Source organism: Leguminivora glycinivorella, chromosome 7 (genome assembly GCF_023078275.1).
Source record: "Leguminivora glycinivorella isolate SPB_JAAS2020 chromosome 7, LegGlyc_1.1, whole genome shotgun sequence".
Taxonomy (NCBI): domain Eukaryota; kingdom Metazoa; phylum Arthropoda; class Insecta; order Lepidoptera; family Tortricidae; genus Leguminivora; species Leguminivora glycinivorella.
This window is the reverse complement of record NC_062977.1, coordinates 13,404,482-13,548,660: the sequence shown is the minus strand read 5'-3', so window position 1 is coordinate 13,548,660 and position 144,179 is coordinate 13,404,482. Positions and strand designations below refer to the sequence as shown.

The window sequence follows — 144,179 nt, the reverse complement described above, 5'->3', positions numbered from 1 at the left end:
ACTTCGTTAATACATAGCGTTCGACGACATGTTTCGAATCATATGGAGACCCGTCATCATCAGGCACGAGTGACGAGTACACGCGGCGGTTAGACTCCGTGTCTCACGACGGGACCGGGCAATATAGTGTCGAATGTCAACGTCTCTGTGGTGAAACATGCCACAGGAAGCCAAGATAAGAATAGATGTCAGTCATATTTTATAAATATGTAGTATCGAGTTGTTTAACTTTATGGTCTAATGTATAAGCAAGACGCTTTGCAAAGCGCAATTGTTGTAAAGTTTTTAAAATAACACCTCGTCGAAATTACTCAGTAGAAGGGCTGAATTAGACGGCATGCGAACTCACGTGCGATTTTATATACAATACGATCCGTTCTGGGTACAAACAACTCAGCGTACCAATCAAATACGCAATGTAATGAAACTCGTATACGATTTCTCGTACCGTCTAAATGGGCCCTTTCAGCCGACCGCAATATAGACTGCCCGCCTCGTAACAAATTAAAATAAGAGGGGTAGTCTATAGTATTGCCAGCAAGATACTGTCACAACTATCATATCCCATACAACCATTTCAGTCGCAAAATCTTCAAATCAGTAACTAACTGTCAAATGTGACATAACGCGTGGTAACGTCGTGCAAACAATGCGACCGTATTGTTACAATAACAAAGTGTAGTCGTCGTGTGCACTCGTTACGGTAACAAAATGTGTACGAATTTGTGGCTGTCAATGTCACTGTCAGAATGACTTTTAACGACACTTTATTAGTCGACGTTTGCACACATAACGGTAACAACATGTGGACGAATTTGTGGCTGTCATTGTCACTGTCAGAACGGTTTCTGACAGTGACATTGACAGAATTTGTACACACATGTGTAGGTCTGATTACCGAACTGCTCCTAAACCACTGTAACCGCAAATGACAATCTGAAATACGAAGGTTTCTCAAACTTTCTTGTGAAGTTGTGGACTGGTTGCTTTGAATCATTTAAATATGAGCGAATTAAATAATAATAAACGACGACGACCATTTAAGCACTCTTCGACATTTTATAGAAATGTGGGAAAGTTAAGAAAAGTGCAGAATGATAATACAAATAGATAAGCACTTTATAGTTACTTAATGTATTAAATATATAATTTTTAATTCTTATTGATAAAAATGAAGTGCAGTGTTGCTTTACACAATAAAAGTAGGAATCAAATGAAATAGAGTATTTACTGTGATATTAATAGAATTTCTGTTGCGCAATGATAGTTTTTTCAGTACAGATGCTGCTTTTTACACGCAGTAGTGCGAGCAAATCAAGCAATGATTCATTTCTTGTCTGGTCGAAACTCTTAGCTTGGATTTAGGTACTGAAAATCGTCATACGATACACGTGCGAAAAGGACATTCACAACTCGTGTCGATTTAAAACACTCCCTTCGTTCGTGTATTAATATATCGCTACTCGTATCGATTTTCCTCTTTTCCGCACTCGTATCTACAAGTATTTTGTTTGGGTTACAAAAAAAAACATTTTATTTACTCTACTACGTTTTATTTATGTCTCTTTAACATTACAAATTTGTAGACACTTATCTATACAAAAATCTTGACAAAAGAAGTACAGATCGCTGAAATTAATGTTGATAGTAATATTATTGACGACTACTTCAACAAGTGTCAATTGTGAAATGCCGCAAAATACTAGTTGCTCTATAGAAGACCATAATAATATGATCCCCGATCCTTTACAACCCAGCAGCTCGGTACGCACGTTACATTTTTTTTTAAATCTTCTTTAGTGAGGGCAACTGAGTACGACGGCATATTTAATTCTTTATAAAGTTTGAGGATACCTGGAAAAAATTAATACAAGAATTAAGCCATTTTGAAAACAGCTTTCGGTCACGCGTGTACGCTGCGACCATTTTGCGACCGTTTGTCGACCGTTTGGTGACCGTTTGGCGACTGTTTTTTACATGGAATATTACCGTCTTAATCCATATTTTAACAACTTTATTGGTTTTCTAGGCATTATTTTTAATATTTCAGTATAGTGTATGCACCGGAGCACTAAAACTTCACCAATCAATATACATAACACGCAAACACCGAGTAGTCAATAATATTATTACTGGTTAAACTGAGGTAAATTGATGGCGCGTTGATAAATTTAGACTTATTTTATGAAATCACTCGAGCAATTTAATTGGCCATGGTAATTAGCCCACATTATATTACAAATGCAAACAATATTTATCTTTAACAAATTCTTACGCCATTACATTTTAATGTCAAATGGTTTTATTTCTTTTTACTTTGACGTCTCTGACAGTCGCCATTTGAAAAGAATGAAATGAACGAATGATTTTCGGAAAGTAGTCGCCAAACGGTAACAATGTGTGCACGCGTAGTGCACACTTCTGTCACTTCTGTGACCATTTGTGCCTGTTACCAATCGTCCCCATTTGGGTCGCCGCGACTAAACGTCGACCGTACTGCGACTAAACATTGAGACCCGAAGACCTGTGTGTACACAAAATAGGAGGATTTGCGTAGGAACGGCGACCGATTATGGTTATATGGGATTGCTCTACCAATTCACGATGCGTAAGAAGTTATAAATGTCAAAGCTAATATCACAGCTGAGCGAAGACGCAGCAATTGTAAGCAGTCGCTCAACTTTTCCATTAGCACGATTCTTGTACATTTTCTTGGAGAATTGTTGCTCAGTGCAAGTATCGACGGTAGTTCGTTATCTTGTTCTGCGAAAGTTTTTCAAAGTACCTGAACTAACTACTTGCGGAACTAATTTCCGGTAGGTAATTAGGTTTTCGAGTTTCCAACATCTACACAAGCAATATTATTTATTGGTTTGGATTTTATCCATCTGTTAGCGTATACGTAGATACGAGTAGATACAGATCCTAGCAAGCATAAATAATTTACACCTACTCTTTCTAGCTTAGCCCTCTATCTCCCTCTCTATAGTTCGTAAAGAATACTTATGTAATAATGACAATGGCCGCAAGCGTGCTCGGCGCAGACGGGTTGCATACGACCGCCGCCTGCTTCCGGAGGTTGATCACAGGATGACAGGCACGGGCGCGCCTGACAATTCCTTTGCACACGCGGTCCCTGAGAGGTCGACCGTACTGGATACGGTACACTAGTACATGCGGCTATCAGGTCCACTAATACGTACGGGTCTCCGGAGGTAGTGCTCTGCAAAACTTTGCACTGGTGCTGGCGGTGCTGTCGATGTAAAGCGCCTGTACCTGCAGCCCACTATTACAGCACAATGGCGGCAGATGTGGGGGTTGTTTAGTGGGTAGACTTGGGGGTCTCATTAGCCCTTAACAAGGAGTCGCACATAACCACTCGGGTCCTTCCCCGCACCCGAGTGGTATGCGTAATGCATTTTTCCTCTCCTAATAAAAAAATACTCGGTGAAGAATACTGTTCTTCATAGAGCTGCTCAATTACGACACAACAATCTTGTTACAGGTAGGTACGCTATTTTCCCGTAACGTTGGATATACTACAAACGTCAACAAGATTCGACATTTAGGAAATAGAGCAGTTTTGGCAGGTTACACGACATGTCGCTACAGACTCTGAGCCTCGGTGCAATAATTCTGCATTTTCATGTCAAATTCAGACTCATATTTTGGTTTTGTTACAACAACAACGCAATTTGTTTTGTATTTTGCTAAATAACAAAAGTCACTTCCAACTCGTCTAATTAAGTTTTCTTGAAATAAAAAATAATGTGAAATATATTTAAAGTAACGTTGGACACAAGCTTCTTAGTTGTATTAAACAAAAAAATAAAATTTCAGTAGGTATCAGAAATACCTACTAGCCTAAATAAAATGTACGAACACGAGGTGCACGAGCAAGCCATAAATTCGTGTGGGAATAGGAAACATGCATTTCATGCAAAGCAAAGGAACACTAGTTACGTGAAAAACGGAAATTCTAGCTTTTTGCTCCCGAGGGCTGCTGTACCAATCTGAAGTGGTTTAATTGGAAACGGTTCGATATTTTTAGGATTCCGTATCTCAAGGAAAAACCAGGACCGTTATAGGTCCACTGAGTTGTCCGTCCGTCCGTCCGTCTGTCTGCTAATAAAATGGCAGCCGTCTGTCTGCCATTTTATTAGCAAACGGACAGACAACTGTGTCGTTTCATTAATTCCATAAAAATAGGATAAATCTCCGATGTTTCTCATCAAGTTCTGACAATATACAATTAAGTACTGATATATCATGAGCACATAATATAATGTGTAACCGTATCATCCAATTTGCAATTCATAAAAACAGCCCTTAATAAAAAATGTCATAAACGGTTTCGTTTTATTGTTCTGATTATTGTGACTCCAATAAAACGGAAGTTTTACTGCTCCCTTTTCTTTTTACAGCATCCTTCGGTAAAATTGACAGCGAAGATTTGGGTATTTGATCTTATTTGACATAGTTTTGTTCTGTTCATCTATGTTATAGATTAGAAGAATATCTGTTGCTTATATCTGTTTGATGTAGGTATAACACAATGTTTAGACATTAAACTTTCGTGAGACATATTCAAATATTTTAATATATGGATGTATTCACGTTAATATATTGCGATCGGCGACATATTTCAACTCAATATGCACACACACAATACATGAGTGGCACGTGCACGGAGTCCAGTCGCCGCGAGCAATCATGACTGATGATGGGTCTCCATATGAGTTGGAACATGTCGCCCATCGATCAATCGATTAATCAGATATATATATTTTAATGTATGAACGTTTGTATATTTAAATAGGTAACACAATGTTACGGCTATCTTTAAAGTCAGTTTGAAGCTGATATTGTGTGGGCCCCTTCAGTAACAGCCCAGGGCCAGTAGCCGAATGGCATTTCTGCGACGCGAAACGCCACCGAATCGTCGCAGAAATGTAGGCTGGCCCTGTCGCGCCAATATGCAGAAGCGATAGAGACAGATAGCTACGAAAGAGATATTATCGTGAGCGTTTGTGCATTCCATTCGGCTACGCACACTGGGCTGTAGGTAATAAGTACAATATCATGACAATTTGTTTAACAAGTAGGTACTACAATATTCATTGAATTTTCTTGCTTTAATATGCTCAAATCAGCTGTCAAAGGTTCGATTTATAGATTTATTTGCACATTTGTTATGCTTGATATCGTAAAACTTAATAAAATAAATCGACACTTGATAGAAAGTAATTTTGAAATAAATGTATGTTAGATGTCTGTCTCCAGTTAGTATTAATGGATGCTTCAATTGATGAAAAATTTATGTTGCCTACTAAATATTTTAGAAATGATTTATAATTCCACTAAAATATATCTAATAAGAGAGCCAGATTTTGGATAAATCCCATTTATACGTACATAATTCGATCAGGAACAATCAAATTCAAAATGCTAACGGCGGAATTTCATCTCATGCTTTCTTTATTATTATTGTATATAAAATATTACGTAAATGTTATTTGTATGTATAATATTTTTTCATTTCATTTTCGTAATCATATTTATATATACATATGTATATGACAAAATTTTATTAAATAGTCAGAATCAAAAGCCGTTCGTACGTTTTTCTTATTACAGCAATTTTGACCTTCCATAAAATTTGATTTTCACGCTGTTTTCTACGAACTTAGAGTTAAGGCTGTACTGAGCATACATTTTGTATCGAAGAAACCTGTTCAAATTCTTGTAAGCTTTTAAACATATATCTGTGTCAATTTTATTGTATAACTAGCTTTTACCCGCGGCTTCGCCCGCGTAATAAAAGTATTCATTAAGATTTTCATTTGGATCCGTAGGTTTCTCTGTAGGTATATTTATCTGCGATTATTTCGATTGCACATAATACTTTTGCTTGCAATGATTGTAGAAATATTACACATCGACCATAGCGTAGGTAATTCTATATACGCTGGGGAAACCTTTATAAACATCCCACATAGCCCGTATTTCGACACTATGATCGGTGGGTAAAAAGTACTTTTTTCTATTATCCCTTAAAAAATTTTACATTTTGCTTATACTTATCGCAAACGTTATCTTCAAGCAAGCAAACAACGATCGTCTTAGAGCACATTGATTGTAAGAGACCGCCGACCGATTATCCGTATCCCTCTAACGATACCCATATTATCCGTATCCGTATCCATATCCGAATACGTATCGCTATCGCTATCGCTATCGCTACCGCTATCGCTATCGTTATCACTATCGCTATCGCTATCGCTATCCCTATCCCTATCCCTATCCCTATCCCTATCCCTATCCCTATCCCTATCCCTATCCCTATCCCTATCCCTATCCCTATCCCTATCCCTATCCCTATCCCTATCCCTATCCCTATCCCTATCCCTATCCCTATCCCTATCCCTATCCCTATCCCTATCCCTATCCCTATCCCTATCCCTATCCCTATCCCTATCCCTATCCCTATCCCTATCCCTATCCCTATCCCTATCCCTATCCCTATCCCTATCCCTATCCCTATCCCTATCCCTATCCCTATCCCTATCCCTATCCCTATCCCTATCCCTATCCCTATCCTATCCCTATCCCTATCCCTATCCCTATCCCTATCCCTATCCCTATCCCTATCCCTATCCCTATCCCTATCCCTATCCCTATCCCTATCCCTATCCCTATCCCTATCCCTATCCCTATCCCTATCCCTATCCCTATCCCTATCCCTATCCCTATCCCTATCCCTATCCCTATCCCTATCCCTATCCCTATCCCTATCCCTATCCCTATCCCTATCCCTATCCCTATCCCTATCCCTATCCCTATCCCTATCCCTATCCCTATCCCTATCCCTATCCCTATCCCTATCCCTATCCCTATCCCTATCCCTATCCCTATCCCTATCCCTATCCCTATCCCTATCCCTATCTTTCCCTATCCCTATCCCTATCCCTATCCTATCCCTATCCCTATCCCTATCCCTATCCCTATCCCTATCCCTATCCCTATCCCTATCCCTATCCCTATCCCTATCCCTATCCCTATCCCTATCCCTATCCCTATCCCTATCCCTATCCCTATCCCTATCCCTATCCCTATCCCTATCCCTATCCCTATCCCTATCCCTATCCCTATCCCAATCCCTATCCCTATCCCTATCCCTAAATATCCCTATCACTATCCGTTATCAAGATGTTCAATGATTTCTTATCACGTGCTAAAATATAAAGTTTCATGGTTTTATCTTTTAAAATTAAGAAATCCCATACTAACTTTCAACCTCTTTTTCAACCCCTTCATCCCTTTTTTTTCGAAATAAAAAGTAGCCTATGTTCTGTCTCAGGGTCTAAGGATTGTCTGTTCCAAATTTCATCAAAATCGGTTGCGTGGTTTAAGCGGGAAAGCGTAACAGACAGACAGAGTTACTTTCGCATTTATAATATTAGTATGGATTATTCTAAATACAAAAATTCCTATATACAATATAATACAAACCTATATAATAATGATTGTTTATTGGTAGTATAGGGCTAGGGCGGGGAAAATTTAGACCCACCCCAACATTATTATTAAGTTATCTCAGATTACGATGGCAAAATGATAAAGTAAGAACAAGAACATTCCAAATTAAATTTCATTTAATATTGTGTTAAATTGTTAACGATTTTCGCCATATCGTATTTGGTCTAATTCTAAGTTGGTACAGGACTGTGACGAAGATGAACATATAAATACGTGACAAATGAGCTGTAATAGGAAAAAGACAAATCGTATCATCAAAGATAACAAACACACTGACAAAACTGACGAATGAAGATAGGTTGATGAAATCAGATAGGAACAAATTTAAAAACTTGGCAAAAACGAATGAGATAAACCGAGACAATACCGTATTTAAGACAATCTGTACCACTCAGATTGTAATACGACTACTTGCAATTTAGAAAACACTATAGGTATTTTATTTACAATTGAACTAAGTATTACTATTATATTCCGTTTTCAAATTTAGTCTTCGAATTTCGAGAACAGCTCACGCCCGCAACAATTGCAAACGCAAATTCCTCGAATGGACCGCGAAAAGTTAGTTTTACGTAAACATACAACTCAGAGCTTTGCACGGATTGCAAAAAGTATGCGGGTTCAAGTCCCGCCGGAAGCGTAAATTGTTCCATTTTTTTCCTTTAATATAAAAATGCATAAGTACAAGTCGTGTTTGCTTTTACACATTTTCTTCCATTGTTTAGATAAAAACAAACTTTGAATAAATTATAAATCATAACATATCAACATTATAAATAAGGTTGATGAAAGTCTGGAAACAATGTTTATGTAAGTGTTTTAAAGTTTGCTAAGACAATACTGGAATCCATCTAACTTTGTTATTATGCCAATGTCTGTGTATTTTTGCGTTTAAAAGTTCGATGTTAATTTCTAAATAAATTCGAATGTATTGGTGTGTTGTTTATTTTATTATTTTCTTCTGTTATTGAGGTATGCAAAAAAATTATTTGTATTGTATTTGCCTCCTACTGTGTCAAAATTACTGTCATTTGCGCTACGACAACGAAACGCTATTTCTCTATATCGCACTAAATAATAATTATGATTTCTATAGATTTCATTTTGAATGAAACAGTTAGAAATATTTAGAGGTAATAGCAAAAACATTCTGAATCTGTAGATACTGTTCCTATTTACGTACAATCAACTTATGTATCTTTTAGGTTCCATTAGTGTAGGTACAAACTTTGCGATTTGTTTTCTCTAGTTATATATTCCGCAGCGAATACATAATTACATGCCATAACGCATATCTTTGATAATAATTACTACAGTTCTAAATAACTAGAAAGGAATGTCAAATGATTCAAGGGATCCTACATTAAATGGTGTGTGTGTGGATTGAGTGAGCACCTTCCGAAAATAAAAAAAAATATGCTGATCATTTAGTAAAAGTTCTAAAACAATTGTAAAACGAATCTCTGAATTTGTAAAAAGATAAATCAAAAGATACAGCCATTAACATGTGCTCACTCAGTTCTCACAAACTACCATCGAAAACAGTGAATATATTCATTTAACATATAATATTTAAATACTAACATTTAGTAAAAAATAGGCCAACCTACCTCTATAAATATTAGATCACCTAGTGACGTATTTAATTTTTTACAAATAGTTTCTTATGCTCACTCAATCCTCACACTTTTGAAAAGCCGAATTTTGATGAAAAACATAAGATTTAGACCGCTATTATATGTGTATAGTTTAGTAAAAGTGAAATGGGAATTTGTAAAATACAAAACGAACCACTAACGTGTCAGGTTTTTTTATAATAAATTTTTGTAAGTGCTCACTCAGTCCACACGTTTTGAGAAAGTTAAAAATGTAAATATCTTACGATTTGTAGCACCTAAGACACTCGAAAGTACTTCAACATTTAGTAAAAATTTTTACTAAATATCCACCATCTAATATTTTATATTCGTTGTCTGGTTTTAAAGATATTCAGACATAACTTTTCTCATACAAATGTATCAAGTAGGGTGACCACACTATGTCGGCTCCTGATTTTCCCCACCTTCCCATTGCAAGAAATAAGAGTATAACAGAACAAACATACATACATACAATCACGCCTGTGTCCCATGAAGGGGTAGGCAGAGCACATCAAACTACTCAGGTTTCAGTGCCACTCTTGGCAAATAAGGGGTTGAAAGAAAACGAAACTGTGACATTGCAGTGACAGGTTGCCAGCCTGTCGCCTACGCCACAATTTAACCCATATCCCACAGTCACCTTCTACGACACCCACGGGAAGAAAGGGGGTGGTGAAGTTCTTAACCCGTCACCACACGGGCACAGACAGAAATCAATAGATTATCTTCTTCTCCTTTCGCAAAGACCTAAGTAATGATGAAGTCTACTTACCTCAATAATATCTTCTCTGCCAAATGGAAAAAAAACAAGAGGATGTTATCAATTTACTATTTCAATAGTTTCTTTTCAATCATTTTTGAGAATTTCTAGAAAACTAAAAACTATAAAAAAAGTTGAGTTTGACCCGACAGATCAGGGTGCGTAGCCGAATGGCACTAATTACGAAACGCTCACGAAACGAAACGCTAGTAGATATCTATCTATATCGCTCGTGCGTATTGGCGCGACAGAGCCAGACTAACTGGCACGGCGTTTCGTTTCCGTTTGGCGTCGGAGTAATGCCATTCGGCTACGCACGCTGTAAAGCTGCTAACACATGACCATACGAGCACCGTACCGCACCAAGGTCATCCATATGGATGCTTGCTAGCTTGTAAATGGGAGCGAGAAATAGTTATTATTTTCTCGCTGCCACTTACAAATCCGGTACGCTCATCTGTTAGCACGATTAGATTACCAGGTTCTGGTTTCTTACTAGTGAAGTATTATATTCTTTGTTTCTTACCAATTTTCATTCATGTCCTTTTTAATGCATGAATGTCGATATGGTTATTATCCTGACGTCGATAAAAATTACACAATACACATCATCACTAGGCCAAGAACATAACCTAAAAACAGTTTGCAGATGGAGAATTAATATGGTATTAGTTTAATATTATCAAAATTGAACGAAACTTCCCAATCTCAATATGACAATGGGAAGGTGGGGAAAATCAGGAGCCGACATAGTGTGGTCACCCTACTTGATACATTTGTATGAAAAAAGTTATGTCTGAATATCTTTAAAACCAGACAACGAATATAAAATATTAGATGGTGGATATTTAGTAAAAATTTTTACTAAATGTTGAAGTACTTTCGAGTGTCTTAGGTGCTACAAATCGTAAGATATTTACATTTTTAACTTTCTCAAAACGTGTGGACTGAGTGAGCACTTACAAAAATTTATTATAAAAAAACCTGACACGTTAGTGGTTCGTTTTGTATTTTACAAATTCCCATTTCACTTTTACTAAACTATACATATATAATAGCGGTCTAAATCTTATGTTTTTCATCAAAATTCGGCTTTTCAAAAGTGTGAGGATTGAGTGAGCATAAGAAACTATTTGTAAAAAATTAAATACGTCACTAGGTGATCTAATATTTATAGAGGTAGGTTGGCCTATTTTTTACTAAATGTTAGTATATAAATATTATATGTTAAATTAATATATTCACTGTTTTCGATGGTAGTTTGTGAGAACTGAGTGAGCACATGTTAATGGCTGTATCTTTTGATTTATCTTTTTACAAATTCAGAGATTCGTTTTACAATTGTTTTAGAACTTTTACTAAATGATCAGCATATTTTTTTTTATTTTCGGAAGGTGCTCACTCAATCCACACACACACCATCAAATGTATATCCTCTAGTAGGCATACACGATGTAACCTATTACCTACCCACGGTCTGGTGAATTTTGGATCTGAAGGTCAACCTTAGGTAGTTAATGATGGACTTGAATAGCGATCGCAGTTCAAGTCTCAGATGAGATGTGTGCAACATTGCACTAAATAATTGAAATCGCGTAAGGGTCGAATTGGATTAGGTAACATTATGTATTCCCGCAGCCGTGAGGGAGTAAATGATACTATAAACTGAAATAAAGCCCTTAAGCCTTCGGTAATTGTGTCATATACTTGAAAATTTCGACCCTTGCCGCCGTGACCGGTTGGCCGAGTGGTTTGAGGCATCCGTGGCTATAACGGAGTACGCTGGTTCCAATCCATATGACATTTATTTCAGTTTATAGTTAAATAATAGTAGTGTGTCTACTAAAAAAACACAAATTAAAATATTTCCTATGAAATAATTTAATTTGGTCTTAGAGTAAATGATACTATACTATAACCTCGAGATATGCCTGATGTATTTAAGGCCACACATTGTCTACCTATAGACTTTATTAGCTTTTAGCGTACAATACTCTTCTTCTTCTTCTTCTCGTGTCGATGGTCTCAAACTGTGCGTACTCTTGAAATCACATGACTAAATAGTATTATTTTTAGTACATATTTAGTATACTTTTCAGACTATAAAAATTGTTGGTTATTGGTGGTTTCGAGACAGATAAAGTTTGTTAGACTTGTAACTATTGACCTGGATATAGACCGTGATTATTTTTTTGAGCTCCCGATATTTCGACGCAGCATTATGCATCATGAATCATGATGTTTCCGTGATTACGGAAAATCATAGATAGATTATAGTGTTCGACTAAAATTTTAATTATTCAACCCGCTGCCCATATTTATGACACTGAAAAGTAGTATCATATCGTTTTGAAATCTTGCATAAAACATAATAGAATTTCTGGCAAACTGTAGGTACTAGCATGGTTTAATTTGTCATGACCTTACGACTAGCTCTTAAGGGGTTAAGAACTTGTTATTAAATTGTATAATCGCCTCGCGTACATAGCTAGAGGAATAACACCTCAACCAGGTACTATCAGCCGCAAAAGTGGATGGCAAACTCTAAACAAAATTGGCGTGCACGTTAAACGAACGCAACGTAGCTTCCAAGAAACCTTGTTGGTTTTTTTCCAGCTCACTAGATGGCGTTGAAAGCGAAATTGACGCAAAAAGTAATTTATCTTAATTTTAGAGCCCACTACCTACTACCTACCTACCCCATTCGAACTGTTCGTTCAATTTTATATTTATTTTTACTTTTTGTAGTTTTTGGTATTTTTTCGTTGGAAAGTAATTACCTAATTACTAATTATTCTTAACATCTGCCATCATTTTACATCACCAACCATTCAGAATTTAAAATAATTCCAAAACACAAATTTCCATAGTCGCCGGCTAGGATTCGAACTGGGAACCTCCTGCATAGCTATCCATGCATCGAACCTCCACACCAAATGACCAATTGAAAAAGCCTACGAAATTAGTCCCTGGTTGTGTCAACATCAACAAATACGAACTTTGTCCGCAACAGCACGATGCTCGACTTGCTATGAGTGGAAGAGAGAGGGCAAATAAGAACAATTCTATGCAATGAAGTAAAACTTAAGTTACAGCATGATGATAATTTAATTTTATTATAATTCAAATTAATTCAAATAATATTTTTTATAACTATAAGTTTTTCGATACATTTCATTACTTTTTGTATTAAGAAAAAAAACTTGTAAGGGTACTGAGGGTAGATAGACATTTCCGTCTTATTCGAGTCTTTACTAATTACCTACCTTACAATTCACGTATAACTCATTCAGTTCATTTCTGTGTCTGGGTATCCTGTTCTTTGCTTTCTTTGTGCCTTTTTTAATTTAACTATGAGTATGAGTTCGCATAATAATATTGACGTAGTCAAAAAAAAGATCGCAAATAATTGCGTTGCACGAAGAAGGGAGAAACATTTCAGAGATAGCTAGAGAAACCGGTGTGAATGTAAGTAGTTTTATTATTTCCTTACCAATTGGTTTTAGACAATAAATAAGTTGGAATGCTATACAAAATATGGTTATAATTTATGTTTAATTACGTGTTTATAAATTGTTACAGTGGAAAACTGCTAGTTTGTGGATACAACGTTTCCAAATGGAAGGGTCGCTGTCACACCGCCAGAGGTCTGGCAGACCGAGCCTTATAGACCCCTCACAACGTCAGCTTATGGTGAGGGAATATGAGGAAAATGGTTTCAAACCGACAAGCCACTATGCCCGTTTATTTGGCACTTGTGCGGACACGGTTCGTCGAGTTCTTCACAGTGAAGGCTTGCACAATCGCAGGCCTGCTGTTAAGCCTCTTCTCACAGACAGACACAAAACGGCAAGATTACAATTTGCGAAGGATCACTTAGACTACGACTGGAGTAATGTTATCTTCACTGACGAAAAGTCTTTCAGATCAAGTCAACATGGCCGTCTTCATTTATGGCGCAGAAATAATACTCGGTACGATACCAACAATGTCGTGCCTAACATGGAGTCGGGCCGTATTTCGGTGAACATGTGGGGCTGGATGAGTGCAGCAGGGCCGGGGAGCTCGTCAGGATTCCCAATCGAGCGAATAGCGAAACATATGTGGAAGTGCTAGAGGAAACGTTATTACCTACTGTTCGAAACGTATATCCTGAAGACGAAATGACACAGATAACGTTAGTGCAGGACAATTGCCCTATTCATAATTCGCATACTGTGAAGAGGTGGTTGGAGCAAAATAAAAATGAAGTAAAAGTTATTCCGTGGCCTGCTAGGTCGCCCGATTTAAATCCAATTGAGAATGTCTGGGGTGTTATGGTCCAGCGCTGGGATAACGTCAATGAGCGAACCCCAAAGCATTAGAAAGCTCATTGTTTGCAAATATGGGAAAACATTCGCGGGTCAGATTTTTGTCAAAATCTTGTCGCATCTATGCGTTCCCGTTTGCAAGATGTAATTGACAAGGAAGGGGGTTATACCAAATATTAGTGACATAATCATTTGGCCAGGTCAAGCCTGTAGGTATAACAAAGACTGTTAATCGATGCAACAGCGTGTGTCAAATAAGTGTATAAATAACATTATAATATAAGCCCTCACTTTATATGCCTATACTTAATATGTTAAAATTACATTATTTTTCTATTGAACACGTAAGTAAAAAATATTACCTTTGATTATTTGATAACAAGACTATATATTGGAATTAGTGATAATAATTTCAAACTTGACACAATTTATTAATTAGTGGTAATTAAGTAGGTAATTGCCTACCAGTCCTGTAATCCACTCTCGTTTTACCGTACAGGTGAAAGGATTTATAAAGGTGCTTTTTTAAATTTATGTTTAATGTGATTCATTCACTAAAATTTATTTATGCTGGAAATAATGAAAAATTAACAATCTTAGTTCTCCTTTATTTCACATATTACCTACAATACCTACATTTTTAATTGGGGTGAGGCTTCAATCCTTTTCCGATCGGAAATGCAACTTAAGCCTAAACCTTAATAAAATGTTGGGTAATTTGCCATCCGGCTGTAAATTAGACCATTTAATATGTTATAAAAATAGCGGTTAATAATATAGTTAACACCCAAAATAAAGTTTTAAACCACTGCTCAAACAGTAAGGTTAAATGGTGAAAATTTTATACATATTAGAAAGATATTTGTAATTTATTTACACATGTCAACACCCGAGGTATTAGATTATTAATCTAGGCTGTTATTTAGAAGTAAATAAATAACTTAATATATATATCTTGTTTTTAAGATAAGAACCTTTAGGGTAAAATAAAATGTGTAATTGCAGTTATTCTCTGAAGATAATGCTGTATACCTTATTTTGCCGTTGTCGTCTTTTTTAATACTTTGTATAAGGTTTTAGGCAATTATAAAAGTGAACATTATCGTGACCAGCAGGCCGATTTTTGAGTCTCACGCGTTCGAATTCAGAAAATTGTCACTGAAAATAATAAACAAGTCACCGTTTTCAACCGGTATTTTAGTGACAAAATCCCGTATGCGAGATTCAAAAATCGACCTCCAGGTATTAGTAAAAAATAAATGAAAATAAATACAATAATGAAAACAACAGCGTTTAGTTATTTCTGGTTGTTTATATATATATATATGTGTAATAGTTATTTGTTTTTTGTTTTAATATTGGAATCCAACTTTGCCAAGGGGGCAAAGTTCTGTTGTTGTTTAACCGCACGTGCCAATATTGATACCCGAGCAAGCGAAAGATTCCAATATTGAACCGCGAGCGTAGCGAGAGGTTCAAAAAGTGGAATCTTGAGCGTTGCGAGGGTTTCAAGGCACGAAGGTTAAACAAACTTTGCCACCGAGTGAAACACAAAATTTTTCACCACACCACCACGAACAAAATACAGACTATAAAACATCAAACTAAATCAAATCCATCAATTTATTCAATATTTAGGATTCAAAATCATCATTTTTAGGTAAATTCTAAGGCAAGACATCAAGTTAAAATTTGTATGAAATTACTTTGCACTCTTGGATAACGGATAGCAAATTTCATTTTATCCACAAGAGTGCAAAGTAATTTCATACAAATTTTAACTTGATGCCTTGAGCTGGCTGGTAGAATTTACCTACAAATAATGATTTTTAAATCATAAATATTGAATAGATTGCTGGATTTGATTTAAATTGATGTTTTATAGTCAGTATTTTGTTCGTGTTGGTGTGGTGAAAAATTTTATGATTTTTATGAAGTAAATTAAATGATCGTATTAACGATATACCATCCATACTACCTAATATTATAAATGGGAAAGTGTGTTTGTTTCTGTTTGTTTTTCCGCCTTTCACGGTAAAATGGAACGGATAGTTGAAGGGTTGCAGAGTGACATAGGCTACTTTTCGTGTATTTCCAACCCCGGTCTCTTCCCTAAAATGGATTGAGTATGGAGCATTCCGCAATTTTCAAATTTAACTCGAGCGAAGCCGCGGGCAAAAGCTAGTATTGTATAATGCTCATATTACCTATATAAGTTAATAACTTTAATCATAGACATAAAAAATAATAAAAAATACCTGAAGTATCATGCAATAATTGGTAACTTAAATTTTCCCGTTACATGGAACTACCCGAGGTTTGAAACGAACTATAGTTAATTTACTAACAAACTAAAATAGAAAACCTTGTTTATATAAACGTATAATATAAACATTATTATATACTTTTTAAAACATTATTATTTTACAGCTATTTAAACTGGGATGTCTCAGTAACTCACTGAGAAAGAACCAACATATACTATAACTATTCTACAAAAAAAATATAGAAATCTTTCCCTGATAGGTATCACAATGTCTGATAACTTTGTTTACACACATTAGAATTAATACCTATGTGAGATCAGACCCTTTAGCACAACTTGCCTTGTCGCGCGCGAGTCCATACATAAAGCGCGACTTCAAGTATGGACTCGCGCGCGACAAGGCAAGTTGTGCTAGAGGGGCAGGTGGAGCATTAAGACAGGGATACTCGTTAATAAAGGAAACTTGATTTTTTTTTTAATGTCCGTTCCATACTTCCAATAGTTAGTAATGTAATGACTTGAAAAGTAATAATAATATTACCCTCAACTAGAGTGTAGTAAATAAGACAATAAATAAGTAAATTATTTTAATCTCAACCTTAACCAGCAAGTAATAAAAACACGAAAAATCAAGAGATACTTTTCTGAAGTAAAATCGCGGTAGTATAAAAAATTTCGGAAGAATAACATTAACATTATTATTATGCCAATTTCAACCTTATCCTGTAGTCATTAGAAGAGTTTGAGAACAGACCACTGAGACGACATAGATTACGGATTGCATTGAAGTAATGCAAGGCAAATTTTCGACAAGGTTGTCAACTCAACTGGTAGCCTAGGGGAACAGAGCACTGGTTATACGAAGGGTCGGGCGCTTGGTGTTCCGAGTTCAAATCCTGGCAGTGGCGCTAAGTGTGATGTCTTTTTGTATGATGTTTGGCTGGAAGCCGACAAAATATTATAAAATTAAAAACGAGCAAATATGTATCCAGAAACGACGGTTGCTAGAAAAGTAATTGGTTGGTGCGGGCGGTGGGGGAGGCACGGTGAGGGAGAACCGGCTCGGGCGAGCACACATCACGTGACGCGCTCGCCGTTGACCGATGGTCTTTAGGGTTTAATTTCTCTGCAGTTTACATTATCCGATCCGATATCGGACGTCGGAAGGTATGGAATATCGGTCCTACATCCGATATCGGATTGGACAATGTGAAAACGCACTAATGAGGGTGCCACCGCCACTGGACGATTAACTTAGTAGTATTTAAAGACAAAGGCATATTTAGAAAAACTCATAACAAAAATTTATAAACGATTTCTACCTCTCCCTAATGTGGTTTTACCCACGGTGACTAAGTGACATTCGTTTGAAATTAAAATATAAAAAAATGTATTTTAAACGACAATGAACATAAAAACTCGTAATAATTTAATGAATTTCTTTATTTATTAGCAAATTCACCTACATTAACCTTTTTTGGTCAACAACGCCATCTAATTTTCTATCTATACACTACTCCATTCTTGCTTTCAACGCCATCTAGTTTTCTATCTATACACTACTCCATTCTTGCTACAGACGTTGATATGCAAAATTGACCCTTAGGCTTTCCATGCACTTTTTCGGCTGATAGTACAAGCCCCAATGTTGATGTTTGCATTCACCATCAACTATGCTCTGTGTTTTGGCTGTAAATAATACTGTAAATAAGCAGAATTTACAACGATAGCAACGAAAATACAAATTGGGCAGCATTGTTCCAATAATATTGGGTTGGTAAGAAAGTAATGAGCGAATCATAACCAATATTGTAATTTTTATTTAATTTATTATTTTAATCATTTATCAAAAATATAACGGCCTTCGTTATCTACTACTTGTCTCCATCGTTCTGGTAAAGAATGAATAGCATCGGCGAAGAAGTTCTTAGGTTTAGATTCAAAAAACTCAGCTATGTACTGTCGTAGATGGGCTTGATCATCGAACTTTTTTTCATTCAAGGCATTGCTTAGCGATCTGAACAATGCGTAATCCGTAGGTGCCAAGTCTGGAGAGTACGGTGGATGAGGTATCACTTTCCAACCTAGCTCCAATAGCTTTAGCCGAGTCACTTTTGCAATGTGTGGGCGAGCATTGTCGTGTAAGAAAAAAACTTTAGCATGCTGTGGACGATTCTGACAGATTTTTTGGTTTCAATTTTCAAGCTGATTACAGTATACTGATGCGGTAACAGTCATTCCACTTGGTAGGAGTTCCCAGTGAATAATACCATGAATATCCCACCAAACGGACAGCATAACTTTTTTCGGGTGAGGCTCTGTTTTTGGTGCCTCTATTCCTTTTTCGTTTGGAGCTAGCCACTGACGTTTGCGTGTGTGATTTATATATAAGACCCATTTTTCATCTCCAGTGATAAGATGGTCCAACCAGTTGAATGTGCGGCGAAAAGACAGAAGTTGTATGCAGATATCGGCACGGCGGTTTAATTGATCTCTATCAAGTTCGTGCGGTATCCAAACACTGTATTTGTAGTTTTTTCTCAACTCGTGTAAATGTGTTTCTATGGTGACATGAGAGCAGCCTAACTCGGTAGCAAGAGTACGACTCGTTAGCCTCGGATCTCCTTCAATGAAGGTTTTTAATTTGGCTACATCAATCTTCACCGGTCGACCAGACATAGGTTGATCTGATAATGAAAAGTCGCCTCTACGAAACCGCTGGAACCATCGTTTCGCCGTGGCCTCAGACACAACTTCAGGAGCAGCACGCTGACATATATTACGCACTGTTTCGGCGGCTGAATGGCCAGACTGAAATTCATATAGTAAGCAATGCCTTACATGCACTTTTAATTCGTCCATTTTCTTCCTTATATTAGCTCGGCGACAGCTACTGAATGACTGACGAGAAACTGTGCGACTCGCCCTTTATATACTTTCGACCATAGAAGATTCTAGAACTCTCTCAAAAATTTTATGTGAAATTCAATCGATCGCTCATTACTTTCTTACCAACCCAATAATATTGATAACTTGAAACGCCTTTTTAGGGTTCCGTAGTCAACTAGGAACCCTTATAGTTTCGCCATGTCTGTCTGTCCGTCCGTCCGTCCGTCCGTCCGTCCGTCCGTCCGTCCGTCCGTCCGTCCGTCCGTCCGTCCGCGGATAATCTCAGTAACCGTAAGCACTAGAAAGCTGAAATTTGGTACCAATATGTATATCAATCACGCCAACAAAGTGCAAAAATAAAAAATGGGAAAAAATGTTTTATTAGGGTACCCCCCCTACATGCAAAGTGGGGGCTGATATTTTTTTTCATTCCAACTCCAACGAATGATATATTGTTGGATAGGTATTTAAAAATGAATAAGGGTTTACTAAGATAATTTTTTGATAATATTAATAGTTTTGGAAATAATCGCTCTTAAAGGAAAAAAAAGTGCGTCCCCCCCCCTCTAACTTTTGAACCATATGTTTAAAAAATATGAAAAAAATCACCAAAGTAGAACTTTGTAAAGACTTTCTAGGAAAATTATTTTGAACTTGATAGGTTCAGTAGTTTTTGAGAAAAATACGAAAAACTACGGAACCCTACACTGAGCGTGGCCCGACACGCTCTTGGCCGGTTTTTTAAATGAAGTTTTATATTTCAGAAACGAATTTGATTTTGTTATTAAATATTTTTCTGTAAAAGAAAGCAAAGTTGCGTGGACAAAGTTTTGTTGATTTGGTTGTATGTAACTGTTATGTGCTATGAGGTGAAAGTCGTCTAATTACGAAAGTCGCATACAAATCACCATTATTTCCATCATATCAAGATTCCTCTTTCGGAATTACCAGAGCATTTCAGTCATTCGGAATTACCCTAATGCACCTTATAGATAGATAGATAGATAGAATACTCTTTATTGGCACACCTCAGCAAGAGATACAGAAAAAAGATACAGCGGAGACAAAACAAATGATTATATATAGAGGCAGACAACAGGCGGTCTTATCGCTAAAGAGCGATCTCTACCAGACAACCTTTGGGTAGCGGAAATAAAAAACATAATCAGAAAGAGTACTACTACTATATACTTATTAAAGATAATTTCTATTTTTAACACGATTTCATGAAGTAGGTACGTACTATAATATAAATAGCTACTAAGATATGCAGATTAACCATATAGGTTAACTTTAAGTTAACGGACATTATGTTTAAAGCATACGTATATGAGATAAGATTGTTTGCTTGCACTTCGCACTACATAAATATAGATAAAAAAATATACATATTTTAATATTTGATTTGTCTTATTGTTCTTTCTTATAACTTTGCACGTCTTTGGTTTAGTCTTAATTCATATAAATCAACATATATATACCTACCTGGTAAATATTCTTCTGACGTGCGGGATACTTATGCGACTTAGGTAAATATATGTATTTCTTACCTTTGCTACAGTATCTACAAGAGAATTTATGAATATACTAACATAATTATATCACCAATAATATAAAATTGTTGCCAATTATATGTACAATTCCAGCTAAATTGTAGGTATCACTCCAACGACACACATGTCTTTCAATTATAACTAATAAAGTTTCTCAATAAACAAAACATTTATTTTCGTGTACTTATATGTAATAGTACATTACATCAGAGGCCGGGAAAATGAGGATTTCCGGCCAAGTGGGTATATACGGCCGAGTGAGCGTGCGAGCGAGGCCGGATTCTATAGTTGATACGAGGCCGGGAATCCGTTTTCACGCCGAGGCATGTATAGTGCTTTTTCAAACATACAATGAAATAAAAAAATGCTCTAAAGGACAATATTTTATAAAAAAAACTTACTTTGCAGGCCTAGGCCTAAAAAACTACATGAAAAAATCCGTTTATCAGTCCTCTCGAGTTGTTGCCCCAAAATCATCGATACTTTCAGCCCATTTATAAGGAACGTAAAGACAATATTTCATTGCATGTTTGATAAAATAGTTTTTACACATTGTATTTTTTCATGCGATATAATCCTTTTCCGTAGTTTTATTTCAGGGGTAACTATCGTTCTAACCGAAGACAATATTTTACTCTGTAAAGTAAACGATATCATAACAAAGCAAAATCGTAAAAATAGTCTGTCGCGTTTAATATAATTCCTAGAAGTTTTCCTTGCTGTTTACTGTTGCTCACATCCTCTGATGTTATGAAATATTATATTACACGATTTATATTACATTATTAATATCATAGTGTAACATTATGCTCCTCTTAACATGAAGTTATATTACGGTGTAAGGGAGGAAAACATATTTTGCGTCGTCAATCATTTTTACTGTGTTACATCTCACTATGTGTATGTACAAGATGTATGTACCTACGTATAAACTATTGAGTATTATCTTCATTCATTTTCGAAGCTTTTAATGAAAGTGGAGATGAACTCATCACTGTAAAATAAATAAAATGAAGTGCAAGAACAACTCTTCGATTTTCTAAAAGTATGGGTAGGTATTTATTTATTTATTTAATCTTTTTTCTGCTCCCGAACTGTTATTCGTCATTTACAGGGTCGTGCATAGATCGTTAAAACCCTACATAAAAGATGCCCGCCCCCGCCCGCCGCCCCGCGCACCCACGCATACGATATAGCTCTTAAAGTATTGTTAGGTAGCCTTTAAGGGATATAGCGTGGGTGCGCGGGGCGCCGGGGGTTGCGGCGGCGCGGGGGAGTGCGAGCGACAGGGTGAGTGCAGGATCATTACAGAGGACAAGTCAAAATACAGGGAACAGTGCGAATTTCACGAAAATTATTCTAGAAAACTATTAAAAAGTAAGTGCATGGTCGTAGAAAAAGTATTGTATGCAACGGTGTTTAACTGAGTCAAAAAAGACGAGTGGCGTCTAATAACAATTTGAGCTTCGCCTCAAATTGAACCCACGCCTCCTTTAAACCCTGTTGCACGCCTGTTGCATAAAATACTATATTGCACGTAAGAAAAATCTTGCAGTACAAAAAGGCGGACTTAATGCTTTAAATTCTTTAAAGCATTCTCTACCAGTCAACCTCTAGGCTAAGCAGAGAGACTGTGAGCGGTGCTACAATTACAACAGTAAAATCAAAACAAAGGAAATAAAAGAAAGAATACTTACTAAATAAACTAAACATAAGTACACATATTATAATTTACAAATACATATTTAAACATACATATATTATATATATATAACATGTGAAACTAAGAGTTTTTCATTCTGCTAGCAAAGAGAGCTCGTACGGATTTTTTGAAAGCGAACTTAGTTGGGTCACTTTTAATTTTATAAGGAAGTACATTACAGAGACGAGCCACTTGCACGGTGAACGAATATGACATGAACCCAGTACGGTGAGAAGGGATGGACAGAGACAGTCATGTTGCCAGTAGAGCGAAGTTGACGGTTGCGAGAAACTCCATAATACTTATTGAAAAAAGGATTTGAGGTAGACCGGAGAATGTGAGTATTACGAGTATGTGACTTTAGAGTCCTTAAGTTTCGAATGCGATGAGTTTAATTTCTTTTTGAGAGTCTAACAATTCTGATAAAATGCTATTTTTTGCACTGGAAGCATAAGTGCGTTCCGATCCGATATCGCATGTGGGAAGTATAATAGTCAGATGTCAAAGGTGTAGGTAGGTACGATATTCTGATCGGATAATGTGACAACGCTCTAAAGATCCTTCTGTAATGGTAAGCCACATAATTATCATGTACTTAAACAAACATTTGATAAAATAAATGCATTTTACAAGTAAAGCTAATTTAATAACGATACGATACTTTTATTTATTTTGCGTATTCATAGAAATTCTAGTGCTAACGCTAACATTTAATGTATGTTCAACTTCAAAGAGGAGTAGTCATTAATTTTTCGCAACCAATTTATTTCTAATCGACGATGTTATGAAGCAACGTTATTATTTTGAGTCAATAATTTCAGTAATAATATTATCACCTATACTTACTTATTTTATGCGAGTATAAGTACAATCCACACTGCTCACTCCCGGCGAACTCGCTACGCGTTCGTTTCGCTTTCATCTCTTATTCTCTTATTATTTTCCGCAAATCGCAATTGTGTTATAAGGCCCTATATGTATGTGACCAGTGGACACAAATGGCACTCGGTTTATTAGTGTGCATAAAACATAGAAAATATTTCGATAAGTTAAAATCTAGCCCCAGTCGAGATTGCCCCGGTGCACCCTATATAATAATTAATAGTATTTTTTTATCATTTTTAAATATACCAACTTTGTAAGATAATATCGTCACTACTTTTAAAAAATCTCGTATCTCACGCTGTTCCTCAAAGTTAAAACGCAGTAAGTCTATATGCATTCCATACATACTTACTACAATTTTATTTTCATTGACGGACGAAGATACAAGTTTTTTTTAAAGTAGTGACGATATACAATAGGTACATTTCGTCAAAAGAGTAAATATTTGCCGTTATACAAAATCAAATAACATACAATGTTCAATTTTGCTTACGGTAAATATAGCAAAAGAGTGAAGCATGTAGCGACACAATGATGTCGTCAGCAATGTTCAACCGACGACATGTCACATCACATCATATTCCTGTTGATAAAAGAGCAAGTGTGAATTTTTGAATCATTTCCACTATAACTGTAGACCTTGAGGTATTTTTTAACACTAGTACAAGTGGCGGCACATAATTTTAGCGCTGACAATTATTGCGCAGAAGCCAAAAACAGGTCTCTCAGGGGATTACAGGGGGTGAAGGGTGTGCGTCCCCATGTGCAACTATCTCCTCCACATTTCACTCATCGCTAAAGTATAACTGTAGACCTTGAGGCATTTGTTAACACTAGTACAAGTGGCGGCACATAATTTTAGCCCTGACAATTATTGCGCAGAAGCCAAAAACAGGTCTCTCAGGGGATTACAGGGGGTGAAGGGTATCTCCTCCACATTTCACTCTGCGCTAAACTGATATGCTGCCTGTACTAGTACCTACCACGTTGGCAGCAATAGACAGGGTGGACATTTCTGGGGTTCTCAAATCTCAACTCAGCTGTCTGTCACTTGTTTCTGCACTTTGGTAACCACTCTAATAGCTTTAGTCATCTTATCTTACGACTCGCCACTGTTGTATTTCATTATCAAATCGTTAAATGTATAATACTGGTTTCTTCTTCTTATATTGCTATATCCTATCGGATGTCGGCGATAATCATGCGACAGTTTTACTCTACTTTTGGCCGTTCCAGACGAGGGGCGGTGTCTTTAATGCCGGTCCAATCCCTAATATTTGGACTCCATGCTGTCCTAGGTCTTCCTCTCCCTCTTCTTCCTTCTATTTTCCATTCTAATGTGTTATATTTGTTATTTCTGTGTATGTGGCCGAAGTAAGCAGTTTTTCTTCTTTTTAATATTGAGTACTACTTCCAATACTGGGTGGCTAGCCGAATGGCACAATCGCTCACGAAACGCTCACGAAACGAAGCGCTAGTAGATATCTATCTCTATCGCGCTTGCGTATTGGCGCGATAGAGCCAGCGGCGTATCGCTTTCGTTTGGCGTCGGAGAAATGCCATTCGGCTACGGGGCCTGGTATGCTAGACGAAATCTCGTCCGAGCTTAGCAATCTACAAGAATTTCAACAAAACGCCGCTTTCACATAATAATAGCCTTTTTTTCGTATCAATATTCCAGGGTGCGTAGCCGAATGGCACTAACGCTCACGAAACGCTCACGAAACGAAACGCTAGTAGATATCTATCTCTATCGCTCGTGCATATTGGCGCGACAGAGCCGGACAAACTGGCGCGGCGTTTCGTTTTCGTTTGGCGTCGGAGAAATGCCATTCGGCTACGCACGCAGTTCGGAAAAAATCCAAAGGCAAGACTGGCAAGAGTATGTTAAAATGTTATCACAGTTCGAGTTCACGCCGCAGACGGCAGCAGCGTGACGTGCTCTGGGCGATATTAGATATTGAAGTGGAAATTTCTGAAGTAGGTTGAACAGATAACGTTTACATACTGTATGGTTTCATTGGCATTTAGGGGATATGCTGTAATATTGTTACCTACTGACACCTACAAATATTAAATATTACTATAATACCTAGATATTTTTCTAGCACGAACGTCAAGTTGTTAGTGCTTGACAAAATAAAAAAATCGATAATTTTTTATCATTAAATAGCCTTACATAAGGTTATTAATTACCCCCAATAATAATCTCCAAAATCTTGAATAATCATGTAAGAAATTATGTAAACTATTAAAATATGGTTCGTTTTGTTATTATTGTCCATACATTTTCAAACATGTGACATTTGTATAAAACACAATAAATGAAAGCCTATATTCCCTAAACAAGGTAGGCAGAGCACATGAAACTACTTTAAGATTCAGTGATATTTATAATAACTAATGACATAAATTATAATGTAAGTTATCGATGAACTAAATATCGTAAGAAAGTCACTAGTGTCACTTCGTTCGTGCCAGAAAAATATCTAGGTATAACTATTACAATAAAAAGTGGCTTACAGATTACCAACCAGTTCGCCAAATGCTATCAACCAGCAGCCTGTCAGTTATTTGGCACTGCAAAAGTGCGCACTGTATTCGACGCTGTCACCTTTTACTGACATGTCGTTACCGACTTATACTGACCGGGATATTACCTTTTTGATTTTTGTCGAGCTCCCGGTATTTCGACGCAGTTGCATACATCATGATCACGGAAAACTGACGAAGGCGGGTGGATGTCAAAGTCGCTGTCTACGCACAGCGCGCGATCTACCCTCCTTCGTGTTCACTTTCAGCGTTACCACTAGTCGCATTCACACTCGACCCGCCGTTCGTCAGTTTTCCATGGTCATGATGCATGCAACTGCATCGAAATATCGGGACCTAGACAAAAACCAAAAAGGTAATCACGGTCTATATCCCGGTCATTATAAGTATAATGAAAATAACCGTGAATCATTCAAAACTCTTATGTCGTTACCGTCCTTTAAACTGATATTTATTGGGCTCCTTTACTTTTTACGATTAACTGACAGGCCGATATCGATCGAAATATGACCGAGTTTATAAAATACGAGTATACTTATTACACAGGTACCTGGGCTATGTGCGAAATTACAACTGAATAGACAACTGAAGTGTCCGTATATAAGGACTATTAGATATTTTTCGCTATCGGGATAAATTATCGTCGTTAAATTCCGATATAGAAACGCCCACAGTAGTTAATCTTATATTTTATGAGTGGGCGTGTTGTAAGCCTAATATATTATTAGTATTATTACAACTAAAAGTCATTTTATTACCGAACTATTTTCAACGAAATTGTTATGCTACAATTTCGCCTACCTATAACTTGTATAGAGAGACACTCACAATTGAATTGTATCAACTCCTACACTTACCTACTGAAATAGAAAAAGTATTTTGGCTCATGCGCAAAGAGTAATGGCATGGAATGGAATCCAGCATTTTCTCAATACTTTTATCATGTGATTTTAGAATAATCGACTTTGCTAAGATATTTCCATCAGATATACGCACATTACGAACACCCAATGTTTTTTTATTTGCACATAGTAATATATACTTACCGACGGTGTAGAAAACTTCACTACCGAAAGATAGACTCGTTTGAAGTGTTAAGTTTTACAGTAAAAAGTCAATGACGCGAACAAAGTAGTTTGTGGAAACTAGACTAGACAAAGTAGTTTAAGACAATTTATATGCGGCTGTATCATGAAACTTCCGGGTCTTCTACTATTTCGAGGCTACTGAAGTTTAGAACTAAAATTTGAAGGCGAAAGTTTATGTTGAAACGAGAACCAAAAGCTTTACTAAAGAGAGATCGGGTGCACAAGAAGTTTTAGTACTTAATGCATGACGAAAGTAGAATTTACTCGTTTCTTCAATGTAGTTGGAATTTATTTTCAAGCCAGCGCTATTAACTGAGAGCGAGGCAATTAGTTTTAAAAGTAATGGCGGTCTGTAAAATAGTAGGTCGTGAAGACATTACTTTTAATTTATTTAACGGTCATAATTAATGCTCAGTAATTATCGTAATTGATAATTATAATTAACACATCTATGTCAAATAATTTTCTTTATTTTAATCAGTTGCACCTTACATAATCTCGTCGTACTTTGTACTTATGTTATGAATATTACGTAAGCTTGCAAATGTTGTAGACGGATAGGATAGGTCATATAATCCGCCAAGTTACATTACGTTTATAACCTAACCTAACCACAAAATTAAAATTTTGAAAAAAACCCCCGACTGCGACATAGTAGACCGATTTTCATGAAACATGGCCAAGAACACTCCCGACTCAGCTTTCAGACAAAAAAAAACTAAATCTAAATCGGTTCATCCGTTCGAGAGCTGCCACGATGCCACAGACAGACACACACACAGACAGACAACAAACAGACAAACAGACAGACAGACGGAAGGACAGACAGACAGACAGACACGTCAAACTTATAACACCCCGTCGTTTTTGCGTCGGGGGTTAATAAAATGTGGACCCGATCAACAATAGAGCTTAATCAATTAGATGTGCCATTTATTTCGATACCACAAAACTTTTGAAAGCCCGCTCCATTCATCGAAACCAATAGTGAACTTCATTTAACTTTTCACAAAATGAAGGATATAAATAGTCATTGGGGTAATTTCGAAGCACAGAAATGCTCGGGTAATTTCGAAAGGGGAATCTTGATATGATGAAAATAATAGTGATTTTTATGTGAATTTCGAAATTAAGTAGGTAGACTATTTTCGAAATTACCCCAATGCACTAGAATATTTTTCCTTTAAATTTGTGCAGGTAGTTATTCAGGTTAAGTAATAAGGTCACAGGGGGTAAAATGGTACTTACTCGTAACTGCACGATGTCTCGGCTTCTTTACGTTAAATCCCACGGGATGAAATAAATATTTTACATTCCATAAGATTACATGTTTTATGACAATCAGCGCCACTCTTCCATACACCTTACCTATGAGATGAATTCCATGAATCAGAAAGTACATACTTTAATATAAACCCACTTACAAATAGTGCGAAAAGGATGACCTGACTTTATATCATTTATCACGCGACCATGCTGGCCTGCCAAAACAATGCGTGGTTGTAGATACGTTCAATGAAGGCCTCCAAGTATAGGTATTTATATCGAAATTCTTACAAGGAAAAATCTTACATGGCCTGATAGTGTCCAGTGTCGGGTGTTATATCATTAATTACAATACGTTGCGGTTTTTATTGGCATACTGAATTCAATGTATGTACAGTCAACCAATTGGAACTCTAGGCCACTCTACAACCATGTCGAAATGACAAGCAGTAAGAAATTTCTTAGGTAGGTACAATCTGATTTATAACGTCACTATGACATAGTTCTACAGTGGCCTAAGGTTCCAATTGGTTGACTGTAACTATATCACTTTCGGTTTCGCGCGTCGTCTAAATGAGCCCTTAGGATCTCGTCTCGTAAATTGTAAACTACATTTACTTACGTGCGGGAGCTACGATGCCACAGACAAACACACGTCAAACTTATAACACCCCGGTTTTTGCGTCGGGGGTTAAAATGATCTGACATCCTGAATAAAACTTTCCTAAATATTGATTAATCCGTACAGTTGGTCAGAAATGTCAAACATTTTGTTATTCCGCTATCTCACTAGCTCGGAAACACGTGTTTTGTCCTTTAATACCAGCGGGTAAAAACGCATTTTATCCTCTAGTGGGTAAAGTAATTTGACCTTGAATAAAGTCAAATTAACTGCTTTAAAATTGATAAAAGTAGGTGAATCTAGTAATAAAGATGATTTACCACCTGTGGAACTACTGGAAGTTGTGATAAATGATGTTTTTTGCGTTGTAGTTTCCTCGCCATAGTGAGGGGAAAAGTTTTGTGTTACACTCGGGTGCAAATGTATTTTACTTCTCGTGTGTTAAAAAACTCGCAAGTTCAGGATTCTATTCTCAAACCACTCGCTTCGCTCGTGGTTCAACTATAGAATTCTTCCACTTGCTCGTTTTTCAATACCACACTCGGCGTTAAAATACAACTTTGCCCCCTTGTATAACAAATAACTATTAGCGGTTACGGAATGTTATTTGATGAAACGTTATTTGATCCGCTATTTTTTATGTGGACCGTACATATATGTTTGTTTGTTTACTTATGTAAGTACTTACATTGCAGGTTAAATCTTTTAGACGTGTACTTAAACTATTCACTTCAAAGAGCTTCAACAGGCTTTATGTACCTAGACAGATTTCAAAGTATTGAATATATTATACATAGGGATTCACAATTAACCAGCAGACTGATAGAATTCACGCTGAAACTATCGAATGAACTCCACATGACCTTTTATTTTTGAAGATTCCCTAATTTATCATGACGTTACAAATATAAGGTGTTAAAAATTAGTCACGGATATTTTAAGGGACGTTAATTAACATTGATACAAGTAACTTCCACTAGAAACTAAAAAACTTTTCATATGATTTTTTTGTTTTCATTTACCGAACAAAAACAATATTGTAATTTTCATATAAAAATAATTACCATGTATATTTAACCTGACAAGACGTTTATCACTAGTTGTCATGTCAATATGGTTCAGTTAAGAGATACTAAAACCTGTTCAATGAGTTTTCATTAAGTGTTTTAACGTGGCAAATTTGTTTCCTAGTTTTCTCCAAAAAATATAACATAACCCATGATGTTTCATACATAAATATACTCCAGGAACGGAGTACTATCAGCCGTAAAAACATCCGTGACTAATTTGTTAACACCTTATATATAAAATCATTGATGATAAGAAAGTGGATGTACACGCGCATGTGACACCCCTTGAGTTGCAGGCGTCCATAGGTTACAGTAACCGCTTTCCATCAAGCGGACCGTATACCTGTTTGCCACCGACGTGGTATAAAAAAATGTAGGGTAAACTCGCCTCATTCGGTGACACGCCTAATTCGGTGATACAAGCTTTGAAGCACTATTCCTAAAGACGATTTTTGGTTGTTTCACCGAATTAGGCGTGTCACCAAATGAGGCGAGTTTACCCTACATATGCAGACTTAAAAGTCATCAATATCTCTGAACATACTGAATTTGCATGTGTATGACAAGGTAGGTATACATACAAGCAGTATTTACAACACATAGATTTATTTTATGTTTAAATACTAGTTGGCTCATGAGCTGTATAGACCTTCAAAAACGCTACGCACGCATTATGAATTGCGATCAATAAAAAGACATCCGGACATACAAAATGCAAATCGAGTAACCGTAGACTAAGTAAATGATTGCACCAGTCAATTAAATATTACTTACATCAAAGAAGCAATTTTAAATTTTCAAGTTATTTCATATCACACTCTGTACTGTATGTAGGTACCAGACCAGAAGTCACTACGGACAGGAAAAGGCGAGGAAGCATTTAAATAAATGACGAGAGACACATAAGGGCTCCGATGACGGGGAACAAACCGGGGAATAATAGCCGTAATAAATTGTAAGGAAACACAGGAACCTCGGCATAGCGTATGGCAGGGAACCGTAAAGCCCGCACCACATTCTTGACAAAACTACCTACACGAGACCATAGATTTATATATTATTATGCTAGATTGAGTTGTTAAAGTGTGTCGACATGAGAGGGTAAAGTTGGGGCTTGTGTCCCTCTCGCACTTATTGCCACTGTCAAAATCATTTGAATGACGTCATCACTGTCATTATTTGGGGATACCAGTCAATATTCAAAGTTACTACCAAATCTACTAATACCGAATTTTTTTTAATTGCGCAAATCTTTGGTTTTATGGCTTCATAATAATGACTTACCAATTCGTTACAAGGTATTAATATCCTTGCCTCGATATAATACAAAAGTAATTTAAGAAGTTTATAAACTTAGTTATCATACAGGTAAAAATACTACTACTATAGTAATCTCTTTAACACTGGTCACTGGTGGTGCGAGAGGGACACCAGCCCCAACTTTGACCCTCTCATGTGGACACACTTTTACTAGTCTAATAAGAACGTCTTTCTGCGCTGGTGATAAAGTTCAATTTAGTATGGCAAAAAAAGTGTGAGCTCAGTCCCTATTGAAAGTCCATGCACGAGGCCGATTTTGTCGGAACATTTGCCGACCGTGCCGAGAGCGTCCCTCGGCATTCCCACCTTGTGCAGTTGTTAGCCTGTTTTTCTGCACAGGGTACGTAGCCGAATGGCACAAACGCTCACAAAACGAAACGCTCGTAGATATCTGTTTCTGTCGCTCTTGCATATTGGCGCGACAGAGCTAGACTACCTTTCGCGGCGTCTCGCGTCGCATTCGGCTACGGCACCAGGCCGCGCATATGGCCGACTGACAAGAGCGCTCGGAAAGTATAAAGAAATAGTTTCGCGCAAACACCAAACTGGACGAGATCTCTTTGATATTTGACAATTTTACCGGCCCGAACGGGAGATAACACGAATATACGCGTTACAATGCGATCATAGACGCATACACACATACATATTCAGCAAGTATCATATGATTTTATCGAGAATGTGGAGCCCGCTTCAAAAAGTCATCCATGCGTTCATTATTTTTGCTGATGTGTATTGTCCATGAAACTTCCATAATATTCATTATTTTCTTACAGTGGTTCCATGGCCACAAATTACATTTTAATTACTAAGGTAATTACATTTTCACGGTTGTCTATTGTTTGCCCGACAGTCATTTAACATAATATTCATTTGCCCGAATCTAACTTGCCTGAATTTCATTTGCCCGAATGATTTGTTTACCATAAAAATCATATGACATGCTCGTTGTTTATCCGAATATTACCTTCCATAATCATACAATGCCATACTATTTGTTAGCCATATTATTAAGTGCAATAATATGGTTTCATAGAATATTCAAACGCCATAAGCAATTATTGCCATATTAATTGTTGCCCATATTATTACCTAACCTAACCTACTTTCTGATAGCAGTTTCATTTTCCAGGGGTCATAGTTCTAACCTAACCTAACCTACTTTTCCAGCAGTTTCATTCTCCAGGGGTCACAGTTCTAACCTAACCTAACCTACTTTCTGATAGCAGTTTCATTTTCCAGGGGTCGCAGTTCTAACCTAACCTAACCTACTTTTCAAGCAGTTTCCTTTTCCAGAGGTTCACAGTTCTAACCTAACCTAATCTACTTTCTGATAGCAGTTTCATTTTCCAGGGGTCACAGTTCTAACCTAACCTAACCTACTTTCTGATAGCAGTTTCATTCTCTAGTCCTTCTAGTACCTATTATAGTAGTTTTCGATTCTGCCAAAGCACATTATGGAAATTGACTTTTCTGGACGCTAATTTGTATGACAAATGATGGTATGGAATGTGGTAATTACGGATTTCGATGATTCTGACAAATGAAATTATGGAAACTGACTTTATGGGAAACAAAGTTTCTGGCACTAGATTAATATAGTAAACAATGATTATGGCATAAGTTGTTATGAGAAACAATATTATGATTGTTGAATAGGGTGGCAAATAAAATTATGGCAAATGAAATTCTGGCAAATGGGGGTATCCCCATTTTCACAACGATAACGCGTAGAAAATAATCCGTATTAACATGTCAATTCGAAATTAAATTGATATCAGAATAATTTTTGATCCATATATAAAATTATCATCGCTCACCCGCGCTAATTTCAAAATCATAATATATGCCATCAAAAATCATTCATATGCCTATATGGTCAGTGTGAGTAAAATCCACAATATCTAAATAGCAATACCGATATATGATTCAAATAATAATGTTGATACAGTTACCTACCTACATTCGAATAGCTCTGCAAGTAAGTCGCTCTACACTTTGCAGATAAGCTTTGTAATTTCATCAGCTTATCTTATTTAAGTTAAAGCAGATTTACCAAATAACGTTTACGCAAATGCCACACGTTCTTGCTATTCTAAAGGGCATGTTTTATTCAATTGGCAGCATTTCTAGGTACTTATTTAAATATTTGAATGTAATTTAAAGTTATTTCGACTCGACCTGGCGTCGGTACGTCTAAAGTGTCGACATTTCATGAATACTTGAGAATACGTGCCGGTGGTTACATTGCCATAGGTAATTAAACACAAAACTTTTCCTCTCACTGTTATGTAGGGAGGAAACTACTACGCAAAAAATGCGTTTATCACTGCTTCCAGTAGTTCCACAGGTGGTAAATCATCTTTATTACTAGATTCACCTACTTTTATCAACTTTAAAGCAGTTAATTTGACTTTATTCAAGGTCAAATTACTTTACCCACTAGTCGATAAAATGCGTTTTTACCCGCTGGTATTGAAGGACAAAACACGTGTTTCCTGAGGGGAAAATTATATTTATTAACATACTTTACACTACGAGCAGCAGCACTTCCGCGCAGAATTGCTCTGACGACGTGGCACAGGTGGATCTTCATAAATATTATGTGAATCAGGCCCCGTAGCCGAATGGCATTTCTCCGACGCCAAACGAAAGCGATACGCCGCTGGCTCTGTCGCGCCAATACGCAAGCGCGATAGAGATAGATATCTACTAGCGCTTCGTTTCGTGAGCGATTGTGCCATTCGGCTACCCACCCTGAAATTTTATAGGTACCAATATCCTTTGAAAGCGTTAACTCGTAAGGAAGACATATGGCCACCAAAAATGGTGAGACACAACGGTGTGCAGTTTATGTGATCAGGCAGGCAAATGTGGTCGCGCGACAAAACATCAGGCCGTCCCGATCGCACTATTTGTAAGTGCGATAGGGATGGTCCGATGTTTTATTGTTTATCGCGCAACCATGATTGCCTGCCAGATCAATAACACGCGTGATAAAAACTCATCAATCAAATGTTATCTTCTTTTCGCAGTAAATATTTTTGGCCGAATTTCATTTGCCAACCAACGTTTTGCAACGAAACATTAGGCGAGTTACAAATAAATATTAACATCATCCATTTGGAAAGGGTACTTTTCTTCCCTGTTAGGAGGGAGCAAGAACTATGTTGCTAGCATAATCATATATGACAGAGTCCAGTTAGCTGCGACGACGAGCGAAGCGAGGAGAAGCGTGTTAGGTTGACCGTGAGCAAACCGGAAAAAACTTTTCAATATAATAAAAACAAAATTTAAAAATATTCTTGTAAAAAAAGTGAGTAGGTAACTATTTAAAAAAAATATTTATACGTAAGTAAAAATTTCATCCCTGTCAATAAATTAAGAACTTCATAGAAGACTCAGTATTGCATATTTTTCGAAATAGGTACGCCATACAGATCGTTGGTGTTCAATAAAACATTTGGTACCTAATTACATATACAATAAACAACTAGTTGTATATTACGGCACACGGCAAGCAAAACATTCGACAACATGAAAGTTTGGTTTTTAAAAATTTAGGCCTTTTAAAGAAAAGGCCAAACATTAAGTTGGCAAATAAAAAAAAAACAATATGATAATTTGGGAAATGAACATTCGGTGGAATAAAATTCGGCGAAACGTGAGTTGGGAAGTGATATTCGGCCATACAATTTTCGGCGATAAATAAGAGAACCGCTTCAAATTATACGAATGGTCTAATTCTTTCTTTTGAATTATTTTCATGTAACTTAACTTTTTTTTAGTGAAGATTTAGGTACCTAACAAACTTATTTATATGCTGGACTTATTTATAGGGTTATTTATATTAACAAACTTGTTTATAGGGTGTTACCAAATTAGTCACGGGACGTCAATTAACATCAAAGAAAAGAGGCCTAATGATGATGATGATGACTACCAAATTAAACTAAATTAACATCAAATTTCCATATGCAAATTTCCATATGCTTTTTTATTTTTATTTCCTTAGCAAAAAAATATTTTAATTTATTTTCTAAATAACCATACCCTATAACGTAATTGCCGATAGCAAAATTGCATTTTATCCACAAGAAATCAAAGTAATTTGATAGAATTTTACCCATAAATGATGATTTTGAATCATAAATATTGAAGAAATCGATGGATTTGATTTAGTTTGATGTTTTATAGTCAGTATTTTGTTCGTGTTGGGGTGGTGAAAAATTTGGTTTTCAAACTCGGTGGCAATGTTTAACGTGCCGTACGAAGGTTAATGTGCCTTGAAACCCTCGCAAGGCTCGAGATTCCACTTTTTGAACCACTCGCTACGCTTGCGGTTCAATATTGGAATCTTCCGCTTATCAGTATCGGCACGTGCGATCAGCGAAAATCTGAACGATGAAATAATATTATTTAAATACTATCCATTTTCAATTTATTTAGTAAGGTACAGCGGGGCAAATCTAGACTAAAAGGCAATTGTAACTAATCCATTTTTAGGGTTCCGTAGTTAACTAGGAACCCTTATAGTTTCGCCATGTCTGTCTGTCCGTCCGTCCGTCCGTCCATCCGTCCGTCCGTCCGTCCGCGGATAATCTCAGTAACCGTTAGCACTAGAAAGCTGAAATTTGGTACCAATATGTACACCGTGTTTCACTTAACACTAAAAACCTGAAAACACTTTGTTCAGAATCGAGAGTAGAATCGATTGAGCTATATCTTGATGGGGGTAATATTTTTATTTAAATTAGTATTATTAGTTATTTTTTACGTGCCCATTCTATTGTACTCATAATACAACATTGTGTATATCGCATTGCTAGAGGTTGTTTACCTTTTTTCAGTATTTAGGGGTATTAATACTGGCCGGTTACTTGGGCGATTATTTTTTCCGCTACTAGTTTGACGTTGTTTGTCAGTTTAATCTTAATGTTTATCATAAGTCATAACAAATTGAACTCGTACCTAATTACAACCTTGTCATTTTGAATATTGAGTTTATTTGCTTACTGCGATTACCTGTCCAATTTGAAGTTTACTGTGACAAAGCTTTAAAGTGTTTTACAGTGACATCTTAGCTGTCTATTGGTAAACCTTATGTCGTTGCAGTAACGTACACAAATAAATGGTCTTATGGTTTATGATGGTAGTTAGCAATTATTTTATTGAGTGTAGAGCTAAAAGTCAAGTAGAGCTGTACAGAAAATTAAAAATTTAATTTAAAAAAAAGTAACGATCAGATTAAAAGATGAATACTCTAGATGAGTTTAAAAAAATAAAAATCAGTTGGGGTGTCTGAGGTTTTGAGTGATACCGGAAACACCGTGTATATCAATCACGCCAACAAAGTGCAAAAATAAAAAAATGGAAAAAAATGTTTTATTAGGGTACCCCCCCTACATGTAAAGTGGGAGCTGATTTTTTTTTTCATTGCAACCCCAACATGTGATATATTGTTAGATAGGTATTTAAAAATGAATAAGGGTTTACTAAGATCGTTTTTTGATAATATTACTATTTTCGGAAATAATCACTCCTAAAGGAAAAAAAAGTGCGGGGAGACGCACTTTTTTTTCCTCTAGGAGTGATTATCCCCTCTAACTTTTGAAACATATGTTTAAAAAATATGAAAAAAATCACAAAAGTAGAACTTTATAAAGACTTTCTAGGAAAATTGTTTTGAACTTGATAGGTTCAGTAGTTTTTGAGAAAAATACGGAAAACTACGGAACCCTACACTGAGCGTGGCCCGACACGCTCTTGGCCGGTTTTTTTTCCCACTGAACACGCTTACTATATAACTGGTAGACACTCTATTTTCTGAAAAACGAAAAAACTGAATAAGTAATGTATAAATAAAATAAAGACTCCTTAACTCAAATAATCCTTTTAATTTAAGATTAGCAGATAAGTTCATAAATGCATGTATGTTTCTTAAAAATAAACAGTTTTTTTTAATAATGCAAACATTGTAAAACATGGAAGAAATTGCCCCGCTGTACCTTACTTACCCCTATGTTTTTCATGCTTAATAAGTGAGACAGTATAAAATTAAACACTCAAAATCGTAATTGCCACGTCACGTTAACAGTGTCTAGAGAAAACTCATTTAATTATTTTATTAACAAGGTGTTTTAACATAACACATTTGTTTCCTAGTTTTCTCCAAAAAAGCATAACAAAGCCTATGTTGCATACATAAATATACTTCAGGAGCGGAGTACTATCAGCCGTTAAAATATCCATGACTTATTTGATAACACCTTACATACATTGCAAGCAAATTGAAAACAGTTTTTAATACTACTTAGGTATAATTAAGGTCCAAGTGTATCTAAATAAACAAAGCACTTGCAAATTTGACTCTTCGCATAATCCCCAAAACCTAATTCCTCGTATTTGATAATTTCTATAATCTTCATTATGGGTTGTTCGGGAAACTGGTAACATACCTACTGCTGCCTGACTGAAAGGTAATAGCTGTTAAAACACTTTGTTTGAACTCTAATCTATCCCTTCTCATCTTGGCCTACGGAGCTACAATAATTAAGTATTATAATGAGAGATCACACTTATATTGGTTCACGTGGGATAATTTCGTTGGGTAAGAGTTGTGAATTAAGGAAACTGGGCAGGGCGCAATTAACAAAACTGCTGGCAATCAGGGCAAAACTCTGGCCTCAGATTACGAATAGTTGTTGAATTGTGATGACAGGTGAATGTCGCACGTTATTTACTAGCTAATTAAGGCGCCAAACGGGTTGTGGCAGCAAGGCTACATCACCATCATCATCATCCTCCTTGCGTTATCCCAGTATTCGCCGCGGCTCATGGGAGCCTGGGGTCCGCTTTTGGCAACTAATCCCATGATTTGGCGTAGGCACTAGTTTTACGAAAGCGACTGCCATCTGACTCTGACCTTTCAACCCGATGGGTGGGTGTGGTGAAACTAGGTTTTTTTTTAATTAGTCCAATTTCCTCATGATGTTTTTGTTCACCGAAAAGCGACTGGCAATTATCAAATGACATTTCGCAGATAAGTTCCGAAAACGCATTGGTACGAGCCAGGTTCTAACCCGCGACCTGCGGATTGAAAGTCGCACGCTCCTACCGCTGGGCCACCACCGTTGCTCATGCTGGCAAGCAAGCGCAAGGCTACAACATGCTGTCGTTATAACTGCTGGGTGGCATGGTTGTCTACGAGCTGCACTTTGGAAACTACTTATCACCCTTGCAATTTGGGGACGAGTTCAAATTTTGCAAGCGTTCAACGACGGAGCATGTTTACCGCGGACGCGCAACGATTTCCCCTCGAACGGTGCTTACGAGCATACTGAAAAAAATTGTGCCATTGCCACGCTTTTAGTTCGCTATTGACTATTTTTTAACGTATTTGGATGGGTTCCATTACTCCCGCCATCAATGGAGCGGCAGCTCACATTCTCTTTGTGCTCATTGTCTTGGATTCATGTCCAACAAAATTTGCGCATGGCTCAATTTAGCGTAAGGAGTTATACTTACGTTATTTTAAGTATTTATTTTAATTTATAAAATCAAAATTTGCGCATGGCTCAATTTAGCGTAAGGTCTAACTTATCCTTATACTTACGTTATTTTAAGTATTTATTTTAATTATATTGCAAACACTAGATGGCGACACAGGTATACTGAAATCACCAAGACCAAATATTCTTTCGCTCGACATTTTTGACAGATGGCACACATGTCAAGGATACCACAAACTTTGTTTTACTGAATTTCTACAGACACATTGTACCACAAACTTTGTTTTAATTTCTCTTCAAGTCTACTGGCACTTTGTACAATCACATTCTAAGTTTCGAGGCAAAGGATAGTAATAGCCTCTACTGTAATTGTATCTGACATAGCAAGATAACGTTTTGGGTAGCGTATGCTAAATTTAAGCGTCTTCGTCGGGTACGATTGCATAATTAGTACATTTAGCCGGAACGTTAATGGATTCGTAATAACAGATATTAGCCGGTCCCCATATGCCGTACAATTACCCCCTATCAGGTTTACTTACCTATAGATACTCGTACAATCTATAGACAGCTACATAATGAAGAGTCTCTCAGCTTATCTATCAGCTCGCCGCCCTCGTCGGACGATCGGTCAGTCAGTTATTCTCAAACATTAACAGTGCCGAATAAGGGTGAAATGGAAACATATATATCATATATACATATGTCTATCTATGAGAAATCGCTAATTAATATGAACATGCGTATAAAATTTACGCATGATTTCAGCTATCCGGCGCCTACGCGTCTTCATACTAACGCACGATTTCTCATACATAATAAGCGGCTAGATACTGATAGAAGGATGCTGATACGCAATAATTTGCACATGAATTTTGCAATAAAACGTCAACTTTAATCGTCAAATTTTTGAGTTGACATCTTATTGCAAAATGCATGTGGGATGACACATTATTGCGTATTAGCATCCAGATGTGTTTTCACCATAATTAAGAGGCTACAGGAGCTAAAATGATAAAATGGAAAGGGAATTCATTTTGGGAATTTTAGTTAAATATAAGTACTAGTGTTATTAACTAGATTTATAAAAAAAAACTTGTCCCTATAGAACAACTCAGTTAAAAGATATTGCGAAAAAATCTTTAATATCGAGGTTCCGCTCTCGACTGTTTCCTCCTTCAAAACATAATCAATCGTAACGAAATTTGAAAATCTGAAATAGTTTTTTCCCCTCACTAGCTCGGAAACACGTGTTTTGTCCTTTAATACCAGCGGGTAAAAACGCACTTTATCCACTAGTGAGTAAAGTAGTTTGACCTTGAATAAAGTCAAATTAATTGCTTTAAAATTGATAAAAGTAGGTAAATCTAGTAATAAAGATGATTTACCACCTGTGGAACAACTGGAAGCAGTGATTAACGCATTATTTGCGTTGTAGTTTCCTCGCTATAGTGAGGGGAAAAGTTTTGTGTTACACTCGGGTGCAAATATATTTTACTTCTCGTGTATACAACTTTGCCCCCTTGTATAACAAATAACTATTTTGGCTAATTGTTACCAATTTCGAATACCACATCTTTTTTGCACCATAATCAATAAAGCCTTTGGAAATTCGACGACAACAACGTACAAGGCGACATCTGCGATATATCGCAGATAGCACCTTGTACGTTGGTGGGTAAGGTGCAATTTTCTGAAAAAAATAATTGCACGTTGTTGTCGTCGAATTTTTGATGGCCTCTAGCGTCATTACAAATAAGAATATCAAAAAAATCAAAACGGTCCGACACAGATAACAATTATAATAATCTGTGTTGAAAAAATCATTGCTCTATCGTCAAAAACCAGGGAGGTAATAGTCGAGAGCGTTTGTATGGGGAATGGACCCCTCCCGTATCGTCTTAAGAAGCCGATATCACACAGCAAGCTGGTGACCTGTGGGCCCGTTCATACCTACCAGCAGTTTCACACCTCAGAACCGATCTACGCATCGGTGTACCGTCGCGTAGCTACTTGAATCAGTCCCGCGAAAATGTATCAAGTACTTGAATCGAAAGTTCCTCTCATGCCGATTCGAGCAATTGAGGGAGATAAAACATTTGGGTTTTGCGTTTTTCGGTGTAAGTATTTAAGGATACACTTCTAGATTTCCACTGTGGAACTTTTCTAGACTGTCCAAAATTAAACGTCGAGTGACCGACGAGTTTGCCCTTGACTTCTATTAACACTATTTATATTAAGTGTAGGATGTAGTTCGTCTGGCAACGTGGCTAGATTAATGAAACTAATGACACTGAATTTGTAGAAGACTATTAATCGAAGGTAGGTATTTGTTTGATTCGGTAGCTGTTTATAAACTTGGATGACGTAGAAAGATACGGGGCGTAAAAAGGTAGACAAAGGTCTCGAATGGGTCAGCAAAAGAGGCACTGCTATGTCATGATGGCGAGGTAGGGGTAATAAATGTCTCTTGCCTTTTAAAACACTTTCCTGAGGCTTTTAGTTTATATGCCTACTTTATGAAGGCTTTGTAACCCCAATATTATGATAATAAAACGTTTATTACATCTAATAACAATTAATTATTACATAAAGGGAAATTTATTAAATACGCGGTACATAATAAAAAGTTATTTCTGAAAATTAAATGATATATATTAATGGTCTTTCGATTTTATTGAAATTGATAAATTTCATATTTTATTGACGTTATCATCAGTTGGAATCCGACGGCCTACCACTCAAAGGGATATAATAATACTTTTAGTAAAGAAATTAATGTTACGTTTCTCTAGAATTATTATATTTTTCCCAGCTAAAGTGAAAAGCGAATCGAACTGCAGAGCGATTACCTATATGAGATCGTTAAATATATGTCTATTCACTGGAAAACTGCCAAATAGATGTTGCCGAAATCCGATTTATTTGGAAATGTTTGAAGCATTCTCCTTACATTGTAGATTTTCTAATACGTTTTGTGAGACAAATATTAAATTAACAAAAAAGATTATTAGATTTAATACTTTAGTTTTATTGTAAGATAATTTTATGTCCCTAATGTTTTATTATAATGTATCTAAACTAAAAAAAAAAAAAAAATAGTTATGGTGTATCATTACAAAAGTGACAAATCAAAAGCATAAGTACACTAACGGGGCCAACAAAACCTTATCACTAAGTTTCCCTGTCTGTATGGGGAAACAAGATTAGATTAGTACGCGGGCGAAGCCGCGGAAAAAAGCTAGTCTAGTATATGTAGTTGAAATATTAACAAGATAATTAATTGAATTTCCTGTATTCCTTTTGTTGGTTCCTTTTTTACTTGCACTATAAAAAAATACTAATTTTCGCAAAACCCAACACAAACAAACAGTTATTTATTGTTTTAATATCATTGATTCTGAATATGAGAAGCTATTCTAAGAAAAAGCTTGAGATATTTGGCTTCAATTTGGTATATAAATGTGAAGAAAGACATTGGCTTTCGATTGTAGATAAAGGGTGTCATAGCAACATCCTTTGAAACCCACTAACATATCATATCCGTAATAAAACGACTTCCGGATGCTTATGTATTTATTATATTTGACTGGGCTTTATTTTTGACGACCGGTCTTGCTTAGTGCGTAGTGACCCTGCCTGCTACGCCACGGTCCCGGGTTCGAATCCCGGTAAGAGCATTCATTTGTGCGAAGTGCACAGATATTTGTTCCTGAGTCATGGATGTTTTCTATCTATATAAATATTTGTATATTGGGATTAGTTGTCAAAGCGGACCCCAGGCTCCCATGAGCCGTGGCAAATGCCGGGATAACGCAAGGAGGATGATGATAAGTATTTGTATACATATTATATATATCGTTGTCTGAGTATCTGCAACACAAGCCTTCTTGAGCTTACCTTACTCAGTCACACACTTCTTGAACTTACTCAGTCAATCTGTGTAAGAGTGTCGTATAATATTTTCATTGGCTCATGTAAATATAGTTATTTATCTAAAATCTGAAAGCATTTTTTGGTAAAAACAATTACTAACAGGCATCAGAGTTTTTTATCGCACGGCAAGACGTAGGTAAGGGAGCTAAAGAGTCTACATTAGATATAATTTAAGCTTATATTAATACTCTCACTCATCAATTTAACAATAAAAATGTGTAATGTTTGTGTAAGTGTAAAAAAAATATTTGCCTCTAAAAATCATCATAGTACGAGTAAGTACCTAGATCTTGCATTCTTTCGGCACTTTATTGCCACGCTTCATGGGAGCCTGAGGTAAATTTTGACATCTATTTACATATTTTTTCTAAAGTTACCTCGTAATTAGAAGGTAAAGTTGTCACGTTTCACGGTATGAAAATTATTTTACTTCCTGAGGTTTCAGAAATAAAACAATCAATTAAATCAAACTGAAGGGCTTGGCTATGGCCATAATTAATAACTGATTATATAAAAATATCCTCAATAATTTCAACAAAGAGAGGAAACGAGGAACCACGTTTATTTGAAAAGTGGCCATCCCTTTCCTTTTCCGTTTTAGAACATAATAACTTACCTACCTCTTACGTATGTTGCGATGACGTTGAGAGACTCCCGAGACAGGCGAACCAGTGTGTACATACTCACACTCCTCCCTTGTCGTCTCGCCCTTGCGATGCGACGAAATCAAACCTTCTATCTCTATGGACTTGTCTTAGGTGGGCGACGAACGCGAGATCGGCGCTGACATATATGACATACGGCGTGAGTGAACTAGGCACACGCGGTGCATGGCACGTCGAGCGGCCGCTCTTGCTTCCTGTCCAAGGCTTCATAGGATGTACTATGCACAGATACATTTACGTTGTTCATGTCAGATGAACTACTTAAAATTGTGGAAAGAATCGAGATTTTTGCACGAGTCAGCGCACACCCAGACACTTTACAAGCGCAAAGGCTTTTTTTTCTTTGTCATATTGCATTCTTGATACGAGAAATCTTTTGTTTCCAGTAGGCCTAGCACATGATGCCCGCGAGAGTATGTCGCCGCGAGATAGATGACACGTCTTCTTCTAACTGTATTAATGACATAAGGACGGGTAGTCTATCTCGCGGCGACATTCTCTCGCGGCAATCATGTGCTAACCCTGCAGAGAATATTTGGTGCGGCTTGAATAGTCTTATCGACTAAATTACTTAGGTATATTAGGTATCAACCGCGCGCCTGGAAACCATTTTAAAACAACGATGTATCACTTTTCGCATAAGATGTCGACGTTCCATTAGAATAATCAATGTTGCCTTAAAAGTGTCCAGGGCTTTATAAAAATTGAAACGAAGTACCTAGTCCATATTAATGTAATTACTTTTATCCCGTCAGTACATCTGCGTGGAATTATAGTATTTAATTTGGATACCGCCTGATAAAAATATAATGGCACCAATAATTCTTTTAAAATAAAATACTGACATCAATTAAAAGGCACTGCCTCCATTTTCTCAGTCACGGTTATAGTTATTTGTTTAACAAGGGGGCAAAGTAGTTGTTTAACCGCACGTGCCAATATTGATACCTGAGCAAGCGAAAGATTCCAATATTGAACCGCAAGGGTAGCAAGTCGAGTGGTTCAGAAAGTGGAATCTTGAGCGTTGCGAGGGTGTCAAGGCACGAAGGTTTAACAAACTTTGCCACCGAGTGAAATACAAAATTTTTCACCACACCAACACGAACAAAATACTGACTATAAAACATCAAAATAAATCAAATCCATCAATATAGAGATAATACGAATTCCCTTACTAATTGATGTAGGTAAGCAATTAAGCTTATGCTGCGATTGATTGATCGCCATAATACATTATCAAGACGCTATATTCATTCTCGAAGACAAAGTCGCTGGCGACACCTAGTTTATGTTGATTTGTAGCCTACAAATATTTACATGATTTTTACTCATAATTTAAAACTACGACGTCCGTCGTAAAATCGACCGCGGACGGGAATCTGGACAATGAAATTACACATAACCGTGCAAACTATCGGTCGACGGACGTGGACGTGGCCTTGAGCGCATGGACGTCCGATCGAAATCTGGCTCGCTGGATGTTTTGTTCCTATCCGTGCACACTGATCGGTCGCGGTCGCGGTCGTATCGGTTATATTATATGTGAAATCGCCTATATAGCTGTCTTTTACCTATAAACCGCTGAACGTATACCGTTGAAATTTTATCAACATACCTAGATAATATACAATACATAGGCAGGTTTTACGCACGATCTTAACATTTACGCTAGGGTGGTCACATTTCCTACGCACACCACTCAGGACATCAGAAGGTATGTCATTAGATACCTCTATAATGATTCATGCTTTAATCTGTTAATTCGTGCCGGTCCCTAGGCAATAAACATATTTCATAAATTAAATGGGTGAAATCAGAGTTAAATAAAACAATCGTAAATCACATATTTGCTCACTATTTATCATGTGCCATGTTTTTTATATGAAAACGACATACAATAATAATTTTCAGTAAATAAACAAACATACTTACAGATGATATTAATACTATCCAATAATTTACAAACCTCAACTGACTTTTAGCAAATGCGGACTATCTAATGTGTATTTTACAATCTAATACATTTCACTATTACGTCTTATTCCCAGATTTATACAGATTACTACATATTAAATATACATTTAACGCTGTAACATTTTGTGGCTCCATTACCACTATATCGTAACGACAGTTCTTAATCGTATCGTCCTATATGAATATGAGACACGACAGGACGATTATGGTTCTAAGTAGGGTTTTCAGCGCGAGCAAAGCGGACTCATTAATCACTTTGTTTCTTGTTAATTTCTGGCGAAGTGCTAGTATGCAGTTTAAAGTTGCCAAGGCCACCAGCGGTGAAAGTTAAAATAGAGTCCTTTATGAGTCCGCTCCGCGTACGGTACAAACTGTATCAAATGAATACCTCCATTTGAAGTTAGTGTAAAGCCTGAGTAGACGCTCGGAGCGGAGCTTTCGTCGTGGCGTACAGCTGGAAGGGCGAGATTTATGCAGCGTCAGACTCGGGATACTTGTTTGAGCTTCAATTGTTTGACATGCCATGCACGCCACACGCCCTGCCCTGCTGCAAGCTCGTGCGTGCACTCAGGCCTTACACTTAGGGCCCATTTAGACGGTACGAGAACTCGCATACGAGTTTTATTACATTGCGGTATTGACGGCTGTGCAAAATTGTACGTAACTTAAACAGCCCGCAATGTAACTAAAATCGCATGCGAGTTCGCACGCCGTCTAAATCAGGCCTTACGGAGCACAATGCACGACTATCTGTCATCACGATATGTTCTTTGTGAGAACTCGGCCTTACAGGACAGTCGGCCTTGTCCGAAAAATGCGTTATATTTACAGTTGGCACTGACAACTTGGTAGTTAAAGCGACACGGTTAGCATTGTTCGAAATGGGCCGAGTGCCGCAGCACACTAACGTTGATGGTGACAAAGCTTTGAATACGTTTAGTCGGCCACAGAAGAGCCCACGTAGGTGCTTTATAATATTTTTAAACCTGTACAAAAAAAATATCCCGTAATCAAAATTATGCCTACTCCAGAATACTCGTCAATTACTTTAATACTGGGAGCGAAACCCCTTATTTTCATTCTAATTCGTATTCACAGGCAGGTGACTGAATCCATTTATGAATATTAATATTTCGGGCGCTTGTACAGTGAATATTAAACTTGATTTTAACTTTTTAACTTATAATTTTGCAACTTGAATACAGCCGGCAGCTGAAATTGTGAAGTAATAAGGGACATTGAATATCGTAGTCGAACGAGAGTACCATATCGTCATTGACGAATCGGTTGTGGCAACTTTCATTTTAATTTAGGACAGCGATAGGCTTCATGCGGGATGAAGCATTTGTCAAGCAAACTTTTGGGTCGGCATACATAAAGGCGACGTGAGTCGTGACCAGACACACTAAAACTCAGGCGAATTGAATCCAAGATGTACGTTTTTTATGTTCTTTCGTGTAACTAACCTTTATAGTAAGTAATTGACAATTTTAATGATAACATAGTTTCTACAAAAATATTAAGCATTAAGACGCTACGGGAGCGAAAATGCTAAAATGAAAAGAAGTCCCCCTTTCAATTTGGGAATTTCAGTTCAATATACTAGTGTTATTAACTAGATTTATCAAAAAAATATAATGTCCATTAAGAACAACTCAGTTAAAAGATATTGCGAAAAAATCTTTAAAATCGAGGTTCCGCTCTCGACTGTTTCCTCCTTCAAAACTTATTTGAACGGAACAAAATTTGAGAATCTGAATAACAATGAAATAATCTGTGTCGGACCGTTTAGATTTTTTGGCTAATTGTTACCGATCTTGAGTATCACACCTTTTTTTGAGCCATATTGAAATTTTTGATTGGCTCTAGCGTCTTTTAAAATAAAAATAGCAAAAAAATCAAAACGGTCTGACACTGATAAAAATAATAATAATCTGTGTTGAAAAAATCATTGCTCTATCTTCAAAAACCAGGGAGGAAATAGTCGAGAGCGTACGTATGGAGAATTGAACTGTATCGTATCGTCTTAATCTATAAGTACGAAAAAATTATTACACAAGTAAAAATACAAGTTCAATTCAGTATTAGTACCTACAGTACCTACTTGATTAAACCACTTTGGAAGTCCTGCAAAAGAAACATGCATAAATGACTATTTGTTAATATTCATGAATGTGGATATGTAGTACTTACTATTATGCATTTTAAACATTTAAATATTAAAAAACTCAGACTTTATTTCTTACAATTCATTTCATTCAATAAAAATGCAAAAAAAAGTTCACAGAACAATTTAAACAAAGGAAACATAGTGATATATTTGTTCTCATGTAGGTACCTACGCGTATTGTTACTTTTCAAAGTCAACTATATTTTCATTAATACGAAATCATAATTAAACTGCTGTCCTGGGAAGAGCGACCACGTACTTCCTTAATTTACTAAAGTGGCAGAACAACGTTTGACGGCGTGTTGTTCATAGTTCAAGGCTACAGATGTCAATGTCAATTTTGTCAATAATAACCGAATATATTTTTCGTGCAGGGGCCTGTTTCTCAAACGATATTAGACCAATCTTATTAGTCTTCGAACTGTCAAATCGTATGGGTTGCCATGACAACACACTAATATTATTAGACTAATATATTTCGAGAAATGGGCCCCAGCCTTTCTTTTTTATATTATTCTAGATGTACTTTCTCTCATTAGATGAGTAACGGGCATTGTTTGACTAGTTAACACTAACGATTAGAATATAAAATAATTATAATGAGGTCCACAAGTTAAGTAAAAATCCTAATTAAATAGTAACATAGGCTTAACCGCTGCCATACAATCATATTTACGCTCGTTAAATTATATTTCAGGAAAAATATTTTTTTTTAGTAACTGACTCGTACCTATCTTTGTCTGGTATTAGTTCTCGTAGTACAACAAAAGTTTATGATTGATATAAAATATACGAGTAGGTATGTTATGCCTCATGAACTTATGAATAAATGAATAATCATGCCTTTAACAAATGATGTCGTTTTTCAATGGGCGATGAGGAACGGCGGCAGCTCTCAATATAATATGTCAATATTGCATTTTACATGCCAGTCGCTTTTCTGTGAAGGAAAACACCATGAGGAAACCGGAATAAGGCCTCTTCCAATAAGGCCTAGTTACCTTTCGGGTTGGAAGGTCAGATGGCAGTCGCTTTCGTAAAACTAATGTCTACGCCAAATCTTGGGATTAGTTGTCAAAGCGGACCACAGGCTCTCGTGAGCCGTGGCAAATGCCGGGATAAGCAAAGAGCATGTATGTATATTGCATTTTACATTGGAAATTTAGCAGCATACTAAACTTACAGCCTAGTTTTTAAAAACAGTCTGCATTCATTTCAAATTATAATATGTACCTACTTACATACTTATATTATTTCTACATTTACAACTACAAGTTGAAACATTTGGTTTAGAGTCACATGTATAAGGAATTGTAATAGTATTGAACTATATGTAGATGTACCTAGATAAAATTCTATTATTGACTGTGCTTGGTCGCACACTATCAACAGTACATATATAACATTATGATCCCTGCATTTTTTGAATTCAAATATACCTAATCGGCACATTTAAAATTATACTTATATATTTTAAGTACACTGCTTCACAATATAATCAACGTCTGATATAAATTCTAGTAAGCACCTTCTTCACTTGTGATACTTGCGATACTATTGAATAAGTAAGAATTTTATCACACTGATGCATTGTTGAAGGATTACGAATAAGTTAGATAATGGGTGTGGCCTGTGACACGAGCAAAGAATTAAACTGTACTTCTCAAACTGACCAACTTTGCTGAGCTGCTTCAAATAATATGAAAATGTTTTACTTCTTAAAATAGTTAAACATTAAAATGTGCACAATCCAAACACCAAGCTATATTTTACAGGTATATGACGACTATGACAAATGTTGGTCAGTTTGAGGAGTGCAACCTTATAGTTGGGCATTTTCGTGAGAAGAATCACCAGATTTTTTTAAGGTAGGTAAATTTTATGTTTTTCCTACTCAGAAACACGAGCCCTTTCGATCTAGGATAAAAAACGAGAGACACAAAAAATGGTCCCAAAATTTTCTATTATTTCACATACTTACTTTCCACTGTACAGCACAAAGTGTTTGAAAAATAGTAACGAAGTGGAAAAAAAATATTTGGGTCGCTTTTTTCCGATAGAAAGTGCTCGTGATTCTGAGTAGGAAAAACATTAAATTTACCTATTTTTGAAAAAAAAGTTTCCAATACTTTGCTCGTGTTACATTACAGGATATGCCCTGTACCTACTTATATCCATTTATCGCAGTCCTCACAATGTCCTCCGGTCATGTTTATTTTTCCTCTGCGAAGTGACGAGCCATATCGTATGATATTTCCATATACGTTAATTATTAAACATTAAGATTTCCACAAGCTTTCAAAATAACATAAATGAAAGAGAACATTTTAAGATATCGTGCACTAGATTGTTTTATCTTCAATTTTGCCAATACCAACAAAACAATTAATTGAGAATGAAAGTTTAAATTGTTTTGAGTAAGGGTGTGAGTTTAAATAATGTTAGGCAATTTGCATACCTACGAACGTAAATCGTGGGAGTTACGTGCTTCTTAGTTCAAGTCCTTGACTCGTTCTTATGTTATGATATATACTTAATTTTAAACCAGACACATTTCATTTCAACGCGGTGTAACACTGAAGCAACTTGATGTATTTTCGTAATTTTTACCGCCTTTGTAAAAAAAACACTACCTAATACTTATTTAAGAAACATGAACCACACTTTTGCATTTCCATACATCAATTTGGACTTAATGAAGATAGTTCGTTGACAAGGTTAACAATATCTTACTTAAGTTTGATAAAATACACAAAGATGTGTTGGTAACTTGGTTCTACATTTTACTGGTCCTCTGAAAACGACATACACATCCTAACCTCAAAATACAACAGTCATCTGCCAATCGCACTTTCTGATCGCACAAAATAATGTGCAAAAAGAACCACTAACTAGAATTTATTCCCTAAGGTCCATCGATTCAATCCAATCACAAGAGCACACTAGTCGTGTAGTTTGGTACCCGCGTGGTTCCGGGATATGTGTATTCCTAAAGGTTGGATCATAGATGCGCGACCGAGGTGGTCGCGGTGCGCGAATGCTACGCCTTGCGCGCGGTGAGCGGGGCGGCGTCGGGCTGCGGGGGCACGGGCAGCAGCTTGCGCGCGAGTCGCCCGAAGGTGCTGCGGAACTGCCGGCTCATGCTGCAGTACAGCACGAAGTTGATGGCCGACCCCACCAGCGCCATCAGGTCCATCACCTCACCTGACAATCATATTCATATTTTAGATTTCATTTAAGGATTTAGATATAAAGTGCGTTAATGAATGTCACATTGTGGTTCAATTGTTTTTTACTTGATACAGAAATGAATAGATTAGGGGTGTCGCAGTAAGATAGATAAAGCCGTTATATAGTTATAACCCTAGGGATATAATTATATGTCGTAACATAGTTAAACGAAAGCAATTTATTGCTATCTTACTAGGAATATAACTATAATACGTTACTAGTTTAGTCAAATAATTATTATGACTGGATTCAGTTTAGTGAAATGATTGTAGACAGGAGTGTGGCGGTGCGGCGGAGGTATAGTTGTAACCCTAGGGATATAATTATATGCGTTAAACAAACCAACCACAGTGAAGAATTGTTTAGGGCAAGAATTTGTTAATTATTTCCAATTCAATGTGCTTATTCTCTCTAAACACACAGACGGATGGACAGAGTCGCGACATAAGGGTTCCTTTTGATTTTTTTTGGTATAGAACTATAAAGAACCGGGACTTCCGGTTCCAGTCCCACTTAGAGACGTATTATAATTATATCCCTAGATTAAGTTTAATCCAGTGATATAATTATATAACTAAACTAGTACCTACCGTATTATAATTATATTCCTAGTAAGATGGTTATGAATCGCTTTTGTTTAGCTATGTTACGGCATATAATTATATCCCTAGGTTTATAACTATACCTCTGCCGCACCGTCGCACTCCTACCTACAATCATTTCACTAGACTGAATCCAGTCATATAACTATATGACTAAACTAGTAACGTGTTATAGTTATATTCCTAGTAAGATAGCAATTAATCGCTTTCGTTTAACTATGTTACGACGTATAATTATATTCCTAGGGTTATAACTATATAACGGTTTTATCTATCTTACTGCGACAGGGGCACACTCAAAAGTGGGTACTCATAATCTCTTATCATACACGTTTTACAATAAAAATTGTTAGCGTTTTTCCTAACCTCTCAATCTAATGCTTTACGATTTACGTTTCATGAATATACTTAAGTAAGTGCAAGTGGGGCACTGTTTTTGAATTTTTGACTCTGCAATGAAAAACGGGATGTATTTAAATCATAATGTTCATTGTTCTTGGAAGGCATTGCGTATAGCTAAACTAAGCAAAGCAGTATTTTTTTTACATAAAGACATAATCATTAATTTGGGGTACCCTGAAACGTGTCAATATTAAATATTTATTAATGTAAATTACCTACGTGGTTTCTTTTAACACACACCTAATGTTTTAAATTCGGAAAAATCTATTCTATTGTCACGAACTACATACCAAATTCTGTTGAAATTCAGTCCGTTGTCCGAGACAACGGCATAGGGCCAAGCCGTCTTGTCCATCTTTGTGGCTTAACGTTTGGTCAATGAAGCTCTCTAACAATAGAACTTTGTAACAAATTGATAACCGAAGCATAGTTTTGGGGCATAATTGAAGTAAGATGGGTTAAAGGATGCCCTGTAAAGCAAAAACATGACATTGCTTCAAAATAGAAGTTACTAGAATATGCCCAAGTTTACTTTGAGATTAAGAACTAAGATGTCTGAGATCCGAGCACTATGCAACATGCTCACAATTTTTCTCATATTTGTGCACATTTATACTTCCAAGAATACAGACATTTCATGACATTAACATAGCCAACATAGGTACATATTCGTACTTTTTAAATTCCTAGCAGACATTTTATGCTTCCTAGCGAATAATTTATTTCAAAGTCAAATGATGTTTTATAACAATTTTACCTTCACAAACGGTCCAGACCCTTCATAATTTATCACGTTAAACCATTTATTTAATTTATAACATTACGCTATTCGCTCTTCTTTACGACTTTAAGGACTTTTAGCTTTTTGATTTATTCAACGACAAGCACGAACCTGCCGGTGGATATTAAATTCATCTTACCTTTATTAATGATGAATAGATAATGTATAATATTTCACAAAATTCACCTTACTCGCCTCAAATATCAATTTCCCTAGTACGTGAAGCCAAAAGTTCATCAAAGTTAGTTTGATTAATAGAGGCTGTGAGCTCGGAAGAAAGCTCGCTTAATTGCCTGAGTTTATGACTAGATAGTAGATACCCATCAGCAGTTCACATCAAGACGAATATCTACAACTGAAAGGGCGAGTTGTTCCAACAATCTTTTGTAATAAAGACATTTTTATTTCTCATGCTCTCAAAGTTGTTGTGCTTAAAAGCATAAAGAAAGTGATCATTTTCTAAAATAGAGCAGATACTTTTTTATATGACAAGCAATAAAAAAATAGTTTTCAATTAATTAGAAAAAATACATTCTAAAGTTTAACTCTTAATTTTATAAGTAACCGTGTTTACTTAAGTAAATTTATAGTGTCAACGGAAGTCATACTTTTTTGTTTGTAGTCGTAATTTTTGTGTACCTAGTTACACCAATATTTTACTTTCCTCTCATCCGAAAAGTAGTGTTTCGCTGCTTACTCTGCTGAAACGCTCCATTTCATTCCTTAATTAACAATATAAAACCTTGCAATAGAAGTTTCTTGACTACCGCTTACAGTAAAATATTACGAACGACGTTTAAGGCCTGTGTGGAAAATAAGGAAATTGTATAAACGTAGCAAGCATAAAACTGTTTTTACTGTATATTCCCAATAGACACGTCAAGTGTAAATCAGTCAACGGAAAAAGTAATTTGGAACAAAAATAACACTCGGTGACGATAAAGAAACAAACATATCGAGGTGTTAGGTACCTATTTATTCATGTACTTATAGCGTGGAATAGGATAGGGACTTGAGGTAAAACGTGGTAAAACTAATAAACCGTAACAACTTGTTTACTTGGAATTCGTATCTATGTCATGATCAATGTACACTTGTACAGTCATCAATACTGTTTCGCTTGCCACCTTTGTATACAAACTTCTATAGCAGGGGTACCTCATGGCATGTTGCTTGACAAACAGGACTAATTGCGACGCCAACTATAATAATTTTTAAGAAAAAAAAACCGCCGCCTTTGGGTTTCTGGTGAAAGCTACTTGCGAATGTTGGATTATGTAGAAATGTGTAGGTAATTTTTAAAACTGCTTTTAATGCTTTAACTATTTGATGGCAACACAAATGAATATACGTATAACGTTAAGGTTTGAGGAGTTTCCTCAATTCCTCATGAATCCGATTATAAGAAATCAAATCTTGACAAAATTAGACTTGAAAACTCAATATACTTAACAAACATAACTAAATAAATGTCACTGTTCTGAACTTAAATGCTGCTGCACTTGATGCTGTTCTTATAAAAATACCAAAGTCACTATGACAGTGCCGTTCAGATTTGAATAGTTCGGTTCTGACCATCATCAGCAGTTCCACTGCACCAAATATCACTGTTCTGGACGTAAGTGCATGCTGTTCTTATAAAAATACCAAAGTCACTATAAGTGTGCCATTCAGATTTGAGGAGTTCGGTTCTGATCATCATCAGCAGTTCCACTGCACCAAATGTCACTGTTCTGGACGAAAGTGCATGCTGTTCTTATAAAAATACCAAAGTCACTATAAGCGTGCCGTTCAGATTTGAGGAGTTCGGTTCTGATCATCATCAGCAGTTCCACTGCACCAAATGTCACTGTTCTGGACGTAAGTGCATGCTGTTCTTATAAAAATACCAAAGTCACTATAAGTGTGCCGTTCAGATTTGAGGAGTTCGGTTCTGACCATCATCAGCAGTTCCACTGCAGCAAATGTCACTGTTCTGGACGAAAGTGTACATGCTGTTCTTATAAAAATACCAAAGTCACTATAAGCGTGCCGTTCAGATTTGAGGAGTTCGGTTCTGACCATCATCAGCAGTTCCACTGCACCAAATGTCACTGTTCTAGACGTAAGTGCATGCTGTTCTTATAAAAATACCAAAGTCACTATAAGCGTGCCGTTCAGATTTGAAGAGTTCTGTTATGGCCATCATCAGCAGTTCCACTGCACCAAATGTCACTGTTCCTTACCTAAATGCATGCTGTTCCTTTAAAAACACAAAAATCACCATATGTATGCCTTTCAGATTCGAGGAGTTCCCTCGATTTCTCCAGGATCCCATCATCAGAACTGGGTTCTGAGAAAAGTGGGACCAATCTGTATGCATATACATTCAACCAAAAAAAAATTTTTCAAAGTCGGTCCAGTAACGACGGAGATATCGAGGAACAAACATAAAAAAAAAAAAAAAAAAACATACAGACGACTTGAGAACCGTCCTTCTTGAGAGATTTGAGGCGACGGTAAAAAATATCAATAGTTAATATTTCCCGAATTTATTGAGCATTGAGTAGATTAGAGTTGAGACATTATAGAGTAGATTCCGGACTGGCACCCAGGACTAAATCACTAAAATCACTATAGATATATAGTTATGCTAATTGTATCTTCTTTTCTTGTCTTAGTGTATGTAAGTACTTCAGTGCAATTTATGTTTTCAAATTGTAAAACTACAGCATGTTTCAGTTTCCTTATTTAACTACTTAAACTTACATTTTATTATTGAGATTAAGATTACACAAGTGGTGTTTGCCTATAATTAGTTGTGCAATAAGCTTAAAATGCTAATGCATGTATACCTAACAATGTATCATTGTAACAAACCCCTCTTCAAATAACCAAAGAAAACATAAAGAAAGATATATTTTATATATTTATATTTCGTAAGTAGTCTGCATTTCTTTTACCTATCATATTTCTTTTCAGACTTCATAGTTTTCATACCTACTTACCTACTACAATTGAATCAATAAACTTAGGTTGCTCTAGAGCATACCTTGCACTTTAACTTTATTAGTTAGCCTCTCTATCGCTCGAATATGCAAGAGCGATAAAGAAGCAAATAACGAATTTTCTCTTTTCGCAATAGGCCTTATATTATGTTAGTGACAGACGGTTACGCGGCCGGCAGGAGCTCCCACCGTTTCCGACGTCAAAAGATAATGTGAAATAGCTGTTCAACACCACTCCCTCGGCGGCAAAATATATAAAACTACCTTACGATGTATATTGTCACAAGAATAGGCTCCTTATACAATCTGGTATGGTTTATACAAGTGCCGGCTAATAAATTATCACCTCTATTTTTACAAGAATAAAAAAAAATACTCCCACCTCGCTACTTCAGATGGGGATCTTGGGTTTTTCACTGTAATTAATATTATGTGTTTCATTGCAGTATTAATCATAATATTTGTACTAAAGGGCTAGTAAAATATACAATCTACAAACGAACTTACATTCTTTACTCTTCGTTGTACCTACATAGCTACACATTACACATAATAGCGTGAAGGTAACTAACTATTTTTAGCCGTTACTGTATCTACGTATATATTTTTTGATATTTTTTCATAATACGACGAAATTTCGTGAAATCATGACATATTTTGTGCTGCGATGCAGCTTTTATGCTTTCACTCTTTAGATAGGTATAGTTGGTAAGAAAGTCAAGTTAATGAAATTACCTTAGATTGATTTATTCATGTTAAATTATACGCTAATATTGAAAGACAATCATATGCTAAATGCTCACATAATTAACAAAGAAATTTAAATTACAACAAATATAAGTCAGTTCGTTCACTTATAGAGCACCAACATGCTTCAGAAGTGCTGATATTGTTATCTATCAGTCGCCGTATACCGTCCGTATGACTGACGAGGGTGATTTGCATTGCAAAATAGATGCTGGTAGTAGTTTTACTGACTTCGCAAGACTGTTTATCAAACTCTCATGCCCGCTTTTTACATGACTGACAATAGGTAAATGAATATGCCAATTCTAATTTTAAAATTCGTAATGGATTACAGCTGTTTTTCGCACGACCTTGATGATCGCATTCGTAATGATTTCATCTTTAACGCGAATTTGAAGCTGAATTCTTGAACCCAAACAAGATTTTGATTTTAACAAATTTTGAAATCACAGGTGTTTAGTTCGTAAGTCTGACAGGGAAGGAAAATGTTTACGTATGTAAGTAAGGTGCATTAGGGTAACTCCGAAAGTCGTCTAATTTCGAATGTTACACAAAAATCACCATTATTTCCATTATATCAAGATTCCCCTTTCGGAACTACCAGAGCATTTCTGTCATTCGGAATTACCCTAATGCACCTTACTTAGTTTGTGATGGGCACTCAGAATCGGGCTTCAGGGAGACGAGGGTAGAAAGGACATGCTGAGGTGTTGAGTGCAAAACAAGGAACTTAATTAAAACCAAATATAAAAATCGCAGTCTGAAACAAAACATTATCATTAACATATCGGAACAATTTTATTAATGACATTTTGCTCATAAATAGTTTGTGCGTTTTCAAAAACAAACGGCGAATTTTGTTTTCTATGTACTATTGTCTCAGTATGGAAAATTATATCAATTATTTAGTAGGTTTAATAGTTTTTTGTTGATTATCTTTTATTTGTGTTCCTCGCGATGAGTACAGTATTATTTCTCAAAATATAACCTTTTTCGTCGCTCTCCTCACGGACTTCAGAGTGGTTTTCGTCTGACAGATGCGAGACGAGTGTTCATAAAAAGTATAAGCCGGCAATAAACTTTCAGTTTAACCTTTAACTTATGCGACAAACGACAAAGCCGAGTGTATCATTGTCGTAAAATGATATACTGGATTTGTGGGCTCCATGCTAAAATGGCAAAATGAAACTTATAGTTTAATCACGTGTCATATTAGTAATTTTATTCAAATATTATAATTGGAACTTGGATGGATTGATAATTATCAAGTATTTTAGATCTTGCTTAAATAGGTTACGACAACAAGTAGGTACAGCGTTTCAAATTATTTAATTAAATTCTGCTCCTTGACATTTTTTATAAAATGTGTATGCTTTTGCATAATATTGCCATGTATTCCAAACTAAACATATTCAATGTTGTATACTTATGTATCTGTTTTTAATTGATCTTTCTTCAAGCTAAATGATTCGTTAACTTACCTTGATTGTGAAAACTTTGAATTTAATTTGTTGTTATAAACGAAGTTTTGGCAGCCCTTTAATTTTGTTGGGGAAAGAAAATTTAAATTAAATCTGCAAGATATCAGCTGAAAATTGTAAGTAATATTCAATTTGGTTTTAAATGTTTGATGTATTATACTTGTACTATACTTACAATTCCCAATGAAAGTAATCTAATGCATCGCACAGAGCCAAATATTGACAACGACATGATATGTGATCTAGTTTTGTCCAAGTATCACATTACATTATCAGTACCTATTATTATTTATAAGGGTGACACCAAGCAGTCAAGAAATAAGTAGGACAAGTAATATATTATGCATTGGGTGAGAGTATAAATGCATACGCAATATTATTTCAGAACACTTTCGTACTTACGTACTGTCAGCACCAAAATATACTGTAAGAGCCTAAGAGCCAGACCGCCAAATATACTGGAACACAACATCTTTATTTTTACAGCAGCAAATGTATGTTACGTAAACTTTTCTACTGTAAGTGTTTATCCTTTTTGGTGCTTTCCATATGAAATACTAAGTTTTGACGGTATACTCTTGGGTCGTCTCGTTCGTTTTTCGTCACGTTCCTAAATTTGTCCGATTCTGCTTTCGTCAGCCATTTTTTTTATTCACGATCGTCGATGGTCTTTCTCGACTACGGTCAATTCGTTGTTCATCTTTATCTTAATTCGTCTCGTTCTTTACTCGTCATAATCTTCTTTCGGCATGTCCGCTGTTAAATCTATGTTTTTTCGTAGTCTTAGGTCGGTACCAACTTAGAATATGACCAAATACGAAATGACGAAAAACGATTCAGTCGAAATAAGAAAAAGGCCAACAACTCATTATGGTCAAAGACGATAATGACTGCAGACTAAATTGACGAATCAAGAATGGCTGACGAAAGCAGAATCGGACCAATTTAGGAACGTGACGAAAAACGAACGTGTCGACCTAAGAGTATACCCTTTTGACCTACTTATTTGTACTATCAGTTCTTGTCTAAAACATTTCTAACACTTGAACGTAAGTACTTACCTACTAATAGAATGAAAATGGCGTTTCTTTGCTCTACAAAAAGTTGCACATATGCTGATCGCTATCCATTAGTGCTTAAGTGGTGCATAGTGGAATTGAATGGGGAGTAATGGCCCGGCCAGACGTTGGAACTGAGGCCAAATGCTGTTACATAGACGAGATATCTACTACAGGTCGACCATTTATCACAGGTGTGGTATAGAATTTGCCTACCTTTCTACCTTACGACGGTGCACACTTGTCTACATACATTACACGATCGTCTATATACACTTGTCAGGAAAAATACGAGAGAAATAAATCACTGCATCAAGAAACTTCTATTTTATATTGGGCACCCCCTGAAAAATCATCCTAGAGGCGCTTATGGCGGAATAAAAAACTTGACAGGGATTTTACGTAATATCAGCCGATGATTCAGCATATTATGAAATTTCGTATCATTTGATGTCTGACAAGCTTTGAGCAGCCACCTGAACGGTGAAATTCGCATACCTTTGACTGCAATTTAAAGCCGCCCTACTGATTTTACACTTCAGCGCCGTTTATTTATTTTGTGTTAGGCAAAGAGGATCGAGTATTATAGAGAGTTACTGTCGAAGTAAAATGTGTAATCACAGTGCATAGACTACCATCTCTTGACACAGGCTTAAAACTTTTGAACCTCAGTTTTGACAATTGGCCCATATTCTTAACTTGATATGTATTAAAATGTCAAATATTAATATTAGCGCCATCTAGCTGAGCGTACCCCAAAGGTGTAATGCCATCTAGGCCACCGTACCTTTTTCTGTATGGTACTGAGGTACGTTTTTTTCTTAGACTTTATCTGTCTATACGGAGTTATATATGTCTTTGGTGTTAGGTAAATACTTGTGTATACTATAGCTAGATATAATTAGGTGAGTACTGTAAACAGGTGTATCATTAAACTGAGACGGACTATGAAAAGTGAGTTTGAAATTATGAGGGTATTAACGTATACATTTTAATAAATAAAATTAAAGTACTAATAAGTAGGTACCCATTAAATTAGATTTAGTCTTGGGCTCCTAAATATTTACTAGTTTGTTCACGCTTAATTACCTAACCATCTAACTTAGTGACGGGATAATCCATGGGACTACGATTTAATTTTTATTACCTACTTACTTCTACGGGATTTAATCGCATAAAATTATAGTATTTTATGCAACAGGCGTTTAAAGGAGGTCAAAAAAGACGAGTGGCGTGGGTAACAATTTGAGGCGAAGCCGAAAATTGTTATTGAGACGACACGAGTATTTTTTGACCCAGTTAAACACCGTTGCATACAATACTTTTTCTACGACCATGCACTTAGTTTTTAATAGTTTTCTTGAATAACTTTCGTGAAATTCACACTGCTTCCTGTATTTTGACGCCAAGGTTTGCACTGTCAGCTCAGCTGCCCAAAGCCTTTTCGCGCACTCGCGCAGTGTCGTTATAAGGCGTTGCCATAGTTACAGAGCCAAACAATGCGTTTTCAGTTTTTTCGATACTGCGCGCATGCGCGGAAAGCCGGCGGACACTGGCTTTGGGGAATAGACCTTTATGTAGGGTTTTAAAGAACTATGCACGACCGTGTAAATGACGTATAAAAGTTCGGGAGTAGAAAAAGTTTTAAAGTTATCTGTGGCGTTTCGAGAAAGTAAACGTGAATTTTATTGTGACATTTGCAGACATGAAGGTAACATAGATATTTTTCATATTATATTAGGTACCTACATATATGAATTGAGTGCATTATTTTCCATGAATTTTAATATAAATTGATAGAATCTTATCACGGATTTGCGAATATTCGAAAAAACTGATAAAACCGCCAATGAAGAGTTTAAATCCCTCTTGACCTACACAACAACAATTTTTATCAGTTCAATTATATTCAAACCAAACTGTACCCGTTATTAGTTATTATTATTTCATCATATAAATATTATTAGGAATGAGTTTAATGAATCTGTATTTTAATGATTAATTAGTAAAAGCGATTATATTTCTGATAAAGTTTAATTATCCAATATCGGTTGGGAATAAAAAGGTGGCTTGGATTTTAAAGTGGGTACAGATGTAATGCGAAAATATTTGCCTTCGTATTGTTACGGAAACGTACGAACGTGTCATGCTATTCCAGTCAGTCTCAGTACAAGATATACTGACATTGACTGAAATATCATTACAAATACGAACGTTTCCGGAAAACTACGAAGGAAACCCTTTTCGCACTACATCTGTATAAGTTTTAAATATACCTATTGCTCAAATGATATTTTATTTTATTTATTTTATTTTAGGAACTCCAACAGCTATAAATAACATTATGCTAATTCAAATAATAATACAAAGCTAATTACAGGTATTCACAGATAGAATATAACTATAATCGTTCTAATACAGGAGCCACTGATGGCATTAATATAACTCAACACATTTCGGGTAATATTCACAATGTCGCACTCATAGCACATTCACAAAGACCGCTGCGATAATTATTCGGCTTAAGCTCGACGTAAGTGTCATTTGCGCGGGAAATAGACCAGTTGATTAGAATGGGAGCGGATCAGTCGGATTTAAGACGTATCGCGGCACCACTGTCTCCGCTAGACCGACTTTACATATTGGGTGACAGTGTACTGTCGAAGTAAGAGATATCTGTATTTAGTCTACATTACACCACACACCACAAATACCTTTTTAAAAAAATCAGTGCGCGACATCTTTGCTGGCAGTTTAAGGTACAAATAAACAAATAAAAAAATACAAATAATTTATTATGAATAACATAAGGTAGAATTGAATGTTATTTTTCTGACAGGTTAGTAATATTTATATATGTATTATATATAATTATATTTTCATCACATTTGCTGTATAAAGGTCTCATTGCGTCTACGTGTACTGAAGAATAATGTACTATTTTAAAAATTAATACAATCCATACAATACTTCCGGCAAAGGATGTTTCAATCAGCCAAGGATTTTTTTGCACAACTAAAATTTGACTATTAAGCTATAAAAAAATATACACGGTATGAAAAATGCAGTGTTTCACATTTATTTTGTAAATTTCACGTAGATAAATCGTTATAATTTGCAATCTGGCAGGAAATTGTGACGGCCATCTCGATTTGCGCTTAACCGCGTTGCCATAGCAACGGGCAGTACAACACCGCCATTCATTGAAGGTTTTGCCTTATAATTTTTTTTCTCTGTGTTTTCCTCTCAGATGTGATGAAAAATATTGTGTGTAACTCTGGAGGTAAGGATTTTGTAAACTCGTGTCTAAAACTCTCTCCAGCTTGCGGCTGTCGCGAGTTATTAACAGCACTCGTTGACAAAATCCCCCTTACCTCCCTTGTTGCACAATATACTATTATATATATGAGTATATATTATATAACCTATCGTTATTTATGTAAAAATAGTATGTAATTAATTGTATGTACGTTAATATATTATATGTCTATAGTTATGGTTTTGATTGATATTTCAAAATTGGTCTCTTAATGCACCGCCTACAATCTTCTCTGCTTTGCCCAAAGGTTGACTGGTAGAGAATGCCTCATGGCATTAAGTTCGCCTTTTGTACATTAAGTTGTTCTTTTGTGCAATAAAGATTAAATAAATAAATAAATAAAGTTTAAACACTGCTAATATAGAATACAGGTGCGTTGATTCAATTTATCATCACGGATGTAATTCAATGAGACCCAAAAACACACAAACAAGTAATATTACAACGCTTACTCACCGAACGTATAGTATTAGCAGACTTGGAATAGCTGTTGCCGCCAGGAGGCCATAGAGAGCTTTGCTGTAGGTCAGTAGCCAAGAATAAGCCAAGCATTGCCAATAGGTACACACGTAACGTAGTGCGGTCGGTTCCCCCTCCGCCTCGTTTATTATACTTACCGAAGGTATAGTAGCAGACTTGAAACAACTGCGGCGCAGTCGCCGTCAGGAGGCCGAAGAGAGCTTGCGGCAGCTCGGTGGCCAGGAACAAGCCAAGCAGGGCCAGCAGCATGCGGGTGGTGCGGTCGGTTCTCCCCCCGCCGCGCTTGCCCCCGTCCTCGTTCAGGCGGGCCTTCTCACCCTGCACACATCGTTATATTATAATAATAATCATCCCAGGCCCAGCAGCCGAATGGCATTTCTGCGACGCGAAACGAAATCGAAACGCCGCAGAAAGGTAGTCTGGCTCAGTCACGCCAATACGCAAGAGCGATAGAGATAGATATCTACGAGCGTTTCGTTTCGTGAGCGTTTCGTGAGCGTTTGTGCCAGTCGGCTACGTACCCAGGCTAAGTTGACAGCGATTTTGATAGAGGGTTAAATAAACGTCATCATTTCATAGAAGTTTGACGTTTAACACATTCAGTCCCAGCGCGTATGTACTACGTGCTACGAGCGTAGCCGATAACATGTAGACCAGGAAAAATAGCTTGACCTGGACATAATTCGATAACCGTAATTTTCTTTTTCTGTCGTATAAAGTATCATTAGTGATAGTTAAAATACAAATTATTAATCAAATTAGGGTTCTGATTCAATTTAAAAAAAAATAAAAACGAACTTTGAATATTTTTTGATTTTATAACTAAAGTATTAAATGTAATCCGGAAAAAGTGCTTGTATTATGTTGTGACACCTGCATTTCATATAAAAACATCTAATTTTTATAAATAATTCATACAGAACTATCATTTATAAAGAAGGTTTAGTAAGTTACACATTTTCAGGCGTATTTCACTAGAAAATATTGTTAACCGTAATCCTGCAATTTATTATGAATATAATATTACGTGTGTTGATAAATTATTAAAACTTATACCAATACTTTTGGCGCTTGTTCAAAATCTTAAATATTGATAATTTTAGGAAAGGAAAAATACCTAACTAAATTGAAAGATGGTAAATTTTGCCGTTAATATATTCTTAGTACTATACGAAATCAATTAAACAACAAATATGTAAGATTCATTACTTAATTGATATTTTTCTTACTTGCGCTTTAATATGAACGTTATTACCTGCAGAATAAGGTCGTGCACAGAGTAGGTATAGCTAGTATAGTAGTAGCGGGAACGGGCGGCGAGTCGTCAACACGTGTTTCATATCAAGGGCGCCGCGTTTTCAAAACGCTTCGATAACAAATATTTCACCGTCCAGTATAAGAGAGCTCCCTTATTACAAGTGACAAAAGTCATACAAATCAATTAGTCCGATAGGTCACGTTAAACTGGTCAAGTCGTTAGCTCAATAATAGTACCTATCGAGCTTGACGAGATGCTTGGATCACAACAACGTAATATGTATGAAAGCTTGCGGCGCTTAAGACTGTATTCTTTCGAGTCGTGTGTAACGTATTTTGGCGAGGCAAATTTGAAGCACAGTGCGTGTCTGTCTCACTCACTCTTACGGTAAACCTAATGAACTGTTTCACTTTCAGAGGATTTTTGAAGTAATTTGGGTAATATGACATTGTCGCGGTGAGGTCTTTCCGGTACAAATTTATCGGTGGATCTTTTCGGATTTGTGGATGATGAGCCGATGCGATGTCGCTTCATTTTGAAGTGTCGACTCTCGCGAGGGAGTTCTTAGAGGACCGCGAGGAGCGCGTGTGACTGTTGAGTTTTTGAATGATTTGAAGTTTGTGAATGATTTTATTTTGTGTGTATTTGTGTGGGCATGAGGTGTTTGTGTTGCGAGAGTCAAATCAATAATATGAGTGGTACAAATTTTATTAGGGGGCCTCATGTGTGAGAAACTCAACACTCGAATGCTGCGTAACAATGCGAGCCGAAATCGCCTAATCGGAAGTGTCCGACTTGGTATCGACTAATCTATACACGTTGTAACATGAGAAACCAGAAATCAAAACCTGGTTTCTGGTATCTAGTACCCGGTAACCGGTAACCGGTAACCAGTAACCGGTAACCGGTATCCGGTATCCTGTATCCTGTATCCGGTATCCGGTATCCGGTATCCGGTAACCGGTAACCGGTATCCGGTAACCGGTAACCGGTATCCGGTAACCGGTATCCGGTAACCGGTATCCGGTATCCGGTATCCGGTAACCGGTAACCGGTATCCGGTAACCGGTATCCGGTAACCGGTATCCGGTATCCGGTAACCGGTATCCGGTAACCGGTAACCGGTATCCGGTAACCGGTAACCGGTAACCGGTATCCGGTAACCGGTAACCGGTAACCGGTGACGGGTCTCCGGTATTCGGTGACCGGTAACCGGTAACCAGTAACCAATGACCGTTAACCGGTATCCGGTAAACGGTGACCGGTAACCGGTAGACGGTAACCGGTATCCGGTAAACGGTAGACAGTAACCGGTAACCAGCATCCGATATACGGTATCCGATATCCGGTTTCCCGTGTTCGGTTTCCCGTTTCTGGTTTGGTTTTGGTTTTAGTTTTAGTTCTGTTAGTTTAAACAAAAACAAAACTGAAAACGAAAACGGAAACCGAAACGGGAATGGAAACGAAAACCGAAATCGAAACCGAAACCGACACCGAAACCTACACCAAAACCGACACCGAAACCAAGACCAAAACCGAAACCGAAAAAAATATTTAAGTTCCTAGAAGTAAAGAGTGACAGAGATAGCACTATAATCATTTAAGTTCCTGGTAGTAAAGGGTGACAGAGATAGCACTCATGTTAGTCAAACTCGTGGTATGTGCACTTCCCGTACACAGTAAAGAGTGACAGAGATAGCACTATAATCATTTAAGTTCCTGGTAGTAAAGAGTGACAGAGATAGCACTGTAATAATAAAATTTATGTTCCTGGTAGTAAAGAGTGACAGAGATAGCACTATCATAATTAAAGTTCCTGGTAGTAAAGAGTGATAGAGATAGCACTCATGTTAGTCAAACTCGTGGTATGTGCACTTCCCGCACACAGTAAAGAGTGACAGAGATAGCACTATAATAATTTAAGGTCCTGGTAGTAAAGAGTGACAGAGATAGCACTATAACAATTTAAGTTCCTGATAGTAAAGAGTGACAGAGAATAGAGATAGTACTATAATAATTTAAGTTCCTGGTAGTAAAGAGTGACAGAGATAGCATTTTTGTTATTTAAATTTCTGTTAGTAAAGAGTGACAGAGATAGCACTATTGTTATTTAAATTTCTGTTAGTAAAGACGTAAAGAGTGACAGAGATATCACTCACGTTGGTCAAAGACGTGGTTTATGGACTACTATTTGGACCCCCCAATGTCACGCTTTTTTAATCCTTTAACATGGATTGTCACATTTAGTATGACGTAATATATGAATGACGCCTAAAGATTGAGAGGGACAGCAATATTGTTCTTCAAATTCGTGGTAGTGAGAACAGGGTGCGTAGCCGAATGGCACAAACGCTCACGAAACGAAACGCTAGTAGATATCTATCTCTATCGCTCTTGCGTATTGGCGCGACAGAGCCAGACTGCGTTTCGTTTTCGTTTCGCGTCGGAGAAATGGCATTCGGCTACGGGGCCTGAACAGAGACAGCACTATGTATCGCGCGGCCGCCGACTACGCAAGTCGCCGCGTAATTATAATAACCGTTCGGCTCCTTTTTAGATCGTGTACAGTCAACAACACAGCTGGCAAGACAAAGTGCCAAAAATATGTATAGAGTATTTTATTTCCTGTACAAGTGTTGGTACTTGGTACATTAAGGTATGTGTATACATATATTTGGCACTTTATCTGTATTCACAGCTGAGTTGCTGACTGTACCAATAACGATCAACTATGAACTTTTGTGGTTTGTTTTAAATAGTTCTATGCAGATATAGATTAGAATACCTATTCTATCGGTACTTTTTGTATAGGTTATTATAATAACTGGACAAAATAATTATAATCAGTGCCGGCGCACTCCGCGATCACGATTCTTTCGCCGAGCTACAAGGCCTTGATATATAGGATGTATTATTTTATCAGCAACAAAAATATGTGATGATATTGAATTAAGGCAAAACAAGACATATAAACGCTCTCCATTATTTCCTCCCTGGTTTATGAAGCTAGAACAATGATTTTTAACACATACGAAATTCGTACACTGTAATAAAGTGATGATACTATAAATATACTCGACATTCAAAGTCGATAATCTAGTGACGTGAGAAGTTATTGATATAACAGAATTTTGCACAAAATAGGCTCACCCTTTGATGTTGAAAATGCCGCCACTCTATAAAACAAACAGACCGCACACGAGCAGCCGACATTAAATTCTATTGCACGGCGCGAAGGTCGAAAGCCGCGCCCGCACCTGGGCGTAGGTAGCGAGATCGGGTGCACGTGCGCTTACCTTTGAAATCGCCGACACACAGGTGTCGCCGTTCGCCCTCTCTTTTCATTTATGTTTCTGTTTCAATCGGTTAGCCGTTTGCCGGCCGGCAATAAAGGTTGTTTTTTTAACCGACTTCAAAAAAAGTAGGAGGTTCTCAATTCGACTGAATGTTTTTTAGGGTTCCGTAGTCAACTAGGAATCCTTATAGTTTCCCCCTGTCTGTCTGTCTGTCCGTCCGTCCGCGGATAATCTCAGTAACCGTAAGCACTAGAAAGCTGAAATTTGGTACCAATGTATCAATCACGCCAACAAAGTGCAAAAATAAAAAATGGAAAAAAATGTTTTATTAGGGTACCCCCCCCTACATGTAAAGTGGGGGCTGATTTTTTTTTTTTCATTCCAACCCCAACGTATGATATATTGTTGGATAGGTATTTAAAAAAAACCGGCCAAGAGCGTGACGGGCCACGCTCAGTGTAGGGTTCCGTAGTTGTCCGTATTTTTCTCAAAAATTACGGAACCTATCAAGTTCAAAACAATTTTCCTAGAAAGTCTTTATAAAGTTCTACTTTTGTGATTTTTTCATATTTTTTAAACATATGGTTCAAAAGTTAGAGGGGGGGGACGCACTTTTTTTCCTTTAGGAGCGATTATTTCCGAAAATATTAATATTATCAAAAAATGATCTTAGTAAACCCTTATTCATTTTTAAATACCTATCCAACAATATATCACACGTTGGGGTTGGAATGAAAAAAAATATCAGCCCCCACTTTACATGTAGGGGGGGGTACCCTAATAAAACATTTTTTTCCATTTTTTATTTTTGCACTTTGTCGGCGTGATTGATATACATATTGGTACCAAATTTCAGCTTTCTAGTGCTAACGGTTACTGAGATTATCCGCGGACGGACGGACGGACGGACGGACGGACGGACGGACGGACGGACGGACGGACGGACGGACGGACGGACAGACAGACATGGCGAAACTATAAGGGTTCCTAGTTGACTACGGAACCCTAACTAGTTGACTACGGAACCCTAAAAATGAATAAGGGTTTACTTTTACTAAGATCGTTTTTAGGGTTCCGTAGTCAACTAGGAACCCTTATAGTTTCGCCATGTCTGTCTGTCCGTCCGTCCGTCCGTCCGTCCGTCCGTCCGTCCGCGGATAATCTCAGTAACCGTTAGCACTAGAAAGCTGAAATTTAGTACCAATATGTATATCAATCACGCCCACAAAGTGCAAAAATAAAAAATGGAAAAAAATGTTTTATTAGGGTACCCCCCCCCCTACATGTAAAGTGGGGGCTGATATTTTTTTTCATTCTAACCCCAACATGTGATATATTGTTGGATAGGTATTTAAAAATGAATAAGGGTTTACTAAGATCGTTTTTTGATAATATTAATATTTTCGGAAATAATCGCTCCTAAAGAAAAAAAAAAAGTGCGTCCCCCCCCTCTAACTTTTGAACCATATGTTTAAAAAATATGAAAAAAATCACAAAAGTAGAACTTTATAAAGACTTTCTAGGAAAATTGTTTTGAACTTGATAGGTTCAGTAGTTTTTGAGAAAAATACTGAAAACTACGGAACCCTACACTGAGCGTGGCCCGACACGCTCTTGGCCGGTTTTTGATCATATTAATATTTTCGGAAATAATCGCTCCTAAAGGAAAAAAAGTGCGTCCCCCCCCCCTCTATATTTTGAACCTTATGTTTAAAAAAATATGAAAAAAGATCAAAAAAGTAGAACTTTATAAAGACTTTCTAGGAAAATTGTTTTGAGAAAAATACGATAAACTACGGAACCCTACACTGAGCGTGGACCGACACGCTCTTGGCCGGTTTTTTTGTTACTCGATATCTCCGAGAATCGTGGACCGATTTTCAAATTATTTTTTTAATCGAACGGGTATAACCCCGAGATGGTCCTATTGGCACCAAGTCCCAGGCGGCGCGGCGCGCGCCACGCCGCCGCCACGCCGCCTGGGGCGCGTCTTACGTCCTTCCTATACAAAATGTACTGAGGAGACGATTTTTGAATTACACTCAGGTGGCGTGGCGCGGACGTCCGTCCGCGCCCCGAGACACGCGACGCTCTGGTGTGGCCGGTACCTTACGTCCCTAACCTATTAACCGATCCGCCGCGGTGACGCGGCCGGTGCGCGGCGCGCTCTCCCAGGCCCGCGCCCCGCGCGCTCCCCCGCCCCGCGACAGCCGCTCTACGACAACTTTGCACCCTTTTAAATTACTGACATTTACAGTTTCTTAAGCGCGACCTTCACAGTATTAATTTTGATAAAATCATGATTATAGTACACAAAAACCTGGTCTTAAGCAAAAAAATCTCAGTTACAATTTATACCTACTGAGAAATTCATGTTTATTTAAGCGTTAAAAATATATGTTTAAGATCGGTGTTAAATGTCTATATATACTTAATACAATGCAAATTGATATATATATCATGGTCACCATTTTTACCTACCTAGATATTCACATTAAATGAAAACGGTAAAAAAAAGTACACAATCAGATTTATTTTCTGTGTAATATCGCTAATAACTGATCGCATCTGAGTGCACCACAAAGTTAATCTAACAAAGTTTTCGGTTAACTATTTTGCTGTTAGCGAAAAGTGGGATAATGTACTTTATCTCATGATTTTTATAAGATATGAATACGATCGTCTTTTTTTTTATCTATGTACATAATTACTATTTGATGCTTAATAATAATACCCAATAAAATATCAAAAAGGACGAGTTATTGAATTATGTCCAGGGTACCTTACTTTTACTCCACTAATGGGGAAATGAGTATGTAGGGAAAAGCGCCTATGAACAGAGTTCCTAATATCGGGTAAGCATAAGTTTCCACTTTTGAGGATATCTCAGCATCGTTCGCAGATGTTTCTGCCTGTTTAAATGATTACTATGTTTTTGAATACACTACGGAATGTAATGAGTATCATGTCGGATTCATATCAATTGATATAATATATATTAAATGATGAAAAGATTGTGACAGACATAGCGTAAAAGCTTTTTCGTTCACGACATGTCTGTCGATACACCTCTCCTACGTAATTGGGTGCGATTTGGGCTCGCACCCCCAGGAAGCATAAATTTTAGCCTTCCTCGTCTGATTCACAATAATAAATCATTTTAATAAACAACATAAATCATAACGGATACCTAAACAGTAAACACTAAATTTATAACACGTATATCTTCTAAGTAATTGTTTTGTACTCATCGTACTACACAAGTTTTACAACGTACTTATTTATTTTGTTAGAGTTTTTTCTCTTATAATAACAAGCACATCATGTTTGTTCGTCTATTAAGTTCCAAAACATAATTTAAGTTGAACAATTCAATTATAAAACTTTATTTGTTTCTTCGTAATTTAAAATGTTAAACTGAAATATTGTTTCACTCACCTCATTCGTAGTAATAGCAGATTTTTTCAAAAGTTTTTGTCTTCTTCTATCACTCGATTTCATTTTCACAATCAAACAAACACTTAAAATGGATAGTACTATACACGGTATAAGTTTTATAAATACACTGTATATCCAAAATATCGCAGTTAAGAGGTCGCCGTTAGTGGTCATGCTGATGGCGAACTTCGAAGCGGGCTCGACCTGGCCGGAGGTCGCGTTCGTGTCACTCGTGGTATTCATCGTAGCATTTACACTACCTTTGCCCGGAACTGGTTCGATATTCATAGCAAAGTATATAGGAAGACACAATACTGGACTCACAACATACGCTAATGTAATAGCTATATTCGTGTTTCTTTTATTACAAAACGTCCTGTTCATTTGTGGGAATTTGATCGCGATATATCTCCATATCGCGAGTGTGATAGTCAGCCAGATTGAGACGGTATGGAATGTCTGACTGAAGATAGAGTGGAAATACACGAACACTGCGGCGGCGTAGGAGTTCCTGCTTTGTTCAGTTCCGACCTTCACGTATATAAGAAATGCGAAGGGAATGTAGTCTATCATGACGAGAAGGTCCGCGACGGCGAGGCCGGTGAGGATGGAGTTGGTGGACGAGGCCATCTCCTTGCGGCTCAGCACGGCGATGTTCACGGAGTTGGCGACGGAGCCCAGCAGGCAGATCACCAGCGCGATGTAGCCGTGGAATTGTGTGAATGTTTTCTGGAAACTGCTTCCCCAGGGGTCGCAGTAACCGAGGGGAAGCTCGCCGCCGCCCTCGTCCGACATTGTGATCAATTTTGATCAAGCTTCCGCTATGCTATTGAGCACAGCAAAGCAGCGCATTAACTTTTCTCACCCATGTATTGTGTTATCTGAAATGAAAAATATTGTATTATAATCTGGGTAGTATTCCTACTTACTTATATTTAACGGACAGACTTTCACCAGTCCAAAAGAGATCGTTTTGTCTTAGGTTTAAGTTGGTATATTTTGGGGAAATACAAGTAATTACACATTCAGATAGTACATCGACAAAGGGACCAGCATTATTCCTAAGAAACAACTTTATATGCGAATGGAGTCGCGTTTGGGGTCCTGACAAGTTGTGCGGACGTCTTATATTATCATTCCCGTCGGCAATTATTCAGGCCTACGTCCCTTTATATTGAAGCTGAGCAACACATTACTACAACCTACTATTTATTTTGTCTACTACGTAAATATATCACGAGAAAATATTTATTGTGCGACAAAAAAACTATTCAGCAGTAATATTATTCATTTTCGATGCTTATTGCACGCGCTGTTATCGGCACTATTATTATAAACTCTTAGTCTTATTACGTGACGCGAAGTAATCGGTGTATAAAATAGACATTATTGTGTATTTGTTCACAGAATCTAGTCTGCATACTAACCAATACGCTCAGTCGAAGGTCGAAGACACCGAAAATTTATTTTCGCTGAGAATTGTTTTTCGTTTAGCACAAAGTCAGCGTGACAGAATGATTAATTGGAGTAAACTCGGTGGATCCTTTTGACTCGTAAGATCACAACATGCCCACGCTGCAGTGAGTTTTACCCAAATGTTGGTTAAAAAATAATAATGCTTATTTTTCTGTTTTCTATTTTTTCTAAGCTTTTAAAGCGTAAAGCGTTTAAAGCGTCTTGAATTGAATAGTACGAAGAATAATGCAGAACTTGTAAAATTATTTTAGAAAAGCTGCTTAAAATGCAGAAATAGTAAATGAGTTCCGGGAACAATATCCAGATTGAAGCAATGTGAATTTTTCCATTTAAAAAATAATGACGAAGTCAGTTGCCGCAGCTATGAAAGAATACAATAATAAATATTCATATTTTCTCTTTCGCCGCTGATAATTTCATTTCCCTATTGATAGACAGAGAAAATATCTACCTGGGATACATACTCGTACCTTTAACTAAATAGTTTTGTTGAAGTTACTTTTGTGGTAGTTTTACGAATTCTTGTACATGTACATACACGTAGTAGGTCAAGCTTGAGTACTAAGCAAAATATTGCAACATAATATATTTAAAGGTACTGAAGCAGTTTTCTGTTGAATAAAGGAAAATTCAACGCAAGATTGTTTCCACAAGCAGCGTGCTAGCTCTGTGAAACTAATTATGTTCCCTCCGCGAGTGCGCAACTGATGTTTTTAAGGTTTAAGTAAAGCCTGAAAAATAACATCAAGTCTCTTCAAAGCCTCCGCTGACAAAGAAACCTAGATCAGATTTTTCAGACGTCAGATGAAGCCGTTTACAGATAAAGATACATTTTTATAATGCTGAATGAACTATAAAAGGTATTTTTCTGATTTTAAAAAGTAAAGGTTATATTTTTACAACGCCGTATTTTTTTTTGTATGAATAGAATAGGTAGACGTTTGACCACGATCGCACCTGATGGTAAGTGATGATGCGGTCTACGGTGGAGCACGCTTACCTATGAGATACCTATTTACTCTTGCTTTAAAGAGACCTGGATTGTACTCATGTGGAAACACGTTGCGTTGCGTTACATTATTTCGACTTTTGTACACGGGAACTTATATCATAATTATGTTTTTATTGTGTAACCTGTTGTTTAACCTGTGTGGTGACGGGTTAAGAATCTCACCACCCCCTTTCTTCCCGTGGGTGTCGTAGAAGGCGACTATGGGATATGGGTTAAATTGTGGCGTAGGTGAGAGGCTGGCAACCTGTCACTGCAATGTCACAGTTTCGTTTTCTTTCAACCCCTTATTTGCCAAGAGTGGCACTGAAGCTTTAGTAGTTTCATGTGTTCTGCTTACCCCTTTATGGGATACAGGCGTGATTGTATGTATGTATGTATGTTTTTATTGTTCTACTTTATGAGTAACACTAGTGTCTCTCTGACCAGATATGATAATTAAGTATGACGCAACCGTTGCAAAAGTTTTCTATTAAAGACCCAGCTGAAATTTCCAAGAAACTAATTTATAATAAAATAATTAAGTTTTGCTTGATTTCAATTTGCCTATACATTTTTTAGCCTGATTACCTATAGTCTTGCAAAAAAGAATATAAAATATGTAAATGAAAAAGTGGGAACATTGTAGTGTCGCCTATTTTTAATCAATACATGTAAAAATTAGAAATGTGACAGACAGACAGACAGACGGACAGAGCGTCGCCATAAGGGTTCCTTTTGTCCCATTTTGGTACGGAACCCTAAAACAGTACTACTAAGTATGTCATATCTTTTTAATTTTTACTCTTTTTTGTGAGGCTTTACCCGCTGGCCCAGAAAAAAGATTTTGGGTTAATTAGCAATAGTTCTCTCGCAACGTTAAAATACAATAATTAAGACGCTACGGGAGCGAAAATGTTAAAATGGAAAGGAGCCCCCCTTTCAATTTGGGAATTTCAGTTAAATTTACTAGTGTTATTAACTAGTTTTATCGAAAAAAAATGTCCATTCAGAACAACTCAGTTAAAAGATATTGCGAAAAAATCTTTAAAATCGAGGTTCCGCTCTCGACTGTTTCCTCCTTCAAAACTTATTTAAACGGAACGAAAATAGAGAATCTGAATAACAATGAAATAATCTGTGTCGGACCGTTTAGATTGTTTGGCTAATTGCTACCGATCTTGAGTATCACACCTTTTTTTGAGCCATATTGAAAAAGGACGTTTTTAGAAATTTTTGATTGGCTCTATCGTCTTTTAAAATAAAAATAGCAAAAAAATCAAAACGGTCTAGTCGAGAGCGTTTGTATGGAGAATTGACCTGTATCGTATCGTCTTAATATGATTAGTACCTAATAAATATTAATTGATTACGTATCAAAGATTCACTGACATTAATTTTAATAGCAGTAACAATTGTTTCTAGTAGATATATCTTAATTAAACCTAGTTCGTACGAGGTTGAATTATGAATAAGCTTAATCAATGTATGATCTAAATTAGTTAGAAACTTGCATCTTCGAAATTGTAATAATAAGTAAATCTGGTTTTCTGAGTACTTACTTATAATTCTCAGTGCGCTTGTACACGAATATTCCAACATTAATTGTAATAACACTAAGTACTTAACTAATATCTTATACTATTAAACGAGCAATTCTTGTATATTTATTTATTTATTTATTTATTTATTTATTTATTTATTTATATATACCGACGATCTCGGAAACCGCTCTAACGATTTCGCTGAAATTTGTTATGTGGGGGTTTTCGGGGGTGAAAAATCGATCTAGCGTAGCCTTAGATTCCGGAAAACGCGAATTTTCGAGTTTTCATGAGTTTTTCTTTCGCGTTAGTAAACGTAAAAATATGGTCGATAATTTCGCCGCGCGCGCATCGATTCCGCTTAGCTCAGTCGTAACGAGGTCGGTCTAATGTAGGCAGATAGATCGTAGGTGTCAGGGTTTCGAATCCCGGCCAGAAATTAAGTTTTTGTTTTTTGTCTTTTTTTTTGTTTTTGTATTTATAAGTTTTTTTTTATCTAAAGACGTGATATATTAAAATAGAGCCGAGCGAAGCTCGGCCGCCCAGATATTATTTGTTTATGTATGTCACGCTAGTGGGAAAAAAAAATTGATCAAAAGATTTATACATAAGTATTAGAAATAAATAAATATTCGCATTGGCGGTCAGGAGAGACCTGCCACAGATCGACCCAGTTCCAAACCAAGTATAGCTTGTACTGTGGGTAATACTAGTAGTTGAAGATAAACATAATTATGTGCCAAATATATGTTGATAAATATGTTCATGCTTACATAGAAAATATATTACCATGACTCATGAACAAATATTCATCAAATCACACAAATAAATGTCCTTACCGGGATTACAAACCAGATATTTAACTTTTTCTTTATAACAGGTCAGGTACTTATTAATAATTTAGTAAGATCATGTCGACAGCCTCTGGCCATTAAGTAATTAATTTCAAGCCCAATTTCTAGTCGACATAAACCGGGCGCGGTGCTAGAGAAGCCAATTACTTAGCTTAAACCTTAGAAAAGCTTGCATTTTTGCTAAAATTTACTTTATTTGAGTAAAAATCATTTGTAAGTATAATTTCTCACGATTTTTACACATACTCTAAATTGTAATGACTTAATTATGTATAACTGAGTTTTAAAACCTACCTCCAACGTTTCGAGGACGGCGTTAATTGCGTTTTAAAACGTAGTTAGTTATACGTGATTGTTACAATTTTATTTAAAAACGTTATAACAAGTGCTAAAGACTCGCACATCATGAAATTCGCGAAGTAGGTATTTAAAAAATCACAAAAGTTAGCATTTTAGTTACCTAAGGCCAAGTAAAAAGCCACAAAAAGTACCAAATTTCAGTTGTAAAACGGTGTCGAGTTGAATTTAAATCGTTATTTAATACGGATAACATTTTAAGATCGCTCAAAGCGAATCAACCGAAGGGGAGTTATCCTAAACGACTTGCCGACTAAATTAATTATAGGGTAAGGTGGGCAACAGAGAACCAGTGGTACACAAGGAACCAACGGTTTTATTCGAAAATGCGACGTTGCCAAACTGCACTGCGAACATAGGCACGCGCCGCTAAGGTTCCCCCGCTCGCTCCCCAGTCGGTGGCCGGTCCGCGTTGAAATTGCACGTGTAGTGAAGTATTTTGTGATTTTGGACAAGAAAACAAAAAAAAAGTAAGTATTTAGTTTTTTTATTTTCTCAGAATGTAGTTATGTTTGATTTATCTAATTAATCAGTTGTGCGGAGTGACTATTTCTCTATCTTTTTGACATTCACTGATGCGGCTTTCTTGTGCCGTTTATTTTTTACCGAATTTAAAAAGTGAAAATGTATATCTAGCACACATTGAACCACAAGGCTAGAGTACTCAATGAACCAGGAGGTTCTCTAGGTAATTCTCTAGTTAGCCTTTGGAAGGTCTATTTTGTACAACTTTTGCCATGTTTAAGAGTTAATATAAATATATCTAATATAACGTTACTATATAGTACAAAAATATATGATAATACATTTATATTATTTAAGTTTTTTGAAGTGCAAGACTTTATTTTTCATATAACGAAGAATATTGTGACGATTACATTAGTAAACTACTCTTAGTTTAAATAAATAAGCATTTTTGACATTGTAAATGTTGTATTTATTAAATTGCCTCATATTTACCTAAATCAGTTTGTATATTTTGCAATTATTTATCAAAAACTATGCAATTATATAATGGTAGGTTCATTGTGTACTAGGCCGGTTCATTGAATACATAGTACCGGTTCAGTCTGTACCAGAGATTGTACACAATGAGCCATTGTTCATCTTTTAAAAAAACTAAAATATCTCGACTTTTATTCAGTTTTATTAAAAAATAATGATGAAAATTTAGAGCTAGATAAATAACAAATGCACTGAATAAAAAAAAATGAATTTGGACCTATTATGACTGACTTATTAAGATTTAAATTTTTGGTGGCTCATTGTTGGCAACCTCACCCTACTAAGTTGGCCGACTGCGTAATCTCGAGTTGGCCAAGTTGTTTCGGGTCTGATTTTAAGCGAGTTGAGTGGTACAACTGTCTCCTTTTGGAAGTCAAAACATTAAGGTCCAGCCTCCTGAACACTGATACCTACGGGACGTTTCTAGTCTAAGTAAAGCCGAGTGGAGTACAGTCAAGCTGACAAATTTACAAACATATTTAATAGCAAGTTGCAATACGGTCGTATATACCTATTTTCGGGATGTGCCCATATTAAATGTACATAATATATATATATATATATCTAGTTTATTAATTCGTGATATTTTATTACCTTAATGTACCACTGTGTCCGTGTGTATAGTCGAGACATTAAGGCCTCCCAGGTGGAACAGGACATGTCTATGTAATATTACGTTATTGGGTCGCTAGTTGATTACAATGTGGTGTGAAGTTCAAGCAATCAAAGACTAAAATTATGAAGATGGAATACTTTGTAATAATAATCTGAAATTAGCTTTTGTAATTCAGAACATACGCAGACATATAATAATTATTATGTTAATTTTGTATAGCCTAAATCTTACCAAGTTACCTTGAAAAGGTATATTTATATAAAATTGTAATATTTCCATTTTGGTAGGTACATATGTAATTTAAGCGTCCATTTATTAGTTACAATCAGGCGATCCGTTGTTGTTTGCCTCCTATCTCATAAAAATATTATGAATGAAAATTCCTACTCGTATCTGCATTTGCTCACAAAACGCCCAAAAATATTCATGATTTGTTTTCGAGTAATATTACAACGCACGTATTTAATTATTGAAATAACAAAAGAAATTTTATGATATTCAAATTCCCGGGCGGGAACAAATCTGAATATTTTTTCCAACTTTGCCCTCCTCGCGATTATGGGGCGGAGACAAATGGGTAAACGCCCCAATAATAGCTGTAATGTTTTTATTACCCATATAATTTATATTCCTTTATTTTTGCGCCACTTATGTGATTGCTGGTTATCGTGCATAATAAGTATTTGTTTTAACGCCGAGTGTGGAATTGAAAAACGAGGATGTGAAAGGGTTCTATAGTTGAACCACGAGCGAGCGGTTCGAAAATAGAATCCTGAACTTGGCGAGTTTTTCAACACACGAGAAGTAAAATACATTTGCACCCGTGTGTAACACAAAACTGTTCCCCTCACTATATAGCGAGGAAAGCACAACGCAAAAAAACGCGTTTATCACTGCTTCCAGTAGTTCCACAGGTGGTAAAACATCTTCATCACTAGATTCACCCAATTCTATCAATTTTAAAGCAGAAAATTTGGCTATATTCAAGGTCAAATTACTGTACCTACTAGTGGATAAAATGCGTTTTTACCCGCTGGTATTAAAGGACAAAACACGTGTTTCCGAGCTAGTGAGGGGAACAGTTTTGTGTTACACACGGGTGCAAATGTATTTTACTTCTCGTGTGTTGTACTAAAGTACTTTTCCCCTCACTAGCTCGGAAACACGTGTTTTGTCCTTAATACCACCGGGTAAAAACGCATTTTATCCACTAGTGGGTAAAGTAATTTGACCTTGAATAAAGTCAAATTAACTGCTTTAAAATTGATAAAAGTAGGTGAATCTAGTAATAAAGATGATTTACCACCTGTGGCACTACTGGAAGCAGTGATAAACGCATTTTTTTGCGTTGTAGTTTCCTCGCTATAGTGAGGGGAAAAGTTTTGTGTTACACTCGGGTGCAAATGTATTTTACTTCTCGTGTGTTAAAAACCTGCAAGTTCAGGATTATATTCTCGAACCACTCGCTTCGCTCGTGGTTCAACTATAGAATCCTTTCACTTGCTCGTTTTTAAATTCCACACTCGGCGTTAAAATACAACTTTGCCCCCTTGTATAACAAATAACTATTAATCTGCAAAATAATTTAATGCTGGACCACCCACATTTAAAGCTAGAACTTGTTTGTAAACGTGAAGCTGAAAACCTACCTGCCCCGCGGTTATAGCAATTTAAATTAAAACCGACAAACTGTTCAACAGATCCGTACGTTTTGTTATTACTAGGTATGTGTTTTAGTTAATAAGCTTATAAATGAAAAAGGGGCTTTAGCCGGAGTATGGTATAGGGTTAGGTAAATTGTTAAAATTAGTTTCCGATTTTACAGTGTTTACATATTTTGGCAAAAGTAAGACATCGATTTTGTCTGGGATACTATGTATGTATGTATAACTAAAGAGTTGAAGTTAGTTAGGTATCCAAAATTATAAAGGTACATTACACAGATTCTATCTTTCATGAGAATAAAATTCAGCTTAAAGTTGAATTTATTACAGCTGTCACCAATGCCAAGCATAAATTGAAATTATATACCTAATGGCGAACGTTTTGCTGGAAATTATCCGTACTACGGGTTAGCCGTTATGTGATATATTTTTATGACTAAATCAAGACAAAGCATCAAGTCCCAAGCGTCCATCGTCTTGCTTGCGTTTGAGGGAGCCTTTATTATACTTAGGTATCATAAATCGCAAGTATCGATTTAAAAGATGATCGTAAATATTCAAATATAGCAAAACCAGGCTGCACTTATTATAAATAATGAATAATAGCGATATACTTTTAGAGTATCGCGCTATTATTCATTATTTATCAAATTGCCCGGTTATTTTTAATATTTTTTCATTTTCAACGTTAGCAATTTCATAACTGTCCTCTTTCCGAACATTTAACCCTACATCAACTTTCCATTGTACCCAGGTCATTAAATTCCTCAAAAATTGTAATTTTGTTGCCATTTCGTTTTCAATTGTCACAATTTCAGTTCGTTTAGGTTATATTGTCTCTTTTATTTAACTGAGACGTTACAGTTCTTTAATCTAGCGCTGGAAGCGTCTCCAGTTTTTGATTAAATTGTTAGTGCTCTGAAGTGTAGCCTGCATTTGAACTAAGAACATTGTACAACTGCACACAAAGAGATTCGAGTACGTACTCACAGTGTGTTGCGTCGAAAATCACTCGAAACGAAACACTAAATGCCGGTCAGTCTGCGCTTTGGAGAATAATGGATATCAATAATGTAGCTATCTGATGTAACTACAGAGCGTTTGACAGTAACAGGAATTAACATTAAAAATACTACGTTATACCTATGTATTTTAGTAAATAAAAAACTAACAGAACCATTTTTGCAATATCTAACCTATGTTTTTAAATTTAGTTGCGTAGGTCATAGGTACTGTTATCGAATTTCATTAGTTTCATAAACTAATTGAATGCCTACCCATAGTTGATACCAAATTCATATTTCAATAAAGTATGATATGATGAGTGTTTTAAATACTGACTAGGAGTGAAAACTTTGAAATGAATAATCATTTTTTAAAAGATTATTAATCAAATACAGATGGTTTCAAATTAATTATAACATAATACATAAAGTATTCGTCAACCTTAAATAGTTTTAAATTAAAAGCTAAACACATACTCTTTGCAGTTGTTGATATTATAAACGATAAATATCATTTAAACGAATTTCCCTAAGTAATTGATTCTGTTCTGTGCGGCGTTCAAACAATTTAGTTAGCTCTTGTGACTTGGCACCTAACTAAATTATGTGACCAATTATATCAGATATAAACAAAACGACCTAAATTGCCGACCTAAACCCACTCTTAAAGCACACCCCAGGCGCGCTAAACAAACAGATACATAGACCTACGGGCGTGTGAATCCACGGATAACTTAGTTTATTTGTGTACAAACTTGCAGAATCGGCTTACGGGGGAGATCTTCTCCGCTGTATAAATAAACGGGCATTGACTTATATATTACTTCGCTAGGACGTGGCATACCAGACACCATAAAACCTTGTTAATAACACTGCTATGCATAAATGCGAGCCAAGCGTGACCTATTGCGCGCGTAATGTAAACTCGTCAACCAATGGCGTTGGACCGTTTTCCTCGAAGACGCATCATAGGAGAAGGTTCAGTCAAAATTATATCTACTATCTTATCATGTTCTTACTTATAAAATCGTTGTAAACGAACGCCAATAGATCAATATCTTAGATTATACCTATGCGTAGCAAGCTCGTAGTCTCAAAAAAACAAAATATTTCCTTGTAAATACAGCAGTGGCACTGAAACTTGAGTAATAAGTACCTACACTGTGTTGTGTTCGTTTCGTACGAGTTCGCTTTACTGCTACTAAAGAGCCTCGTAACTATTTCGTCACGCGCCATTGCATCTTTTATACTGGCCATTTCCACAGTACTACCGCAACAAGCCGTAACATACAGTATGTATACTATAAAATCGTTCGTATAAGTATAGTTAAGATTTTTCAACTAGTGTAGAATGCTTATATAAAGTACCTATAGCTAATAATTATAGTAACTTAAGTTAAAAACTGCCCATTACGCCCAACGCTCTCTACAATCTCTCTTAATTTCAGGACCATTAGTAAAACATGGCCAGTAGCGCATTTCAAACGAATTAATGAAGTGAAGATCATCAAAAAGGTAGGCAAATCAAATGTTAAGCTCAGCGTAACCTCTACGTAACATCCACATATTACGTCATTTCAACCCCTCCCCCTCCTAAATCCCTTTAACTGGGAGACATTTAGATCCCCCCCCTCCCCTCAAACTGATGACGCCTATTAATTAAATTTCTGAGAGATCTCAAACTGAGACATCTCAAAGTAAGTTCAATAGATACCACTCCACCATTCTTAATTAGAAATGGATTACTAAGTTTTGAGAACACTTCATAGCATTATCGGTTTACAAAGAGAGAACTCTCCTTGAGCCGCTCGTCCGGCATCCAGATCAAAAAGCAGCCGTCGGGCGGGGCTCTTAATGTATTCTGATCACGTGTTCTCGTCTCACACATGCAGGCTAGGCCTTGTATTGCTACCCAGAGCGGACGCTCGGCGCTTAATTAAACCAGTAAAGCATTCTCAGTATTGGTATCATCTATTCGTAACTTGAGCCCCATTTATACTGGTTTGTCCCAAGCAAACACTTGAAGGTACGTATGCGGTTTTTTGGCAAAGAGTACAACGTCAGCGCCGGCGCCACATCTTACAGCTACTGACCAAAAGCTAACGACGTAATTGTTATCCAATTACAAACAATTCCTCCAATTTGCATAGGCACCTCAAGCCTCTGTTCACCTTTTCAGATAACAAAGGCAAATAATGTACGAAGCCGAATGTTTTCAGCAGTAAGGACATCTGTTATCGGCAGTTTCTATAATCCATATTATATATTAGATACCTATCTATTGTCTAAAATATTCAGGCAAGGTTTGATTAATAATTATTACAATTGGCACTTAGATTTTTGGAAATATTTACCAACGAAGTGGATTTACTTATTTCAAGTGCTATGCACTATTTTACCGTGATACTAAGGCTGCTGAACTTTACGAGTATATGCAGAGATACGATTTATTTGAAATAATTCTATTTAAAATGCAAATACAAAATGCAAAATACCTATTTTGTATTTTGCATTTGAATGCCTTTTAGTAAAAAACATTTTGTATTTTATTTGAAATACTTTTTGAGATGTATTTTGCATTTTGAATATGCATTTCAAAATGCAAAATACTTTATGATTAAATTAAGTTTAGCCAACATTACCAGTGAAACAAAATGTGAACAAATGACGCTTGTATTGCCGAATTTGACCGATAGAGGCGCCTGCTAGCCATGCGCGCCTGACTGACTAGTGTCAATTTGACACTGTCAATGTCAAACGAAAACGAATATTATCTATGGAAAGCGACGCCACTGACGCCGACGATTTAACGGATTTATTGTTTGCTGGACTGCTGGTGCTGAGTGCTAATGACTGATTTTGATTTAATTACCTACCTACTTTTAAGTGTTGAGTTATTATTCCTATTGTAAAAATCCTAAGCTGTAGAATGAAAATAAATAAAGAGCATTTAGGTGATATAAGTATGAAATATAAGAACTGGATGCACAATCAACAAAATGGGGCTCCATGGCTATGGCGCTCTTTTCGTTAGTCTAGTTTTTTTACATTATTTAAGTGAGTAGGTATAATAGGTATAATAATACCTAAAAATAGTAGGCGATCAATAAATTCTGTTATGTTATTAATAAATAAAATAACATAACATAATTTATTGATTGCCTACTGATAAATATGACCAAAATGTCATTCATTACTTTCATTAGTTTTGAAAATATGCTACAATTAGATATTATAAAAACTCAAAACTATTTGGATTATTAAATCATATTTTGCTAATTAGATATTATAAATTACAATTTTACATACTCCATCCGGTTCATACAATGGTTCATACTAAGAATAGTACCTCGATTTTTTTAGCGCCACCTATTAAATGATGTACCTATACGATGATGCCTACAAATTTATTTTTTCAAAATGTGTATTATGACGTGATATTATGATTAAAAAATAAAGAAATATGTCATTTGTTCTTATAAAAAATAAAAACACTCAAAAATATTTGGGGAAAATATGATTTTGGCCACTTCCAGGCTGCGAACAGCGCCATCTAGTTTTAAGCCTAAAAGGCCTATACATTTCAGTGGTACGTTTTTTTGTATGGGCTTTTTCAGTCCAATATTAAATCGTTCTTGTTATAAGTAATTCAACCACTGCGTTGTGATTGTGACAGCAACATACATACTCACAAAATGACACTAACTAATTATTACATCTGTTATCCATACTAATATTATAAATGGGAAAGTGTGTGTCTGTTTGTTTGTCCGTCTTTCACGGAAAACGGAGCGACGAATTGACGTGATTTTTTAAGTGGAGATAGTTGAAGGGATGGAGAGTGACATTGGCTACTTTTTGTCTCTTTGTCGCGGGCAAAAGCTAGTATAAAGTATATACACAAGCCTTTTGGGTTAGTCCGAAATAAATTCACCTTGGTTAGGTAACGTCAGAAGTTGTGATGCAACAGCTCTAATCCAGTGTTCGATAACGAAACATGTTAATAAAAGTTAAACGTACATAGCTTTTATTTCGAACTGATGAAGTGTTAGGTATATGTATTAGTTATAAGATCCAAGACCTAAAGACCATTTGAATACGAATTTAACATGTTTTAAATTCTACTGCATAATGTATTGAGACAGAACTAAGTATGCGTCTGAATTATTTAGCATTCTTTGAGTAGGATCAGATCAGGTCAGTTTTATATGTTCAGAACCTTGTTTGATAGCCAGTTGGTAAAATTAAAATTTTGAAAAAACCCCCGACTGCGACATTTTTATGAGACATGGCTAAGAACACTCCCGACTAACTCAGCTTTCAGATAAAAAAAACTAAATCTAAATCGGTTCATCCGTTCGGGAGCTACGATGCCACAGACAGACAGACACACACACAGACAGACAAACAGACAGACACATCAAACTTATAACACCCCGTCGTTTTTGCGTCGGGGGTTAATAAATCTCAACACAAAGACGGTACCTATCTATTCAGTACTCCACTTGATGTTAGCGGCAGCAAAGGGCCATTATGAAATATTTAATGCGGCTCTGTTTTACCCAAATTATGAACAAGATTATGAAGGGAAAGGGACTTTTAATACCCCTTGATAACCCTTTAATTTATGTTTCACTAATCATGTCTAAAGGTTAACATACATTTACATTCATACTTAAAACCAAAAGCTGTTAAAATTTAATAATATCTCCGCATACCAGACCCTTTAGCACAACTTGTCTCGTCGCGCGCGAGTCCATACATCAAGCGCGACTTTAAGTATGGACTCGCGCGCGACAACGCAAGTTGTGCCAGAGGGACAGATATTTCAGAGTAAAAACGTACTTGCCGCAGAATTTATATTTTCTAACAAATAAAAAGTTCAGTTAAGAAACTTGTCATTTGTATTTACCTACTCAACAATGTTGCTCGGTTTCCAAGTCAATTATAACTGACACCAAACAAGATACATTTAAATAAATTTGGCAAATGAAATGTTTCAATTTAACAGTGCCATGCAAAACTTGGTAACTTGAGACACAATTTATTTAATTTCCTTCAAACGGAATTGAGAGCTGATATTGATACCGTAATTTAAATGGAGCTAAAAATACATTTTACTTGGTAACAAAAGTTGAATTTTAAAGAGTTACTTAAACCACGGGTATTTTACTAAGGTCCACTTGCACCAATCAGAACTTAACTCAGGGTTAGTGGGCTGTCAACTGTCAAATTCCATATAAAATAGGGGGTTGACCCTCCATTTTCGTTGATGCAAGTGGCCCTAAGAGGTATACACAATTTCATTTCCCAAGCAATAAATAAATATGTAAGTACCTAAAAAAATATTTTTTACTTCTCATGCTCAAAAAGTGCACCTTTATGTCGTGCGTAAGATGACATAAAATCGCATTTCATGCTCTAGCTAGAGCAAAAGTAAAATTTTCTTCTAAGACTAAGGTAATCGGTCTCAACAGCCAAACAGTTAAAACATATTGCACAATTTTACTGACCAATAAAATTGTGTACCTAGATGACAAAACTTGTTATATTGTTTTTGCTACAATTTATGAGAATTTCGTATTTTCTGTCATAAAAATCACATAAAATAAGAGTCGGTTATCGTTCAAAGATGCTCTGAAATGTTTGACTTGTCAGAAAACCAAGCGTCTGAAACTCTGATCGCATGTTGAAAATTAAAAAAAAAAGTTAGTTGGCAGGAATAATTTCCTATACTTATAAACTTTTTAACAAAAAATAAAACCGCCTTCAGAAATGAGCGCGTTACGAACCACGGAGATCCTAAAAAGCAAAAAATAATAAACCTTCGAATTCAGATTTCTTATCGGATTGCAATAATCTAAACATCCAAATTATAAACCTGGCTTATTAAATAGAAATTGGATTTTAAAATAACTTCGGTCCATGTTTTTCTTATACCTAATTATCTGATGCTTTATTTCGTGCATGGTATAATAGTTATTTGTTTTACAAGGGGGCAAAGTAGTTGTTTAACCGCACGTGCCAATATTGATACCTGAGCAAGCGAAAGATTCCAATATTGAACCGCGAGCGTAGCGAGTGGTTCAAAAAGTGGAATCTTGAGCGTTGCGAGGGTATCAAGGCACGAAGGTTAAACAAACTTTGCCACCGAGTGAAACACAAAATTTTTCACCACACCAACACGAACAAAATACTGACTATAAAACATCAAAATAAATCAAATTCATCAATTTATACAATATTTTTGATTCAAAATCATCATTTATAGGGTAAAATCTAGCAGACATATTAAGACATCGGGTTAAAATTTGCATGAAATTACTTTGCCCCCTTGTGGATAAAATGCAATTTTGCTATCTGTTTTCGAATAGCAAAGAATGCCTTTACCAGTTGGTGTGGTGAAAAATATTTTATTTTAACACCAGTCAAGTTCCCCATCCGCTTAAAATATATTCAAATAAAATCACTATTAGGCTCATGACATACATAATCTGACTTTATCAAATAACGTAATAATTCTGCGTGTTAATCAAAAACAGCTTTCTCCGTGTCCCTTAAGTCTACAAAAACCACAGGGGTTCCTAGCGGTGCTAAGTGCTTCTTTGATACAACCGGATACATTATATGGCTCACACTTTTTTTTCCTGTAGGTATAAACGGTAAACTTATATGTACAAGTACATAACTACCTATATCGACTGACCCGCAAATAAAGTACAAAGCTTTTCTGACAGTCATAATTTAGGGGCGAAATATGTGTATACCACATGAGAGAATATTTATGGCGAATAGAATAGAGAAGAATTCAAATTTTCTGTAGGAATTCTTCATCGTCATCTTTTCTATTACTCCAAATATAATTTAGGTATATAATAGCCTTTCTTATAAACACAGAAAGCCAATTTTGGAATTTAGGACACTCGATTTCATCTTACGACAATCTGTGGAAAACGGCGAAATGCTGTTTGAAATACGAGCGATAAAAAGTGGGAATCTAGAATTATGGACTATTCGTTTTCAATTATACTAGTAGAATCTAAATGCCTAGTTAGTACAAACAATATTCTGAATCAGAAATCCAGAGGTTAAATTATCAAGCACTAGCGTCATCTTAGAATAGCAAAAAATATAGAAAATATCAGAAAGAGACTATTTTTCCATAGTCCATAGTCTAGCCGAGGCGAAGAGGTAGCCTACGGTGGAGCGAGATCGCCCAGAAGGTGCTTGTTCACCCTTGCTTTGATAAGATTAAGATCACTAATCACCGTTTACAGACATTTATGCCTAATATTTTAAAATGAAAACCTGTCATTATTTTTAAAATTTAAAGGTCTCTTGACCCATCTTACCTGAGCTATAATTTATTAATTGCTTTCACGTATAATACACATCTTAAGGGACTGTAGTTAATGGGACAATTTGATAACGGCGCTTATCTATATTCAGTCTACCTCGGGTTTAAACCCTTAAGTAAATGTAACACATCCAAATTCGTCCCACGACCTTACCGGCTACCGCGCGTTAACGGGGATTAAATGTGGATTAAATACTGATGCCAAGATAACCGTAACGGTCTAAATGTCCATCTGGAAGACCGGTATGCAATTTTCAAGATATCTTGTCTTGATTTTGATGTACGTAGAACAGTTAGTAGGTACAGCCCCAGCCCAAAAATGGACAATGACTTGTCGTATTTCAAAGGCCTTTTTAAAAGCTCACGCAGTGTATGGTCTAATATCACTGCAAGTGCCTACTGGTGTTTGGTGAATGACGAATCAAAATATGATTACAATTCCCAGTTCAAATAAGACATTATCTAATTCATAAATGAACACCTCTGCAATATGAGTATTCTAAGTCAATACCCGGTAGGTATCTACAATCTACATAGAGGTATGTACATGAGAAAACATCATCGAGGGTTATTTTAATAATTGTTATGGGAATACTATAGTGTGTGACAAATTACAAGGATCTACTCATAATTATACCTATTACCTTTTCTGACTTGTTCGTCACATGCATTACAAATGCTCTGAAATTTTATAATTATATTATGTATAGTAAACATCATATAGGCAATAGAAATGATATAGTATTTTATGCAACAGGCGTTTAAGGAGGGTTAAGGGAGGTCAAAACAGACGAGTGGCGTTGGTAACAATTTAAGGCGAAGCCGAAAATTGTTAATAAAGACGCCACGAGTATTTTTTGACTCAGTTAAAACCGTTACATACAATACTTTTTCTACGACCATACACTTACCCCCTTATTCATAAACGTTCACTAAAGTTATCAAGCCGATAAAGTTCACTTGTCTCTTTCTATCACACCAATACGTCTAAAAGGGACAAACGAACTTTATCGGCTTGATAACTTTAGAGAACGTTTATGAATAAGGGGGTTAGTTTTTATAGTTTTCTAGAATAACTTTCGTGAAATTCACACTGTTTCCTGTATTTTGAGGCAAAGGTTTGCAGTGTTCCTTCCGACGCATATGACCAAAAACGCAAATGGCCAATAAACGCTAAAGGCTTTACTCGATTAGTTCCAAATACGCAACATACCAAGAACGTGAATTACCAAATTTTTATTACGCGTAATACCTAAAACGCAGATGTCCTTATCTTAATAAGCAATAGGCCATAAACGCAGATGACCAAAACCTAATAAAGCAATAGGCCATAAACGCAGATGACCATTATGACCAAAACCTAATAAAACAATAGGTCATAATTGACAACGTTTCAAAATTTTCAATGTCCCTAAATCGAAAACCATTTCGAGATATACGCTTGTAGATCACATAAATATTTTTTTTAATTTTTTTTTTCCGTATTTTTAGTATAAAAAATCATAAAAATAGTTTAAAGGGGAAGTGACGTCAAATAGCTGATTTAGAGCTGCCACTATAAGAAAAAAATCTTCCAGTTGGGATGTCCCTTGAGTTTGACAGTGACACTTATCACAGTTCATAGCAAAGATATTAAAAATTTCATGGCTTAGTCTATGGTTCGTAGTCATTCACTATGGGTTGACAGTGACACTTGACAGTCAAACATACCGGACTGTTTGAGCTGACTGTTAAAAATTTATTTTTTTTAAAGATTTTGTCGTTTTCTTAGGTGTATGAAACAACACATGTGACGTCACGAAGCTGCGTCTTGACGTTTGTAACTTACGCTCTTTCTGCTCGAAGTAGTAATAAGAAGGGATTTTCTCATTAAAATAGCAGTTTTTGGAAAAATAAAAAAATACGTGTATCTTTTAGTATTAAGTTCTTTCAAACCAAACAATAAAAAGTAGTACTCAAAAATATGAAATGTTGTCAATTATTGGAGGTTGCATATGTATGCATTATGCTGGCATAAAGTAAACCATTACTTATGTGACAGCAGTTTGAATATTTATGTTTTGTACGTTGTGTTTGTAAATATGTCACTCAAAATATATTGCTCGCCACGTAAACTAGTATTTCCATTGGTATCCACACTCTGCCTAACCCCGTATAACCGGTAAATTACAATAGGTTACAATAGGCGGATTAGTGTTAGAGTTAGGTGTTTGATATATTTTTATAAATGTTTTGTGTAGGTAATAGAATATTTTTTCTAGAGTTACTTTATTATGCGTAATTTTAATTTGTTGGCGGTTTTTCTATGTCTGTGTACAGTCAGGTACGAAAGTTAGAAATTTAATTTTTTATTTTATGTACCGAGTTCAAACGTGTACAAAACTGATAATATAATATACTTATGTCCATTATACGTAATAGTTTAAGAGGGTGTATTGGAGGTTGCATATGTATGCATTATGCTGCCGGCGTATCATGCTGCCAATTTTATCACTTATCCACGTGGATAAAGCATCGGTCACGCTTTAGCAAGTATGTCAGTGTGAGAGTGACAGATGTCTTATCCACGTGGATAAGTGATAAAATTGGCAGCATGATACGCCGGCTGGCATAAAGTAAACCATTACTTATGTGACAGCAGTTTGAATATTTATGTTTTGTACGTTGTGTTTGTAAATATGTCACTCAAAATATATTGCTCGCCACGTAAACTAGTATTTCCATTGGTATCCACACTCTGCCTAACCCCGTATAACCGGTAAATAACAATAGGTTACAATAATAATGGCTAATGAAGAACTCAAAGAACGCAAGTGAAGTAAACATGGGGGCTTCGAAAAAGCTTATGATTTTCTCGCCCTAAAACTACGGAACCCTACACTGAGCGTAGCCCGACACGCTCTTGGTCGGTTTTTTTTTATTTAACCGGCATGTTTGCACTTGGTTCCATGATGGTTGATTTGTTTCCAATGGAACCAATTATTCCGACAAGTAAAACGCTAGACTCAGATACGAGATCCAGGTCCAAATATTGGCAATGACAAAATAATAACAAAATGCAGTTTTTCTATGAGTATAATTTTAATATTTATTTATGTGAAGAACAGATAACACTGTTGAATTGATTAACAAAATAGCTCCTCTCATAATGCGAACTATGTCTTGAGCGTATTCTTGATTAAAGTCCTGGTGAGCATTCAATGAATACTTATTCATATATGGATTCCATTTGGCCAGTATAGTCAAGCGCGGATCCAGCTTCGTGCCCTGGGTGCGTAGCCGAATGGCACAAACGCTCACGACACGCTCACGAAACGAAACGCAAGTAGATATCTATCCTTATCGCTCTTGCGTATTGGCGCGACAGAGCCGGACTACGTTTCGTTTTCGTTTGGCGTTGGAGAAATGCCATTCGGCTACGGGGCCAGGGCCGGTCACATGGTAGTTGCTAGTATTTTCATATTTAAAGTTTTACAGCCATCAATTGAGATGTGTCGACATGATGATAAAAGTAAATGATTGAACATTTTCAATTATTACGCGATTAGCCTAAATGAAGGAATTGGCCTTTTGCGTTTTTGGTCAATTACTGAACACCATCATTCACGGACTGATAAGTTTAAATACGCAATTCGCCAAAAATGACGATTTGGTCTTTTGCGTTTTTGGTAATTTACTAATATGGTCAATTACGTATTGAAGAGCTTAAAACACTCGATTCGCCAAAAATGTCGTATTGGCCTTTTGCGTTTTTGGTCATATGCGTCGGAAGGGCAGTGTTTGCACTGTCAGCGCAGCTGCCCAAAGCCATCCCGCGCACGCGCGCAGTATCGTTATAACAATGCGTTGCCATGGTTACAGAGCCAAACAATGCGTTTTCAGTGTTTTTGATACTGCGCGCATGGCTTTTAAAGATCTATGGACGACCCTGTAAATGACGAACAACAGTTCGGGAGTAGAAAAAAATAAATTAAACATCCTATACCACTACGATCATAAATCAAATTACAGTGGAATGATGAGAAACCACGACAGCTATCAAGTAAGTAGATGGCGAAGAAAAGGGATTTGGACACTTTTAATAATGTGAGACCATTCAGAAAATATGAGATTGGAGACGGTCCCCATTTTTCAAGATATGATTGGTGTAATAAAAATAAAATCATTTTTATCGTATTGTTAATGTTCCTCTTATAAGTACGAGTATCTTTTTCATATAACGACTATTGTATCGGTACTGTACCTATATGCAATACCTACATCTTCGTTGTGCGGTTTCAATTAGTTAAAAAGAAAACTCGATAGGAAAAAATTCGAAATAAAATTTTATATTTTTTTTACATCCTTATTTATTTTGTAGCTACTTATCACCACATAGGTATGTTCCTGAGTCATGGATGTTATTATTTATTTTATTTGTCATGGTCGTTCCACGACCCCACGTGGTAATCCCACGACCCGTAAGTATATTCTATTCATAAAAATGTAGAGTAGAATGACTCATCAGTATGTATTTATAAGAAATTATTACAGAAAAAGCAATACGAGTAGCATTATTTTCAACAGCGAGGAATCACAACAAAACGTAGCCATAATAAAATTGTTTTCCCTTCAAGACAAATCGACGACACATTATCATTAGGTTAATATCTATTTGAGTTTATTACTTCAATATTTATAGGTCGATTTGGTTCCAAATGAAGTCACGAAGTAAACATAAAAATGGATTGATTGAGCACGCAATACTGTTATTTCCTTTTAGTTGATGGTGCATTTAAAAAACTTATTAACAGTGAAGCTTTATTAAACGCACACAGCAACGAACGAAGCACTGTATTATACGTGTCGTCCCATGTCTAAAGGTCCTCATAACTAATTTATTAGAATAAAGGTCTTTTTTTAGAATTGGCGATAAAGGACCTAATTTATTTGCAGCATAAAGATTTGACTGTTCTGTTATGGAAAGCCGCATATCGTCGCTGCGCGTGCAAATTTCGCTATGTATTTTTAACCTACTTTACAGGAGACACAAAAAACTGTTTATTTCGGCAATTATTGAACATAAATAAATCAATATTTTTATGGCATAAGTATTTTCACTTTTGCATACATTAAGAAATAGCTTGAAATTTTATTTCAGTTATTATAAGGTTAAAAAAATATTTTTTCATAAATATGTTACATAGCGATTATAATTTGAGTCATAAAAAACCGGTATGTGTCTTACAATCACTTAACTAGATTTTATTCTTAAGGAACAAAATACAATTTGTGCACTTTATCGTCACATGGTTATTTAATCATATGATTTGAATTAACTATGTTGTTGTTTATTTGTAATTTAGCAATTCATTTTCGAATTAATTATTTCAGAAAAAAACATGATTTAATACTATAAGCTTAATACACAATACTATAATAAAAAACTCGATTAAATTAATATATTACTACCAATATATTACAACTATAATAATATATTTTTTCCATAAATTTTTATGAATGGAGGTTATTTCAGTTACAAAGTTGCTCAATGTGGTATTATGTAAACATTTATGTATTGAATAAGATTTCATTATACATTTTTTAACTTGAAAAAACTGGATAAATGCTAGTCTGGCTCGAACACCGAAGGTTACGTGTATATTTTACTATTTTTTTTTTTCTCACAACTATATTAATAATCATGTATGGTGTAATACGATTTATTTTCCAAATTTCATAGTTTAGGTCAACCGGAAGTACCCTATTAATTTTGACTTCCTTGAGAGTGTAGATTTTTTTTCAACTCAATTAAGGTATGTTGTATTTACTTAGAAATAAGGTTTTTTTACAGCTTCAAGGAACGGTACAGTACACTTGAGTATAGGGTTTTTCCGAAATAAAGAATATTGACAAATTGATAAATGGATTGACAAGAAAGTACATAATTGTATAAGGGTTCCATTTTTCTTTCTTGATCCGAAAACGATAAACAATCTTTGTCACTCAAAACTTTGTGTGATTTCTCAAGTCAGCTTTTTTTCATTTATTAAACATTTTATTTTCATTTATTTATTTTAAAATGTTTCCAGAAAGGATAGATAGATCTTATCACACAAAATTTCATACAAAACGATGTCTTACCAATGCAATGTTAAATCACTTGCTATGTTTTTGAGTTACTTAGCATAACTTTATCGTATTTCGATAGTTTGTAATATACGTTTACACGCACTGAACCCTACACGAAATTTGTCAGTATACTAAACACTAATAAATTTCTGACAGTTAATCTTAAAAATCAATTTGAAATGATTTATTTTTAACAAATATTAAAAAATAACTATTCGGTCAGAGTGAGTACTTTCAGACATAGTCTCAATAAAAAGGGAAACTACACTCTTCTCATTTATAGAGGTTATAATTGACTACAAACCCACCTACCTTACACCATTTAAACAAGTTTTAAGAGAGTAGGCTAGATTTTTATAAGAAAAGCCTGCTATGTGACGCAAAACACACGATCTGGAAACATTCACGATTTCTACAAATAGTACAAAATTATCGCTGTGTATGAGATTGTACAAATCGGGCACAAACATCTAACACATCTTTTTATACAATATTTCCGAAAATATAGCTATGTGTCATAATTCATATAGCAGGCGCAATTCCAAAACTGCTGTTATAAGAAGATAATGTAGTTATGTGATTTATTGCAGTTAGCGATTATAGGAGGAACATTCAATGTATGGGCATCACATACCTACTTTTGATAAAACCTGTAATACTGAAATGAGCTCGACGTTGTTTTTGGAGCATATGTATTTAAAAATAAGGTTTAAAATGGCATTGAAAACGAAAAATCGTTAAAAATCACATAGCGAATTTTGCACGCGCAGCGACGAATTATTATATTTTCACATTGTTGTAAATATGTAACTGATTTTGCTTTTATACTATGTATAGGTATTATTTTACAAACATCTAGAAACGGTGCTGTGAGAGATGTCATATCCTCATTAAAGTAAATTTGAACACAATAATAAATAAATTAATGGTGAATTAATGAATGATACTCCGTACTCAAGCTTTTAGGAAAAAAAAAACTTTAATACCTAATCATCAATCCTTAAGTAAGTCAATCTGTATAGATATTCTGTCATACTATTTACTCCCAAGGATTTCATTACCTGTGCGCCAAACCTATTGAATTTCCTATAAGCAACTTTTAACCAGTAATTTAATCCTAAACTTCGTCAACTTCTTTACAATTATTCCAATTACAGACTTCTTTGGCAACCTTCCTTGGCAAAGATGTCAAAACTTGAAAACTTTTAATTTTGAGACGTTATCGATACTACGGGCCAAACTTGTACAGTCGCGTTCAAATACCTATATCGGAGATGCCACGTATTCATAAAAATCTGAACACGCTCAATGCAATGGGTGTTCAGATAATTTTAAGTAAGCACCTCTGCCGCGCCTATACATATATCTAATGGATACACAGCTAAAATTTTGATTATATAAATATTATAATAGTTATGTATTGTAATATATTGGGTTGGTAAGAAAGTAATGAGCGATCGATTGAATTCCACATAAAATTTTTGAGAGAGTTCTAGAATCTTCTATGGTCGAAAGTATATAAAGGGCGAGTCGCACAGTTTCTCGTCAGTCATTCACTAGCTGTCGCCGAGCTAATATAAGGAAGAAAATGGACGAATTAAAAGTGCATGTAAGGCATTGCTTACTATATGAATTTCAGTCTGGCCATTCAGCCGCCGAAGCAGTGCGTAATATAACTAATATATGTCAGCGTGTTGCTCCTGAAGTTGTGTCTGAGGCCACGGCGAAACGATGGTTCCAGCGGTTTTGTAGTGGCGACTTTTCATTATCAGATCAACCTAAGTCTGGTCGACCGGTGAAGATTAATGTAGCCAAATTAAAAACCTTAATTGAAGGAGATCCTAGGCTAACGAGTTGTACTCTTGCTACCGAGTTAGGCTGTTCTCATGTCACCATAGAAACACATTTACACGAGTTGGGAAAAAACTACAAATACAGTGTTTGGATACCGCATGAACTTGATAAAGATCAACTAAACCGCCGTGCCGATATCTGCATACAACTTCTGTCTTTTCGCCGCACATTCAACTGGTTGGACCATCTTATCACTGGAGATGAAAAATGGGTCTTATATATAAATCACACACGCAAACGTCAGTGGCTAGCTCCAAACGAAAAAGGAATAGAGGCACCAAAAACAGAGCCTCACCCGAAAAAAGTTATGCTGTCCGTTTGGTGGGATATTCATGGTATTATTCACTGGGAACTCCTACCAAGTGGAATGACTGTTACCGCATCAGTATACTGTAATCAGCTTGAAAATTTAAACCAAAAAATCTGTCAGAATCGTCCACAGCATGCTAAAGTTTTTTCTTACATGACAATGCTCGCCCACACATTGCAAAAGTGACTCGGCTAAAGCTATTGGAGCTAGGTTGGAAAGTGATACCTCATCCACCGTACTCTCCAGACTTGGCACCTACGGATTACGCATTGTTCAGATCGCTAAGCAATGCCTTGAATGAAAAAAAGTTCGATGATCAAGCCCATCTACGACAGTACATAGCTGAGTTTTTTGAATCTAAACCTAAGAACTTCTTCGCCGATGCTATTCATTCTTTACCAGAACGATGGAGACAAGTAGTAGATAACGAAGGCCGTTATATTTTTGATAAATGATTAAAATAATAAATTAAATAGAAATTACAATATTGGTTATGATTCGCTCATTACTTTCTTACCAACCCAATAATTATCACCTTTAAAAGTCAATATAAATATAACTCGGTCAGGTGTCTCGGAACTATTAAGGTAGAATTTATGTTCGTTTAGATGGCGCCACGCCTTTGTTTGTTGCTCGGTTAGATGGTGCTAATATTCATAACTAACTATCTTATTACAAATCAGCAAATAATATGGGTCAAATTGTCAAAACTGATTCTAAATGGTTTAACCCTGTGTCGAAAGATAGCAACAACATGTCTACAAACCTACTTTGTCAAGAATTTTTAACCGCTGCCCTTAAATCTCAAGGAAGGTGGTTCTCAATTCGTCTGTATTCTTTTTTTTTATGTTTGTTCCACGATATTTCCGCCGTTACTGGACCGATTTAATTTTTTTTTATTGAATGTATATGCATACAGATTGGTCCCATTTTTATCAGAACCCATTTCTGATGATGGGATCCTGGAGAGATCGAGGGAACTCCTCAAATCTGAAAGGCATACATATGGTGATTTTTGTTTTAAAGGAACAGCAAGCATTTACGTCCGGAACAGTGACATTTGGTGCAGTGGAACTGCTGATGATGGTCAGAACGGAACTCCTCAAATGTGAACAGCACACTTATAGTGACTTTGGTATTTTTATAGGAACAGCATGCACTTATGTCCAGAACAGTGACATTTGGTGCAGTGGAACTGCTGATCAAGATCAGAACGAAACTCCTCAAATCTGAACGGCACACTTTTAGTGACTTTGGTATTTTTATAAGAACAGCAGTCACTTACGTCCAGAAAAGTGACATTTGGTGCAGTGGAACTGCTGATGAAGATCAGAACGGAACTCCTTAAATTTGAACGGCACGCTTATAATGACTTTGGTATTTTTATAAGAACAGCTTGCGTTTACGTTCAGAACAGTGCAGTAGAACTTCTGATGATGATCAGAACTGAACTACTCAAATCTGAACGGCACACTTATAGTGACTTTCGTATTTTTATAGGAACAGCATGCATTTAAGTTCAGAACAATCACATTTATATTTTATTTGTTAGGAGATTTGTTCTCTTTGTTATGCTTACATATTGAGTTTTCAAGTTTTGTCAAGCTCGATTTCTTATAATAGAATATCGGATTAATGAGGATATGAGGAAACTCTTCAAACCTTAACGGTATACGTATATTCATTTGTGTTTCCATCGAATAATCAAAGATTTACATTTAAAGCAGTTTTAAAAAATACCTACACATTTCTAAAGTACATAATGCAACATTCGCAAGTACCTTTCACCAGAACCACAAAAGCGGCGGTTTTTTTCTTAAAAATTATCTAAATCCATTCTCTTTGTTTGCACTCACCTGTTCTAGCATACATGAGAACAATCTAGAACTGAGACTCGTTAGTAATGTGGAGTGCATATTTGCATTCATTTGTAGCTTCCGTGATCTTAAGTAGTAACAAAGCTCCGCTTTCACTTTCTGAGGCAAATAGACATTATAGTACTCTACCTTCCATAAGGATCCTCATATTCATTCATTCATTAGATTTAGTCGTAGAGCACAGACCACCTCAACTACTAGACGGAACATTCAAGCCAACTCAAAGTCACCATACATATGAATTTCCGTAAGTAACAATAACGTTACGGGAACAACTAACCCGACACTCGACAGTTTTCAAACATAATAATACGTGACCGCATTTGGAAACTACAATGTCATTCAAAGTTTTCTGAATTCGATATCGTTTTAGAGATAATGACAATTGTGAAGATTTGTTTGTATGATGAAAATTCAGTGAAACACCTTGTTGTCTGAGTCGCCGTTGACTGTTTCGGTGGTAACCGTAGGTAGTACCTACTGAACTACAGACTATGTTATATTATATTAAACTGATAATAAAAAATATTAATATATTAATTATTTAATATTGCCAAAAGTTTAATATAAATTATATTTGGCTCGGCTACTAGTTCCTTGAAAGCGCATCGTCTCCGTTGACTGGGTCACCTTGAAAGGATGAGTGAAGATCGGGCAGTCAAAAGAGCCTACTTGGGTAGACCGAATGGACGCCGTCCTGCAGGGTGGCTAGCCGAATGGCACAATCGCTCACGAAACGCTCACGAAACGAAGCGCTAGTAGATATCTATCTCTATCGCGCTTGCGTATTGGCGCGACAGAGCCAGCGGCGTATCGCTTTCGTTTGGCGTCGGAGAAATGCCATTCGGCTACGGGGCCTGGTGGCTAGCCGAATGGCAAATCGCTCACGAAACGCTCACGAAACGAAGCGCTAGTAGATATCTATCTCTATCGCGCTTGCGTATTGGCGCGACAGAGCCAGCGGCGTATCGCTTTCGTTTGGCGTCGGAGAAATGCCATTCGGCTACGGGGCCTGGTCACCCAAAATATCGTTGGGCGGATAGAGTGGAGGTTGACCTCCGTGAGCTTGGCGTCGGCGAAAGCTGGCGCGATACCGCTCAAGACCGAGCAAAGGGGCTCTTGTGTTGGAGGCCAAAACTCATTTTAGGTTATCGCGCCAGTCAAGTAAGTAAAGTAATTTAAATTAGTAAACATTTCTTTGCCAACGTCACTAACGTTTTTTCCTTACGAGTGTGACGTCAGAAATAGCGGGGTTATAATCTGTGTACCTTTTTATAAAGATTATACAAGAAACATCATGTTAGCAGTCAGTCTAAAATACTACAAAATCTATTTAGATCTAGAAAGAACGTTATTTCAAAACGACATCCATAAATACGGTCGAGGTTTATGCTGTGACTGCACACTATCTATAATAGTATATTTTATTCATCGAATGCATGGCTTGTCGGTCGGTGCAATAGCAAATAAAATCCTGGATAAATATATCCATTCTCATAAATAACTCATACGATTGCTTTGCAACAGCTGTGTATTGCACGGATTTAACTTTTATTATAGAATAACATTAAATAAATAAATAAATAAATAAATATTATAGGACATTCTTACACAGATTGACTGAGGCCCACGGTAAGCTCAAGAAGGCTTGTGTTGTGGGTACTCAGACAACGATATATATAATATATAAATACTTATATACATAGAAAACATCCATGACTCAGGAACAAATATCTGTGCTCATCACATTTTGTATTTATGTAGTTTATATAATTGTTAGCAATATAAATGCCCTTACTATCTTACGGGATTCTCATCTTCTCCAAGAACCCGGGACCGCGGCACAGCAGGCAGGGTCACTACTGACTGCGCCAGACCGGTCGTCAAACACAGTTAAAAAGTTATTTGCTTATTTGCTGACGCCTTCGATAGCATCCAAGGACTCACAACTAACATAAAGTTTTTAGGGTTCCATATCTCAGCAAAACGATATCTCAGGAAAGCGTGGATCTATAAAATTTAAATAAGTTTAACATACTTACTATAAAATAAAAAAAATAAAATAAAATAAAGTCTTGGGATTAGTTGTCAAAGCGGACTCCAGGCTCCCATGAGCCGTGGCAAATGCCGGGATAACGCAAGGGAGGATGATGATACTTAGCATACTACTCCTCGAAGCAAAGGTAAAATAAACAACCTTTTCAGTACAGATGGTGTTTTTTTACGCACTAGTGCGAGAAGTGGTTCATGCCAGGTCGAAACTTCGGAGTTCGGAGGCTCATCTGTACTGAAAAACTTCGTACGATACACGTGCGAAAAGGAAATTCGTAACTCGTGTCGATTTAAAACACTCCCTTCGGTCGTGTTTTCATTTATCGCCACTCGTTTCGAACTTCCTTTTTTACGCACTTGTATCGTAATGTACTATTTTAGTCTAGTATTTCCCCAAGTTAAAAACTAGTTTCTGTATCCCCTCAGTGAAAAAGCGTTTTCACCAGTTAACTTAGTTTTGCGCGAGACCACGGTTAAAACTTTTAACGATAATCTTTATTTTAAATGAACGCTTTTTAACTTCGTACTTTGTTCCTACGTAGCACTTAGCGGCTTAAATACCTATTATGTAAAGACACAATTGGCTAGTGACTGGGCAAACCAAAGTTTCTTCTTCAGGTTACGAAATGTTCTATCCTTCAGATTATTTTAGTACCTACCTAAACCACTGTAAGCAGGGGCGTATTTATAAATTTGACTTCTGGGGCCAATAAGTTTCGACACCCCAGAAGTCAAGGAAAAAAATAATTTAAAAAAAAACCTTTTGTCGAAACGCGCTGGTGGCCTAAAAAAACGGGAAAAATGGGCGACTTTCGATCCGGAGGTCGCAGATTCAAAACCCGTCCGTACAAATGAGTTGTTTATAATATACCTACATTATTTATGAAATATCATTTCATATTTTCCAATATCTTTTTTCTATGAAAGAAAAAATCTTGAGGGAGTTTAACTATCCTAAAAGGGACTAGTATATATGCCCACTGGTTTGGAAGGTCAGATAGCAGTTGCTTTCGTAAAACTAATGTCTATGCCAAATCCTGGTATTAGTTCTATTGTCATTGAAACTCAGCTTTCCTTTGTGTTTTTATCACTATCACTATGGGGTTTTCTTTATATGTATTTTTTTTCATCTTTTCAGTACTTACTTATTATTTAACTGTTAGTATTATTTATTATAAGTTTATTTTTAAGTTTTTAGTTCAATTAGTTATATTTTAGTTTTTTATAGTTATTATTAAGTTTTATATTGTATATAATTAAGTATTTTATTGTAAATATTGTTGTTAAATGAAATAAACGATTTTATTTACTCATTTGAAAAATATTTCTAAGAAACATTAAATATTACTTATTTATTTCAATCAGAAACATTATATAAGGGTCGCCAGGGTCGGGTCTTTATTGCTAAACGGAACCAAGAAAGTGTACATAGATTGACGTTAAAAGCAGTTCACAAAGACGTCGCATAAAATAAAAACCCTTACGACTAGTCATTGTCTTTTCACTTTACGGTTCAAACGGTCGGCCCTTTACCAAGATAATCCTAACAAATGAGGCTCGCTGAAATGCTAAATACAGCCTGCCTGAAAAGAATACAAATTCAAAAGTGGCAACATCGTAGTGTCGTCCTGTTTTCTTACGCATTGTAGGTGATCGGGCCGCTGATGGTGAATGAAACGCGTAAAAACTTCAGCTGTACAGTATATTACAATTATGTACACAACACACACAGAAAAAGACAAAAATATATACAAAACACTAGCTATTTACACAAATATTCACAAAAGTTGTGCGAAATAGAACATTTTGTCGCTCATTGACTGTTCGAGACAGAAAAAATATGTAAAATATGTCCAAAAAATAAAAGACGCGCGCTGGCACGCTGGCAGCGGCATCCGTCCCGGCCAGGCTGCCAGCACGCGCGCAGCACGGAGGTTGGTACATAGTTCCGTCGCCTACACGCATATTGATTTGAAAGGGACGACATAATGTTACCACTTTTTTTTAATTTCTACTCTTTTATGCCAGACTGTATAAACGACGGCCGCCCGCTGCTATTTAATTTATCCACTACTACTAAATTGAAAGCTTTATTACGGCGCAGACATTAGTTCAAATTGCGATATTATAATTAACGAATCTAAAAGAGTGGGGTGTTTTAGGCTTTAATTTATGGTGCACTATTTTTAATTTACTCGAAGATACTAACTTAATTGCCCGTAGCATAATTAATTTTATTAATCCCTGAAGAGCCTTTTATAGTCTTAAAACGGTATTAGTTGCGGAGTATAAAGCTACCTATTGATATATTTTTACTGTCACACTGTATTACGAATTTGAAATAAATAAATATTTAAATTAGGCATGATCCAACTTAGGAATAAATCAAGTAATTTATTATTTTGAAGTGACAAACAAATAAAAGGTTTTTAGGGTTCCGTAGTCAACTAGGAACCCTTATAGTTTCGCCATGTCTGTCTGTCCGTCCGTCCGTCCGTCCGTCCGTCCGTCCGTCCGTCCGCGGATAATCTCAGTAACCGTTAACACTAGAAAGCTGAAATTTGGTACCAATATGTATATCAATCACGCCAAAAAAGTGCACAAATAAAAAATGGAAAAAAATGTTTTATTAGGGTACTCCCCCTACATATAAAGTGGGGGCTGATTTTTTATTTCATTCCAACCCCAATGTGTAATATATTGTTGGATAGGTATTTAAAAATGAATAAGGGTTTACTAAGATCGTTTTTTGATAATATTAATATTTTCGGAAATAATCGCTCCTAAAGGAAAAAAAAGTGCGTCCCCCCCCTCTAACTTTTGAACCATACGTTTAAAAAATATGAAAAAAATTACAAAAGTAGAACTTTATAAAGACTTTCTAGGAAAATTAATTAGAACTTGATAGGTTCAGTAGTTTTTGAGAAAAATACTAATAAAACTACGGAACCCTACACTGAGCGTGGCCCGACACGCTCTTGGCCGGTTTTATTTTTTAATTGGTAATAACTTTGAGTCTAGAGGCGAAATACTTAGGGCCAGTTGCATCAACCACATTTGACAAACACATCATCGTCACGCAGCAGACGTCTATAGAACTTCCTATACAATAAAATTTTGCCATTGCTTTAACGGTGACAGACGGCTTGGTGCAACCGACCCTTAGCCTAACATTTCTAGACATTGTCAAAATGATCGTCAAGAGGGCAGCGTCGATTAATCTACTCCTCTAAAGAACTTGCACGGTCAGTCGCCAGATTCATTAATTGCAGAACCGAGGACCTGACAAATAAATATGCTAGCTTGTTTTTCACTTTTTGTTTCTCATGTGGAGTTGAAAGAATTGAAGAAATTGCTTGCTTTTTTTAACAATTTCCTCGAGCGGAAGTAAGCGCATCTACTAGCAGAGCACTTGAAGTGAAATGTCACAGATCACGCGACACTATTTTTTATTTATAATAAATTCTGAATGCACGCTACACCCCTTCTGCAATAGAGATCGGGTGGTCTATAAAAGTGGCTTGTACACTGGTTTATTTAGTATTTTATGAATTGTTGTAAGAAAGTACCGCAGTGTACCGTGACGACCTAGATACGTATCTACATACACCCAGAGACGTTGTGTTGTGAATCCGTTTTATCTGGGTGCAGAATCAAAGTGACTAACGTATGTCGAAAAACTGCATTAAAATGTACCAGGATGTCATCATCCTCCTTGCGTTATCCTGGCATTTGCCACGGCTCATGGGAGCCTGGGGTCCGCTTTGACAACTAATCCCAATATTTGACGTAGGCATTAGTTTTTACGAAAGCGACTGCCATCTGACCTCCCAACCCAAAGGGTAAACTACTAATACTACTACTTATTGGAATTAGTCCGGTTTCCTCACGATAAAATGTACCAAATACCAAATATACGAGTGCCACTTTCTGCTACATATCAAAAATTGTTAAATTTAGATTTACATATTCTTTAAACGATTATCATGTTGGCTAGGAACCCTGATACACTTATTAACTTTTATGAACTTGCTGCGTTCATAAAGCACATTTTCCAATGCAATCTTTATTAAACTTTTTACCTCGGTAATATCACACTTTATAGGGAAAGGTGGTTCTTCAGGCATGGCGAAAATAAAAACACAATAGCTGTATATTAGAGATTGGGCATACCAAGCCGCCCGTAATACCCCACACTTAACGGACCTCCTATTACATTACCCATAAAAACCATTATGTCTTATCGAAATTTGACACGTTCATCGTCTACAGGCAGGCAAGCATTGTCGCGCGATAAATGATTAAACATAAGGCCGTCCCTTTCGCACTCTTTGTAAGTGCGATAGGCACAGCCTGACATTGTTTATCGCGCGACCATGCTATCGGCCTATTGAATAGTGGTTATAAAATATAAGGTGTTACTTTATTAGTTGCGATTACATATCGTGAGTGCCATCGCGTTCCATGTACATGTACACACTTTACGCGAACAAAAATATCTATACAAAATAATAAAAAGAATCGAGTCGTTTTCAGATCGTATTTTGTTTGTGTAAGTGTGTAGACACTGTACCTCTAAATAAATAAATATAAAAAAAAAAAAACTTCTTCGAAAGAAAATTGAAGAAATGTCTTTTTTGGACATTCTTACACAGATTGACTGAGTCGCGTCCGAGTATAATTTTATAGCACGAAAGAGAAAATAAATAATTACCTAAGATATTTGTTTGGTTTCATCTAGACATAAAATTGGTTGTAAGAAAATAATAGTTACCTATTTATTTCAAAATCTTTCTGTCATTTCGTGACATTTTGCTGAGCGCTATTCAACTCTTTTTAGGGTTCCGTAGTCAACTAGGAACCCTTATAGTTTCGCCATGTCTGTCTGTCCGTCCGTCCGTCCGTCCGTCCGTCCGTCCGTCCGTCCGTCCGTCCGTCCGTCCGTCCGTCCGTCCGTCCGTCCGTCCGCGGATAATCTCAGTAACCGTTAGCACTAGAAAGCTGAAATTTGGTACCAATATATACATCAATCACGCCGACAAAGTGGTAAAATAAAAAGTGGAAAAAAATGTTTAGTTAGGGTACCCCCCGTACATGTAAAGTGGGGACTGATTTTTTGTTTCATTCCATCCCCAACGTGTGATATATTGTTGGATAGGTATTTAAAAATGAATAGGGGTTTACTAAGATTGTTTTTTGATAATATTAATATTTTCGGAAATAATCGCTGCTAAAGGAAAAAAAAGTGTGTCCCCCCCCTCTAACTTTTGAACCATATGTTTCAAAAATATGAAAAAAATCACAAAAGTAGAACTTTATAAAGACTTTCTAGGAAAATAGTTTTGAACTTGATAGGTTCAGTAGTTTTTGAGAAAAATACGGAAAACTACGGAACCCTACACTGAGCGTGGCCCGACACGCTCTTGGCCGGTTTTTGCAGTAATTATGCACTAGATGCCTCTACGTAACTAAGTACCTTGTTTTTATATTTTTTGCATCTCCTAAGCAATACCTTATTAATTTATAAAATCTAGATTTAGACTTTATAAACCTCTGGACCCAGAGGCCGTGAGTTCAAGTCTCACCCAAGGCAGACATTTTCCACTTTTAAATTTATTCTAGTGGCATCGATTGCGGACGTTTCTGCTAATCAGAAGTTAAAATCTAGATTTAGAGTTGGTACTTTGTACATAATTAGAACGTTTTATGTGAGACAAATCCTAACATGAAACTCAGACATTTTAAGTAAATTTGGTAGCTACACAGGTAGTTATAGTGACTACATATCAATATGTAGTCATACAGTCAAGTGTGGTCAGTTTAATATGTAGTTATACGCGATTAAGTCCCGATTTAAAAATAAATAAATCCGAGTTAAGTCCGGTGCTAAGTTATTTAAGACATTGTAATTACGAAACTCACTAGACATTCTCACTAGATATTCATTGCCAGAGATTTTTTCCCATTATATTAGAAGCTTAAGCATCGCTATTACCGTCCAATTCCTTTTTCATATCAACCCAGTCATGCGTAAGCAAATTCGGAAAGTCCTCGCTACGCCAGGGGCCTACCGCGAATCACGGACGAAGTTATTCCTCTGCGGGACTTGTGAATTCATAAATAAGTGCCACGTGAAGACGACACACGAGCGAAAATGCTGAAATTGAAACGGATCCCACCTTTCGTTTTGGGAATTTTAGTTAAATATACATAGGTACCCTTGTTAGTCAGTTAAAGGATAACTCGATTAAAAGATATTGCGAAATCGAGGTGTTGCTCTCGTCTGTTTCCTCCAAAACGTAACCAATCGGAACTAAATTTGAGAATCTAAATTGTAATGAAATTATCGGTGTGTTGGTTAATTGATCATCATCATCCTATTTGCGTTATCCCGGCATTTGCCACGGCTCATGGGAGCCTGGGGTCCGCTTTGACAACTAATCCCAAGATTTGGCGTAGGCACTAGTTTTACGAAAGTGACTGCCATCTGACCTTCAAACCCGAAGGGTAACTAGGCCTTTTTGGAATTAATCCAGTTTCCTCACGATGTTTTCCTTCACCGAAAAGCGCCTAGCAATTTCGCACATAAGTTCCAATAAACTCATTGGTACGAGCCGGGGTTCGCACCCGCAACCTCCTGATCGAAAGTCGCACGCTCTTACCGCTAGGCCACCAGCGCTTGTTGGTTAATTGATATCGATTTTGAATATCACGCCTTTCTTTGCGGCATGATCTATGAGGCCGTGTTTTGGAAATTTTTAATTGTTGTATTAATACAAACAATTAAGAATTGGCCTGTTGCGTCTTAAAGCTCCATAGCGAACGATACTCAAGTCTGTGTGACACCAATATTTGTATAACAGCGAGTTGGTGATTCGCAATAGGCCCTCTACGGGAAACGCAACGACATAATATTAAAAAAGCGTGATTGGTAATTCAATTACTTGTACTCGAGCTTTTGAAATACTGTACGTAATTCCGGTCGTATCCATCGCGCAGAAATCAATTTATACGCTTTGCTTACCTCTTATAGTTTAATGAATAGGAAACATGTTTACCTCCGTGTTCTATTATGCTATTTAGGTTTAATCGTCGCTTCCGATCTTTGTGTTTAATTTCATGCTTCAGTACAGTCTAAATAAACACAGTCTAAAATAAGGGTCACTCAAGAGATATTTTGAAAGACTTTTGACCGCCGCCCCAAATCTCAAGGTGGTTCTCAATTCATCTGTATGTTTTTTTGTTTGTTCCGCGATATCTCCGTCGTTACTAGACCGATTAAAAAAAATTATATGCATACAGATTGGTCCCATTTTTATTAAAACCCAGTTTGGTGATTTTTGTGTTTTTAAGAAGAGCATGCATTTACGTACGGAACAGTGACATTTGGTGTAGTGGAACTGCTGATGAAGATCAGAACGGAACTCCTTAAATCTGAACGGCACGCTTATAATGACTTAGGTAATTTTATAGGAACAGCATGGATTTACGTTCGAACAGCATTCATTTATTTGTTAGGAGATTTGTTATATTTGTTAAGCATATTATTGAGTTTTCAAGTAAATTTTTGTAAAGCTCGACTTCTTATAATCGGATATCGGATTCATGTGGAATTGAGGTATCCCGGTATACGTATATTCATTTGTGTTTCCATCAAAAAACAAAGATTTACATTAAAATCAGTTTTGAAAAATAAACTACACATTTCTACATAGTTAATCCAACATTCGCAAGTACCTTTCACCAGAACCCCAAAAGCGACGGTTTTTTTTTCTTAAAAATTATGACTGTGATGAATTGTGTGTGTCTTTGTATATATATTCAAATCAAACACTTCTTATACATCTGAAGAGTTATAGTGTGTATTAATTAGTACGTGATTCCGTCATCATCCTCATGAGTAACAATCAATGCAGCTGCGATATTATTAAGTATGAGCTGTTCATAGGTTACAAAATCCTAACCCTACCTTCCCTCTATATTCTGGAGGTAGCCAAACAGGTAAGATGTAACTTGGAACAGTTCCAGGCGGACGCTGTTGAACCCAAGTATCCCCTCAGACGCGGCCAGGAGCTCCGTGCGCCTCGAACCCGATTGGCAAAGGCTAAAAAGTGCCTCAACTTTATCGGTCCTAAAATATATAATAAAGTGCCCGAGGACATCAAGACCGCTAAAAGTAACAGCTTGTTCGTGTCAAAATTAAAATCCCTCTTAATCTCCGAAGCGTACTATGCTTTGCACGATTACTTGGGCAAGTAAATAAGTAAATAATAGCTAAACCTACTAACCTATTACAACGAATAGACAGAACATTCATACTCGAAATTTAACTTAAAAAAAAAACATGCATGTAAAATACCTACAGACTTTGCGATATGAACAGCAAATTATAAAACTATGGTTAGTACTATTTAATACTAGATTAAGTACCTACTATTATTATTTTTACCAATATGAATTGAAATATGATGATGTGACGTGTAAATTATTATTTATGAATAAATGATTGAATTGAATTATGCATAATACGCCTGGCCCAGTTAGGTTTTTCAGAATCGTCACATAATTCATGCAGATAACAATTCTGTAAATCGCCGTTATGAATTCATATTATCCCCTTTTTACTTCAGTTAACACAGACCAAAATAGAAAATAATTTATTGTTCTTTGAATTGCATAGAACTACAGGAATTTTAATTATCAGTGAATAGTGTAGCCCAACACTTGTTAGTCTCGAGTTCTTTTAGCGCGATAACTGGCGCATGCAAGGCAATCTCGGGGATCCTGTCGGCAATAAATTTACTTTAATTAAGTCGCTTGTTTATCTCCTAGACATAAAAGATCAGCTGTTGGTGGAGCAAGTGGTCCGATTTCTAATTCTAATCAACTCTGTTGCGATGTGTAATATAATATTTAATCACCCGGACCCATCTTCGATATGCGTAGACTGGTGTAACTTGTCGATCTCGTGTTGATGTGCGAAAAATAATTACGTGTCGAATTGCTGCCATCACTGGACAAAATTTCACGTTTAGCAGTCTACAGTCAGGTGGCAATAAAACTAAACCATTCCAAATTCCAAATTAAACCGTAGTCATAAAACCAAGTAGATTTTAAATATTATAGGACATTCTTACACAGATTGACTGAGTCACAGAATCAAACAATAGAATCAATATGTGGTAAAAATGATTTCCCGTTGATGCGGCATTAAACAGATGTACGTGTCGAATAAGGCCCCCGGTTAACGCGTGTGTGAAAATGCTTGATGTTTCATACCAATTTATTACCAATTCGTACGAAGTTTTATTTGATGAACCCACGCTATATTATGTCTTTGAAGAGGTTTCGGCGCTGGGTTAATTAAACTACAGGGAACTTTTGTAATTACATTCTATCCGTCTGCTTGTAACATCCTGTGGGGTTAATTCATTAGGAAATTGCGAAAATTCGCAGAAAATTTGCGGAAGTCTAACTCGCATGCCTCTCGTGTAAATCATCACGAGTGGCAATTCAACAAACCACACAACGGTGGTTTGGCAGAAGAATTAATCTAATTACTTGTGAGCACTATTCCTATTTTTTTGCTATTTTTTATTGGAACCTACACGGTCATTTTATTATTAGTTCGAATGATAAGGATCTGAGAGTCTTGAATCGATTTATCTGATCGACTAGGGAACAAGTATTTTTTTTTTATTGAGTATGTTTTGATTTGTTTTATTTATAATCACACTACTATACTTATATAAGTTATAAAGTGAAGTAGATAACAGACACGAAAGGAAATCAGGCAACTCCATCAGTGGCCGAGCCAAGTATGGAACCCGGGTCTCTTTTTCAGTTTTTGTATATATTTCAGTTTATAGCTGACATATGTATTTATTTCAAATGTGTCAAGTAATAAATTAGACGAGAAAAAAGTAATAAGGGCAATACCGGTAAGGGGAAGTGTGTCTGGCCTTCATATTTGACCATTTTACTCATTGTCCCAAGTACTTTTTCTACTTGCTACTCATTATTAGTGCTAAATGTATGAACTCTCAATAAACACTGATCATTGGTTTAAACACGCCTTTGAAGGCCAGACACACAATTTACCTTATGACACACTTATCCGTACTGACCTTACAGAAGAATAATAATAATTTACTCTTTTTGTTGTGTCACATGATTCACAAGAATTTGAACACTTCTCTAATAGGGTTTTACAGGATGGGACGACCCCAAAACATTTATCTAAGGAACGGCTCGATCGGGATAAAAAAGGAACCTTCTCGAGTGATCCGTTCATCAAGTGAGTGCTAGCCTTTGACCGCTTCTATGAGAGTGGGAGTCAAAGAGCAAGAGTAGTTTTTGCATGTAAATATAAAAGTATATTTCAGGCTAAGCAATCAATTTGTCAAAGTAATCTATAGAGGTACTTTAGAAAATTCAGTGTCTGCAATGTTTCTTTTTTCTTTTCTTTACACTGAGAGAAAATACAACCAGTTTAATTCATGTTCGTTCAACAAGTTTTTTGGTTAAAATAGCGCCTACGTGCTCTTTGGTTCAAACAACAAGCTACTTGTCATTTGAATCGGCAATATATTTGAATCAACAAGTCGATTTTATAAAAACAACCTGACACATATTGTTTTAAACATACGTTTGGCTCATTCAAACGGATAAACCGCAACAAGTCGAACTTGTTAAATTCACAATGCAAATTTCTCTCAGTGTAAAGAAGTTATAATGCAATGTTCAAGCAAGTACCTATCAGTATTCCAATATTTTCTTTTGCAGTACAAGTATTGAAACTAACCCAAAATTGACATTTTCAGTCAGTAACTACTTAGTAATAAACAGCTGTATTTTAGTCCTAGGTATTTGTCTTACTCCCGAGTAAAGTTTTATTAATTAAGTATGAGAGATCAATTACGATCACAATCAATCAATTAATTAAGATCACTTTTTATGAACTCGTACAATACAGGTACAAAGTGACCCAATTACGTTGTCCTCGAGTGAAAAACTAGTGATGTGAATTATTGCTGACCTAGGCCTAATCAGTCAAAAAGACAAAAGGGTACATCAAATGACTTTTTATGTAGGAGTTTGACGATATAGCTACAGCCAGCAAACTATTAGCAGCTCCCTTGCAAATAAAAATGTATACATAAATACTAAACGGTTTTGATGACTGTACATACGATTGCCATCTTAGCAATGTGTGTCTAAGAAGTTAATTGTAAACCAATGTACTGTATTGGATTGGACCCTGCGCTTGAAGTGGCATGAAAATAGCCCGCCAAAATTGTTTTCAGTTTGTTTTAATTAAACGAATTTCATCATCGTTTATTTTTTATTTTAGCTTCTTAATTAATACGCCTTTAATAATTTTAATCACTTAGAAACAATGAACAGGTCACAGTAGGAAGGGTATGTTTAAATTTAGAATATGAATAACTTCCTCAAGGTACTTCGTAGCCGTCGCTCTTTAGATTCAAATAATATAAATATATATTTTGGCTAAGTCCATAGTCAACAACTTCAATTTCAGTTTGTTTTTGTCACCGTAACATGTGATAGTGTAAACGTTACGCAAAATACATCATATAATTCATGAAGAAAGTCAAATAGCCACTAACCAAAAATTACTTACGTACATTTTCCGTAATATTTACGTAAACGTATTGTAAAACGTATTAATTAATGGTAGAGGCTCTTTAAATAACTTAAATAATAAATATTCTTAATATTTAAATAAATATTGTTAATATTTCTTTAGATAACTTAAATAATAAATATGAAATACGAGTAGTATTTAAAACAATCTGTCGGGTAGTGTTTTGAAAAACCTATTACCATTTCTGGGAATTCGCCACTTTACGCACTTTTATAGTAATACAGTGAGCTGCGAAATTGCATGGAGAAACTATGAATGAATTCATTGATTAATTCGTCATCGTCATGTACTTTTGCTACCTATTACCGCCTGCGAATAAATAAAACCTACTAGGTACCTACATTATAAATGAATATTAATATAGTGCTACACATTTCCAATTAAAACTTTTAATGACATAAAAATCGTTTAAATTATCCACAGAAACCAGCTTGGTCTTAAATAAAATAGAATTAAAAAAGCCAGTTATTCCAAGAAAACTCACTTTAACTGAGTGCTTACGGCAGGTAGGTATCATTTCAACCGTGCGTGTAGAGCTCACTCTGCGATTCATAGCTTTATTTTTCCCGACGACAGAGCAATTTACTTTGGTACATAAATAAATAAAAAATCTACTTTATGTTTTTGGTTTTATAATTTCATCAATTTAATTTGATACAAAAGTGGTCTCTTAGATAATTGATTTACTTTGATATTCCTTTTTAATTTCAATTAATTAATTCGTTTCTATTTTTTTAATATAAAGTATTGAGATTAATTCAAAACGTTATTTGCCAAGTACCTATGTACTTGTGCTAAACTAGAGTCAGTGATAAAGGAAATAAGAGGAAATAAGAACATACTCGTACCTACGGCCATCATTGACCGCGTCAAGTATAATCCCCTGTGCACCACTTTAGATAGTTAGGTACAAACTGCAATATCACTTGGGCCCCGACTTCATAAATATGCATCCACACATGAATAATCTCGAAGTTGAACGCATCCGTGCCGCACCCGGCTCCGTATTCATCAAGTCAGCACTATCAGTCACAAATTCTGTCAAAATCTTGATCTTCTGTCAGAAATTTGACAATCCATATGACAGTAAAGGCTTATTTATTTTGTACATTACATTATTAAGGATAATGAGACATTAAATCAATCTGCAGGGAGGGCAGTAGCGTCGGTCGTCAAATTCTAGTCACCTGTTTCAAACGATGTAGTGTGCCGTGCGTTGGGTGCACAGCACAATATAGGTCGCGCGTATAATTATAACAAATCCCTCAATTCTCTTAAACACAAGTCAACAAATTACTGTCCCTTGAAAATTAAAACTACCTCACCTTTGAGGTTTTTACAGTTTTTTGAAGGCACAAATTCTTCCAAAAACCAAGCTTGTCGCGGGTTATCCTATTTATTATATATGACAGTTCCTTACTCGCTTTTTAAGGACTTAATTTGAAGAAAAAAAATGAAATAAGAAACATTTGACATTCATAGTTTCTCCTTACAAAATGAACTGTCATAAGGATCATCATAGCCCGCATCATCTACAGTCAACGAGCATTAGCCACGCGAGTGCATCCTGACGAGACAAGTTCATGAATTGGTTTCGCCTCCACCAGTAAATATGAAAGGTAGATATGTGGATTACGCCAAGACAGTCGTGATAATCAGTCTATCTAAACTTAGAAATCCAACGAAATAGAAATGGACACTTTGTGTTCGTTCATCCTATACATACCTTGAAACGACCAACCTCGTATAATTATGCTTATACGAGGCAACTTGAAGACATATTTAATAGATCATAGACCTTACTATAACTTGGACGAATACTTTGGCAAAATATTTGATTGACATAGATAATTTTATTTTAATTTTTATTGTTTTAAACTATTTGATTCAATTAATGTGACAAATTGTATCAATTTTTGTAGGGTGAGGTTGCCAACAATGAGCCACCAAAAATTTAAATCTTAATAAGTCAGTCAAAATAGGTCCAAATTCAATTTTTTTTATTCAGTGCATTTGTTATTTATCTAGCTTTAAATTTTCATCATTATTTTTTAATAAAACTGAATAGAAGTCGAGATATTTTAGTTTTTTTAAAAGATGAACAATGGCTCATTGTGTACAATCTCTGGTACAGACTGAACCGGTACTATGTATTCAATGAACCGGCCTAGTACACAATGAACCTACCATTATATAATTGCATAGTTTTTGATAAATAATTGCAAAATATACAAACTGATTTAGGTAAATATGGGGCAATTTAATAAATACAACATTTACAATGTCAAAAATGCTTATTTATTTAAACTAAGAGTAGTTTACTAATGTAATCGTCACAATATTCTTCGTTATATGAAAAATAAAGTCTTGCACTTCAAAAAACTTAAATAATATATGTATTATCATATATTTTTGTACTATATAGTAACGTTATATTAGATATATTTATATTAACTCTTAAACATGGCAAAAGTTGTACAAAATAGATCTTCCAAAGGCTAACTAGAGAATTACCTAGAGAAGCTCCTGGTTCATTGAGTACTCTAGCGTTGTGGTTCAATGTGTGCTAGATATACATTTTCACTTTTTAAATTCGGTAAAAAATAAACGGCACAAGAAAGCCGCATCAGTGAATGTCAAAAAGATAGAGAAATAGTCACTCCGCACAACTGATTAATTAGATAAATCAAACATAACTACATTCTGAGAAAATAAAAAAACTAAATACTTAATTTTTTTCTGTTTTCTTGTCCAAAATCACAAAATACTTCACTACACGTGCAATTTCAACGCGGACCGGCTGCCGACTGGGGAGCGAGCGGGGGAACCTTAGCGGCGCGTGCCTATGTTCGCAGTGCAGTTTGGCAACGTCGCATTTTCGAATAAAACCGTTGGTTCCTTGTGTACCACTGGTTCTCTGTTGCCCACCTTACCCTATTGTAATTTTATCATATCTATGTTCTAATTTTTATATTATGTATGTACATAAAAACATTTGTAAATTTAAGAAAAACTGTGATGTACATAATATAAACACTAGAAATAAGCATAAGCTTGCAGTGCCCTTCACTCGGCTCCATAAAATTAAAAAATCATTCATGGGTAATTGTGTAAGATTTTATAACAAACTTCCTAATGCCATCACTGAACTGTCTTTTAATCGATTTAAACATTATGTAAAGCGTATACTGATCTCTAAAGCCTACTACAGCACACAAGACTACATGAATGATGAAACACCGTGGGATACAAGTATTGTTGAAAACCATTAATTATATAGCTTATTAATGATGATAATTATTGATAATTCAATGTATTTTTATACAATTTTTTTGACATTTAGAATTTATTCTAGAAGTTTTTATACTAGTATTTTTTTATACAATTTAGATTGATATCATTTTATTAAATCAATGTAGTTTTAAAACAATATTGTTTATTGCACCAATAAATTGCTCTGATATTTAGAATAAGATGAATATTGTACACTGTTGACAATTTAAAAGTGCTTATTGTAAGCCTATTTGAATAAAGAATATTTTTGATTTGATTTGATTGATTGATATACTTATTCATCATTTTATCGAATCGTTTTAAATTTTACACTATGAATTGTTTAATGTTATAATGTGAATTTTATTAATACCTTTTTGAGATGAATATTCCTACATACCTATTTGGTTTAGTTTAGCTTAAGATTCTGCACTACTGCATGGATTTCCTTATTGGCAATAAAGCTTTGAGTATTGAGTATATACTACTCTAATGATTTTGATAAAATTTGGTATATTGTGGGTTTTCGGCGATGAAATATATTGTATTAGTTACCCAGATCTCATGTCTGAGAAGACGCGCGTTTTTGAGTTTTATGTTTTCTAAACCAAATTCGGTCTCCCAGATATTTGAAGTTGAATTAGATTCCTTTTTTTACATTACCTTCTTTGAAAGTTTCCGTTTAATTTAAATTAAATAACTGTTACGATTTGAGACTTAATACCTATATTTTATTTTATTATAACTATACTACGATTTAAGGACTGCATAAAGCGTGACTTGGTTGCTTTCGGCATCGACTGTAACACGTGGGAGGAACTTGCATCTAACCGCAATGAGTGGAGAAGTATCGTCTCAAAAGGTAGAGAAACCCATGACAACACCTGATTTCAAGGCTAGCCGTAAAGCGTGCAAAAAGACACAACCGCGATACTGTCTCCTCGGCGATTGGATCTCAATTTAAATGTAAGAAATGCGGACGTTCATGTCGCTCCCGGATAGGTCTCTATAGTCACGAGAGGAGTTGTCTCTCGCATTCAGACGCTGTTTAAATCATCTGTCAAGATGTACGAGGCCTTATGATATGATGATAACTATACATAGGTACATAAATAAACCACCTCATTACAGTCATTACCGTTCAAAATATTGTGGTCGCTTAAATCATTATTTAACAAACATCAAACATTCCGTAAGTTAAAAATTAAAGAGTCTACCCACTTATTTACTTTGTAGAGTCTACTGTGAGCCCGGAATGTTTCATATAAAATTCATAAGAGGTAAATTAATAATTGTGCTACAATTTGTACACTTACCTAATAAAAAAAACAATGGAGCACGTTTCGTTTTATCTCAATGTTACTTCAACATCACTCAAACTGTCTTCGCACTGGGGTCACAAGAAAAACATAGGCATTAACATCAACAAAAGTTCATTTTTGGTTGTTTATTCGAAAATCCCGCTTCGAATGTTAACGAGGCCACTGGGATAAAGTTGGATGACAACATTTCATAATTTTGCTGGCGCGAGAGTGTCGTGTCCAGAATTATTCACGTGTTCGGGTACGAGTGCGGACGAGCGGCGGAGCGGGCGCGCCGCGCGACGGCCGATATCAAGTGAGTGGCGGAGTGCCGGTGCCACCGCCACGACTGCCACGAGCTTGCTAGCCGCATTCGTCCGCCCGGCGAACTTGCCAGCCCACGCTCGCCTCCATACCTACCCATTCCCAAAAATCCCTCGCCATTCATTAACAAAAATTAAACAATTAAAACTGTAAAGTTCACTGTATTTTTTAATAATGCTGAAAAGTTCATAGAAACCAAGTGGTTTAGTTGGCATATTAAAATATATACGTCCATATTATATGACAATGATCAATGTTTAGTAATTACTTAGGTTGATTAAACTATTCATTTTAGTTTTACTGTAGGTGAAAAACATAAGTAAATGACCTGTTGTACGTGTGTCTTGTGTAGTATGTGCGTATATTTAGATTTTCCATTTTTTTCAATTTAAAATAATTTAACGTTTGGTTTGCAAACTAATTATTTGATAATATTGTAAATATTTGAATAATTGTCAAAGGATTTGTTTATTTATTTATTTATTATTTATTTATTTATTATTCTTCGGAGAACCAACAGCTATTAATACAGGAAGGTTAACTTAATTAGGTTACAAAAAGCCAATTACAGGTTCCCACCAATAGTAACATACTGGGAGTTATTAGGTGGTTTACACTATCACATTGCAATACTAAGCAACCTACTTAATCTAACTAGATTTTAAACAAAACAAAACAAAAAATATCATGCTTAAATGACACACTCGCTTTAAAAAACTACAGTCATCGGGTAGGGCAAGCTCACTCAAAGCTATTGTTCACTAGATTACGCCGCACAGATTGGATATTACTGTTAAAAATGTCTATGTCTAAGTTTTTCGTTAACTTATTTAAACTTTTACTCGCACGTATTAAAAAACTGTTTTGCCGGTAGTTGCGCGTACAGATGGGAATAGAAAGGGGAGGAAAGTGTCTCTTGGATCTAGATGGAGTATTGAAAGAAAGTTCAGCTAGCAAATCGGGGCAGTCCACGTTCCCATTGGTTATGTTTAAAATATAAATTATGTCCGCAATGTCACGACGTCTATTTAGAGGAATGAGATGGTGTTTTTTACATATGTTAATATAGTTGGAGGAACTATATGGAGTATTCAATTTAAAACAAAGGAACTTAATAAATTTTCTTTGAATGCGTTCTATTCGGTCGATATACGTATGATAACGAGGGTTCCAAATTTGTGATGCATATTCAAGCTTGCTTCTTACATATGCGCAGTAAAGAATTTTAATAGTTTTAGCTTGGGTGAAGTGTGTAGAACTCCGTATAATGAATCCTAATGTTTTTGAAGCGTTAGATATAATATTTTCAATATGTGAGTCAAATAAAAGTTTTGAATCATGCGTCACCCCCAGATCTCTCATAGATTGGACCCTTTTGAGTGGTTGATTTTTTATTAAGTATGAGGTATGAATTACGTTGCGTTGTCGAGAGAAGGTTAAAGTAAAGCACTTGGATGGGTTGAGTTCCAATTTATTTGATTGGCAGTATGATTCAAGGCGTATAAGGTCATCTTGGATTAAAGCAGAATCGTGAATAGAGTTTACTTTAGCAAATATTTTCATATCGTCTGCAAAACTCAGTAATTTAGAAAAAACAAAGCAGTCACTAATGTCATTGACAAAAATGTTGAATAAAAGGGGCCCTAACAACGAACCTTGAGGGACGCCACTTGGAACAGTAATCCAACTAGATACATAATTATTAATAACAACAGCCTGTGATCTTTTGTCAATATACGAAATAAACCACCGCAACAGGTCTCCATGTATTCCCATGTTATAAAGCTTGAGAATTAACAGTCCATGGTCAATCCTATCGAACGCCTTGCTATAATCCGTGTAGATTACGTCAACTTGACTACCTTTAGTCATCGCCTCAGTAACAAAGTTATTTAGCAGTATCAGATTTGAGACAGTAGATCTTCGTTGAAGGAAGCCATGTTGAGTAGGACTAAAATGGTTCTTGACAGCTCCATAGACCTGACGATAAACTATTTTCTCCAAAACCTTAGAGATAATACACAACTTAGAAATTGGCCGGTAGTTGCATATATCGGTTTTTGAGCCTTTTTTGTGGACCGGTGTAATAAAGGCTGATTTCCACAGTGACGGCACAGAGCACTCAGCAAAGGAGCGCTTAAACAACAAGTATATCGGTTCAACGATAGTTTTTGCACAATTTATCAGAATTTGACTTGGCAAATCATCTGGACCCGCCGATTTTGATGGATCAAGTGACAGTAACAGTCGAGTGAGTTCATCACGATTGACAACAATTCGAGATATGTGAGAGGCGGAGTTAAACGCAGACTCGACAGGTGATATTGGGTTGGTACTTGGTGCTGAAAAAGTAGTATGGAAATACTCGGAGAATGCCTCACATATATCTGAACCTGAATTGACCGAACGGTTACCATATTTTAAACAACTAGGTACACCGTGGGAAGTAGAGCGTGACTTCATGAATGTCCAAAATTGTTTAGGGTCCTTGGAAATGTTTTCTTCAACGCGTTGAATATAATTAGAAAAACAGTCAGTCTCAAGCTTTTTAACTCTGTCCCTCTGGAAATGAAATGAAATTAAATCAGATTTGTTACCATATATCTTATATTTTTTTAAGTATTTAGTCTTTTCTTTAATAGCTTTTTTAAGCGCCGGCGAATACCACTTTGGAAATGAGTCGTTATGTATTTTCTTACTAGGTATGTATTTATTTCTGAGTTGTTTAATTATAAAATAGAAATACTCAACTGAATCATTTAGCGAGCGCCGTGAGAATTCTTCTTCCCAATTGATAATAGTTAATTCAATATTAATTGAATCGTAGTCACCTTTATTATAAAAATACTTTGTTAGAGGAGCTGGCTTAAGACAGCTAATTACAGCGTATTTAATCGATATTAAAAGTGCTTTATGGTAGGGATCAATAGGTACCAGGGGGTCAAAACATTCTGTTACGCAAACAATATCATTCGACAGAACAAGGTCCAGCAATTTACCGTGGTGGTTGAGTACACCGTTATACTGACTTAAATTGCATGTATTTAACTCGTCTATTAAAGTGCACTCATCATTAGTTTTATAATTTGACGGGGACATTGACGAATCCTGCGCAGTCCATGTGATATTGCTGAGGTTAAAATCACCTATTATTAGAAATTTATCATTGCAGTTACATAAAATTGCATCACTAAGTTTAGTTAAATAATTTGACAACTGTTGGGAAAACGTATATCCATTATTTTGTTTACATAGATATAGGACACATAAATGAAGTTTAATTAATGTATTACGACACCCTTTAATGGATAACGTAACCCAGAGGTCCTCGGCTGATGAGTGGAAGGTAGGCTGCGGAACGACCGCCAATTCCCTACGAGTCGCAATGATAACACCGCCACCGCGGTTGTTGTTAAACAAAACGGTTTCATGAATATAGATAGAGTCAACTAAAAGTTAGCAAAGAAAAACTAAGTTTAATAACTCAGGAAGAATGCAAAAATGTTTTCTTACATACAATGAAGAAGGAGCAAAAGTATCAATGCCAAGAATTGCAAATAGATGCAAGAGCGAAGAATTTCATTGTAAGTATTTCCTCAGAAGATAATGACAGTGACATTGTTTCTGTACTAGTCCACTGATGAAAATGACGATACCTAGATGGCGAGAAATAGAGGTAAAAAAAATACAGTATTTTTTAATAACTCATATGAAATATTAATATACGATTTAAGGTAATTTCAGATGAACAATGGAAAAATAAAAATAAAGTAAGTCACAACAGAAAACATCGGCGTACAATATCAGCGCAATAAGCCTACGTAACTGACAACAAGTAAACAGAATTGTTTACTAATAGTTAAAACAAAAAACTATTTAAATAAAAAGCCAAAAAACAAAGAATATCGTCGTGCCCGCTATGAAGTGTCCGTATGCTGTGACATTTAAATTAATTTGCATATCTATATTTACTTCATACCCGTTTGTTAATACCCTAACTCTTATTTTCGACTATTAATTAAAGAGCTTATCAGTATACTTAAACACATATTTTCCTCAAATCTTGACGTTAAGATTTGTGGCAACTAATATGTGTTGTAGTGGAGCTCATAGTGAAAATAAAACGTTAATTGAATAATGCTAGGGTTACACTAGCTTAGTACCTAGCTCAATGTTCAGTACTTTTCCTAATGCATATTAACTGCTTAGTATTGTACTGACAAGTAATTAGAAGCCAGTTCCATTTATTAAGCGACAACTCGACAAGTGTCTACCCCCCGCTTAAAATTTACTAATACCTACTTATCACAATTCTTGTCAAGTGAAGTTTTCTTGTAGTAGCAACTAATAGGTAACATCTCTAACACGCATGTATAATACGGCTGCTTGTCACTGCGCTGATAAGCCCCTAATCACACTAATGACAAATACTAAGCCCGTGTAAACCTAGCATTAGGCGACTGCCCCGTCAACCCCAATCCTGAACAGTGTAAATTCCCTCAATCTCCGCCAATCGACGCCGCGCGCCGACAATCCCTCCCAAGTTTTAGTGCTGCCGACAATTTGCCGCCCGGGCTTACCGAGTTTACAACTGTTATCCAATTACCTTCACAGGATATTGTTCCCCGCGTCGATAATATCACTAAATTATTACGGAACTATCAGGATGAATTGGGAAATGGCCCTTCGTAGTACAGGAGATTGGAATGCACAATTAACCCAAAAGGTGCTAAGTAAGTAGGGCTTCGATTTCGAATCTGTTAACGAAGCCTGTATGGTTGATTAAATATGACTGATGTAGTTTGGACGAAGTTTGTTGCGGATGCTATTTTGTACTACGCGTTTGACGAAGCCTGCGCTGCGTGCTGTGGATTTGGATGATGTGGTTTGTATGTTTTGGATATGTAATTGCGAATTCTAAGACAACGACCCAAAATGTCAAAGGGCTGTGCTGTGCTGTGCTGTTTGCTGGAAGTTATCAATCACCATCAATATCATCATGTATCTATAAATTTTGTCCTCAATTAAAAACCATTGAAGCTTTCACAAATAACTATAAAGTAGTAAGGGGATACAAGACATTACAAATTATGATTTAAATATTTAGTTAAATTCGTTGCGGTTAAAAGAGCTTTAACTCCATTTTATTAGGCACTTATTCATGAATATTCAAATTTTTGTGTTTTTAATCGTTGTAAGGTCACGTGTTCCTCAAATTGCGGGATATTTTATGTACCACTCGGAATTAAGTAAGCTAGAGGTACCTAAAGTAGAAGAGAAACGGTTTTCCAATTTATATGTAGGTACCAATTATTTTCCACTATCCACTATGTCACCTCCAAAGTACCTTCCGATAAGAAAACAGGATTTTTAGATTCAGAAAGATTGCGACACGGGATCAAAAATTTGCGCTAGCTCTTGCTGAAAGTGTGCTCAATCTACATAATGTTAAACCTGATTCGCTCAGCAACTTCTGCTACTTACTACTCGTAATTTTACCTGTCTTCGTTTGAAATACTGAAGCACAAAAACTGTGTCACCGGATTCGTAAAAAACTACTCGCATGTCCTATCAATGAGTGTAAAAAGTCCATAAATTCGATATCGGGATTTGGAGGATCTCTGGAGTCCCTCGGCAGTGTCTCGACACAATTTATCGCCGCTCGGGAGTGAGTCGGACAAAAAATAAAGGGACAATTTGTTCACCTACTGTTGATACCGACGTAATAAAGCTTCATGTAACCAAATTAGATTCTTGGAACTTACCTGGGCCGTAGGCGTGATGACAATCATTTACCTTAGAGTCAGACCACGCTAAGCTGACAGCGATTTTTATTGGTGAGTTTTGCACATGTTTGAGTAAAGGTCACATTTGTGAGAAATTTAACGTTTAAAAAACTCTTGGTACCTATCAAAATCGTTGCGTGGTCTAACACTGTCATGAAAAATAGAGTTATTAATGTACAAAATAGAGTTACAATGGTATAATGTATTAATGTACAAAGTGTACTAAGAAAAGATGCGGCAGATTGTTACGTTATTATTTCCATTCACAAAATATTTAACACATTCAGTGCCAGCGTGTGCTACGCGCTACGAGCGTAGCGAGCGTAGCCGATAACATGGGAAATGCATATGTATGTAGTCATAGTCAACCAACCATGCAGCGAAAAACGTAAGAGAGACAAGCCAATTCAAAATATTCAAATGTACAAATTTGAATGTTATTAACATTTGAATGATATTTATTTCAATCGCACCTGCTTCCGCACATGTATTGACGCAACGGACTAGCGATAAATAAGTGACATCATTCAGTTAGTGTAACAATACATGTTTGTTGACCAGAAAATAAAGAAACCTAACCCAACTCAAAATTCATTTTAGCAACCAGTCTGTATTGGGTGTAACTTATATTAAAAAAAAATTAAGCCTTTTATTTTCAATTGATCACATTAAATGACGATTACATTCCATGCATATTATAAATTATTTGATTAAGATTATTTATATTATTTCAATATCCTTAATTAACATTACATTAATTAACAATTGTAAATATTATTTTTATACATAAAACTTAAGTAACAAATAAATAATACATATCTAACTCTAAAAATAATAATAATAAAACAACTTATGATTAATTTAAAAACTAAACTAAACTAAAATACGTCTAAATAAAAATAAAAAAATTAAAAATTAAAAATTGTTTATTCAGTTTCAGTAATCTTTACAATGTACAAAGGTCGGTGTCTCTTTTTAAGTATCAAATACCTGTGTTAAGAGGCACCGCTCTTCCTTAATTGGTAATCTATTAGTAACAATAGGTAATGAATTTATTACAAAAGTTTATAGCATAATAAGAAATAAAATTAACATCTTTAGTTAATAACAAAAAATACTTTCTTAGTTTAAGCTTAAAACAATACAATGAGAAAAATGAACTTAAAAATCATATATGCAGTGTGTGTGTGTGTGTGTGTGTGTGTGTGTGTGTATGTATGTGTGTGTGTGTGTGTGTGTGTGTGTGTGTGTGTGTGTGTGTGTGTGTGTGTGTGTGTGTGTGTGTGTGTGTGTGTGTGTGTGTGTGTGTGTGTGTGTGTGTGTGTGTTGTGTTTGTGTGTAAGTGAGTGTGTGTATGCGTTTGGATTTAAATGGATTTAAATAACGTTTTGAAAGATGTTTTCAGTGTCTTAGTAGCTTTTACATTCTAGCCATTTTGCAGTTTTTCTTTTACATTCATGATATGACAACTTATGTACATTTAAATGTCTGTTTATGGAGTTATACAATTTAGCGGATTTATAATCAAATTGTCTACTTGCATATAATGTGTTAATTGTTTTCACCGGAATTATGTTGTCTTTTCTTCTTCTGTTTTGTGTGATAGATGTGTATGTTACAAATTTGTGTAATTTTAGAATTGTGAATAATATGTATAATAATATTAGGCACTAACTTGACTTTTTGTTACTACTTACGTCAAATACACTAAGTTCACGTTATAGACCGCCAGATTAATCATAAGTAACATATGAGTCCAGTCCCAAGACGTCACAAAATGTGATGTGTCTCATCAAAAACTTTATATTACTTTCCACAAAATATGTTAAATTGCTATAATATAAAAGCATCACAGTTACGCAGCGAGATTTTGATTTATAATAGAAAATGTGACACATGTTATTCTTGTAAGGGCTTTCTAAAATTATAAATCCATTAGTTATAATGCAATACGAAAACAGAAGGCTTAACCCAAAAATTCAAAGGGAGCGACGAGTCACTTAGGAAGGATAACGGAGGACCGTCCCGGCCACGCCCGCATAAGCATGACATCGCGCGTCAGGAATTTACTATGAATCATTTAATCTTAAATATACCTGAATAATTGGGGTAATTATTTTATTCTTATTAATAGGAACAGCTTTTATAGGATATGTATTACCGTGAGGACAAATATCATTTTGAGGAGCTACTGTAATTACTAATCTTTTATCTGCAATCCCATATTAAGGGCTTCGTATAAAAAGATTCCGTTCTCACCTTATGTTACTTCAGTTTACCTACTCACTTACTACTCGACCTGGCCGTACAATTGGGCGGGTCAGAATAATATGAATATATTTTCATAGCCTTACATTGTCTTCTTTTTTGTATTTTTTGATAACGTACATTGTTTTGCTTATTGCTTATTACCATGCAATAAATCGCACTTTGTTCCTTGCCATAAGGACACTTTGATGGGTTGTTGGTATTATGGAAGGCCGCAAAGTGGGTGGGTTTTTTGACAAGACTGACTCAAAAATAAAAGCGTGTTAAAAATACTATTGCTGACAACATGAATGTAATATTTATACAATAAGTACGAGTAACTATTTTGTACCTTGTATTGTTGCCATAATAAATTCATTAACTACCAAATAATAAAAACCATACGTATATCTGTAGATATTATAGATATCATGCATAGAACTTAGCAAGAACAAAACCTACATTTGCTATCTGTTACGGTACTTGCACGGCTTTCGGAGGCCAGACCCATTTGTCAACGTTAGTCGATAAATCATTGACTTGTGATATTTGGCTAAAGATAATTAATAGATGAGATCAAAGCACGTGTGTAAGTACCTACCTAGGGGTTTATTAACGAAATCTTGCTTATTTGCAAAGGCTTAGATATATCATGTGAAATTATGCATTATTATCTATAATTGCCAATTAAAATTTCGTATAGTAGCTAAGGCTTCGTCCATTGTGACATATCTCGTACATTGGCACGTTATTATTTATTATTATATCATCATCAACCGCTTATATTATATTTTTTTTTATTTCAATCGCAAATTTCGATTTCATTGCCAATTCGCAATCTGTGGAAATAAACGGCAAAATTCTATTTAAAAAAAGCGTTGGAAATTGCGAATATAGTTTTATATTTACCACTAGTTTTCAATTCTACTAAAATTATAATTTTAGTAACTATTTACCTAGTAGTGGAGATAGGTATATATTGATCGAGACACACGAAAAGAGCGGTCGGAATTCTAAAATTGGTCTGAGTATATGCAATCAGGAGGCGATTAAGAGGAGGCCGATAATCGCAAAGTTCTGCAATATTAACAACAGTGAAGCCTTTTCGGACGCGGGCAGCATTAAGAACAATAACAGTTTGCGTTAGCGTCACGAAACTTGGAAGGGCTTTGGATACCTAGCCAACGTCTCAATCGCTTACGCTTCGTAAGCATTTCGTAGCTAGCTCTGCCTATCGCGCTTTTGTATTGGGCTTGCGGCACGACAGAGCCAGCCTGCGTTTCAATGGACACATAGCCGTGTACGTGGTAGTCGATTGTCACCGGCTAGGCCAGTTGCTGAAGTAAATTGTGTAGAGAAACTTGTGTACGGCTCCTGATTCTTTCCAACAACCTATCTATAAATACACAGTGCAACGTAATACCTCTGAAGTGGCCGGTAAACTTGACCTATTTATCCGCGGGAAAAATGAAATATAGATTAACGAGATAAATGGCTGTCCGGATCAAAGAGCTCGTGATTTTTTTTAGAATAGGAGAAATTACCTTAAATTGAAAATATTTCTCATTTTCTTTCTTTTTGCAAAACTATTTTGTTGCAAAGGATTAATTAAAGTTCGCAACTTAAACTTTTAAAACGGCAAAATTTGTCGCCAATTAATGAGAGAGGAAATGCAAATAACACACCCTTGTGGGTGTGTTAATAATAGGTGCTAATTTGATAAAGTGGTGGGCCCCTCATTCTCCTGCCCCTGCCACCCTACTTACTGCGTTTATTTCCAGTTCGCCAATGATTGCGATATAATTTTGAATAATATTTGATACAACTGTCCCTACAAAGTTAAACCAATCAGACTAACACCCGGTTTACTTGCTCTTCAAACTGTCATCCACTTTAAGTCCGAACAAAGCATACAACAGAACTTGTTAACGGCCACTTAAGTGCTCAGACAATTCACAGCTATGGAAAATTCCGTCCGCAATTTAATGAAATTTTAACTACAGTTTAACGTAAGAAGGAAACTACAATAAACCCCAGTAAGCGCTTTAGGCAAAAGTTCGAGAGAACAACTGAATATAATTGGTTTCCTTAAGCCCTGTCGACAAAAATAATACTCCTAAGCGATAACAAATTAAAAACAGATTACGTAGTTAAAAGGTCAATCGTTACCTCCTTAGCGTATTCCCTCTCTTTATCGCACTAATAGAGAAGAGCTATAGAGAGATATTACTACTGTGAGCGATTTGCCTCTGGTTTACGCGCCCAAAGCTTATAACGAGCTCCCATAGAAATTAAAAAGAATAAAAATAATTAATGAGTTCTAATTTTACAGCACGATGATTTATGAGCAGTAGTTTGGCTTTATCGTTTTTCTAACCTACTTTTTGCCCGATATTAGATGCTTAGTAGGATGGATTCCCATCGTTTAAGAACAAGAATAGCTGACCGCATAAAATAATGAATCTTAGTCATTTTAAAATAATAAAACCAATTAAATTCGTTAAATTTTCTTTGTCGAGGTAAGGAACTTACTACTACACCTGTTGTCTTCACATGGATCATGCATCCAACTCTTGAGTTCTGATATAACATGATATTAAACCACATAACAGTCTTGTTACATTAAATATTAATTACCAAAGACTCGTTACGCCATGTGAACATTGATGAGAGAACAATATCAAGTATCGCCCATTACCAACATGTGAGCGTTTATTTACATACAATATGATCTGAGGCCTACCGCAAAAACGAAATTCACAGCTTCTATTTTCAAATTGACAAAGAAAAATGTTACTTAACATTTTTACGAAGTAATAAAAGAAGAACGCTTCGTTTTCAATTAAAACCAAATTAGAAAAGGAGTAACACACAGTGATCATCATAAAGTTTATTCTCTTTGCTAGCAGAATGAAAAACTCTTAGTTTCACATGTTTCGTATGATATATATGTATATATGTGTGTGTATGTGTATACGTGTATATATATATATATATATATATATATATATATATATATATATATATATATATATATATATATATATATATATATATATATATATGTGTGTGTGTGTGTGTGTGTGTGTGTGTGTGTGTGTGTGTGTAGTTATATGTATGTATATGTATTGTAGATTATATGTGTACTTATGTTTATAGTTTATTTAGTATGCTTTCTTTTATTTCCTTTTACTGTTGAAATTGTAGCACCGCTCAGTCTCTCTGCTTAGCCTCGAGGTTGACTGGTAGAGAATGCCTTAAAGCATTAAGTCCGCCTTTTTGTACTGTAAGATTTTTCTTTTGTGCAATAAAGATTAAATAAATAAATATTAATTTCTTGACATCAAATAATTTTAGATATTATCTGTCAGCTATCAACGGTAATATCTCTGATTGAAAAAATGATGATTCGGGTGCTACCTGCGTGGACACATTGGCACCGTCTCACCTCCAACTGACCAAGATAAAAGCGGGCGCAGCGGCAGAAATGCCGAAATTTTGAAACTTAATAAATACAAAAGTTTTGGCAAAGAATACCGCGTAATAAAAGTATTCTTATTGAAACGTTTACAAAAAATAAGATTTTCATTTGGATCCGTAGTAGATCAAGAGCCCAGGCCCGCCAGACCTTCCTCAAATTCTCAAGGATGAAACTTTGGGACAATGTAGAGTTCACATCGGCGTTTAATATGTGCATATTTTCTAGTTCGGCCCATCGGCCAATTTTTTGCTATCAAGTGATGAAGGTGAAAAAAAAAAGTGCTTACTTTCCTTAAATTCTCAAGGCTGATTTTTATATATGTGTTAGAGCACGTTGTTAGAAATTGGTTATCATCAATGCCAGACCGTTTCCGCCGGCCATAACTTTTACCAGACGCGACAAAGTTGGCAAAAAACGACTCTAACTTACCTCATTTTCTCAAGCCTGATTTTGATATATGATACGCAGGGACCTATAACTAGACCGTTTGTAAGCAGCCAGACCAATCGGATGGACCCAACCATCCGCCAGACCGACTTAAAGTTTCGATATGAGCATTAGTAGAATTGAAATATTCCGGGTCTATAAAAGCTAAAAACTTGAATTTTCTACATTAAGCTACGTGTATATTGTATACTTGACGTAATAAGCGACTTTCATTTTTTTTATTTCCTTAGAAGTAAAATTTTTGAAAGTCGCTTATTACGTCAAGTATACAATATACACGTAGCTTAATGTAGAAAATTTTTTTTTCATTTTTTTTATTTCCTTAGAAGTAAAATTTTAGAAAGTTTATATGTGGTGCAAGATTAATTTTAAGCTATGAATTTTATTTACACTGCGTAAGTACATAATAAAAGTTTATTGGTCTCATTATAAAAGTTGTTCATTATTGACATCAAACTCACTGTGCAAAATTATGGCTAGTCCTTTTTATATGGCCGTGTAGATTTATACAGATTTTTAACCGTCGCCTCATATCTCAAGAAGGACGGTTATCAAGTCGTCTGTATGTTTTTTTTTTTTTTTATGTTTGTTCCTCGATATCTCCGTCGTTCCTGGACCGATTTTGAAAATTTAAAAAAAAAAAAAAAAAAAAATTTATTTCGGACCAATTAAAAATCCATAGAACTTGTTAGTATAGACTTAATATCTAGGTTGTTAGTTACTTAATATCCATTATTTTTTTATGTTTTCATTATTTTTGATTGAATGTATATACATACAGATTGGTCCCATTTTTCTCAGAACCCAGTTCTGATGATGGGATCCTGGAGAAATCGAGGGAACTCCTCAAATCTGAAAGGCATACATATGGTGATTTTTGTGTTAATAAAGGAACAGCATGCATTTAGGTACGGAACAGTGACATTTGGTGCAGTGGAACTGCTGATGATGGCCAGAACGGAACTCTTCAAATCTGAACGGCACGCTTATAGTGACTTGGGTATTTTTATACGAACAGCATGCACTTTCGTACAGAACAGTGACATTTGGTGCAGTGGAATTTCTGATGATGGTCAGAACCGAACTCCTCAAATCTGAACGGCACGCTTATAGTGACTTTGGTATTTTTATAAGAACAGCATGCACTTTCGTCCAGAACAGTGACATTTGGTGCAGTGGAACTGCTGATGATGGCCAGAACCAAACTCCTCAAATCTGAACGGCACGCTTATAGTGACTTTGCCATTTTTATAAGAACAGCATGCACTTTCGTCCAGAACAGTGACATTTGGTGCAGTGGAATTTCTGATGATGGTCAGAACCGAACTCCTCAAATCTGAACGGCACGCTTATAGTGACTTTGGTATTTTTATAAGAACATCATGCACTTTCGTTCAGAACAGTGACATTTGGTGCAGTGGAACTGCTGATGATGGCCAGAACCAAACTCCTCAAATCTGAACGGCACGCTTATAGTGACTTTGCCATTTTTATAAGAACAGCATGCACTTTCATCCAGAACAGTGACATTTGGTGCAGTGGAATTTCTGATGATGGTCAGAACCGAACTCCTCAAATCTGAACGGCATACTTATAGTGACTTTGGTATTTTTATAAGAACAGCATGCACTTTCGTCCAGAACAGTGACATTTGGTGCAGTGGAACTGCTGATGATGGCCAGAACCAAACTCCTCAAACCTGAACGGCACACTCATAGTGACTTTGGTATTTTTGTAAGAAAAGCATGCATTTAAGTTCAGAACAGTGACATTTATTTAGTTATGTTTGTTAAGCATATGTTTTGAAGTCAAAGTTTGTCAAGCTTCGATTTCTTATAATATAATCGGATTCATGAGGAATTGAGGAAACTCCTCAAACCTTAACGTTATACGTATATTCATTTGTGTTTCCATCTAATAATTAAAGCATTAAAAGCAGTTTTAAAAAATACTTACACATTTCTACATAATCCAACATTCGCAAGTAGCTTTCACCAGAACCCGAAAGGCGACGGTTTTTTTTTTCTTAAAAATTATGTAGAGCAATATCACTTAAATCGACTGTCGTTTGTTCACACTGTTATCTGTACCATAATAATAATACTTGTAAACTTGTATATTCATATTTATTACGTCAAGTATACAATATACACGCTTATTACGTCAAGTATACAATATACACGTAGCTTAATGTAGAAAATTCAAGTTTTTAGCTTTTATAGACCCGGAATATTTCAATTCTACTAATGCTCATATCGAAACTTTAAGTCGGTCTGGCGGATGGTTGGGTCCATCCGATTGGTCTGGCTGCTTACAAACGGTCTAGTTACAGGTCCCTGCGTATCTTATATCAAAATCAGGCTTGAGAAAATGAGGTAAGTTAGAGTCGTTTTTTGCCAACTTTGTCGCGTCTGGTAAAAGTTATATTTATAATAAAATACACATGTACTTACGCAGTGTAAATAAAATTCATAGCTTAAAATTAATCTTGCACCACATATAAACTTTCATTTTTTTATTTCCTTAGAAGTAAAATTTTTGAAAGTCGCTTATTACGTCAAGTATACATTATACACGTAGCTTAATGTAGAAAATTCAAGTTTTTAGCTTTTATAGACCCGGAATATTTCAATTCTACTAATGCTCATATCGAAACTTTAAGTCGGTCTGGCGGATGGTTGGGTCCATCCGATTGGTCTGGCTGCTTACAAACGGTCTAGTTATAGGTCCCTGCGTATCATATATCAAAATAAGGCTTGAGAAAATGAGGTAAGTTAGAGTCGTTTTTTGCCAACTTTGTCGCGTCTGGTAAAAGTTATGGCCGGCGGAAACGGTCTGGCATTGATGATAACCAATTTCTAACAACGTGCTCTAACACATATATAAAAATCAGCCTTGAGAATTTAAGGAAAGTGAGCACTTTTTTTTTTCACCTTCATCACTTGATAGCAAAAAATTGGCCGATGGGCCGAACTAGAAAATATGCACATATTAACCGCCGATATGAACTCTACATTGTCCCAAAGTTTCATCCTTGAGAATTTGAGGAAGGTCTGGCGGGCCTGGGCTCTGGGTCTATAGGTTTCTTTGTAGGTAAGCGGGGCAATTCTCGACTGGGGGGCCATTGTAACTGATCTATTTGCTGTACGGTCAGCCAAGAAAGTGGTTTACCACTTTTCGACTCTATTGATCGAAAAGTGGTAAACCACTTTTTTGGCTGACTGTACCTTACACAATATCACTATTGTTTTAAAAGAAATTCTTGCAATTATTGTAGAATTGTTACACAGCGACCACAGCGTAGGTAGTAGGTACGAATATGTTTGTATTTTACCTATATAAATATTTATACTGGGGAAACTTCATACAACCCACATAACCAGTATCTCGACGCTATGGTCGGTAGGGTAAAAAGTACTTCCTTGCATTATCGCTTACAATTTTTTCCATTTTGCTTATAGGTACTTATTGCAAACGTAAACATATAAAAAATAAAACCGCCTTCAAAAAAAGCGTGTTACAAAACACGGAGAAACTAAAAAGCCAAAAATAATAAACCTTCGAATTCAGATTTCTTATCGGATTGCAACCACCCAACCATACGCAGGCTGGCCCCGACTCCAAAAATAATTGATTTGTTTATAATTTGGATGTTTAGATTATTGCAATCCGATAAGAAATCTGAATTCGAAGGTTTATTATTTTTGGCTTTTTAGTTTCTCCGTGTTTCCTATCCCTATCCCAATCCCAATCCCAATCCCAATCCCAATCCCAATCCCAATCCCAATCCCAATCCCAATCCCAATCCCAATCCCAATCCCAATCCCAATCCCAATCCCAATCCCAATCCCAATCCCAATCCCAATCCCAATCCCAATCCCAATCCCAATCCCAATCCCAATCCCAATCCCAATCCCAATCCCAATCCCAATCCCAATCCCAATCCCAATCCCTATCCCTATCCCTATCCCTATCCCTATCCCTATCCCTATCCCTATCCCTATCCCTATCCCTATCCCTATCCCTATCCCTATCCCTATCCCTATCCCTATCCCTATCCCTATCCCCCTATCCCTATCCTATCCCTATCCCTATCCCTATCCCTATCCCTATCTATCCCTATCCCTATCCCTATCCCTATCCCTATCCCTATCCCTATCCCTATCCCTATCCCTATCCCTATCCCTATCCCTAACCCTAACCCTAACCCTAACCCTAACCCTAACCCTAACCCTAACCCTAACCCTAACCCTAACCCTAACCCTAACCCTATCCCGTTCCTGTCCCTGTACCTGTCCCTGTCCCTGTCCCTGTCAAATTATCATGCTAGGAGGTGAACTTTGAAAAATCCTTTCTTAGTGGTCCTCTAAGGAACTTCCGTGTCAATTTGAAATCTCTTGAACCAGAAGTAAAGATAAAAACTAAACCTATACTTATGGCTATTTTGGATTATGTTATATTTTATTTAAGTAAGTACCATATTTTATTTTATTCTATAACTTATTAACAAAATTAACATAAAAAGTACATATTAGTAACTTAAGACAAATAAAATACAATTAAATTAAAAACTAATCTAAATTAAACTAAGTCAACTTAATAATTATAAAGATATATACATAATATACATATATGCAACTAATGGCTATTTTGGATATTTTAACCCCATTGCACAACAACAGGGGAGAAAATTTCTTTTCCACCTCATTAGATTTTAAAATCGTTGTACCTATTTATCGTGTTCAGCGACCCGATAAACCATAAAAACGATACCCATATTGTGTTTTTGACTTTACCCCCTTTTCACCCCTTTAGGGGTAAAATTTTCAAAAAACCTGAAAAATGTATTTAGTCATATGTCTTTAGGAATCCTCCTATGAAGTTTCGAATAAAATAGTCAAACTAATCTTGTTTCCCCATACAAACTTTGAACCCCCATTTCACCCTTTTAAGAGGAGAATTTTGAAAAATCCTTTCTTAGTGCTTCTCTACGCCATACAAGGAACCTATGTTTCGGCTGTGTGTTGATATATTATGTCAGTTAGTCAGGCAGTCAGTTTCTTCTTTTATATATTTTTTGATATTTAAACCCCATTGCACTACAACAGGGGAGAAGGTATTTCACTTCCGCTTCGTTAGATTTTAAAAACGTTGTATTTATCGTGATCAGCGACCCAAAAAAACGATACCCATATTAGTTTTTGGACTTTATCACCCCCTTTTCACCCTTTCAGGGGTTAGATTTCAAAAAACCTGAAACACGTCTTTAGTCATATGTTTTTAGGATCCCTCTTGTGAAGTTTCGAATAAAACAGTGAAACTAACATTGTTTCCCCATACAAACTTTGAACCCCCATTTAACCCCCTTAGGAGACGAATTTTGAAAAATCCTTTCTTAATGCTCCTCTACACTATATAAGGAACCTACGTGCCAAATTCGACATCTCTAGGACCAGCGGTTTCGGCTGTGCGTTGATATGTCAGTCAGTCAGTCAATATCTTCTTTTATTTATATATTTTTTTGATATTTAAACCCCATTGCACCACAACAGGGGAGAAGGTATTTCACTTCCGCCTCGTTAGATTTTAAAAACGTTGTATTTATCGTGATCAGCGACCCGATAAACTATAAAAACGATACCCATATTGATTTTTTTACTTTATCACCCCCTTTTCACCCTTTTAGGGGTTAAATTTTCAAAAAACCTGAAACACGTATTCAGTCATATGTCGTAAGGAATCTTCCTGTGAAGTTTCGAATAAAATAGTCAAACTAATCTTGTTTCCCCATACAAACTTTGAACCCCCATTTGACCCCCTTAGGAGATGAATTTTGGGAAATCCTTTCTTAGTGCTCCTCTACACTATATAAGAAACCTACGTGCCAAATTTGAAATCTCTAGGACCAGCGGTTTCGGCTGTGCGTTGATATGTCAGTCAGTCAGTCAGTCAGTCAGTCAGTCAGTCAGTCAGTCAGTCAGTCAGTCAGCTTCTTCTTTTATATATTTAGATTGAAAAAATGATGATTCGGGTGCTACCTGCGTGGACACATTGGCACCGTCTCACCTCCAACTGACCAAGATAAAAGCGGGCGCAGCGGCAGAAATGCCGAAATTTTGAAACTTAATAAATACAAAAGTTTTGGCAAAGAATACCTTTTGGCGTAGAAACTCCATGGGTCCATGGGGATATAAATTAAATAATTAATAATATTATTATTTTACTAAACGTCATTGCTCATTCTGAATCTCTTATTACAAAAACGTAGGAACAAATATAATTATGCCCAATTCTGATCTGAAAAAGAGTACACGGCCCGATTCACGTCATGTTATAACGTAATAAAATTGTTTACGCAACTTATTGTTATTCTGAGAATACAGCGGGGTTCCAAAAATGCTTCAGACTTAAATTAAATTACATTTTCGTAGCATTATGAATCAAACATTAATATTTTCGGGCCTTTCGTTCGTATATTTTGCAGTAAAGTTTTGTAATAATTACTCAGGAAGTATTTATATTAGAATATTTTTTTATTTGTTTTACAAAACATACGTAAATAATTAAATATTATCTGATAATGTCATGAAACTCCGATATCCATACACTCGCAGCTGACACTTTACACTGTTCTATTTCTGGATATGACTGTAACACGAATCTCTCTCAACCGAACCATTGCATTATTTTTTGGTAACAAAAAAGATTAATATGCGATTATTTCTGTCTTGGCATACGTTAGATATATGGGAAGAAGGAATATTTTCAGCACCTCTTAAACGTACGATAGCTACGTGTAGTTATATCGACAGACCGTCGTGGATTCAATTGGCGTGGGCGAATGCATTATAATTTAAACACCCTGTCATATTGTTTTCAAAATGATGGCGCAAATAAAAATTGAACTAACACACTACGAAAAAATTGTACATTGTGCAACAAGGGGAGGAAATTGAATATTACTAACGAGAGTAAGTTAATTTAAAGACTCGAGTTAGTAATATTCATACTCCCCGAGTTACACACAATGTTTTTCATCACACTCGCAATGTAAAAAATATGTAAATACATGTAAAAAGTTAAGTACGGTACAAGAAATTTAATTTTTCCCTTGGGAGAAAGATTTTTCTATAACTCACGCTCCGCTTGCGTGCAATAGCACATTTAAAGTGCGGGTGTGATGAAAAAATTGTTATTTGCCTTAATCTTTCCGATTTAAAAACTTTGTCCAAAATAAGAAAGAGCATGTTGTAGCGAGACAAAATAACATCACGCGCGAGCGCGCGGATCCGAATACTTTCTCGCTCGGACATCACTACCTGTCACGATCAGCGGACCGATCGACCCGAGCGCGCGTGAAGAACTCCGAGCGGCGCGGAGAGCGCGGGCGGCGCGGAAACCGTAATAAAAGGCGCCGCGCGGCCGCCGATCAGTCATTCACTCGTTAGCGGTGAAGCTTGAGAGACGGCCTATGCTATGCCTCAAGCCTAACCAACAAATGAGCACGGGTCGAGACCGTCTACACGGACCGCCCATAAGTTCATATTCAGTTAGCCGTGAGTGGACAGAGCAAGGGGATGAGAATGCCGATGCGTACCACCCCCGATCTTAAGTTGCGCCCAAGTGGGGCCCATGAATGACAACTACCCTCAATGTCAAAGAAGAAGTTGCACCTACCCTACAATATTTTCTGGAATAGAAATAAGGATGCAAGCAACGTATCATGTGCAAAGGAAGTTGTTTAGTTATCAATGCTGTTGAACACTACTGGACCAGCTTCACTCCAGGGGGAGGGTTCTCACAAACCCTCACAAGCAGAGCAGTACAGTGTTTCGTCAACTCCATGGAACTGGAGTATAAACCGATCTACACACGTTTTGATACTCTCTCGTCTGCATACGTACCAGAGGGAGAGACAATACAGATCCTGTTATTCCTGGTACTCTCACGGGACGTCAAAGAGTACCGGAGGGGGAGAATGTAGCGAGACAAAATAACATCACGCGCGAGCGCGCGGATCCGAATACTTTCTCGCTCGGACATCACTACCTGTCACGATCAGCGGACCGATCGACCCGAGCGCGCGTGAAGAACTCCGAGCGGCGCGGAGAGCGCGGGCGGCGCGGAAACCGTAATAAAAGGCGCCGCGCGGCCGCCGATCAGTCATTCAGTTGTTAGCTAGTGGTCTAGCTTGGGAGACGGCCTCTGCTATGCCCCAAGTCCAACCAACAAATGAAGCACGGGTCGAGACCGTCTACACGGACCGCCCATAAGCTTCATAATCGGTTGGCCTTTGGTCTTGCAGTGGTCGTCCCTAAGGACCTTCAACTCATGTTTAGCTAGGTACTCCACTTGTATGATGATTATTTGTAATATTGGAAGTTAAACCAATAAACAACTGGTTCCTACTTGGCGTCTTATTCCAACCACCCTACAATGTTCAATATTTTTTTTTAACTCTGATCTTATTTTTGAAGCGAGGTTAGGCTTTTCACAATCGGCTTTTCCCTTTCATAATATGGTCTGGCCCCGTAGCCGAATGGCATTTCTACGACGCCAAACGAAAGCGATACGCCGCTGGCTCTGTCGCGCCAATACGCAAGCGCGATAGAGATAGATATCTACTAGCGCTTCGTTTCGTGAGCGTTTCGTGAGCGATTGTGCCATTCGGCTAGCCACCCTGACCTATTTGTTCACGATAATAATTTACTTGAACGAAACCTAATCAGAAACCTGATTATTTCGATGATTCATATAAAACCTCCCTACCCCTACCCCTTACCTCATAATGAAGTCAGTAAAGACTTAAAGACTTTGACATATACAACCTTGGTTAAACCATCTTCACCCGTTTTTTAACCGCCTTCCAAATCTCAAAGGAAGGGGTTCTCAATTCGTCTGTATGTTTTTTTTTTTATGTTTGTTCCTCGATATCTCTGTCGTTACTGGACCGATTTTCAATTTTTTTTTGATTGAATGTATATGCATACAGATTGCTTCCATTTTTCTCAGAACCCAGTTCTGATGATGGGATCCTGGAGAAATCGAGGGAACTCCTCAAATCTGAAAGGCATACATATGGTGATTTTTGTGTTTTTAAAGGAACAGCATGCATTTACGTACGGAACAGTGACATTTGGTGCAGTGGAACTCCTGATGATGGTCAGAATGGAACTCCTCAAATCTGAACGGCACACTTATAGTGACTTTGGTATTTTTATAAGAACAGCATGCACTTACGTCCAGAACAGTGACATTTGGTGCAGTGGAACTGCTCATGCTGGTCAGAACGGAACTCTTCAAATCTGAACGGCACACTTATAGTGACTTTGGTATTTTTATAAGAACAGCATGCACTTACGTCCAGAACAGTGACATTTGGTGCAGTGGATCTGCTGATGAAGAGTGAAATTAAATTTCAAAATTGGTTCAGAAATGACGGAGATATCGAATAACAAACATTAAAAATATACAGACGAATTGATAACATAATCCAACATTTGAAAGTATTTATCACCAGAACCCCAAAGGAAGGCGGTATTTTTTTTCATAAAAATTATTTTGAAGTCCTTGTTTAGGAGCCAGATGACACTAGCCTCAACTTATTAGAATGATAAGAATAATTTCATCCATCAGGGTACCTACTTTTTAGGGTTCCGTAGTCAACTAGGAACCCTTATAGTTTCGCCATGTCTGTCTGTCCGTCCGTCCGTCCGTCCGTCCGTCCGTCCGTCCGCGGATAATCTCAGTAACCGTTAGCACTAGAAAGCTGAAATTTGGTACCAATATGTATATGAATCACGCCGACAAAGTGCAAATATAAAAAATGGGAAAAAATGTTTTATTAGGGTACCCCCCCTACATGTAAAGTGGGAGCTGAATTTTTTTTTCATTCCAACCCTAACGTGTGATATATTGTTGGATAGGTATTTAAAAATTAATAAGGGTTTGCTAAGATCGTTTTTTGGTAATATTTATATTTTCGGAAATAATCGCTCCTAAAGGAAAAAAAAGTGCGTCCCCCCCCTCTAACTTTTTAACCATATGTTTAAAAAATATGAAAAAAATCACAAAAGTAGAACTTTATAAAGACTTTCTAGGAAAATTGTTTTGAACTTGATAGGTTCAGTAGTTTTTGAGAAAAATACGGAAAACTACGGAACCCTACACTGAGCGTGGCCCGACACGCTCTTGGCCGGTTTTTTTTATATGCTTTTAACCTTCTGGCTACATTCACATGCCATCTGTGATGTGTGGGCGGTATTGTTTACTGCCAATCTCCTTGATTTTTTAGTGAATGTTCGATTGAACGTTATAATGGCAAAGGTTTTATGTGAAGAAACGTCTGTTCACAAATAATTCCGACTAAACATTCTCCTTTATGGAATATCGCAAGTTAGACTGCACGGTTGGCTCACATTCGTGCACAGCGATGTCGATTTTGCTCACACCATTACGAGTATTTGCGGCAATAAGGCCTGGGCCTTATTTCCTTTACATATACGTCAAATTATAATATTAGCGACAGCAATTATAAGACTACTATTCGTCAAGGACATTGAGATTGATATTGCCCGCCTAAACACTGCTGCAATTTTAGCAGTAACTTTGCAACAGTAATGATGACGCATTTACCTCTCAATTTGATTTGTAGGTCACAGTGCTCTTCAGGTCAATTTTGATTCCAAGGTTCTTTCAGTTTCTTTAATTAACATTAAATCAAATATTTTTCAAACGTTTTGCAAAATAAACCATTTTGGCAAACATATGGATTTTCTCGAGTCTACTTTATGAAGGCTATACAATATCAATCGAAGAAACTAAAAATCCTACGTCGTATTCCATGAAGCTGGGTTGCTATCACATCCGATCGGGCTCAGACGGTCGGGACACGCCCGCAGGCGCTGTATATCACAATACGTATCACAAAGATCGCATCCGTATTCCGTATCCTGCGGCGCCTACCGGAAAACTCTACATTTTTACAATATTGATACGAAATATTTATAAATAAGATTTACGTAGAAACTTCCATTAATTGAAAACACGCAAATTACGAATAGAGGACAGACAGCACGTTGGACCGGCTAGCGACACGCAATCGTTTGTTTACTACTGCCCACGCCACATTGAAAAACATTTCATGTTTTTGTATGTAAAAAGTCTGATCATGCGAGAATAAACAAAAACCACTTAAAGTATCACAGAGTACGAAATGAAATGTGTTTGTTACGGCTTTACAAGATTAGGGGCAAAATTCTGAAACGGGAAGGCACGAAAGGAATGTACGTGCGACTCAATTTAACTGGCATCTTCAATCTGCCGGCAACCGCCGTTTGTACGCCGACTTTACCGAGCGAATAAACTTTACTTCGACATTTCCCGCATTACACACGTGCTCGCGACGTGATCATAAGCCTCTTATTGTTCATACATGTAGATAAACACGTAGATAAACCGAAGAGGTCTTTGCAGTTATTTACAGTAAGTACTTAGATAAGTACTCGGTATAGTTTTAGGGCATATTACTGACATGACCCGCTTAGTTCACAGTTCACACGTCTCCTGTTATTTATCATCTCGCCGGGAACTCGTAATGAAAAGAATATCTTCGAGCCGTATCGTTACACTTTGCAATTCTGTTCCAGTTTTTCCAGTGTTGTTAAGTACGGATGTTCCGCGGAGTGCTCTCATGAAAGCTAGTGAAATTAAAGAAAGCTATGAATAAAAGATGGAAGAAAGAAAGGACCTAGGTAGGTGTGTAATGGACTTCCGTCTGCCGTTTAAAATTTAGATTTAGAATTGTATAGCGACGAGTCTGGAATTCAAATGAGATCACATCCTCTGGGATTGCGCTCGGCAGACATGCACAATCCAAAAATGCAAGCAAATGTTATTTCAACAATGTATGTTCGTAGACAGGTATGTATTTTCAGAGAATACTAAAATAATCTGGTGTTGCTAATCACTTTAAGTATAAGTTATGTTCGAAATTTTTAAATTTAGATTCAGTATACCTCCTATCTATTTATACCCTAAAAGTTTTTTTTTTCGTGTAACTGTAACTGTTCGAATTATCCAGGTACAAATGGGTTCTCTTGTTGTATAATAGATACCCTTTAGTAGTTATTTTAGAAAACCCTGGATTCCATAGTATGTGTTATTTTATACGTTTCTAAATACTTAAGAGTAAAATAATACTTCATTGCTATTTTGCAAATTTTATATTAATAACCCTACGGCCGAGAAAAAAACGATAAAAAATAAACCACGCTGTTTTCGATTGCTGTCAAACAGCAAAAGCTCTTTGTATTAAACGCATAAATTTATACCTATAATTAATACTTACTGTGGTAAAGTTACCTATTTTACTTACTCAAAGTAGGTACTCTAAACATCTTATAAACTGAATAGATACGATACATACAGAAAAAGCCGCCGCGATAGCTGGAGACCCGGGTTCGATTCCCGGCTTCGGCACCAGAGGGCTCGATCGCTTTTTCTTTAGTGTGTGGTACCTATTTCAGTTTATAAATTATATATATAGTAGTGATACTACTTAAAAAAGAAATCAAAAAAAATATTTAATAAAATAAATTGATTTGTTACATACTTCGACTCCACACATCTGTTATAAGAACCTGTTTAATATTTTATGACGATTTGTTGAAAGAAAATAAACTTATTTAATATCAGAATCTTATAGTCAAAAGAAAATTAATATTTACCTATAGCATCAATACAACAATCAATCAATGCATCAATTTTTCCTATTCCTTTAATTATTTCTTGCACTACCATTTCCAAAATGTCTATTCTTTATTTCCTGCTACCTAAGGTTGTCTGGTAGAGATCGCTTACAGCGATAAGACCGCCTGTTGCTACCTATGTTTAATGTCTGCTATTTGTAATCTGTTATCCTTGTGGTGCAATAAAGAATATTTACTTACTTACTTACTTACTTACAACTTCCCAGAACTTCTTTTTGGGCTTTGGTTACACCCCTGTTTGAGGATTACAATTTGGATTAAAGGAAATGCTGACTTCTGTGTAAACGAGTTCAACCAATGTGAAATCTAGTGGCAATTAATTAAATACCTATTATATTAGGTAGATCAAATCAATTTACATTATAAGATATTTCTATTAGAATTATTATTCAACCTTATTATATATATAACCTAGTAAAATGTTTTCGTCGATATCGTAATGACTTTAGGGAGACAAGACATTTTGTATGGACGACGAGTAATGAGCGTGGGCCGCAAGGGAAATCCACTGTGGCTGCCGAATTATAATATCGGCACAACGTTTTAGTTATTTCGTCTAAACGGCGAATGCTACTTACATACCTAATGCTTTCCATCTGATTACGATATCGGACGAGCCAACAGCTGGGATTTTAATCGTTTTAAGTATTATTAATACCTATTTATTTAGTATAGTATAGGTAAATTAAGTATCTGTGAAATAGGCTCCCAAAACTAGATGCTGCATGTTCTTTTCATAATACCACATGAATTTAAGCGCCTACGAGTATAGAGGCACGCGGAAATATACATAATACTCGTAGTTTACAATTGATATAGCTGTGACATAAGAAAATACTAGAGATGCACCGAATATTCGGTTACTATTCGGTATCCGGCCTATCCGGCCCGTATTTTAATATTCGGCCCGTATTTTTATGATTTTGGGGTAAACAAATTAAATGTAAAAAAAACAGTTACGGTTATATTACTTACAATCATAGCCCTTTATTATTAAAAAAATTAACATTTCACTACGAAACATGTCAAAACCTGCACGACGCGCCCGCTCCCTGCTTAACTTGTATGTATTGTAGGTAAAATTCTGCTCTCGGCGGCCGGATACCGAATATTCGGCCCAACCATCGGCCGAATATACCAAACCGGTATCCGGCCAAACAACTATTCGTTGCATTTCTAGAAAATACCGACAAACAGACAGACGGGCAAAGCGAAACTGTTACGGTTCCGTTTTTTTCAGTTTTGGCTCAAAACTCTTATTGGCTACGGAACCTTAAAAATACACGCAAAGCAACCTTAAAAATACACGCAAAGCAAAAGCATATATTATCTAGTTCCTCCTTGTTTAATCTACTAATGGTTTATGAGGAGTCTAATATACTTATCGATTGTAATAGCTTCTTGGAGAAAACAAATAAATATTCTTACAGAAGATGTAAGGTCAGTCGGGGTTATAGTAACTACGGGGCAACTGTAACTAATCGAAATATCTTCCATATTTTACATCATTTACTGTAGTTCCATATATGTCCAGATAGCGTATAAGCTCTTTCATCATTTCACCGTAGATGGTGTTGATAGTCCTAATGATCTCTGATCTACACGACCGTGAAGTTTTCGACGAAATTGGTAGTAAGTATGCGCGTGAGAGACAGCCTCTCAAACATTCCATAAAAAATATGGTTTTAATGTGATTTAACATTTTTTTCTACAGTTAGTTGCATAATTATAAACTTTTTTATGTTTGTATGTCCTTCAATCTTCTGATTTTCATGTTTTAATAGTATTTAAGCGATAGTTTAAATTGCCCCCCTTAAATTGTGATGGAGGCTAATTTAGACTATTTGGTAGTTTTAAGTGCCCGCCATATTTTATATGAAATCAACAACACTAGTGATGTACTCGATTCGAGGTTTTGTATCGATATTAATACCTCATTTAGTGACTCTGGCTCTGGAAAGGGCTAAAAGTATATTTTATTGAACGTCATTGTGTATTATCGATAATTTTAAGCATTTAGTCCCTTATTGGTCTGATTATGAACAGAGAATAAGGTGTGCGCGGGTACACGGTATTAGGGCTCTGGATACACGTGATTCACGCCGAACCGTAGCTACGTGACCTTAACACCGGCGGTACTAAGATCACGAATTTCACGAACACGGCAAGGTACGTACCTCGTACGTACGTACTTGCCTTAGCGCCCGGATTCACGTGACACGCCGCGGTCCGTGACACGCCGCCGCCCGAACCTACGTTCGTGTGCAGATGCAGAGCTTCGGGTGGCGGTTCCGTTGGGTACTTATCGTACGTTTTGTAGATTCAACACGCCCGGGAGAAAACCAAATCATGACTACTATTGAATTATCACTTAGTACCTATACTTAATACCGGACGAAAGTTTTTTTACGTATGAATTAAACTTATATTTATGTTTTGCTTCGATTTTTATACAATACATATAACTAGCGGCCCTCCCCGGCTACGCACGGGGATTATCATAAAAATTGTTATAATAAGTTATCCGTAAAAGATAGATATATGCCATCGCGGACTTTTTTGTAGACCTATTAGAGAGACACAATTTTCCAATACATTATTTTGATATAGCTCAAACGGTTTTGGCAGCGTTTTCGATCTCAGCCAGCGGGATTTTGTCCAACTCGATTAGAAAATATCGTCATATTTTAACCAATTCAAACAAAACTTTAACAAATTATAAACCTAAACTTTCCTCAAGGATTACTCTATTCATAAATGAAAACTGCATCAAAACCCGTTCAGTAGTTCTTGACTTTATCATAAACACACAGACAGACAGCAGGGGACTTTGTTTTATAAGAGAAGATAAAGTGATTTATGGCGTTATTCGCTGTGTTACGTTACGGCCTAATATTGTTTATTTTTTGACATGTGCCGTCAGAATCCTCAAATACTCGACACTAACTTAAAACTGTATGTGGTGACAGTTTAGTATAGTATGGAGTAAATATTGTCCCAGAGCTGTAAGAAGT

The 144,179-nt window shown here is 36.2% G+C and overlaps 1 protein-coding gene across 1 annotated transcript; it reads right to left on the bottom strand.

The window, feature by feature from the left end:
• Nucleotides 1-47,504: 47,504 nt before the first annotated feature.
• Nucleotides 47,505-116,454, bottom strand: LOC125228351 (G-protein coupled receptor dmsr-1-like). The gene is made up of 4 exons (XM_048132883.1): nt 116,126-116,454; nt 70,800-71,680; nt 62,945-63,125; nt 47,505-50,923 (listed from the first exon to the last, which is right to left on the bottom strand). Exons 2-4 carry the CDS (start codon nt 71,592-71,594, stop codon nt 50,760-50,762), a joined length of 1,140 nt encoding a protein of 379 aa, XP_047988840.1. The 5' UTR covers nt 71,595-71,680; nt 116,126-116,454; the 3' UTR covers nt 47,505-50,759.
• Between the last annotated feature and the right edge of the window lie 27,725 nt (nt 116,455-144,179).

Excerpts from the sequence above, each read along its gene's own strand:
- LOC125228351 (XM_048132883.1), bottom strand. The coding sequence starts at position 71,594 with ATGTCGGACGAGGGCGGCGGCGAGCTTCCCCTCGGTTACTGCGACCCC. Across the intron at positions 63,126-70,799 it reads CTGCTATTACTACGAATGAG|GGTGAGAAGGCCCGCCTGAA; the intron begins GTGAGTGAAACA and ends CGATGTGTGCAG. Across the intron at positions 50,924-62,944 it reads AGTCTGCTACTATACCTTCG|GTGAGGTGATGGACCTGATG; the intron begins GTAAGTATAATA and ends TATGATTGTCAG.